The sequence below is a fragment of the Amblyraja radiata genome, chromosome 22 (assembly GCF_010909765.2).
Source record: "Amblyraja radiata isolate CabotCenter1 chromosome 22, sAmbRad1.1.pri, whole genome shotgun sequence".
Taxonomy (NCBI): Eukaryota; Metazoa; Chordata; class Chondrichthyes; order Rajiformes; family Rajidae; genus Amblyraja; species Amblyraja radiata.
In genome coordinates this window covers 35,420,791-35,564,969 of record NC_045977.1, presented here as the reverse complement: position 1 = coordinate 35,564,969, position 144,179 = coordinate 35,420,791, and the positions used below count along the sequence as shown (strand labels likewise).

The window sequence follows — 144,179 nt, the reverse complement described above, 5'->3', positions numbered from 1 at the left end:
TGTGTCTGAAATTCCCCTCCGCTAACTTGTACCCAATTATTGAAAACAAGTATGAATACCATTTATTTAATGGCATAGGCAAATGTTATTAAATATATTTGTGCTGCATGGTGTACTTGATTGAAGTAAGCTAAATTATTTGGCTGTCCTTCCTATTTTGTCTAATGCCAGTACATTGTGTGATCTTTTTATGTTCTTAAAATAGCTTCAATTTCTCATCTTCAGCTGAGCGGCACGGCAGGTAGTGCTGATGCCTGGAGGAACTCTGCTGGTCGGGCAGCATCCGTGGAGAGAATGGACGAGCCACATTTCAGTCTGAAGGAGAGTCCTGGCCCGAAAGGTTGACCGTCCGTTCCCTTCCACAGATGCTGCCTGACCTTGAGAGTTCTTCCAGCACTTTGTGTTTTGCCGAAGATCCAGGTTTGATCCCACTGGCAAATGGTTGGAATTTGCATGTTCACTCCTTGGCTTCTGTATATTGTTCCTTGTGTGTAGGATAGATCTAGAGTATGGGTGATCGCTGGTCGGCACGGACTCGGCGGTCTGAAGGGCCTGTTCCCATGCCTCTAGTGTGTGGGACGTGCCGCTAGTGGACAGGCGATCGATCGCTGGTTGGTGCGTTCTCGGTAGGCTGAAGGGCCTGTTTTCATGCTGTATCTCTAAACTAAACTAAACTGATGGGAGCATGGTCATTGTCACAGGTTGATCCCAACAAACACCAAGTCTTTTAGTTTAGTATAGTTTAGTTGAGAGATACAGCGCGGTAACAGGCCCTTCGGCCCACCGAGTCCGCTCCGACCAGCGATCCCCGCACACGAACACTATCCCACACACACTCGGGACAATTTACAATTTGACCAAGCCAATTAACCTACAAACCTGTACGTCTTTGGAGTGTGGGAGGAAACCGGAGCACCCGGAGAAAACCCACGCAGGTCACTTCTTGTTGCGTATGACGTGCACAGCCTAAAGTTGTAGGACAACTTGTTCTATTTGATCTTATTTGATTGTGCACGCCGGGTTGATTGCATTCATCGGAACAGGGCGGACCACGTGAAGGTTGCAATCTCCCACCCCATGCAGGTCACGGGGAGAACGTACAAACTCCGTGCAGACAGCATCTCTGGCGCTGCAAGGCAGCAACTCTACCGCTGCGCCACCGTGCCGTCCCTTTGAAAGAAAAGGGACGAGGTTGCAAGCAAGATGAATGTGGCACAATTGCAGACAGCTAGAGGGAATGAAATATGTGAGAAATAGAATAGATTCAGAAAGAGATAAGTGAAATATATAACAGCAACAGATGGAGAGGACATTGTAACCTGATTGTATTTGGCAACAGCTGGATTGGTCCTTGAAGCAGCAAACGTCATAGAAGTTGTACAAGTTGATCTGTCGGGAAAAGTTCAGTGGACCATGTGCCAGACTCGCACACGCAGTTAGCGGTGATGAACAAAGATGAATTTCCCCACATGTCTCAAATTAAACATGGATTTTTAATCTTTTTTTGTTCGTTTGCGAAATAAATCAAACCACTTTACATCACAACGAGAGACTTTTAAAATCATTGCCGCTTGCTTCTTGACCTCTTTATTACTGACACAAGCACAATATCTCCTCGTTGAAGCAAACCGCTGACGCTCGCTCGACGGGTTTAGACGAGTAGGAAGCAATCTTGTCCAAGCACATTCTTTGAGGGCTGAAGAGACGTGGATAACACGGAGAAGATTTCCTTGTCTGGTGAACTTGGATCTACAGGTCATGATTCCAGAAGTAGTAAGGGCGGCACAGTGGTGCAGCTAATCGACTCACAGTCACACTGACTTGGGTTTAATCCTGTCTGTGTGTAGAATTTTACAATGTCTCAACAGCGCCCGAGACCCGGGTTCGATCCTGACCACGGGTGCTGTCTGTACGGAGTTTGTACCTTCTCCCTGTGACCGCGTGGGCTTTCTCCGGGCGCTCCGGTTTCCTCCCGCACTCCAAAGACGTACAGGTTTGTCGTTTATTTGGCTTCAGTAAAATTGTAAGTTTCCCCTAGTGTATAGTATAGTGCTAGTGTACGGGATGATCGCTGGTTTTCGCGGGGACCCAGTGGGCCGAAGGGCCTGTTTCCACACTGTATCTCTAAAGCCTAAAGATTCCAAAGATGTTTAATTGGAGCCTTTAGTTCTTGCTTTCTTCACCTATCTTCTGCCCACTGAGTCCACACCCACCTTCGGTTATGTGTCCATGCTAGTTCCACGTTATGCTACATTCTCATCCACTCCCTAGATACTAGTCAACAATTTACAGAGGGCTAAGTAACCCACAAACTTTCACGTCTTTGGAATGTGGGTAAGAAACTGGAGAACCGGCAAGTGAGGACGTGCAAAGGCATTTAGTTTTGTTTAGTCTAGTTTAGTTTAGAGATACGGCACGGAAACAGGCCCTTCGGCCCACCGGCTCCGCGCCGACCAGCGATCCCCGCACACCAAGACCATCCTACGCACACCAGGGACAATTTTACAGTTATGCCAAGCCAATCTATCTACAAACCTGTACGTCTTTGGAGTGTGGGTGGATACCGAAGATATCGGAGAAGACCCACGTGGTAATGGGGAGAATGTACAAACTCCATACAGACAGCACCTGTGGTCAGGATCGAACCCGGGTCTCCGGTGCTGCGAGCGCTGTAAGGCAGCAACTCTACCGTTGCGCCATCTTGCCTCTCCCTAAACATGTAATCTGCAGCCCAGAGAGAATGAAGGAGCCAGGACATGTGCGGTGTGTGAGTGCAGACTCATCCCAGCAATACATATGGCAACTGATGGTGTTTTTCCATTCGATGGTAAGAAACATCTTATATAAGATTGTTGATATTGTTAAGGGCTTGGACACACTAGAGGCAGGAAACATGTTCCCAATGTTGGGGGAGTCCAGAACCAGGGGCCACAGTTTAAGAATAAGGAGTAAGCCATTTAGAACGGAGACGAGGAAACACTTTTTCTCACAGAGAGTGGTGAGTCTGTGGGATTCTCTGCCTCAGAGGGCGGTGGAGGCAGGTTCTCTGGATACTTTCAAGAGAGAGCTAGATAGGGCACTTAAAAATAGCGGAGTCAGGGGATATGGGAAGAAGGCAGGAACGGGGTACTGATTGGGGATGATCAGCCATGATCACATTGAATGGCAGTGCTGGCTCGAAGGGCCAAATGGCCTACTCCTGCACCTATTGTCTATTGTCTATTTTGAAATAATATTGGATGTATATTATAAGGGTTATAACAAGTTATAAGGATAGACGCTTGCAGGCATGGTGGAAAAAGACAATAACTGGCAGAGGGAACAGAGTCCACTCTCGGGACACGTCACACCATGGTTCGGAACAGCTCCATCCGAGGCCCCAATAAATTGTAGAGAATTGTGGACACAGCCCAGACCATCACACAAACCAAGCACACTTCCATTGAAACCACCTACACTTCATGTTGCCTTGACAAGGCCAGCAACATAATCAAGGACGAGTCGCACCCCGGCCACTCCCTCTTCTCCCCTCTCCCATCTGGCAAGAGGTATTAAAACGTACACCTCCAGATTCAGGGACAGCTTCTTCCCTGCTGTTATCAGACAACTGAACCATCCTACCAACAGCTTGGACACAATCCCAAGGTATCATCTACCTCATTGGAGAATCTCGGACTAATTCAATTGGACTTTACTGGATGTTACCTTGCACTAAACGCTATTCGATTTCTTTGGGATGTGAGAGGAAACCAGAGCGCCCGGAGAAAACCCACGAGGTCACATGGGAGAATGTACAAACTCCATACAGACAGCACCCGGGGTCAGGATCAAACCTGGATCTCTGGCGCTGTAAGGCAGTAGCTCTATCAGCTACACCACTATGCCACTGTGGGCTGTGGTGTCCACATTGTTGCCACCTTTCCTTAGAACACAGAATATAAACCACTGCTACACCAAGGATCACAACCGGAATACTTTGAACATATCTGAGAACAGCATCTGAAACATTTGTAGGGGATAGACACAAAGTGCTGGAGTAACCCAGCAGGTTAGACACCTTACAGCGCCAGAAACCTGGGTTCGATCCTGGCTACGGGTTTTGTCTTTCCGTTCTCCGGGTTTCGGCCAGAAACGTTGCCTATTTCCTTTGCTCCATAGATGCTGCTGCACCCGCTGAGTTTCTCCAGCATTTTTGTCTACCTCCCCGTGACCCACGTGGGATTTCACCAAGATCTTCGGTTTCCCCAAAGACGTACAGGTTTGTGGGTTCATTAGCGTGGTGTAAATGTAAATTGTCCCTAATGTGTTATAGGATCATGTTTACGTGTGGGGATCGCAGTTCGGTGCGGACTCGGTGGGCCGAAGGGCCTGTTTTCCCGCTGTATCTCTAAAACTGAACGAAACCTATTCCTTTTCTCCAGGGATGCTGTCTGCACACTGAGTGGCTCCAGCATCTGGTGTTTATCTTCGGTAGAAGCCAGCTTATCTTCGGTATAAGCCTGCAGGTCCTTCTTACAAATCCGAAGAGATCTCAGTTAGAGAACAGGACAAATTCACCAGGTAGACAAAAATGCTGGAGAAACTCAGCGGGTGCAGCAGCATCTATGGAGCGAAGGAAATAGGCAACGTTTCGGGCCGAAACCCTTCTTCAGACAAATTCACCAGAAGGTTGGAAGTCCTCCAAGAATTGAACTATGATGGCGATTACTCAAACTCGGCCTGTTTCCCACTCATATATTTTTTTTATTTTTTCATTTTCTATTTATTTATTTATTTATTTATTTAAAAAAAAAAAGATTAAGACTTATTTATTTATTTATTAGAAGTACGGTAAATTACAATAATACACAACGCATATATCTTAATACATTTTTTGTACCGCTTCATTTTTTTTTGAGCTTTAAGAAAAAGATAGAAGTAAGGAAAGTAAAGAAAGTGCGCAAGAGTCGTGAAGTGCAAGAGAGTGTTGGGAAAAGAAATCCCCTTAGAAAATAAGTTAGAGAAGGAACATATATTTCTTGATTGCGGTTTTTACAGTTCTGGATAGGGATTGGAAGTTTGAGACTTGTTCCAGAGGTCAAGATAAGGGGAAATAACAAACTAATAGCAAGAGTGTCTGGGGAAAAGACAGGAAACATTTCTTCAATCACAGGATAATAGATAAGTAGAACTCTTTCCCACACGATGAGCAGTGGACGTTAGCTCAATTAATAACTTAAACCTAAAACTGCTGACCAGTTATATTTTAGGTTTAAATCTTGGTTTATTATTGTCATGTGTACCAAGGTATAGTGAAAATCCAAACAGATAAACAATAGACAATAGACAATAGGTTCAGGAGTAGACCATTCGGCCCTTCGAGCCAGCACCGCCTTTCAATGTGATCATGGCTGATCATCCCCAATCAGTACCCCGTTCCTGCCTTCTCCCCATATCCCCTGACTCCGCTATTTTTAAGAGCCCCATCTAGCTCTCTCTTGAAAGCATCAATTTCAAAGATAGCAGCACGGTGGCGTACCAGTAGAGTTGCTGCCTCGGACGCTGTCTGTAGGGAGTCTGCACGTTCTCCCTGTGACCACGTATGTTTACTCCGGGTGCTCCGGTTTCCTCCCACACTCCAAAGACGCGCAGGTTCATAGGTTAATTGGCTTCAGTAAGTTGTAATATTGTCCCCCGTGTGTGTGTAGGATAATGTTAGTGTACGGGGATGATCACATTGAATGGCGGTGCTGGATCGCCTCAGCGCAGAGGGAGAGGAAGGAGGGAAGAGACAAGGACTTTGGGCCTTTTTGCCTTCCATCACGGTGAGGAGGTGCCTGGTGGACTCACTGTGGTGGATGTTAAACTGTGTTGAGTGTTTGTTTCGTTATTTTATTCGATGTTATGACTAGGCTAAACCATTTCGTTGCACTGAAAAGTGCAATGACAATAAAATTGAATCTGAATCTGAATCTGAAGGGCCGAATGGCCTACTCAGGCATCTATTGTCTGTTGTCTCCTGTCTATTGTCTACGGGGTGATCGCTAGTCGGCAGGGCTCGGTGGGCCAAAGGGCCTGTTTCCCTGCTGCATCTCTAAAGTGTAAGGTCTAAAAAATCTGATATACCAAATGTAAATATAATCAAGTCAAACTCAAGTGAAACAGATAGAGCAATGGGGAGGTCTATGGGTTGTGGAGCAAATTTTGGATGGATGTAGGCACAGAATGCTGGAGTAACTCAGCGGGACAGGCAGCATCTCTGGAGAGAAGGGTGACGTTTCGGGTCGAGACCCTTCTTTAGCCCCTGGATGGAAGTAGTCAGGTAGAAATTGTTCCTGATTTAATGTTACAATGGCACATCGGTAGAGCTACTGCCTTACAATGCCAGAGACCCGGGTTCGATCCTGACTATGGGTGCTGTCTCTACGGAGTTTGTCAGCTCTACCAGTACCCTGCGTGGGTTTTCTCCGAGATCTTCCTCCTACACTCCAAAGACGTACAGGTATGTTGGTTAATTGGTTTGGTGTAAAAGTAAAATTGTCCCTAAGTGTGTGTAGGGTAGTGTTAATGTGCGGGGATCGGACTCGGTGGGCCGAAGGGCCTGTTTCTGCACTGTATCTCTAAACTAAACCAAACTAGACAAAGGTCTGTGTCGGAAGGAACTGCAGATGCTGGTGTAAACCAAAGATAGACAGAAAATGATGGAGTAACTCAGCGGGACAGGCAGCATCTCTGGAGAGAAAGGATGGGTGCCCTTCTTCAGTTCTTCAGTCTGAAGAAAATCTCGTCCTGAAACGTCACCCATTCCCTCTCTCATAGAAACATAGAAAATAGGTGCAGGAGTAGGCCATTCGGCCCTTCGAGCCTGCACCGCCATTCAATATGATCATGGCTGATCATCCAACTCAGTATCCTGTACCTGCCTTCTCTCCATACGCCCTGATCCCTTTAGCCACAAGGGCCTCCCTCTTAAATATAGCCAATGAACTGGCCTCAACTACATTCTGTGGCAGAGAATTCCAGAGATTCACCACTCTCTGTGTAAAAAATGTTTTTCTCATCTCAGTCCTAAACGATTTCCCCTTTATCCTTAAACTGTGACCCCTTGTTCTGGACTTCCCCAACATCGGGAACAATCTTCCTGCATCTAGCCTGTCCAACCCCTTAAGAATTTTGTAAGTTTCTATAAGAAACCCCCTCAATCTTCTAAATTCTAGCGAGTACAAGCCGAGTCTATACAGTCTCTCCAGAGATCCTGGCAGCCCCGCTGAGTTACTCCAGCATTTTGTGTCTATGAGCAAAGGTCTGGATGTTTTAGAGTTGCGATTCTCTGCAGCAAAGCTCCGTCGTCTCACCGGGCACCAAAGCAGCCCGGTGTGCAGGCAGCACCCTCGCTTCCCCTTGCGATTGGATGCTTGAGTGAAGTCATGCTGCAGTGCAGTTGGGTAGGGGGCTTGCAGCCTTCGTCTCCCTGCAGGCACAGCTGAACACAGACTGTGCCCTTTACACCAAAGACTTGTAGTTGCTAATTTGTTGCATTTAACCTATGTGCATTGTGGGCCCGAGGTGGTGTTGGCAGCCCAGCCTGGCGGTGAAGATCGGCATGTCCGTCTGCTATAACCAATATCCATTCTGAAGAGGTCCGTAATAAACAAAGGTTTAACTGCGCTGACATTTACGGGTCGACGGAAAAATGGGTTGACGGAAGTTATGTCCTGGGCAGCCCTGCTGAAAGGAAACAGCAAATCAGATAAATGATTTGCACGCATTAGATTTTTCTTTCCATTGAGAGGTCATAGAGAGCAGATTGATTTCTATCGCCTTTTTTACACTTACAAGATACGAGATACATTTATTTGTCACATGTACCAGTTGGCACAGTGAAATGTGAGGTCACCATACAGCCATACAAATAAATAAAGAACACAACACACGATAGAGCCCAACATAAAACATCCCCACACAGCAGAATCAACGTTTCCCACTGTGAGGGAAGGCACCAAAGTCAGTCTCTTCCTCTGATGTTCTTGATGTTCACCCGTGGTCGGGGCCTCCTGAGCCCCCTGTAGTCGCCGCTACCGGCGGCCCGCTGCTCAGGCCCGCTCGCCGCGATGGCGGAACTCCGACGTCGGAATGGGAGGACAACCGTCTTCAGTCCGAGTCTAACTTTACCCCCAAGCAATCTGTTGTTTGCGGAGTTTCTACGCGCTCACTCTCTGCATCCGAGAGTCTTTGGTCTGTCCAACATTTATTGCCCATCCCTAATAATCCATGAACTCAATGTCTTTGTGAGGACTTCAGCATCAGTTCAGAGAGAAGCACGTTACGTCTGTTGTAGTCAAGGACGCCAGATTATACTCTCCAGTGAACATTAATACAACGGTAGGTTTTAATATAATCCAGAAGTTTCAAATCACCATATCGTGCTTTAGTTTAGTTTTAGTTCAGAGATTAGAATAGAATACTTTATTGTCATAGTGAAATTCTTCGCTTGTATACCGTGCCAAGGTATGCAAATAGTGGCCCATAAAGGGCACTTACAAAGTTACAAATTCCACCCACCCCCGCCGTGCCAGTTCCTGCTTTGTTCGTCCCCCCTCCCCCACTGCAGCCCCCCCACGCTGGGTCCTCCTTAGTTCCTTCCCCATGGCAGCGGCCTCTTCACTCCCACGTGTCCGTCCATCCTCGTCCGTCTGTCGGTCGGCGCCATCGTCGACTGCCGCACCGACCACTCCACTAACGCCAAAGAGTCCTCTCAGGACGCCTCCGTGGCGCCGACCCAGGCGCCAACCGTGGGTTCCGTTGATCCAGGGGCCGATGGCCGACAGCTTCTGTCGACCCGCGAGGTTCCGGCCTCGGCATCACAGCAGTAGTCGCGGCGCGCCACAAGGCTTCTGATATCCCTGCACTTCCACCCTTTTACACCTGTTATTGTGAGCTCAGGTCAGTTATATATAATTGCATATCCGCGTGCCTATCTAACGCCCTGTTAAACGCCGCGATCAAATCTACCTCCACCACCAGCCCTAGCACCAAGTTCCAGACCCCCACCAAACCCTGGGCAAAAAAACTTGCCCGCACAGTTGCTTTAAACTTTTCCTCTTTCACCTTATATCTATGCCCTCTAGCCTTTGACATTTTAACCTCTATACCTATATATGCCTCTCATAATTTTATATCATTATATCAGCTCTCCCCCACAACCTTCGACACTCCAGATCCAAAGTTAGTCCAAGTTCTCCTTGTAGGTAATCGCACCTAAACTAAGCAGCATTCTGGTAAACCTCGTCTGAACCCACTCCAAAACATCCACATCCTGAAGACTCCAGAGTGAATATTGAACTCTCATCCTCCAGCCTCAGAGATAAGGGAACTGCCAACTGAACCACAACTCAACTGATGGACTTCTAAGGGTTAATAGCTTCAGCAGTAGAGTTGCTGCCTCACAGGCTGGGACTATCCCAACGTTTAAGAAACAGTCAGACAGGTACATGGATAGGACAGGTCAGGAGGGATAGGGACCAAACGCAAATGGATATGGTTAACTCGTGTAGCTGGGACGTGTGTGGGCAAGTTGGGCCGTAGGGTCTGTTTCCACTCTATGACTCTAATGAAATATTTATCAGATGTTTAGTCACAGATGTAATTTAGGAAAGTTAACTGCAATTTTCAAAGAGCAAGTGTCCATGAACAGCAATGTAATCGTGACTGGGTAATCTGTTTTGAGGCATTGATTCGGTATTATTATTGTTACACATGCCAAGGTACAGAGAGAAGCTTTGTTTTGCATGCCATCTATTCGGATCAAATAATACTGCACATAAATACAATCAAGTCAAACACAAGTACAATAGGTCGAGTAAAGGGGGAGATACAGAGTGCAGAATGTAATTCTCGCCATTGTAGCGCATCAGTTCCAGAGACCAAGTCCAATGTCCTCAATGGGGTAGAGGTGAATCGGAGAGTACCCTAGCTTATGGAAGGGCCGTTCTGAAGGCTGATAACAGAGGGGAAGAAGTTGTTCCTGAGTCTGGTGGTGCGCGCTGCCAAGTTTCTGTATCCTCTGCCTTACGGGAGCAGGGAGAAGGCGGAATGACTGGGGAGGGATAAGTCTTGAGGATGAAGGGATAAACATGGGTCATGACAACATCATAATATATGATGTCTCCTGTGTGTACCACATATTGTTTTTACTAAAGACACAAGGAACTGCAGGTGCCGGAATCTTGAGCAAAACACAAAGTGCTGGAGGAACTCAGCGGATCAGGCAGCATCTGTGGAGGGAATGAACAAGCAACGTTTCAGAATGGGACCCTTCTTCTGATACATTTCGACTGCACTGGTGGGTAGCAACCAAGGAGGATACTAAGAGATTCTTCATCCCTGATGGTGTTCACAAAGCAAGGCAGGCAGCATCTCTGGAGAGAAGGAATGGGTGATGTTTTGGGTTGAGACCCTTCCTCGACCCAAAACATCACCCATTACTCCCCTCCGGAGATGCTGTCTGTCCTGCTGAGTTACTCCAGCATTTTGTGTCTATCCTCGATTTAAACCAGCATCTGCAGTTCCTTGCTTCACAGATTCATTGGGAATGGCATTACCTCCATACAAACTTGCAGAATCTTCTCTTTCTGCAGTAGAGCAGGATGGATGTGTTGAAGGAACAACAAGAGGTGAAGCTTTGCTCTTTGTCCTGGATCCCTCCAGTGCCACAACTAGTAGAGCTGCCGCCTCAACCCTGACCTTTGTGTGGAGTTTGTCCCCGTGCAGTCTGAAGAAGGGTCCTGTCCCAAAATGTCACCCATCCTTTTTCTCCAGAGACGCTGCCTGACCAGCTGAGTTACTCCAGCACTTTGTGTCTATCCCCTCTCCCTGTGGCCGCTTGAGTTTCCTCCGGGTGTTCCGGTTTCCTCCTACATCCAAAAGACGTGCAGATTTGTCGGTCAATTGGCCTCAGTGTGCAGGGAGCGGATGAGAAAGTGGAACTAGCTTGAACAGGTGATCGATGATCGTTCGGGACTTGGTGGACTGAAGAGCCTGTTTCTGTGCTGTATCTTCCTATCAATCAATCAATAATTCGTTTATACCTTTACCTGATGGAAAAATTAGCATCAATAACAATAATCATTTTTTTGTTAGTTCCCTTGATCCTATGCCGAGTAAAATACTGACCCTGTCTCTTTTCATAAGTGCATAAATTTATAAGTCATAGAAGAATTAGACCATTCGGCACTGCGCCATTCAATCATGTCTGGTCTATCTTTTCCTCTCCACCCCAATCTCCTGCCTTCTCCCCTTTAAACACCCTTACTAATCAGTTAAATCTCTGCTTTAAAGATACCCAGTGACTTGGCCTCCACACTTCGGTTCATGGCTGCCATGTAAGCCAAGTTAACAGTTGTTAGCAACGCCTCCCCCTTTAAACTTGCCACATACCCACGCTCTTCAAAGCAACTAACATTTGACCCCTCTGTCCTTCATACTTGCAGGCTGTCTGTTACCAATCTCCCTATCCACAGTGTCCTTGTATACACTGTCATCTCCCCATTGCCTGAGCACACACGGATAGTTGATACCAGCTAGTTTATGGGGTACATTCAGGAGAGTACAGATAAGAAACGGGACCATCGTATTTCTGATGATGTCTTATCTTCTGCACAAGGACATCTGGATGTCACTGGCTTACAGCTGATACAATTCACATTCTGTACTGGACATCTCATTGACACAAACTGCTGGAGTAACTGTGTTGGAAGGAACTGCAGATGCTGGTTTAAATCGAAGATAGACCCAAAGGGGACTCGTTGACTCATTAAGAACTGCCGAGTTGATAAAATGGAGTTCATTATGCACAATTTACCAACTAACTACAGAAATATATGCAGGAGTAAAGATATTTTAAATCTTCGAGTAAATCATAAGATCTTGTGCTGTTTGTGAAATTGATTAAATTTATAAACAAATTAAATTGAGAAAGGACTTCGAGTAGTTTAAATAATTGTTCAGATTAATGTGTGATTTATTAAATGATGAAAGGCTTGTCAATTACGATTTTAATGATTCATTAATTAGATCAGGTAATTAGCCAAATTTATAATTGCTTCTTTCATCCTGATATGAAATAATGTTTAATCTGTTCTCGTTGGTTTTAATTTAATTCAAAAGCTGCGGTTTCGCAGAAAATAACTGCGAGGCCAACTCATAATGAGTTAAAAACAAGTAAATGGTAGTCGGTGGAAATTTGAACTGAAACAGGAACGAGGTGCAAAGATCCAGCAAGCCAGGCAGGAGCCGTGGGGAGAAAAAGTCATTTTTGGGTCAGTGAGCTGAAAGATCAGAAAGATAATCTCACAGCAGATGCGTCCACGAAGCTGGGCTGGTAACTGGAAGTTTCCCGCGCTAATTCTCCTACCACCATCATCTATTGCGACACGTGATGGCTCCCACTGATTGTCGTCGGAAGCTTGCGTCCTTTTCAGGATGCACGATGACAGCGAGGTCAACATTTGTAACAAGATGGACTCGAAAGGAAGAAGAAGCACCTTGGCCATGATCTCACCTTGCCACTCCCATCAGGAAGTCAAGTCAAGTCCAGTCACATTTATTTATAAAGCACATTCAAAAAACAACTCTCGTTGGCCAAAGTGCTTCACATTTGTTATAAGAATAGTATAAACAAACAAACTACATACATATATACATATAGCCCTCGCTCAGTGGACGTCAGGAAAGGCTTGGGGGTATAGATACGTTTTTAGTCTTGACTTAAAGGAGTCGATGGAGGGGGCAGTTCTGGTGGGAAGGGGGATGCTGTTCCACAGTCTAGGAGCTGCAACCGCAAAGGCGTGGTCACCCCTAAGCTTATGCCTAGACCGCGGGATATTCAATAACCCCAAGTCGGCCGATCTGAGGGACCTGGAGGTGGAGTGGTGGGTGAGAAGACTTTTAATGTAGGAGGGGGCAAGCCCATTGAGGGCTTTGTAGACATGGAGGAGGGTCTTGAAATCTATACGGAACCGCACAGGGAGCCAGTGGAGAGAGGCCAGGATCGGGGTGATGTGGTCCCTTTATCGGGTGCCCGTCAGGAGTCTCGCTGCGGCGTTTTGGAAGAAGATAGCGGTGCCCGAGAAGCATGACATTATGATCAGCTTCTTCCCACAATGTTGAACGTTTATCGGGATGCATCGCAGCATGTTTTGGGAACAGCTCCATTCAAGACCGCAAGAAGCTGTAGAGAATTGTGGACGTAGCCCAGACCATCGCATGAACCATCCTCCATTCCACTGACTCCATTTACGCCTCACGCTGCCTCGGCAAGGCCAGCAGAATAATCAAGGACGAGTCGCACCCACCAGCTACTCACTCTTCCCACCTCTCCCATCAGGCAACGGGTACAGAAGTGTGAAAACGCACCACTCCAGATTCAGGGACAGTTTCTTCCCTGCTGTTAGAAACATAGAAACATAGAAAATAGGTGCAGGAGTAGGCCATTCGGCCCTTCGAGCCTGCACCGCCATTCAATATGATCATGGCTGATCATCCAACTCAGTATCCCGTACCTGCCTTCTCTCCATACCCCCTGATCCGTTTAGCCACAAGGGCCACATCTAACTCCCTCTTAAATATAGCCAATGAACTGGCCTCAACTACCTTCTGTGGCAGAGAATTCCAGAGATTCACCACTCTCTGTGTGAAAAATGTTTTTCTCATCTCGGTCCTAAAGGATTTCCCCTTTATCCTTAAACTGGGACCCCTTGTCCTGGACTTCCCCAACATCGGGAACAATCTTCCTGCATCTAGCCTGTCCAACCTCTTAAGGGGTTATCAGGCAACTGAACCATCCTACCACACCCACTGCTAGTATCTACCTTATTGGAGACCCTGGGACTAACTTTGATCGGACTTTACTGGCTTTATCTTGCACTAAACATTGTTGACTTTATCATGTATCTGTACACTGTGAATGGCTCGATTGTAATCAGGTATTGTCTTTCCGCTGGGTGCACAAAAATGCTGGAGAAACTCAGCGGGTGCAGCAGCATCTATGGAGCGAAGGAGATAGGTAACGTTTCGGGCCGAAACCCTTCTTCAGACTCACAATTGTCTTTCCGCTGACTGGTTAGCACATAACAAAAGCTTTTCACTGTTCCTCTGCACGTGTGACATTAAACTAAACTGAACTAACTAAACAGCAGACAACATTAACCGCAACACTACCTCAGCAACTATGACCTTCCTTGGACTTTTTTGTCGTTGAACTACATACTTCAGTTTTGCACTATAATAGTCTGGTCACTGAATATTACTGATTAGTCATATATAGTATTATTGTATATTTATTGGTGCGTTATTGTATTAATGGGCCTGTAAAGCTGCAGCAAGTAAGATTTTCATTGTTCCGTTGCCAGTGTATAGAAACATAGAAAATAGGTGTAGGAGCCAGCACTGCCATTCAATATGATCATGTCTGATCATTCATAATCAGTACCTTGTTCCTGCTTTTTCTCCATATCCCTTGATTCCGTTAGCCCTAAGAGCTAAATCTAACTCTCTCTTGAGTGTGTATGACTATTAACACGCTTGACTCTCGACTCGACAATTGTGGCTGATTATAATCAAAACATACACCACTGGTCAGTTGAGAAAAAATATAGACATTTCTGAGTTTTAGAATCACAAGAAAAATATGAATCAGGTATAGATTTGGGCTGCAGATGCAGAACTTAAGGGTGGAAACACAAAATGAAGATATGTCAGACAAGAAGATAGACACAAAATTCTGGAGTAACTCAGCGGGACAGGCAGCTTCTCTTGAGAAGGGTCTTGACCCGAAACGTCACCCATTCCTTCTCTCCAGAGATGCGGCTGTCCCGCTGAGTTACTCCAGCATTTTGTGTCTATCTTTGCATCTGCTGTTCCTTCCTACACAATACATCAGACAAGTGTTGAAATATTGAACAGGTCTAATCAGTTCCCCTAGATAGTCAACCTGTGTTGAGTTCCTTACCATCAGTATATTGGGTATTAACATTGACCACCAAGTTAACGAGACAGGAACTATCAGTACATACCTAAACCCATATCTAAGAGCCCAGCTATCTTAACGCTGAATGATTCTGTTCGTGCTTCCTGTATCTATAAGATACATGGAGACATTCAGTTCAGATGAAGGGACCTGATCCAAAACATCAATTGTCCATTTGCCTCCACAGATGCTGCCTGTCCTGTTGAGTTCTTCCAAATGATAGCTTGTTGCTCATGAATACAGATGCCTGCAGTACGATGAAAACTGCCAATGAGCCTTGATGAAAGCTCCAACATTGGACAACCTCCAACGAAGCTCAAGGAATCCTGGCATCATCCAGGATAAAGTAAAGCTGCTAGATTGGCATCCACCCACAATCCAAATGATGGCAAGAGTATGTGCCATCTGTCAGATCTTTGCCTCGATCCAATGACATTTAACCCCACTGAATGCTAATCGTTCTGTATTTTAAACCACCCTGTTGTTATAGTCACAGAGTCATAGATTCATAGAGTGATACAGTGTAGAAACAGGCCCTTCGGCCCAACTTGCCCACACTGGCCAACATGTCCCAGCTACACTAGTCCCACCTGCCCGCGTTTGATCCATATCCCTCCAAACCCGTCCTATCCATGTACCTGTCTAACTGTTTCTTAAACGTTGGGATAGTACCAGCCTCAACGACCTCCTCTGGCAGCTTGTTCTATACACCCACCAAACATGTCTTCCCCAATCTGCGCCACTTGACCTTTTAGTGACCTCTGTGTGAAGCATGACAAGGCTCCATCAGTTAGCATGACACCATCCACAAGGTGCACTACCACAATGTGTGGCATGGTGGCGCAGCGGTAGAGTCGCTGCCTTACAGCGCCAGAGACCCGGGTTCCATCCTGACTTTTGTACGTTCTCCCCGTGACCCGTGTGGGTTTTCTCCGGGAGCTCAGGTTTCCTCCCACACTCCAAAGACGTACAGGTTTGTAGGTTAATTGGCTTTGGTAAAAATTGTAAAATGTCCCAAGTGTGTGTAGGATTGTGTTAGTGTGCGGGGATCGCTGATTGACGCGGATCTAGTGGGCCAAAGGGCCTGTTTCCACGCTGTATCTCTAAGCTAAACTAAACTAAACTAAACTCTTGAAGGTTTCCACTACGGCACCATCTAATCCCACACCCTCTACCAAGGCAACAGGGATCTCAGAGTGATGTCACTTGTAAATTCATCTGCAAGTCACATCGTTTAGACTTGGAAATATATTGCCAACCCTTTGTCATCTCCACATCGAATCTGGAACTTCTTATGTATAGGAAGGAACTGCAGATGCTGGTTCAAACCTAAGATAGACACAATATGCTGGAGTAACTCAGCGGGACAGGCAGCATCTCTGGAGGGAAGGAATGGGTGACGTTTCAGGTCGAGACCCTTCTTCAGACTGAAATTCATGGGGAAGGGAAACAAGAGATATAGACAATGATGTAGAGATATAGAACGAATGAATGAAAGATTTGCAAAAAAGCAACAATGATAAAGGAAACCAGGCCATTTGCTGGGTGACAACGAAAAGCTGGTGTGACTTGGGTGGGGGAGGGTCGTAGACAGAGGGAATGCCGGGGTCACTTGAAGTTAGAGAAATCAATGTTCATTCTGAGGATAGACACAAAATGCTGGAGTAACTCAGCTGGACAGGCAGCATCTCTGGAGAGAAGTAATGGGTGACGTTTTGGGAGACCCTTCTTCAGTCCTACGTAAGGGGAGAGGGAGATACATAGATAAGGAAGTGTGAAGGCATGACAACAGGGCAAAGGGAAAGCAGATCAAGGAGAATGTAGAATTGGTAATTGCTAGCTGGGAGAAGGTAACGACAAAACAAACAGAGATACAATATCGCCGGAGACAGTAAGACTGGTCGGAGAACTGTGAAGGAGAGAGAGGGAATGCAAGGGTTACATGAAGTTAGAGAATTCAATGTTCATACCACAGGGGTGTAATCTGCCCAAGTGAAATAAGAGGTGCTGTTCCTCCAATTTGCGCTGGGCCTCACTCTGACAATGGAGGAGGCCCAGGACAGAAAGGTCAGTGTGGGAATGGGATGGGGAGTTAATATTCATGCCACTGGTTTGTAAGTTGCCCAAGAGAACTTCTGCAACTTCTTATCTCAACTCATCTCACCGGACGGGTAGCGGCAGTGCAAATACGTTACCAGCAGCCACCTCCTCACCAGTAATTAATAGCGAGGAATAAATAATGTCAGCATCGGCTACATCCTGCAAATGAAAGAGAGAAAAAACTTGAGAAGCAAAGGGCACCATGCCCATAAAATAATGAGCAAATGGAATAAACTCCAATGAATCAGATGCCAAAATACTTGTATGAATGTTTGGGTAGGAATATTTATCACGGTGATGTGAATAAATGCGTCCAGATAATTCTCATCCAACACAGTACTTCTACTGTACCTCATATTTCACTTGGGCAGCTTACAACCCAGCAGTATGAGTATAGATATCTCTAACCCTTGCTTTCCCTCTCTCTCTGTCCCTCCCCACCCTAGTTCTTCGACTAGTTTCTCTGACCTCCTGATTAATTTTACTGTTTGTATGCCTCGTTGTCAGCTTCCCCTCAGCCAACAGTGAACCATTCTACATGTCCTTGAACATCGGCTGCTTTGATTTGTCGTTTTCACACCGTACGTTCTCTTTGTACCCTTCCATATCTCCAGTTGCCCTCTCCCCTGACTCTCAGTCTGAAGAAGGGTCTCGAGCCGAAACGTCACCCATTCCTTCTCTCCAGAGATGCTGCCTGTCCCGCTGAGTTACTCCAGCAGTTTGTATCCATCTTTGGTGTAAATATCAACTTCAATTCCTTACCACACAATACTTCCACTGTTGGCAAATATCAAGGAATCATGGGATATGGGGAAAAGGCAGGAACGGGCTACTGATTTTAGATGATCAGCCATGATCATATTGAATGGCGGTGCTGGTTCGAAGGGCTGAATGGCTTACTCCTGCACCTATTTTTTTATGTTTCTATGTTTCTAGAGCAAAGTGACTGAAAGATGATCCAAAAAGTCAGGACAGAATTCCAGAGCATTACTGAGATTCATTTAGAAGTTTTGAAGGATGAGGGGGAGACCTCATTGAAACATCTGGATAGAGTGGATGTGGAGAGGATGTTTCCACTAGTGCGAGAGTCTAGGACCAGAGGCCATAGCCACAGAATATAAGGAAATACCTTTAGAAAGGAGATGAGGAGGAATTTCTTTAGTCAGAAGGTGGTGAACCTGTGGAATTCATTGCGACAGATGGCTATGGAGGCCAAGTCGTAGGGAATTTTTAAGGCCGAGATTGATAGATTCTTGATTAGTAAGAGTGTCAGCGGTTATGGGAAGAAGTTCAAATGTGCATTTATTGTCACTTAACCAACTAGGGTACAGTGATATTTGAATTACCATACAGCCATACTAAGTGAAAAGAACACTATACACACATAAAATAAAATGTAACATAAACATCCACCATAGTGGAATCAACATTGAGGGAGTGCAGCGTAGGTTTACAAGGTTAATTCCGGGAATGGCGGGACTGTCATATGCTGAGAGAATGGAGCAGCTGGGCTTGTACACTCTGGAGTTTAGAAGGATGAGAGGGTTTCCCATTGAAACATATAAGATTGTTAAGGGCTTGGGCACGCTAGAAGCAGAAGCTAGAAGCAGGAAACATGTTCCCGATGTTGGGGGAGTCCAGAACCAGGGGCCACAGTTTAAGAATAATGAGTAAGCCATTTAGAACAGAGACGAGGAAACACTTTTTCTCACAGAGAGTGGTGAGTCTGTGGAATTCTCTGCCTCAGAGGGCGGTGGAGGTGGGTTCTCTGGATGCTTTTAAGAGAGAGCTAGATAGGGCTCTTAAAAATAGGGGAGTCAGGGGATTTGGGGAGAAGGCAGGAACGGGATACTGATTGGGGATGATCAGCCATGATCACATTGAATGGCGGTGCTGGCTCGAAGGGCTGAATGGCCTCCTCCTGCATCTATTGTCTATTGTCTATTGTCCTCGGGTGGCGTTGGCAAACCTGCACTTGTCTGACTTGCAGGATATCTGTGAATCGTTTCATTTGAAAGCATGTGCCAGGTCAAAAACAAAATGCTTTGTACTCCTCTCTGATAAAAAAAATTAATGCCTTACAGTTTTCTGCCAAGACTTGCAACATAGTGCTGATGTAAAGGGAATACACTTGCAATGTATGTATGCTGTGTATTCTGATAACTGTTTTAAAAGGATAGGCTGATGAGTGTTTCATCAAACGCCAAGATTCTGACAGCGCTAACAATGGGCTTTTCTTTTCCAAAGTGTTGCTGCTAGATTTCTTTTCACAAGATTTTTGAAAGTGGATTCTTTGTTGGAAGGTATATCTGAAAAAGTCTTGCCGTGCGTGTGTAAGAAGGAACTGCAGATGCTGGTTTACGCCGAAGATAGACACAATAAAACTGGAGTAACTCAGTGGGACAGGTAGCATCTCTGGAGAGAAGGAATGGATGCTGTTGCGGGTCGAGACTTGAGTCTGAAGAAGGGTCTTGACCCCAAAACAAATCACCCATTCTTTCTCTCCAGAGATGCTGCCTGTCCTGCTGAGTTACTCCAGCATTTTAGAAACATAGAAAATAGGTGCAGGAGTAGGCCATTCGGCCCTTCGAACCAGCACCGGCATTTAATTTGATCATGGCTGATCATCCAAAATCAGTTTTGTGTCTCTCTTGCCGGGTGTGTGTGGGGTTTTAATGGAGCCACAGAGGAAGATGAACACAGAAGATAGACACAAAGTGCTGGAGTAACTCAGCGGGACAGGCAGCATCCCTGGAGAGAAGGAATGGGTGACATTATGGGTTGAGACCCTTCGTCAGAATTTGAATAACTATATTTAGTTACTGGTAAACACACCGCCAAAACTCAACCCCGAATAAGTCAGAGATTTCACAATTATTTTAATGCACATTCCACCATTCCGTGGGCTGGAAGGCAAACGTGTTCCATATACGTTTGCCATTGAGATCCTGAACTTGGTTCCCAGGGCAGCCTTGCTGTAGGGGAAATGCCTGCAGCTTACCTGAAATGGCATGACTGAGGTAACTCAATCATGTTTGTAGTAGGTTGGTATCTTTCCAAATCTAGATTTTAAAAAACGTTGACAGTGTATCTTCATCCCAATCTGGCTGAGTCAACCTAGAGCGGGTTTTCTCCGGGTGTTCCGGTTTCCTCCCACTCTCCACAGATGTACAGGTTTGTAGGTTAATTGGCTTCGGTTAAAAATTGCAAATTGTCCCTGACGTGCAGGATGGTGCTTGTGTACGGGAATCGCAGATCAGTGTGGACTTTGTTTCCGCGCTGTATCTCTAAACTAAGCTTTGAACCCCGAGGTGTAAATGTTTTGTATGTTTACCGTAAGGAGGTAAAGTTGCTGTAGTCTTCAAGGAGTTAAAATTACAATTATGAAGTTGCGACCCGTAGCATTGCCACCTCTCACTCCATCAATCCAATGTGCGCAATGTGTTACGTACCAATGTTTTACTCTGGTTAATAATTATACAGTCACATCAGGCACACACGTTAGTATGGGTGGTGATGGTGGCTTACTCCATTGTACATGATAAACAATGTCGTCTGTAGAAGGGAAGGCACCGTCACCTCCCATGTAAAGGGAGTGAAATATGGCACGGAAATGTCACTTTGCCCTTTGATTATTGCTTCTTTACACCTCACTGTTTTGGCCACAAGGAAGGTGCCAACTCAATCACTGTCAGGCCCATTCACGTGTATGGCTGGGGGTGGAAGGTCGGGTGCGGGTGAGTTGGGAGTAACCCAGTCATTCTTCCACGGCATAAAATTCCCAATAAAACTATTCCATTCACAAAGAAATAGCCATTGACGTCAAGGAACTCAGGATAAATGGATCTAAAGTTTGGAAACTTATGCAGTTTAGTTTTGTTTAGTTTCGCGATACAGCGCGGAAACAGCCCCTTCGACCCACCGAGTCCGCGCCGACCAGCGATCCCCGCACACTAACACTGTCCTACACACACTAGCAACAATTTACATTTATACCAAGCCAATGAACTGACAAATCTGTACGTTTTTGGAGTGTGGGAGGAAAACTAGGATCTTGGAGAAGACGTCAAGAGTCAAGAGTGTTTTATTGTCATATGTCCTGGATGGGACAATGAAATTCTTACTTGCAGCAGCACAACAGAATATGTGTATATGTAAACATAATACATAACGGGGGAAGAGAAAAAAAAAATTCAATAAATAACAAATATAGTGCAATAATAATATAGTCTTTTGCAGTTCAGAGCTCAGAGCTTATTCATTGTTGTGTTTAATAGCCCGATGGCTGTGGGGAAGAAGCTGTTTTTGAACCTGGACATTACAGATTTCAGGCTCCTGTACCTTCTTCCTGATGGCAATGGTGAAATGAGTGTGTGGCCAGGATGGTGTGGGTCTTTGATGATGTTGGCTGCCTTTTTGAGGCAGCGACTGCGATAGATCCCTTTGACGGTGGGGAGGTCAGAGCCGGTGATGGACTGGGCAGTGGTCACAACTTTCTGGAGTCTTTTCCGCTCCTGGACGTTCAAGTTGCCGAACCAGGCCACGATGCAACCAGTCAGAATGCAACCTACGCAGGTCACAGGGAGAACGTACAAACTCTGCACAGGTAGCACCAGTAGTCAAGAGGGCACGGGTCTCTGGCGCTGTAAGGCCGTAGCTCTACCGTTCCGCCACTGCGCCACTGCGCCACCTATCTTATTTACTTAATTACCATTACGTGATATTTACGTACCGTTACCTATTTTCGCAAAGGGATAATAATGATTGAAACGGTTGCATCATATTTCTTACTTAGGCAGAACATTATTATTTTTTGCTCATTGTATATTATCCGTGGGCATTGTGTATATAGGCCTGTTATGCTGCTGCAAGTAAGAATCACATTGTCTATTGGCGGCACGCACGGTGGCGCAGCGGTAGAGTTGCTGCCTTGCAGCGCCAGAGTCCCGGGTTCGATCCTGACTACGGGTGCGGTCTGCATGGAATTTGTACGTTCTCCCCGTGACTGTGTGGGTTTTCTCCGGGTGCTCCGGTTTCCTCCCGCAATCCAAAGACGTGCTGGTTTGTAGGTTAATTGGCTTCTGTAAAATCGTCCCCGGTGTATAGGACAGAACTAGTGTACGAGTGATCATCGGTCTGTGTGGTCTCGGTGGGCTGTATCTCTATCAAAAAAAAAAACAAAGGTCATCTTTTGCAGTTGCTTTTATGAACCAGAGAAATTCTACAACTCAATACGTCTTTCATGGAAGATGGACACTTCAGTCTGAAGAAGGGTCTCGACCCGAAACGTCACCCATTCCTTCTCTCCAGAGATGCTACCTGTCCCGCTGAGTTACTCCAGCATTTTGTGTCCATCTGCGGTTTAAACCCGCATCTGCACTTCCTTCCGGCACAATTCTTTCATGGATGTTTATTAAAAAGATAAATATAGGTTTTATTCTTTGGGGGAAAAAAATTAGTTTCAATCAGTATATTTAATTTATAACAACTAGACTTTAAAGATTGAAAGTGGGGAATGTTATTAACATGTCAGATCTGAAACTGATAAACATTCTTCCCAATGCATCACCTTATAGGTCTTCAGTCATTAGTATTCATGTGAAGTTTGTCCTTTGTCCTTCCACTGAAGAAGTTGCATCCTGTGATTAAATAAAATAGCTTGTCACTGAAACTAGGAGCTAACTAGAATATAAATTGAGGGAACGTGAGTGTATGGTTTTATCAAATACATTTTCCTGCTTAAAGATTTGTTTTTGTCCAAAGTATATACCATTTTATAAGGTTTCTAGCTTCTTTACACTTATGGTTTATCAGGTCATAAAGGACATAAGGAATAGGAGTAGAATTAGACCATTCGGCCCATCAAGTCTATTCCGCCATTCAATCATGGCTGACTTATTTCTCCCTCCCACTCTCCTGCCTCCTCCCCATAACCTCTGACACTCGTTCGTACTGATCAAGAATCTATCCATCTCTGCCTTAAAAATATCCACTGACTTGCCCTCCACAGCCTTCCGTGGCGAAGAATTCCAAAGAATTTATGATGTTTCTTTCTTAAGTGAATACCATCCCCCTTATTCAGCAGCACAACAGAAATAACAACAGCTTGCATTTATTTATGTGGTACCTTTAACAAATTAAGACATTCCAAAGTGTTTCTCAAGAATGTTATAAAATGTAATCTGACAGTGGTGGGCCATGGTGGGCAGATTGGAAACTAAAAACCATCCTGGAGAGATGTAGAATGGAGTTATGATTTAGTAAGGGTTTGGAGCTTCTAAGGATTTAGTATTTCTTGATCAGTAAAAGTGCCAAAGGTTACAAGGGTGCAATGCAAGAGAATGGGGTTGAGAGAGAAAGATAGATCAGCCATACGTTCATAGGTTAATAAATTATCGGAGCAGAATGCGGCCATTCGGCCCATCAAGTCTACTCCACCATCCAATCACGGCTGGTCTACCTTTCCCTCTCAACCCAATTCTCCTGCCTTAGAAACATAGAAAATAGGTGCAGGAGGAGGCCATTTGGCCCTTCGAGCCAGCACCGCCATTCATTGTGATCATGGCTGATCGCCCCCTATCAATAACCCGTGCCTGCCTTCTCCCCATATCCCTTGACTCCACTAGCCCCTAGAGCTCTATCTAACTCTCTCTTAAATCCATCCAGTGACTTGGCCTCCACTGCCCTCTGTGGCAGGGAATTCCATAAATTCACAACTCTCTGGGTGAAAAAGATTTTTCTCACCTCAGTCTTAAATGACCTCCCCTTTATTCTTAGCCTGTGGCCCCTGATAGATGGCCTTCCCATAACCGCTGACACCATCGCTAATCAAGAACCTATAAATCTCCATCTTAAAAATATCCATTGACTTGGCCACCACAGCCTTCTGTGGCAATCAATACCACAGATTCACCACCCTATGATTAAAGAAATTCCTCCTCATCTCTTTTCTAAACATATGTCCTTTTATTCTGAGGCTGTGGCCTCTAGCCCTAGACTCTCCCACCAGTGGAAACATCCTCTCCACATTCCATGATTGAATGTCGGAAGTGAGTCGATGGGCTGGACGGCCTAATTCTTCTCCTATCCCTACTGAATAAGAATATTTAATATGTAAAAGAATATGTGATTCTGTTCCATTCTGTCTGTAGTTTGTTTGGTTGTTTGTTTGTTTGTCTTTTAGCACAAAGTCCGCGAGCATTGCCACTTTGTCATTTCACTGCACATCTCGTATGTGTATGTGACGAATAAACTTGACTTGACTTGACGAACACGATTTAGAAGGGGGGGGGGGGGAATGAAATTCAGGAGTCAAGTGAACCCCAAGCTGGAGAGTTATAGAGTCATAGCAAGACATACAGCATGGAAACAGGACCCCCGGCCCAACTTGCCCACGCCAACCAAGATGCCCCATCTACACTAGTCCCACCTGGCCACATTTGGCCCATATCCCTCTAAATCTTTCCTATCCACGAACCTGTCCAAATGTTGTTATAGTTGGTGCCTCAACTACCTACTCTGGCAGCTTATATCCGCCACCCTCTGTGCAAAAAAGTTGTACAATGAACTATGGAAAACAAATAATTTGTATGAGTCATGGTGCAGTCTGTGGGAGTTTCATGGAAGATGTTGTTTGAATGGGAGGTCACATTTTTATTTAGTGCACAGATTGATACAAATACATCGATAGATGCTCCTGAACACATCATCAGTGATGTAACCTGGGGTCATTGGGTGTTTCGGGTCTTTCAACATCAGACACCCTCACCCAGGCGACCCAGCCGTGGTTGATCAGACCACGACCTGTGTTCAGGTGGCAATCGCTCCTCCCCATGGACCTCCTCTCCTGATCCAGAGCCATCTTGATGCCTTCTCCGCTGCCTCTGTGGTGTTCTTGATGGCCCTTCTCCTTGCCACTCCGTTGATGCCCAGTGCATTCAAGGCTTTGTAGAGCGATTGCCCTGCAAAACCTCTGCAGCCAACCTCGATGGGCATACACCTTGCCTTCCAGCCCTGCTTGCGGCAGTCTATGACCAGCTCTTCATACTTGGCCATCTTCCTCTCGTGGGCCTCCTCCAGACGGTCCTCCCACGGCACTGTCAGTTCCAACAAGACGATGTTTTTGGTCGCCTCTGAGACCAGGAGGATATCTGGCCTCAGGGTGGTCGTGGCAATGTGCTGTGGAAACTTCAGCTGTTTCACCAGGTCTACGGAAAGCTGCCAGTCCTGCGCAGTTGCCAGGATTCCTGACTGATTCCTGGCTGCTGTGGTTCTTGGCAGCTGCACTCTGGCCTTCACGAAGGTGATCATCTGGGTGGTGGGGCGTTCTCGTCTGCAGCTGCTGATTCCCATGCTGATGGCTTCTGCAATGGGTTTGAGAACCTGGTCGTGACGCCATGTGTACCGGCCCTGCCCAAGAGACTTTGGGCACCAGCTCAGGATGTGTTCCAACGTCCCCTTGCCTGAGCATTGCGGGCAATCTGGAGATTCCGCTTTGCCCCAGATGAAGAGGTTCGATGGGCTGGGCAGGACATCATACACTGCCTGGACCAGGAACTTGATGCGCTGTGGTTTAGCCTGCCAGAGCTCAGTCCATGTGACTTTTCGGTCCATGGCCTGCTCCCACCTTGTCCAGGCTTCCTGCTGCCTCAATCCAACTGCTCTGGTACACCTCTCCTCCTCCACCACTGCCCTCACTTCCTCCTGGACCAGCCTGTGCCTCTCCTTCCCCTTGGCCTTGTCAAACTGGGGAGATGGGAAGATTCCCAGGCCTGCTCTTCCCCGAGTCATTGCTCCCACCAGGGCCCTGTGGCGTATCCGGGACTCCGCTTGCAGCACGGCTTCGCCGGCTCTCCACTTCCTCCCAGGTTTCACCTCCACCCCTGCTTGAGCCACCTTGGGGTCGCTGGAGTCCCTGTACATCATCGCCTCTCTGGCCCGAGTCACCTTGAACTCCTCCTCCAGGGACTTCAGGGGCAGCTGGAGCTTGGTGTTATTTCCATAAAGGGCGATGCTGCTAAGGCTCCTGGGCAGTCCCAGCCACCTTCTGAGAAAGCTGCTGACTTTCCTCTCCAATCTCTCTACGATGGATATTGGGACTTTGTAGACAAGCAGTGGCCAGAGTATCCTTGGCAGGATACCATGCTGGTAAATCCATGCCTTGAACTTTCCGGGAAGCCCCGACCAGTCCACTGCTCTCAACCAACTCTCCAGCTCCTGACAGGTTGCCTGGACAGATGCTGTATCCTTCAGGCTGCTGTTAAACACCTTGCCAAGACTCTTCACTGGCTTTTCGGAGACAGTTGGGATTGGTGTCCCTTCGATGCTGAAGCGGAACCTGTCCATGACTTTGCCCTTCTTCAGCACCAGTGACCTTGATTTTCCTGGCTTAAACCTCATCCTTGCCCATCCAATCAGTTTCTCCAACCCCTGCAGGATCCACCTGCCTCCTGGCACTGACTCAGTGGTGACAGTCAGGTCGTCCATGAAGGCTCTGATTGGTGGTTGGCACATTCCTGACTTGGTCCGAGGGCCCCGGCACTCTGGCTCAGCAGACTTGACGATCATGTTCATCGCCAAGGCAACAAGGATCACAGAGATGGTACAGCCTGTGATGATCCCAACCTCCAGTCTGTGCCACTCTGATGTTACTGACCCTGATGAGACTCTCATGCTGAACTGGTTGTAATAGTCCAGGATGAGATCTGCCACTTGGCCCGGCACATGATGCTTGGCCATGACTGTCTGGATCAGCTTGTGCGGGATGGAGCCGTAGGCGTTGGCCAGGTCAAGCCAGAGCACTGTCAGGTCTCCCTTGTTCTCCCTGGCTTCTCTGATGAGCTGGGTCACCACTCCCGTGTGTTCTAGACACCCCGGCACTCCAGATAAGCCTCCCTTTTGCACTGAGCTGTCGATGTAGCCATTGCTGGAGAGGAAGTTGGTCAGCCGCCTCGCCATTATGTTGAAGAAAAGTTTGCCTTCAACACTTAGCAAGGAGGTGATTCTGAACTGATCGATCATCTTGGAATCTTCTTCCTTTGGGATCCAGACTCCTTCAGCGAATCGCCACTGATGCGCCACTTTTCCTCTCCTCCAGATGACTTTCAGGATCTTCCGCAGCTGTTTCAGTAACAAGGGGCAGTTCTTGTAGACCCTGTAGGGTACTCCGCTCGGGCCAGGGGCTGAGCCAGCTCTTGCTCTCTTCACAACGTCCTGGACCTCTTTCAGGAGTGGCTCTCTACTATCAAACTCCTTGATGGGTGGAGGTGGTTTTATCAGGATGTTGCACTGGCCCAGCTCCTGCTGCCTGACGGGGTCACTGTAGGTCGTCTGGATGTGCCGGTCGTTCGCCTCCTTAGAGCAAGTCAAACTCCCACTGTGCTTCTGCCCGAGTAGTTGTTTGGTGAAGCCGAAGGGGTTGGCTATGAAGGATGCTCGCTTCCTGGCTCTTTCCTTCCGGCGTCTTCGGTGCCACTCAGCTCTACGGAGGGTCATCAGCTTCTTCCTCAGGATGGTTCGCAGCTCAGACAAGGGGGGACGTTGCTCTTCCCTGGCCTCTTGATACTGCTTCTTGAGGGACTTCAGCTCCTGCCAGATCTTGTGGATCTTTGTTGCTCGTTGGTTCATGGTGACAGGTGTTCTGGCCGGCTTCTTCTCCACTTCTCCTAACCTTTCCACAGCTAGGCTGATGATGATTGTCGTCATCGTCCGCAGCCCTCGGTCCACGTCTCCCTTTGCAGTTGCTTCTAGCACCTTGTCGACGCCCTCGTCGAACTGGTGCCAGACTGCCGTCTTGCAGGCCTGAGGCCATCTGACTCGAACCTTCTCCGGAGAACTGTTCCGAGGGACTAGTTGCGCCACTTGGAGGCTTCGGGCTCGATGGGGTGATTCCGGGCCCGGCTCCTCCTGCGTCTCACCAGGTAAAATACCTGTGCGTTGTGACACTCCCTGTCCCTCCAAACACTTCATCCGGGTCTGGTGCAAAAAAGTTGTCCCTCGGGTACCGATTAAATCTTTCTCCTCTCATCTTAAACCGATGTCCTTTGGTGTTTTGCCTCCCCAACTCTGTATAAAAAACGCTGAGCATTCACAAGAGTCCATCGAGGGTGTCAACCTTTGTTCAATGTGAAGCGCAGTGAGGTATTTAACAAAGTTAAAGGCACTATGTAAATACATTTGTTCCTGTCTATTGAAGAGCCCTGAATAAAACTATTTTAACGACAATGAACTATGGAAAACAAATAATTTGTATGAGTCATGGTGCAGTCTGTGGGAGTTTCATGGAAGATGTTGTTTGAATGGGAGGTCACATTTTAATTTAGTGCACAGAAAATATGAATATGTTGTCTGGCACATACTAATTAACAGATCGTGTAGGAAGGAACTATAGATGCTGGTTTACACCGAAGATAGACACAAAATGCTGGAGTAACTTTCCCGCTGAGTTAGTTCTCATCAACAAATCCTTGTTGAGTGCCTTGTCTTGCTTGGCTTGTACCTAATCTAGACTCAGTACAATTAGAGGGGAAAACAAGATCTCTTTTCAAACTACATATTACATAGAAAAGTGAGGTGCCACAGTGACGCAGTGGTGGAGTTGCAGACATATAGTGTCAGATACGTAAGTGGGATAACATAGAACTAATGTACGGGTGATTGTTGGTCAGCATGGACTCGATGGGCCGAAGGGCCCGTTTCCACTGTATCATTAAACTGTGACAGGGGGGGGTATTGGATTGCTTTCACTACATCTTAGTTTAGAGATACAGTGGGGAAACAAGCCCTTTGGCCCAACAAGACCGCGCAGATCAGTGATCACCCCGTACACGAGCTCTACCCTGCACACCAGGGACAATTTACAGAAGCCAATTAACCTACAAACCCGTGTGCCTTTGGTCAGTGGGGGGAAACTGGAGCACCTGGAGAAAACCCACATGGTCACGGGGAGAGCGTACAATCTCCGTACAGACAGCACCCGTAGTCAGGATCGAACCAGGGTCTCTGGCTCAGTGAGGCAGCAACTCTACCGCTGTGCCTCCCCAATCTTCACCACTGGGTGGAAAGAAAGATCTCAGACCAGTGGTTAATGGTGATGGCGGACCGGAGAGGCTGTTTCCGTGCTGTATTTCTCTAAAGCACGGGACAGGCCTGGCTCCTGAGACTGACGCACCAACGGCTTCGTCGATCACCCTCTGCCACGACAGAGCACAGATCCACCGCAGCAACGAGAAAGTGAGGCGTGGAAATGAGAAGATTCCCACAAACTTCTGCGGTGAGAGTATACTGCCGACGGAACCGTTGCAGTCTGAACAACATGCCTTTTCATCCTCTTTCAGTGTGGTCACATTACTGAATATGGAGCTTTATCAGAAGGAATTCCTGTGATATTCCTTCCACTGATTCACTGTTAATTAGGACAATTCCCTGGAGAAAAATATTCCAGAATCAAAGAGCGGACAAGCCCAGCTTCCCCTCATCATGCATCACAGGATAAGCTTAGATCAATTTATTTTTGGAGTTTAGAGTTTAGGGCATGAAAACGGGCCCTTTGGCCCACCGAGTCCACGCCAGCTAGTTCTATGTTATCCCACTTTCTCATCCACTCCCTACACATGAGGGGCAATTTTCGGAGACCCTGCAAACCTGCAGGTCTTGGGGATGTGGAAGGAAACCTGGCCATCTGGAGGTAATAATAATAATAATAATAATAATGGATGGGATTTATATAGCGCCTTTCTAATACTCAAGGCGCTTTACATCGCATTATTCATTCACTCCTCAGTCACACTCGGTGGTGGTAAGCTACTTCTGTAGCCACAGCTGCCCTGGGGCAGACTGACGGAAGCGTGGCTGCCAATCTGCGCCTACGGCCCCTCCGACCACCACCAATCACTCACACACATTCACACACAGGCAAAGGTGGGTGAAGTGTCTTGCCCAAGGACACAACGACAGTATGCACCCCAAGCGGGATTCGAACCGGCTACCTTCCGGTCGCTAGCCGAACACTTAGCCCATTGTGCCATCTGTCGTCCCAAAAAAGGTAACCCACACGGTCACAGGGAGAACGTGCAAACTCCGCACTGACAGTGCCCGAGTTCAGGATCGAACCCGGGTCCCTGGTGGTGTGAGGCAGCAGCTCTTTCCTTCTGACACCCTGAAATACAAAATCAGGTTGACCCAGGTGAACTTATGCCAGTCGGTAAACAGGAGCGGTGTTATGCCAGCCACTAAACTTCCAGAATCGTGCGGCACGGTGGCACAGTGGTAGAGTCGCTGCCTCACAGCGCCAGGGTCCTGTGTTCAATCCTGACTACAGATGCTGCCTGCACGGAGTTTGTACATTCTCCTTGTGACCTGCGTGGGTTTTCTCCGAGATCTTCGGTTTCCTCCCACACTCCAAAGACGTACAGGTTTGTAGGTTAATTGGCTTGGTATATGTGTAAATTGTCCCGTGTGTGCGTAGGATAGTGCTAGTGTGCGGGGATCGGCGGTCGGTACGGACTCGCTGGGCCGACGGGATTGTCGCCTCTTTTCACTGCATCTCGAACCTAAACTAAAACCGTAGATAGACACAATAGCCCGACTCATCACCCACACCAAATCCTAGCATCACATCACTCCAGTCCTCAAACAACTTCACTGGCTTCCCATCTCCCACCGGATCACCTACAAAATCCTGATCCTCACCTACAAAGCCCTCCACCATCTGGCCCCCCCATATCTCACTGACCTCCTCTCCCCCTACCAACCCTCACGGTCCCTCAGATCCACATCAGCCGGTCTCCTCTCCATCCACAAGTCCAACCTCCGCAGTTTTGGGGACAGAGCCTTCTCCAGGGCAGCTCCCAGGCTCTGGAACTCCCTCCCCCAACTGATCCGCAATTCCGTGTCCCTCACCATCTTCCAGTCCCGCCTCAAGACACATCTCTTCACCTCTGCCTATCCTTAGCCCCACGTCCCCGTCCCTTTTCATCTGTGCATTAATTGCCTCATACTGTGTTTTGTATTGAATTCTGTCTTTACTTTGTGTACTAGTCATGTCTCTACTATTTATTTCATTCCCCATACATGTTTTTCCTCTACATGCTCAATTTTTGTAAGGTGTCCTTGAGACTCTTGAAAGGCGCCCATAAATAAAATTTATTATTATTATTATTAAAAAGCCGGAGTAACTCAGCGGGACGAGCAGCATCTCTGGAGAGAAGGAATGGGTGACGTTTCGGGTCGAGACCCTTCTTCAGACCAAACTAAAACTTAAACCGTGCCTGATAGGATTCCTAATGCTTTTCCAGTAACATGCGCTTATCTCCAAACGTCAGTCATTACGCATCATGCATGTACAAAAATAATATTGAAATCAAAGCTTCAATAACTACCATCATAAATTGGAAACTGAGGACATTTTGCTCGGATTTATTTCCTCGTTAAAATAGCACTGGTGAGATCAGGAGACTGACTGGGTTGTTTGATAACTGACTGCTCATTGTCTCCATTCAATGCTAAGCAGGGAGTATATTTTGCACTGTTTAGTTGTTGATCAACTCCTTGGACGTTTGCTTCAGTGGTGACACCATTGGTAACACGCCATTGCTGGTAACGTTTTCTTTGATGTAAATGCCACCAGCAATTAGTCTTGCTCCAGTCACAATGACGCTCGGCCAAGAAAATACACCAACGCCTCTACTTCGTCAGCAGCCAGCATAATCAAAGACTTGTCCCACCCCTGTGCAGGAAGGAACTGCAGACGCTGGTTTATAAGGTCTTGAGGTCATTTGGGATAGGAGTATAATTAGGCTATTCGGCCCATCAAGTCTACTCCACCACTCAATCATGGCTGATCTATCTCTCCCTCCTAACTACGTTCTTCTGCCTTCTCCCCATAATCTCTGACACCTGCACACCTGTACTGAAGATAGACACAAACTGTTGGAGTAACTCAACGGGACAGGCAGCATCTCTGGAGAAAAGGAATAGGTGACATTTCGGGTCAAGACCCTTCTTCTCCCTGCTCCCGTCCGGCAGAAGGTACAGAAGCATGAAAGCACGCACCACCAGACTCAGGAACAGCTTCTTCCCCTCTCTTATCAGGATTCTGAACGGTCCTTCCATGCGTTTATTTACCTTTATTCCATTGCAGACATTGGACTTTATGGAACTGTTGCAATACAATGGTGAGCACTCTGTATCTTCCCCTTTCCTCTACCCATTCCACTTGAGTTTGATCTGACTGACAATAGACCACAGATAATAGGTGCAGGAGTAGGCTGTTCGACCCTTTGAGCCAGCACCGCCATTCAATGTGATCATGGCTGATCATCCACAATCAGTACCCCGTTCCTGCCTTCTCCCCATATCCCTTGACTCCGCCATCTTTAAGAGCTCTATCTAACTCTCTCTTGAAAACATCCAGAGAATTGGCCTCCACTGCCCTCTGAGACAGAGAATTCCACAGATTCACAACTCTCTGTGTGAAAATTATTTTCCTCATCTCCGTTCTAAATGGCTTACCCCTTATTCTTAAACTGTGGCCCCTGGTTCTGGACTCCCCCGACTGTATTTATATGCAGTCTTATCTGTGTTTATATACAGTATTATCTGACTGTTTGGCAAGCAGGCGAAACAAAGCTTTTGAACAAAAATGAACCTGAACTTAAACCAAAGGAGGATCAGGAAATTTGGCATGTCTCCATTGACTCTTCACCCACGTACCATAGAAAGCATCATGGCTTGGTATGGCAACTTGCTCTGTCCACAACCACAAAGAGCGTGCGATCCATCGCACCAACCAGCCTCCACCCATTGACTCCAGATCTCACACTGCCTTGGGAAAGCAGCCAACACATTGAATGGCGGTGCTGGCTCGAAGGGCCGAATGGCCTATTCCTGCATCTATTGTCTATTGTCTAACACAATCAAGGATCTTTCTCACCCCAGTCATTCTCTCTTCAACCCTCTCTTTAGTTCAGTTTAGAGATACAGCGCGGAAACAGGCCCTTCGGCCCACCAAAATTAACCTACAAACCTGTACGGCTTTGGAGTGCGGGAGGAAACCCAAAGATCTCGGAGTAAACCTTGGTTTTCTCCAGGTGGTCCGGTTTCCTCTTACACCCCAAAGTTGCAGCCTTACAGCGCCAGAGACCTGGCTTTGATCCTGACTATGGCTGCTGTCTGTACGAAGTTTGTACGTTCTCCCTGTGACCTCGTGGGTTTTCTCCAGGTGCTCCGGTTTTCTCCCACACCCCAAAGATGTGCAGGTTTGTAGGTTAACGGGCTTCTGTAAAATTAAAATTGTTCCCAGTGTGTAGGACAGAACTAGTTTATGGGGATCGCTGGTCGGCGTGGACTTGGTGGGCTGAAGGGCCTGTTTCCACGCTGTATCTCTAAACTAAACTAAACTAAAGGTACCTCACTCAATGTCTCAGGGAAAATCTGGGATCTGTGGGAGTGGCCAGGGTGCGACTCATCCTTGACTATGCTGGTGGCCTTGCCTGATAAAAACACGAGCACAGTTGTTCCACGATACTGCGGTTAGTCAGTTCAGTTCAGTTTAGTTTATTGTCACGTGTACCGAGGTGCAGTGAGAAGCTGTTGTTGCGTGCTCAACAGGTAGGAAGAAACTGCCCCTGAATCTGGAAGTGTGCATTTTCACACTTCTATACCTCTTGCCAGATGGGAGAGGGGAGATGAGGGGCTGGTCCTTGGTTATGCTGCCGGCTTCTTACTGGGAGGGTCACACACTGTTGTACGCTTGCTGTTGTAAGTAAGTAAGTAAGTAAGTTTTATTTATATAGCACGTTTTAAGTCAACTTGCATTGACACCAAAGTGCTTTACATAAATTAAATAATAAGTTTCCATACAAACCATAGAAAAAGGTTAAAAATAAAGAAAGAAAGAAAATAGACACAACACATTATAGTTCAACACAAACGTCCCCCCACAACAGAATCAAAAATTTCCACTGTGGGCAAAGGCAACAGAAAGTTAAGTCCTCTTCCTCTGAAACACCCGAGGTCGGGGCCCATTTGTGGCCTTGCAGCCAGTCCGATGATTTTCAGGGCCCTCTTGCCGTGAAGATGGAACTCTGGCATCGGGTGAAACAATTCCTCAAGCGGCTTGGAAAGTCTGGAGCGGCTGCCTCCTCCCCGGAGACCAGAGACCGGGGCACTCGTAGACCTCAGGCCGCGCCGGTTGGAGCTCCGACCCCGGCGAACTCGATCCCAGGCTCCGCGGCGCTCCAAATCCAGCACCGCCCGCGGCCGGACGCCCGCAGCCCCAGCTCCGCGATGTTGGGAGTCGGCGGCCACAGCGCTCCGGAGCTTACTGCACGGCGACCCGGCAAGGCATCGCCCGCTCCGTGGCTCCGCTCCGTGATGGTGTCCTTGCGCTGCGCCGCCGCCGAAGCTGTAGTCCCGGCCGGTCCCGACAGGAAACGCCGCTCCATTCTCGATGGTAGGCCGCGAGGACGGGGCGAAGAAGCAGCTCGGAGGGATGCTGCCTCCCCGACCAGGTAGGTGACTAAGAATTAAAGTTTCCCCCACCCCCACCCCCACCCACCACGTAAAAGACCTCCACTAACATTTTGGACAGGACTTAAAATTAAAAAAAAGGTGAAGAGACGGACTGCGGGCAGGCTGCCATACACAGACAGCGCCCACTCCTGCATATCCGCCATCCTGATTCCTTAGGGGGGTGGAGCAGGTGGGGTGGCGATCTGCAATGATGCTGCAAGGCACAAGAACTAGAAACAGTACCGCTCCAGGGTGTACATTATTTATCTGGTACAAGGCCTCCATAACCTGGTGCAATGGGTTTTCATTATTGCCCCGTGCCAAATCCGCAAAGCTTTATTTCACTGGATTCATGACATTTTTATCCCTGTGACCAGTTGGGCGACTCATTGGTAGCTCGAGTAATATCAATGTCATTGATTTATTTCTAAGTTCCCTGAAATCAAACCAAGTTCAAAATCAGCTCCACACGATCACTTCCCTCACCCATTACGAGTAAAGTCTTTAAGACATAAGCTTCTGCAATTCTGGATATGGGTCTGTTCTTCATTTGATTGTACAGGGCAGCATGGTGTCACTGCGGTAGAGTTGCTGCCCTACAGGCCTGGGTTCGATCCTGACTACGGGGGCTTGTCTATACCGAGTTTGTACGTTCTCCCTGTGACCTGCGTGGGTTTTCTCCCCGTGCTCCGGTTTTCTCCCACGCTCCAAAGACGTGCAAGTTTGCAGGTTAATTGGCTCTGGTAAAATTGTAAATTGTCCCTAGTGTGTGTAGGATGGTGCTAATGAACGGGGCGATCACTGGTCGGCGTAGACTCGGTGGGCCGAAGGGCCTGTTTCCGCGCTGTATCTCTAAAGTCGCTGGTAGTTGATGGTCTATTTGCACCTCAATCACAATGCACTTTGATAATGAATGAGATGCCACGAGTGTGGTTCAATTTGCACTGAACCTGATGAGAAATGTATTTGCTATGGTATGGGAAGTGTCTCCGCCTTGCGGGAAACAACTCTTGGCTTTTGCATAAATTAAACTGGCACAGTAGCGCAGCTGGTAGAGCTGCTGCCTCACAGTTTCAGAGAATCCGTGTTTGATCTTGGCCTCGGATGCTGTCTGTGTGGTGTTTGCACCTTCCACCTGTGGCTTTCCTCCCTGCGCTCAGGTCTCCTCCTTCATTCCAAAGACGTACGGTTTTGCCATTGTAAATGGTCCCTTAAGTGTAGGTCGCAGATGTAACAGTGGGATAACTTAGAACTAAGGTGAATGGGTGATCAGTGGTTGCTGTGGGCATGGTGGGCCAACGAGCCTATTTGCATGCTGTATCTCTAAATTAAACTAAACCAAACTAAACTAAACTGAACCAAACTAAACTGAACTGAACGGAACTGAATTAAACTAAAGATAGATATGAAAAGTTGGAGTCACGGGTCAGACAGCATCTCTGGAGAAAAGGCATAGGTAACGTTTTGGGTCGAGACCCTTCTGAAGGGTCTGAAGAAGGCTCTGGACCCGAAACCTATTCTTTCTCTCCAGAGATCTGTGTGACCCGCTGAGTTACTCCAGTTTTTTGTATCTATCTCCGGTTTAAACCAGCATCTTGAATTTCCTCCCAAACGAAACTAAACTATACTACGCTGACTTTATGCACTCAGCCAGCAAAGTGCTCCCTTTTCCAGATCTGATGGACACTCTTCCTAAACAAATGGGACACTCCTTCCCTGCCACAGCCTCACTATTCTTTGAAACATACTTGGAGTTGTACCAAAGAAACTTCAATATAAAGCATTTCCACTGATCTGTGACTAAATAGATCTCGGATGATGTTTGTTCATTGCGTAGATTGGGAAAGTGCTTTAATAAAAATGCTTGTTGCCTAACCAGTAAAATCACTGATAGATCAGTGTGTGCTTTCCCTATCTGATTCTATTGGAAAGTTGCCTGGAAAACCTCATTCCTGGCCTCCCAAGGCCCCATAATGTCCTCAAGGACAGATTACTTGTCCTGGTCCCATAGGGTTTTTTAAAACCAATTTTAACACTTTCAATGTAAGCAAAGCTATAGCTGCGGACAAAATGTAATTCCGTTGTTTAAGGGAGAGTTCTATCCTACACACAGTTTACAGGAGCCAATTAGCCTACAAACCTGCACGTCTTTGGAATTCGTGAAAGCTGTGGTGGCCAAATCAATGGATTTTTTTTAAGGCGGAGATTGACAGGTTCTTGATTAGTACGGGTGTCAAGGGTTATGGGGAGAAGGCAGGAGAATGGGGTTGAGAGGGAAAGGTAGATCAGCCATGATTGGATGGAGGAGTAGACTTGATGGGCCGAATGGCCTAATTCTGCTTCTGTAACTTATGAACTTATGAATTGCAGATGTGTTTTTACAAAAAAAGATCCAAAGTGCTGGAGTAACTCAGCTGGTCAGGAGGTACCTCTGGAGAATACGAAGAGGTGACGTTTTGGATCACGTCCCTTCTACAGACTCAGGTTCCCGATCCGAAATGTCACCTATCCAAGTTCTCCAGAGGTGCTGGTCGACCTGCTGAGTTACTCCAGCACTTCGTGCCTTCAATTGCCTAATAGATTGATATGGCCTCATCAAATAAAAAGTGGATATATATCTATTTTATATGAACCACTCTATGAACCACGAGGCGTCACGGTGTGACAGCTGCTGCCTCACTGCGCCAGAGCTGGAGATTCAATCCTGACCTCGGGTGCTTTCTATTTGGAGTTTGCACGTTTACCCTGTGACCGCGTGGGTTTTCTCCGGGTTCTCCAGTTTCCTCCCACATCCCAAACATATACAGTTTTTTTTTTTTTTAATTTATTAGAAGTACAATCAGTTGCAGTGGTACAAGCCACATATATCTTATTACATTTGTTGTACCCCTTCATTTTTTTAGCTTTAAGAAAGATAGAAATAAAGGAAGTACAGAAAGTGAGAAAGTGTTGAAAAAAAAAGCCCATTAGAGAAAGAGTTAGAGAAGAAAGTTAAGAAATAGACCCTGGAAAAGAAAGAAAGGAAGAGAAACAATTGACTCTTATGCAAAACCACGCAAAAAGGGATCTACCAAACGTCGCCTATTTCCTTCGCTCCATAGATGCTGCTGCACCTGCTGAGTTTCCCCAGCAATTTTGTGTATCTACCAACTTCATATTTTTTATCCCCCAATACCAGGTCCTGGCACCGTTTATTTTTAAAATTACTGTTGCACCTTATACATGTAGTAAATCAATAAATGTAGACCACGTCTTTTGGGAGTGGTCTGCTTTGCCTGCAAGGAGGAGTCTCATATCTTCCAGGTGTAGTGTTTCGAACATATTTGAAATCCACATATTTATTGTTGGTATAGGAGCGTTCTTCCAGAATTAGAGTATAAACTCTGGTGAATCTCTGGAACTCTCTGCCACAGAGGGTAGTCGAGGCCAGTTCATTGGCTATATTTAAGAGGGAGTTAGATGTGGCCCTTGTGGCTAAGGGGATCAGAGGGTATGGAGAGAAGGCAGGTACGGGATACTGAGTTGGCTGATCAGCCATGATCATATTGAATGGCGGTGCAGGCTCGAAGGGCCGAATGGCCTACTCCTGCACCTAATTTCTATGTTTCTATAAACGTTTTTCCCGTTATTAGCCCATATGCGGTCTTGTAGGTTAACTGGCCTCTGTAAAATGATCTGTGGAGGGAGTTGATGTGAAGGTGATCGATGGTCTGTGTGGACTCGATCAGCTGAAGGGGCTGTTTCCATGTTTCATTCAATCAATCTATAAATGAAGCGATAGAGTACAAAAAAATAATGGATTTAATTTGGGTGGAGAGGATGAAAGAGTGAAAGGACTGATCATCCAAAATAATTCACATTCTCTCTTGGTATCTATGCTGGTACAGGGCACGATGGCGCAACTGTCTTACAGCGCCGGAGTCCCGGGTTCGATCCTGACCATGGGCGCAGTCTGTGCAGAATTTGTATGTCCTCCCTGTGACCAAGTGGATTTTCTCCGGGTGCTCCGGTTTCCTCCCGCACTCCAAAGACGTACAGGTTCGTAGGTTAATTGGCTTGTTGAAATTGTAAATTGTCCCTAGTGTGTGAAGGATAGTGTTAGTGTGCGGGGATCGCTGGTCGGCGCGGATTCGGTGGGCCAAAGGGCCTGGTTCCGCCCTGTATCTGTGTACAAAACTAATACTTCTGCTTCCACCATGAACTGATAAATATCAAGAGTCAATAGAGTTTATTGTCATGTGTCCCAGATAGGACAATGAAATTCTTGCTTGCTTCAGCACAACAGAATATTGTAGGCATAATTACAGAACAGATCAGTGTGTCCATATACCATAAATATATATATACACACATAAATAAACAGAAAAAGTGCAATAGGCTGTTATAGTTCATAGTTTGTTTGAAGTTGTGTTTAATAGTCTGATGGCTGTGGGGAAGTAGCTATCCCTGAACCTGGATGTTGCAGATTTCAGGCTCCTGTACCTTCTACCGGAAGGCAGCGGAGAGATGAGTGTGTAGCCAGGATGGTGTGGGTCCTTGATGATGTTGCCATCCTTTTTGAGGCAGCGACTGCGATAGATCCCCTCGATGGTAAGGAGGTCAGAGCCGATGATGGACTGGGCAGTGTTTACAACTTTTTGCAGGCTTTCCGCTCCTGGGCGCTCAAGTTGCCGAACCAAGCCACGATGCAACTGGTCAGCATGCTCTCTACTGTGCACCTGTAGAAGTTCGAGAGAGTCCTCCTTGACATACCGACTCTCCGTAATCTTCTCAGGAAGTAGAGGCGCTGATATGCTTTCTTTATAATTGCATCAGTGTTCTGGGACCAGGAGAGATCTTCGGAAATATGCACGCTCAGGAATTTGAAGTTCTTGACCCTTTCCACCGAATATATACGGGATATAAACGGGACTGTGGGTCCCCATCCTTCCCCTTCCAAAGTCCACAATCAGTTCCTTGGTTTTGCTGGTGTTGAGAGCCAGGTTATTGTGCTGGCACCATTTGGTCAATCGGTCAATCTCACTTCTATACTCTGACTCATCCCCATCAGTGATACGTCCCACAACAGTGGTGTTGTGTACTCATATACTAATCTTGTGCGCCAAAATACTATTGCCATTATATTTAGGTACTTTAAAGAGCCGCATTGAATTAGAAAAGAATATGTGTGTGGTTGGGGAAATTGTTTTTTCACACCAGGTACAAGTCTTCTTAGCAATGAATTAATCTGTGATGCTCTACAGCCTAGAAAAGTAGTGATTGCTTTTGTTGCTGGTCCCAAAAATAGGCATTGACATTTTCAAGGTATTTGACAGGAAAGAGGCACGTGCTAAGTGGTGGAGGTGATTTTACCGCCGAGTGTCTCATTAGTTAATTAATTGAACGCACAACTTCGACAAAGGTTTCCAAAACCCGCGGCTGATATCCGAGTGTTTCAATTCATGGTAGCAATAATTCTACATTTTAGTTTTAATTGTAGCACGGAAATGTCCCCTTCCACCCACCAAGCCCATACTAACCACTGAACACAAGATCTACGTTATCCCAATTTCCCCTTCCATTGCCTTATGGGCCTGTCCCACTTACGCCAACTTTTTCGGCGACTGCCGGCACCCGTCATAGGTCGTTGCAGGTCGCAGAAATTTTTCAACATGTTGAAAACCAGAACCAGAACTCTTTGGGCGGCTACTCACGACCATACAGGCTTCTGCCTGCGACATGTCGCCAGGGCGTCGCCTGTGTGGTCGTGAGACGTCTCGTCAGTCGCCCAAAGAGTCGTAGAGTCTTTCTGGTCGCCGCTGGATTTTCAACATGTTGAACATTTTCGCCGACCTGCAACGACCTTTGACGGGTGCCGGCAGTCGCCAAAAAAGTCACGTAAGTGGGACAGGCCCATTACACTCTAGGGGCAATTTACTGAGGCCAATTAACCAACAACCCTGTATGTTTTTGGGAAGTGAGAAGAAACCCATGTGGTCACAGGGCCATCGTGCAAACTCCACACAGACAGCACCCGAGGTCAGGATCGAACCCGGGTCTCTCGTGTTGTGAGGCAGCGGCTCTACCAGCTGCGCCGTTGAGCCACCCCAGAAAGATTCTATTTCACTTCAAATAAAATTGTTCACAAATGGAATGCTATTATTTGTAGACTGCCTTCCACTAATGTTTATACAATAATCTAGAAGCCATCTCATCCTCGGTATTGATAATCTGTTCCACAGCGAATTATCCAAACAAAAGTTTGCTTCAGACGAATTTATTATTTACGTGCAGGTTATGAGATTTATCTGTGGTGTTCAAGATGGGCATGGGGGTCAAGGAAAGAGCATTCAAGTCCCAGCCCTGTTTCCACCAATCTTTCCACCACCACGCACAAGGACAAGAAGCGCAAGGCGCAACTGTTTGCAGATGCCGAGACGTGTGTTCAGTCCTGGCTGAACAATTTCTAATCTTGAATGAAATGAAAGATATGAATGAAAGATATGCAAATAAGTAATGATGAAAAAGGAAACAGGCCATTGTTAGCTGTTGCTGCCTGTCCCGCTGAGTGACTCCTAACACAATTAGCTAATTAGGGGTCTCGACCCAAAACGTCACCCAGTTCTTCCCTCCAGTGATACTGCCTGCCCCACTGAGTTACTCCAGTATTTTGTGTCTATCTTCTGAGCTCATTAGGACCACTTGTCTACAGTCCCTTTCACGCCATTATCTCTTTCCTTATTCCCCTCTGCCCTGCCGTGTCTTTTCTCTCACCGCCTTGCTTCATGACCTCATGACGTCTTTCCGAAGCTCTCTGACTATGGAGAGGGTAAGCGGATAATTTGTCTTGATTCTCATTGCCGCCCATCACTTGCTTTGTTCTCCACTGAACTCTCCGCTGCTCCACGACGCGCAGTGGCATATCCATGGGAACAGGGGCAAACCTGCCGCTGGGTAGCTGACACTGCTTGCAAGGAGAGCGGGAGGGACACAATTAACTAATGACCCCTTGCCGTAGAGGGAGTACAGAGAAGGTTCACCAGACTGATTCCTGGGATGTCAGGACTTTCATATGAAGAAAGATTGGATAGACTTGGCTTGTACTCGCTAGAATTTAGAAGATTGAGGGGGGATCTTACAGAAACTTACAAAATTCTTAAGGGGTTGGACAGGCTAGATGCAGGAAGATTGTTCCCGATGTAGGGGAAGTCAGAACAAGGGGTCACAGTTTAAGGATAAGGGGGAAATCTTTTAGGACCGAGATGAGAAAAACATTTTTCACACAGAGAGTGGTGAATCTGTGGAAATCTCTGCCACAGAAGGTAGTTGAGGCCAGTTCATTGGCTATATTTAAGAGGGAGTTAGATGTGGCCCTTGTGGCTAAAGGGATCAGGGGGTATGGAGAGAAGGCAGGTACAGGATACTGAGTTGGATGATCAGCCATGATCATATTGAATGGCGGTGCAGGCTCGAAGGGCCGAATGGCCTACTCCTGCACCTATTTTCTATGTTTCTGTTTCCATTTGGGGGGGGGGGGGGGGGGAAGAAGAAAGGAAGAGGAGCCAGATAGCTGAGAAGGGGAGGAGACAGTGAGGGCTATCTGAAATTGGAGAAGTCAATGTTCATGCTGCTGGTGAATCGAGGAGACCAGAGGACATAGGTTTAAGGTGAAGGGGAAAATATTTAATAAGAACCAGGGGGATATTTTTCAGGCAAAGGGTGGTGGGTTTATGGAACAAGCTGCCAGAGGATGTAGTTGACGAAGGGACTATCCCAACATCTAAGAAACAGTTAGACCGTTATATGGATACGACAGGTTTGAAGGGATATGGACCAAACGCGGGCAGGTGGGACTAGTGTAGCTGGGACATTATTGGCCGGTGTGGGCAAGTTGGGCTGAAGGGCCTGTTTCCACCCTGTATCACTCTATGACTCCATGAAAAAGTTTAAAAAATATATATATTTTATTTATTAGAAGTAATGTACATTACAGCGATATAAGCCAAAAATAACATAATACATTTCCTGTACCACTTCTTATTTTAAACCTTAAAAAGAAGGAAAGTAGAGAGAGTTAAATAGGATAGTAAGTGCGTGAAAGAGTGATCAAGACAGACCCGTAGAAACGTAAAACATAAAGAGATAAAAAGAAAATCAAAGGGAAAAAAAAAGGAAAATTTGAGAAAAATAGAGAACAAAAGATAGAAGAAAGTAAAATAAGATAAAAAGGGATATACCTACTTCATATCTTTACTCACCCAGGTCACTCTATGACTCCATGAAAAAGTTAACCCTCAGGTTCCTCTTAAATCTTTCCCCGATCACCATAAACCTACATCCCTTTGGTTCCCAATTCCCTAACTCTGGGCAAGTGACTCCGCGCATCTACCCGATGTATTCCTCTCATGATTTTGTACACCTCTACAAGATCACCTTCATCCTCCTGCTCTCCAGGGAGGAGTGTCCGAGCCTGCTCCACCTCTCCCTATAGCTCAGGACCTCAAGTCCTGGCAACATCCTCTCTGCAAATCTTCTCTGAACCCTTCATCAAGTATTGCCACGTCGTGATAATTTTTCTCAGTTAGTACTTTCACAGTAATGACGGTAATGAACGACAGGCTGAAAAATCATCTTTCAATCCTAATATTTGATTTGCCGTGAGTCTGCATCACAAGGAATTGATAAACTTATTAGCAACTTCTGCAACTATTCAACATTACCGTCCTGCTCTCAAAGATTACGGAGGGGTTAACTTAAGCACTTGTGATTTTGTGAAATATCTCCAATATGACAGCTTTATTAAAGATTTGTATCAATATCACCTCAAGCAAGACCAACAGAAAGAGATAAAGTTTTAATAACCCAGACCAAATAGTTATTTGGCATAATTTATATATTCAAACAATTTGCTTTCGTCCATTTGTAAAGACTTGCTAAATCATTTTATGAAGTGATTTTATATACTTCCCATGAGAAGATGTCTTATAAACTGTGAGTACTTGCAAAGTATATATCAGCAAATAAGGCAAGAAAAAACAAGATTTGGCCTTTAAAAATATTGTACAGTGCAGAATTCCTCAGTGTTTTGTTTAGTTTAGTTTAGCGATACAGCCCCATTGGCACACCGAGTCCGCAACGACCAGCGATCCCTGCACATCAACACTGTCCTACACTAGGGACAATTTGTACAAACCTGTACGTCTTTGGAGTGTGGGAGGAAACAGACACTCTCGGAGAAAACCCACGCAGGTCACTGGGAGAACGTACAAACTCTGTACAGACAGCACCCGTGATCAGGATCGAACCGGGGTCTCTGGCCCAGTTTCATTCCACCAGGGAGGTCTTACCTTCCACTACCTGCAACCTCCGGCAACCACCCTCAACTAGCATCGCAACCGGCTTTGACAAAAAAATTACCGGTTTTTAAAACGGCAACCTATTTTTAGTCGCGGCCGGTTTTGAATGTTTTGAAATAATCGCCGGAACATAGAAGAAGCGGAAACCACCTTCGACCATTAGGGAGACTGACAAAAACCTCCGGGAACCGCACGGAAACCTTGGGTGGGGCGCAAAGTCTCCAGAGGTTTCCGTTCAGGTTTCCTAAGTGGGACAGGGGCATTAGGCTGCACCTCTACCCTGTGCCACCGTAACCGCCCTCAGTAGAGGAGATGTATTGAAATACATCTCAGACACAGACTGGTTCCACCAAGATGCAGCACAGAACGCCACAAGAGATCCTTCTTCCCTGTGGCTATAAAACTGTACAACTTCTCCTCCTTCTGTCATAGGGTAGACTGACTCCCCTTCCCTCTCCCCCTCCCCCACTCCCCTCCCCCATCTTTGCACATCCCAAATCCTGGACTTTCCATTCGTCATTTTAATTTCTTGCTTCATGTATCTTGTTGTGTTTTGGGACTGTTGGCAGACCAATTCTCCTCCTGGGATAAACAAAGTTCTATCGTATCGTATTGTAAATCAGAAATCCTCATTCATATCACTCCAGCATGGTCCAACATATGTATCCATGGAGAAATCAGAAGGAGTTCTTTGCAAAGTGGTTTGAACCCAACTTTAATCTTCCTATTCTCAATCTATCTGAGATCAAGACTAGGAAATGGACAGAGAATTGAGTGCACAAACTTCCTTTGAAGTGTCTAAGACATGTGACACAATGTAATGTCATACTTATCTATGGAATGCAATGTTTATTCTAAATTTAAAATGGCGTTTTTTGCAATTTGCTTTTGCCATCTAAACACTTTTTGTTTTTGAAATACTTCTACACTGAGCATGTCTGCGCAATATTTAAGTATTAAGAATGCAAGTGGTTGCGAATAAAAGATTAATAATGGAGTCGTAGAATCACGGAGTCACTCAGCGTGGAAACAGGCCCTTCGGCCCAACTTGCCCATGCCACCCAAAGTGCCCCACCTACGCTAGCCCCACCTGCCCACGTTCGGCTCATATCCCTCTCAACCTTTCATATCCATAAATGCTAGATGGATGATTTTATTGAACAAAGTGATAGATTCATAAAGATACAGTGTGGAAACAAACCCTTCAGGCCAATGTGCCCATTCCGACCAACGTTCCCATCTACATTAGTCCCACCTGCCTGCATTTGGCCCAAATCCCTTGAATCCATCCTATCCATGTACCTGTCTAAATGTTTCTTAAACATTGTGATAGCGCCTGTCGCAACTACCTCCTCCGGCAGCTCGTTCCATACACCCACCACCCTTTGTGTAAAAAAGTTACCCTTCAGGTTCCCAGTAAATATTTCCCTCCCCCTCCTTACCTTAAACCTATGTCCTCTGGTTCTCGAATCTCGAAATTACCTGAGGTGTTCCTCTCATGTTTTTGTGCACCTCTATAAGATCGCCCCTCATCCTCCTGCGCACCAAGGAATAGGAGGATGAGGGGTGATGTTAAAGAGGTGCACGCTCCGAGCCTGCTCAACCTCTCCCTGTAGCTCACTCCTGGCTACATCCTCGTGAATCTTCTCCGCACCTTGATGCCTAGTGTCTGCTAAGGTGTCGGATTCTACTGAAGAAAACAACAGCGTTTAAGCGAATTAATCTTTTTATATTTTACTACATCCAGTCGGGATTCACATTACAATTCTCTGCAACATTAGTTGAATGATTCACGAAAACGGCAAATCCAGTGTTATTGAAGGGTGGCAGTTCCCCAGCTGCCAATAAACCGTTATAATAAAAAGTAATAATAATAATTCTTACAGATTATATTACCCGGTGTGAAAACAGCACCACATTCAGAAGAAATTATTACAACATGGTTGGCATTACAAGAATGTTTTTTTACAAATTTATCACGGACATAACAATACAAAATGACCTACTTTGAAGTTATTGGTTTATTGGATACAAATGGCATGATTTGATAATTTTGGTTTAATAACCTGTTTGTGAGTTAATAGACCAAACACTCTGTGGCTTATTCCATCTTTGCACATCATGGTGAACGAAGCAGTGTTTTTTTTTTCATTCTCAACACGAAAAAGCCATCGTTACTATCTCTCCGTAAATTACAATGAATCACGAGAAGAAAAGGATTTAAAAAAAATGATTTTCACATCTGGCAGTGGAAATTTAATTAACGACAAGTGGCATAATTGCCAAGTACTGCTTTAATAAAAAATAATTAATAGTTACTCAATACCAGAATACATTCAGAAAAATCACTGCGAATTTCCAAACTGAATCAAAACAAGCGGTCCGTCGCCTATTTAAGATAACATCCACTTGACAAAGTGTCCCAATTATTCACTTGCTCTTCATGTTCTTTTCTTTTTGACGATATACTTCCTCTGTGAATGGCCTGACATTATAAGAAAGAAAAAGGGTTTCATATATCCTGATCAAATAGAGTAACAATAAGAATAAGGCATATAACTGAAAATACTGTTCTATAGCTCCAAATATTAAACGTGGCCAGATATTAATAGGTATGCATCTACGAGGTCAGGTGCATGGTCATAAGATCATGCGATGGTAGCATTAGGCCATTCGGCCCATCAAGTTTACTCCACCATTCAATCATGGCTGATCTATCTCTCCCTCCCAACCCCATTCTCCTGCCTCATCCCCATAACCTCTGGCACTTGTACGAATCAAGAATCTATCTATCTATCTCTGCCTTAAAAATATCCACTGACGGCCTCCACAGCCTTCTGTGGCAAAGAATTCCACAGACTCACTGGCTTGAAGGTGGAGTTGCAGGTAGATGGGGTGGTCAAAAATGCTTTTGGCACATTGGCCTTCATCAGTGAGAGTATTGAGTAGAGAAGTTGGGAGGTCATGTTGCAGTTGTATAAGACTTTGGTGAGGCTGTATTTAGAGTATTGTGTTCAGTTCTGGGCACCATGCTGCCCGAAAGATGTTGTCAAGCTTGAATGGGTTCAGAAAAGATTTACGAGGATGTTGCCAGGGCTACAGGGACTGAGCTGTAGGGAGAGGTTGAGTAGGCTGGGACTCAATTCCTTGGAATGCAGGAGGATGAGGGGTGATCTTACAGCGGTGCATAAAATAATGTGAGGAATAGACTCACAGTGTCTCTTGCCCAGAGTGGATGAATCGAGGACCAGAGTACATAGGTTTAAGGTGAAGGAGAAATTATGTAATAGGAATCTGAGAGGTAATTTTTTCACACAATGGGTGGTGGGTGTATGGAACAAGCTGCCAGAGGAGGTAGTTGAGGCAGGGACTATCAAAACATTTAAGAAACAGTTGGATAGGTACATGGATGGGACAGGTTTGGAGGGATATGTACCAAACGCGGGATGGTGGGACTAGTGTAGCCGGTGTGGGCAAGTTGGGCCGAAGGGCCTGTTTCCACACTGTATCACTCTATGACTATAAATACATATATAAATGACTAAGATAGTGCGTGGTATGGATCAGCCATGATCAAATGGTGGAGCAGGCTCGATGGGCCGAATGGCCCAATTCTACTCCTATGTTTTATGGTAGCATCCCTTGCAGTAAAAAGGCAAAATTCATTGAACAGGTGAAAAATCGGTATCTCCCTCTCCTGATTCAGTCTGAAGGGTCTCGATCCAAAACGTCACCCATTCATTCTATCCAGAGACACTGCCTATCCTCGCTGAGTTACTCCAACATTTTGTGTCTATCTTCGGAAAAACAATCATCACATATATAATACGATATCTCATGCCTTCACCAAAATTTGTTTTGAATTCATAGATTTTTAAATTTTCCATTTCTTTGACACGTCTGAGCAGCAATGTATAATCATAGAATATAGAAGATGAAATATTTTCTTTAGAATGCTTTTCCCTCACCTTCTGCTGAAAGCAGTGGTTATTTTAGGAATCACGGTCCCTCTGTGAACTTTAAATAGATCTCTCTCAGACACTGGAGAATCTATTTTTCAATCTTGTGAGGATATTTTCAGACAAAACGAGGGGCCAACTCTGACAACAAGGGTCGACTTGGGAACTCCGAGAAGATTAATTCCCAGAGTGCCGTCACAAAATAAAGCTGCTGCCTCACAGCGCCAGAGACCCGGGTTCGATCCTGACCTCGGGTGCTGTCTGTGTGGAGTTTACACATTCTCCCCATGACCTGGATCCGGGGCTCGGCCGCGGGCCAATGGAGGACAATGTCGGGAGCTCGCAGGTCACAGGCTGGTGCCTGTTTTCCGGAGCACCCGTTGCAACAGCTGCGGGCAGCTTCGACTACCCCCCGGGCCGCGGAGCTTGAACCGCGGGACTGATGCCATCGCCCGGTGGGGTATCACCTCGGCGCAGAGGGAGAAGAGGAGGGAAGAGACAGTAACTCTAAGACTTTTGCCTCCATCACAGTGAGGAGGTGTTTGGTGAACTCACTGTGGTGGATGTTAATTTGTGTTTATTGTGTTTTGTTATTATTACATGTATGGCTGCAGGCAACAGCATTTCGTTCAGACCGAAAGGTCTGAATGACAAATAAAGGATTCAAATTCAAATGTGGGTTTCCTCAGGGTGCTCTAGCTTCCTTCCATATTCCAAAGATTTTAATTGACCTTTATAAGTTGCCCCTTGTGTGTAGAGTGCGGATGAGAAATTGTATTCAATTTATTGTCATTATCTCATAAGAGACAACGAAATGGAAAAGTGGGGAAACATAGAGGTAGAATTAGGGGCGGCACGGTGGCGTGGCGGTAAAGTTGCTGCCTTACGGCGCCAGAGACCCAAGTTCGATCCTCACTATGGGTGCAGTCTGCACAGAGTTTGTCCGTTCTCCCTGTGACCACGTAGGTCTTTTCCGGGTGAGCTCCGGTTCCCTTCCCACACTCCACAGACGTTCAGGTTTGTGGGTTAATTGGATTCGGTAAAGATTGTAAATTGTCCCTGGCGTGCAGGATAGTGATAGGGGTCGGCTTGGACTCGGTGGGCCGAAGGGCCTGTTACCATTCTGTATCTCTTAACTAAACTAAACTAGTGTGAACTAGTGCAATCGACGGTCAGTGTAGACTTGGGTGAGCCATTGTCTATCTGTAAAACCTAACCAAAACACTCCGGAAAAATATAGTTTTCTAAATTTGACCTGTTATATTTTTTAATGTTCACATTTTGGATATGTCTAAAAGAGCCAGTTAGATTGGGTAGGATAGTTGATGATAGGTGGTCATGTTGAATAACTCCAACTAGAGTTAATACGTTGTCTCTTCTGTTGAACAAAATGTCGAAACAAAGAACTGCAGATGGTGGTTTACACCAAAGACAGACACAAAGTGCTGGAGGAACTCAAGGGGTCAGGCAGCAACTCTGGAGGAGAAAGATGGGTGACAATTTGGGCTGGATCCCTTCTTCAGGGTCCTGACAAGAAACGCCAACTATCCTTTCTCTCCAGAGATGCTGCCTGACCCCTTGAGTTCCTCCGGTACTTTGTGTCTATCTTCCGGTAACAACACTCTGCAACGTAAAAGCCGTGATAATTAATGTCCTAATGATAAGACAACAAGATAGACAATAGACAATAGACAATAGGTGCAGGAGTAGGCCATTCGGCCATTCGAGCCAGCACCGCCATTCAATGTGATCATGGCTGATCATCCCCAATCAGTACCCCGTTCCTGCCTTCTCCCCATATCCCCTGACTCCACTATCTTTAAGAGCCCTATCTAGCTCTTCCTTGAAAGTATCCAGAGAACCGACCTCCACCGCCCTCTGAGGCAGAGAATTCCCCAGACTCACAACTTTTTAAATTGTGGGATCTCCAGGCACTTGTGTGCTCTCACGCACAATAGAGAAGTGGGGGGGGGGGGAATAAGGGCGGCCACGGAGGCGTAGCGGTAAAGCTGCTGCCTTTATCCTGTATCTGAACACTGATTGTAATCGTGTACGGTCTTTCCGCTGACTGGATCGCACGCAACGAGAAAGATTTTCACCGTAACCTCGGTACACGTGACAAATAAGCAAAATTAGAGGAATATTTTGTTTAAGAAGGAACTGCAGATGCTGGGAAATCGAAGGTAGACAAAAATGCTGGAGAAACTCAGCGGGTGAGGCAGCATCTGTGGAGCGAGGGAAATAGGCAACGTTTCGGGTCGAAACCAGAAGAAGGGTTTTGACCCGAACCGTTGCCTATTTCCTTCACTCCATAGATGCTGCCTCACCCGCTGAGTTTCTCCAGCATTTTTGTCTACCTATAGAGGAATATTTCATTCAGTTGTACATTTGTAGATGGTCGCTTATGCGGCGCACAGCTATGAAGATTCATTTAAAGTGGATGCTGCGATACATACCTTTCAAACAGGATTGCCACTTTGTACACAGCTGCTACCCAGGCAGTAAGGACCAGTCCAGTTGGACTAGCATTCCTGTTTATTGGCACAAGGGAAGATAACGTTAATCAAAAGGAATATATGAATGCTGAATTCATCACCTTCAAAATCCCAATCGTTCTCTGAAAGTAAGTGGGCAATAAAAACGGTTTCCTAAAAACAGTTCAGCCATCCACCACTAAAACAGAGTAATTCATGAGACAACATCAGCCTTTTCACTTTTGACAAGCTTTTTCGTGTAGTTTAGTTTGGAGATACAGCGCGGAAACAGGGAGGAAACCGAAGATCTCGGAGAAAACCCACGCAGGTCACGGGGAGAACATGCAAACTCCGTACAGACAGCACCCGTAGTCAGGATCGAACCCGGGTCTCCGGCGCTGCATTCGCTGTAAGGCAGCAACTCTACCGCTGCGCCACCGTAAAAGTAATGGATATTACACGATAAACCCTTATACAGGAAACATCCATTTTTTACAAACTATTTTAGCCACTTGCGGCTTGATCAATTTGTGTTTCAGAAATATTGCTGTTTTAAAATCTAAAATGCAAGAAGGATTTGCAAATTGGTTAGCTTAGTTTAGTTCAGGGATACAGCATTGAAACAGGCCCTTCAGCCCACTGAGTCCACGCCGACCAGCGATCCCCGCACATGAACACTATCCTACACGCACTAGGGCCAATTTACAATTTTACCAAAGCGGATTAACCTACAAACCTGTACGTCTGTGGAATGTGGGATGAAATCTGAGCACCTGGAGAAAACCCACGCAGGTCACAGGGAGAACGTATCAACTCTTCCCAGCTGTTTTCAAGCAACTGAACCATCGTATCACCAACTGGAGAGCTGTCCTGACCCACCTTCTACCTCATTGGAGACCCTCGGACTATCTTTAATCGGACTTTACTTGACTTTATCTTCTTATTCCTTTTATCCAGCACCTGTACACTGTGGACGGCTTGATTGTAATCACATATAGTCTTTTCGTTGACTGAACCGCATACAACAAAAAAGCTTTTGACTGTACCTTGAAGGTGCTGAAGTAGGCACAGGGAAGATTAGCAAGCTCTACACTATCAGTACCAGGAGTCAGGATCAATCACACATTAATTATAGTCAGAAATTGCAAAATATGGGGAGGGGATACACGGTGGCACAGCGGTAGAGTTGCTGCCTCAAGGGCCTGTTCCACTTAGGCGATTTTTAGGCGACTGCCGGCGACTGTCATAGTCATAGCAGATCGCTGAAAAGTCAGCGAGTGGACCCCCCTTCGACATAAAATTTGTAATAGAATCATTACTTTACCAACAAAAAAAACCCGAAGTCAGCACCGTCGACAACCTACGTTAACCTGACGACAACTACAACAGCATCTACGTCAGGAGAAGTCAAGCTCCGTCGACAACCTACGTTAACCTGACGACAACTGCGACAGCATCTACGTCAGGAGAAGTCAAGCTACGCTCATTGGTGTCATTGTCACTGACTCTCTCCGAAAATCTTTGAACATGTTGAAAATCCAGCGGCGACCAGAAAGATGCCACGACTCTTTGGCGCGACTGAGGAGACAACTCACGACCATACAGGCGACACCCCGGCAACCATGTGGCGTCAGCCTAGTCGCCTGTAGACGCCTAAAAAAATCGCCTAAGTGGGACAGGCCCTTTACAGCGCAAGAAACCCGGGTTCGACCCTGTCTGCAGGTGCTGCCTGTACGGAGTTTGTACGTTCTCTCCGTGACCTGCGTGGGTTTTCTCTGGGAGCTCCGGTTTCCTCTTGCAGGCCAAAGACGTAGAGGTTTTTTTTTTTTTTTTTTTTAATTTTTAATTTATTAGAAGCAAATGTACAGGAGTAGCACAATCGGCATATAAAATGATACAGTTAATGGACAGCTTCAATTTAAACTCTTTAACTTAAAAATAGAGGAATAGAAAAGGGAAAGAAAGAGAGAGAGAAAAAGTGAGAGGTGCAAAGATAGGACCCCTAGTTGTGGAGCCAAAGAATGGGTAAAAGAAAGAAAGAAAAGAAGAAAAAAAAGAAAAGAAGAACAAAAAGAAAAAGAGAGAAGCAAGTGGTGATATACCTGCCTTTCATCCCCCCCCACCCACCTCACCCAAGCCATAATTGGATTTAAATCCAAAGTTGTGCTGCACCATACTATCCTTGTAAGAATTCGGTGAAGGGTGTCCATGTCTTGGGAGAATGATCTGGTTTTTCTGCCAAGACAAGTCTAATATTTTCAAGATGTAGTGTCTCGGACATGTTTGAAGACGGAGAGGTTTGTAGGTTCATTGTCCCTAGTGTGTGTAGGATGTACGTGGCAATCGTGGGACGGCACGGAGTCGATGGGCTGAAGGGCCTGTTTCCGTGCAGCATCTCTAGACGAAACTAAACTAACAATGACCCGGCTCAGCATGGCAACCAAACCACAAAAACTGATTGTTTCGAACAGATTGCTTTTCAAATATTAATCTCAAGACCGTTTTAGACCGTTACCCATGAATATTCAATGTATGATAATCATTTAGAATACCTGTTCAAGGAAACTAATTCCATCTCAAAAACACTGTGGTCTATTAGGTGGTTGGTACTCAATGTTTCATTATGTGAGTGGAGAATAGGGTGAGGGGATGGGACAGACTGTAAAGTTCGAGAGCAGACTGGTGTTTTTTTTTCACATCAGCACCAGGTTAAAATTGACAATTATCCTAGATAATGAGGAGAATTAAAACACTAATTCATCACCACTTGTTCCGCTGGCGAGGAGTGGAATAATATGTCTGCGTTCAGTTACAACTTCATTAACTCCACAGAGAACTGGAAGTACTGTCTGTGAAGCAGCCAGTAAAAAATGAGACACACATACTCGACATCAAAGCACATCACGTTTAGAACAATAATGAACAATCACTAAAGATGCTGAACAAAACACAACAAAATCAGCCTCAAATGATCAACCCAAATGACAATACCATTGATTTGGGATAAATCCTTCACTGTGTCAAAAATACTTCAGCACATAAGATGATAAGGAGCAGAATTGGGCCAGTCTACCCATCAAGTCTACTCTGCCATTCAATCATGTCTGATCTATCTTGCCCTCTCAACACCATTCTCCCGCCTTCTCCTCACAACCCTGACCCCCTGATCAATCAAGAATCGGTTAATCTCTGCCTTTCAAATGTCCATTGACTTGGCCTCCACAGTCATTTGTGGCAATGAATTCCACTCCCTGACTAAAGAAATTCCTCCTCATCTCCTTTCTTAAGGAACGTCCTTTTATTCTGAGGCTTAGACATTCCCACGACTGAATACATCCTCTCCACATCCACTCTATCCAAGCCAATCGCTATTCGGCAAGTTTCAATGAGGTTGCCCCCTCATCCTTCTAAACTCCAGCAAGTAGAGACCCAGTGCTGTCAAACGCTCATCGTATGTTAACCCACTCATTCCTGAGGACCAGCGATCCCCGCACACTAACACTATCCTACACACACTAGGAACAATTTACACATACACCAAGTCAACTAACCTACATACCCGTACGTCTTTGGAGTGTGGGAGGAAACCGAAGATCTCGGAGAAAACCCAGGCAGGTCACGGGCAGAACGTACAAACTCCTTAAAGACAGCATCCATGGTCGGGATCGAACTCGGGTCTCTGGTGCTGTGAGGCAGCAACTCTACCGCTACGCCGCTGTGGGACAGGCAGCATCTCTGGAGAGAAGAAATGGGCGACGTTTCAGTCTGAACGTCACCCATTCCTTCTCTCCAGAGATGCTGCCTGTTCCGCTGAGTTACTCCAGCATTTTGTGTCTATCTTTGGTTTAAACCTGCATCTGCAGTTCCTTCCAACACAAAGTTCCTTGAGGGACTTTGGGATGGAGCTTCACAGAATGAGGAACAAATTGGCTTCTTCTATGTATTTGCTCCAGAATGATACTGTATTTCTCTGAGCGGCACAGTGGCACGGCCGTAGACCGGCAGCCTCATAGCGCCAGAGACCAGGGTTCAAAGCTGACCTTGGGTGATGCCTGTGCAATGTTGGCCAACATGTCCCATCTACATGTCCCACCTGCCTGCGTTTGGCCCAAATCCCTCCAACCCATCCTATCCATGTGCCTGTGTAAATGTTACTTAAATATTGTGATAGCACCTGCTTCAAATATCTCCTCCGGCAGCTCGTTCCATACACCCTCCAACCTTTGTGTGAAAAAGTTACCCCTCAGGTTCCCATTAAATCTTTTTCCCCCTCATCTTAAACCTATGTCCTCGAGGTCTTGATTCCCTTATTTTTGGGTGAAAGACTCTGTGCTTTTACACAATCTATCCCCCTCAAGATTTTTCTACAGCTCTCGAAGATCATCCCTCATCCTCCTCTGCTCAAAGGGATAGAGTCCTAGCCTGCTCAACCGCTCCCTATAGCTCAGGCCCTCGAGTCCTGGCAACATCCTCGTAAATCTTCGCTGCACACTTTCCAGCTTAACAACATCTTTCCCATGCCAGGGTGACCAAAACTGAACATAATACTCTCGAGTCTAGATCCTCTCCACCAAATGCTCTAAACGTGGCCTCATCGACGTCTTATACAACTGTAACATGGCCTCCCAGCTCCTATACTCTAAAAGATAGACGCAAAATGCTGGAGTAACTCAGTGGGACAGGCGGCATTCCTGGAATGGCTGACGCTTCGGGTCGAGACCCTACTTCTGACTGAGAGTCAGGGGAGAGGGAGACTCGAGATATGGAAGGGGAAGGTGTGAAAACGACAGATCAAAGCAGACGATGCTCAAGGACATGTAGAACGGTTCATTGTTGGCTGAGGGGAAGGTGACATCGAGGCATACAAGTCAGAGTGAGACTAGTCAGAGAACTCGGGTGGGGGAGGGACGGAGAGAGAGGGAAAGCAAGGGTTACTTGGTTAGAGAAATCAAATTCATACCGCTGGGTTGTAAGTTGCCCAAGTGAAATATGAGGTGCTGTTCCTCCAATTGGCATGTGGCCTCACTCTGACAGTGGAGGAGGCCCAGGACAGAAAGGTCAGTGTGGGAATGGGAGGGGAAGTGTTTAGCAACCGGTAGATCAGGTAGGCCTAGGTGAAGGTGTTCAGCGAAGCAGCAGACTTGTCAATGGATCTGAGACTTGATGGCAAGTTTGTATGTAATGCCCCTGTCCCACTTAGGAAACCTGAACGGAAACCTCTGGAGACTTTGCGCCCCTCCCAAGGTTTCCGTACGGCTCCCGGAGGTTGCAGGTGGTTGCCGGAAGTGGAAGCAGGTAGGGAGACTGACAAAAACCTCCGGGAACCGCACGGAAACCTTGCGTGGGGCGCAAAGTCTCCAGAGGTTTCCGTTCAGGTTTCCTAAGTGGGACGGGGGCATTACTTGTCTATGTGAAGAATGGCAGGTTGATATCCTGCCCTGAATGATCTTGCTTTACAAGTCGGCAATGTGAAAGTTTAAAAATTATATAAATCTCTGCTTTTAAATGTGTGTTTTTGGGCAGACCATTTGAACAAGATTTACTTTTTTGCAATGACTCTGTTTTTAACGACCATACAAAGAGTCACGTACATCGGATCAATCTGATTTAACTACGGACTGCAATCATTTGCAACTCTATTGACTTAAAGGTGACAGAGACCAGTGTCAGTGAGTTAACAGGGTTCTGCTTCAATCTTCATGGTAGTGATTTTTGAGAGTGATATATATAGTAGTGGAGTACAAGGATTCAATAACCTCAGCAACTGAAACAAGCAACTGTTGTACGGGCTGGTCATTACTTTGACATTAAGAACAAATTTAGATCCAATTGATCATGTTAGTTTAGTTTAGAGATACAGCGCGGCAACAGGCCCTTTGGCCCATCGAGTCCGTGCCGACCAGCGATCCCCACACATTAACACTACCCTACACGCACTAGGGACAATTTTACATTTACACCAAGTCAATTAACCTACAAACCTGCACGTACTTGGGAGTGTGGGAAGAAACCGAAGATCTTGGAGAAAACTCATGCAGGTCACGGAGAGAACGCGCAAACTCCATACAGACATAACCCGTAGTCGGGATTGAACCGGGATCTCTGTCGCTGTAAGGCAGTAGCCAGTGTCAGTGAGGGATATTGACCAGTGGGAATTTCAGTTGGGGCCTGACATATGCTGGTGTGGAAAATGTGGTGGTGCATGCTCTAGATATTGAATGGTTCTTGATTAGGAAGCGTACCAAGAGGTTATAGGGAGAAGGCAGGAGAATAAATGGGGTTTGAGAGGGAAAGATAGATCAGCCATGATTGAAATGGCAGAGTGGACTCGATGGGCAGAATTGCCCGATTCTGCTCCCTTGTCTTATGGTTTTATGATGGTGTTTGTTAATTTTTCTGATAATTTTTTAAATGGACAATCTTGTTGCCAAGTGACTACACAAATTCTCAAGTGCACAGGCCACAATATTCGCAGAATACCAGACCTCTGAAGCGCTGTTTTGATCTCTGATGCAGCTAGAGAGAACTAGGTGAAGCTACAATGCTTCCAGGAGCTGCCCTGTAGTGAGAGACTGTATGGAAATAGGCCCTTCAGTTGAAGTCCATCAGAGCAACAAACAGCCATCTATACACCAATTCTATCATCTTTCATTTCATAGTCATGGAGGACGGAAACAGGCCCTTCAGTCTAAGAGCTTCAGACCATCATACAGCCGTCTTTGCACTAATTTCATATTTCATTTTAACGAGTGATAGAGTTTGGGAATAAGCCCTTCAATAGACAATAGACAATAGACAATAGGTGCAGGAGTAGGCCATTCGGCCCTTCGAGCCAGCACCGCCATTCAATGTGATCATGGCTGATCATCCCCAATCAGTACCCCGTTCCTGCCTTCTCCCTATATCCCCTGACTCCACTATTTTTAAGAGCCCTACATAGCTCTCTCTTGAAAGCATCCAGAGAACCAGCCTCCACCGCTCTCTGAGGCAGAGAATTCCACAGACTCACAACTCTCTGTGAGAAAAAGTGTTTCCTCGTCTCCGTTTTAATTGGCTTACTCCTTATTCTTAAATCTTACTCCTTACGCTTACTCCTTAAATCTTATTCAGCCCAAGTCTTTGCTGAATATCAGACAGCCATATTTACTAATTCTATATATATTTTTTATTTTAAAGAGTTATAGAGTATGTGAACAGGCCCTTCAGCCCGTCTATACTGAGTAACAGACAACTTTACACTAATTTTAACATATTTCATTTTGTAGAGTCAGAGAACATGAAAACAGGCCCTTCAGCCCAACTCCAGACTATCCAACAGTCATCTTTACATGAATTCTCAATAGTGCTTTCTATGTCACCTGTGCAACTGCACAATGCAATTCATTTAGTTTAGTTTATTGTCTCGTGCACCGGGGTGCAGTGAAAAGCTTTTGTTGCGTGCTAACCAGTCAGCTGTCATTCTAATATATTTCATTTCAAAGTGCCACAGAGCATGGGAACAGGCCATCTCTACAGTCTAAAGTCTAAAGGTCCTTCAGTCCAACCAATTGATAGGCAAAGGACATTAGTTTAGTTTAGTTTAGAGATACAGTGCGGAATCAGGCCCTTCGGCCCACCGAGTCCACACTGACCATAGAGGGGAGTCCAGAACCAGGGGTCACAGTTTAAGAATAAGGGGTAAGCCATTTAGAATGGAGACGAGGAAACACTTTTTCTCACAGAGAGTTGTGAGTGTATGGAATTCTCTGCCTCAGAGGGCAGTGGAGGCTGGTTCTTTAGATACTTTCAAGAGAGAGCTAAATAGGGCTCTTAAAGATAGCAGTCAGGGGATATGGGGAGAAGGCAGGAACAGGGTACTGATTGGGGATGATCAGCCATGATCACATGGCGATGCTGGCTCGAAGGGCCGAATGGCCTACTCATAGTCGAGAGCGAACCCAGGTCTCTGGCGCTGCAAGCGTTGTAAAGCAGCAACTCTACCGGCTTGGAGCAGTCAAAACAGCATTCATGACTTATCGCAAGGTAATTTTAAGGCAGATCTGAAGAAAAGTAAGAAATGAAATAGACTGGGGAGCAGAAAGCAAGAAACAGAGGGAATACGTTGCGGATTTACATTTATATACTTACATGATAGCCCAGCCCAAGTAGTTTAGCGTACTGCCCCAGTACATAGGGTTCTCCATAACGTTGAATGGAAATGTCAGCACCTTGGCTTCCATCAAAACTCCAAAGTAGTCTCCTGTGAAGAGCGTGGATATAATCAGTGCAATTCACTTCTTCACCACAGCCCTATCTAAATCCGGCCCGCTGCGGACCCACGACAGAGGACCAGCCCGGTGGGCCCGGCAAGGGCAAAGGTGGGACACGGCGTGAGGGGGCCGCTGAGAACAATAGGGGACACAGCATAGGGGTGTGGTGGGCCACAGAGAACAAAGTGGGAATTGGGGGGGGGGGGTCGCCAAGAACAAAGGGGAACCCGGCGTGGGGGGGGGGGGGGGGGAACAAAGGGGGAACGGGGGGGGGGGGGGGAATCTTCGATTTAAACCAGCATCTGCAGTTCTTTCCGACCTAAAAGAATCGGATTCTGTGATGTTATTTGATCTATAAATACAAGACAAAGCACCAGGGACATTAAACCAGCGAGTGAATGTCACGGGATGGTTTACAGATCCGCAGGGAGCTGACAAGGCCTGAAGAAGCTGATGTGAAAATTCCACAGATACAAGGCATGCATGAAATTTAAAATGCGGGTATCCGGCCAACTGTCCATGCTGGAGGCAGACACAAAAAAGCTGGAGCAACTCAGCGGGTCAGGCAGCTGGATCTCTGGAGAGAAGGAACAAGTGACGTTTCTCCCTGAGACCCTTCTTCAGTCTGAGAGTCAGGGGAGAGGGAAACGAGAGATGTAGGCAGCGCATAGAACAAACGAATGAAAGACATGCTAAAACCAACGATGATCAAGGAAAGGTGGAGCCCACAATGGTCCATTGTTGGCTGTGGGGAAGGTGGGTAATAAGTGAAGACAGATACAACATGCTGGAGTAACTCTGCGGGGCAGGTAGCATCCCTGGAGAACATGGATAGGTGACGTTTCGGGTTCCAGTCTGAAGGAGGGTCCTGACCCGAAACGTCGCCTATCCATGTGGGTGCAGCAGCATCTAGCGGGTGCAGCTGGTGCAGCAGCATCTAGCGGGTGCAGCGGGTGCAGCAGCATCTAGCGGGTGCAGCGGGTGCAGCAGCATCTAGGAGCGAAGGAAGACTCCAACCGAGTTTTTCCAGGATATGGGGTGGCACGGCGGCGCAGCAGTAGAGTTGCTTCCTTGCAGCACTAGAGACCCAGGTTCGATCCTGACTACGGGTGTTGGTTGTACAGAGTTTGTACGTTCACCTCATGAGCGTGTGGGCTTTTCCTGGGTGCTCCGATTTCCTCCCTCACTCCAAACATGTACAGGCTTGTAGGTTAATTGGCTTTGGTAAATAAATTGTCCCCAATGTGTGTAGGATAGTGCTAGTGTGCAGGGATCGCTGGTCGGCGTGGACTCGGTGGGCTGAAGGGCCTGTTTCTGCGCTGTATTTCTAAAGCTAAAACTAAAAGTTAAACTCAATGAAGACTAAGATAAACGCACTCCAGCACGGACCACTACAATTTCAGATTACAAAGGAAGGTAGTTGAGGCCAGTTCAATGGCTATATTTAAGAGGGAGTTAGATGTGGCCCTTGTGGTTAAAGGGATCAGGGGGTATGGAGAGAAGGCAGGTACAGGATACTGAGTTGGATGATCAGCCATGATCATATTGAATGGCGGTGCAGGCTCGAAGGGCCGAATGGCCTACTCCTGCACCTAATTTCTATGTTTCTAGAAGCTTTATGGTACACGTTGAGGAGAAAAATAACATATTTCCTATTGTTCTACTGAAGGCATATTGTTACACTCTGTTTATGAAATGATAGATTATAAGGATGACAGTGGAAACCAAACAAGAACAAATTGACAGCTCTGACGGTTGTTGGTTGTACAGAGTTTGTATGTTCTCCCTGTGACCGCGTGGGTTTTCTCTGGGTGCTCCGGTTTCCTCCCACATTCCAAAGATGTACAGGTTTGTAGGTTAATTGGAGCCATAGTGTCACAGAGTTATACAGCGTGGAGACAGTTCCTTCGGCCCAACTTGTCCACACCAACCAACATGTCCCATCTACACTAGGCTTCAGTAAAACTTTAAATTGTCAGTAGTGTGCAGGATTGTGCTAGAGTACGGGACTGCTGGTAGGTGCGGTGGGCCAAAGAGCCTGTTTCTCTAAACTTAACTAAAAGTAAGGAAATATCAAGTTGTTTTATGACGGTATGCCTCAGATGCCTATTAAATCTTTTCCCCTTCACCTTAAACCAATGTCCTCTGGTCCTTGATTCCCCTACTCTGTGCATGAGACCCTATGCATCTACCCGCCCTATTCCTCTCATGATTTTATACACTTCTAAAAGATCACCCCTCATCCTCCTGCGCTCCAAGGAATAGAGACCCAGCCTACTCAACCTCTCCCTGCAGCTCAGACTCTCTAGTCCTGGCAACACCCTCGTAAATCTTCTCTGTACCCTTTTCAGCTTGACAACCTTTTTCTGAAAACACGGTGACCTGAACTGAATACGATACTCTAAATGCGGCCTGACCAATATCTTATACAACTGCAGCATGACCTCCCAACGTCTACAATGCTCTGACTCATGAAGGCCAATGTCGGTCAACAAGGGCAGGGGATGAGTAAGTGGAATGGAGCATCATATTGGTAAGTAGCGGTTTGGATGATCGCCCGGGCCTGGAGGGACGGAGCAATGGCGGCCAGCCACAAATCCATCGGAAAAAAAAAAAAGACGTCACCCCCCCGAAGGCGTGTACGAGATTTTTCACAGCACGGTTTTTTTGTGGCGGAGTTGTGTATTTGTATAAAAATGAAAGTATGTGATGGCATCGACTCGTGGCTGAAAGAACATCTCAAAGGGTCCTTTGGTTTCGAACAAACGCCTGGCAAAAAGACTGGAATTAGTGACCATGGAACAAAGCTTCCGGCTGTAAAATATTATAGATGTAGAATATTTCCATCACAGCTATCAATTTGTTCTTGTTTGATTTCCACTGTTATCCTCTTAATCTATAATTTCATAAATAGAAACTGCCTTCAGTGGTAAAACTAGGAAATGTGTTTGTACCGTAAAGCTTCTGAAATTGTAGTGTACAATTACACAAAATGCTGGAGTAACTCAGCGGGACAGGCAGCGTCCCTGGAGAGAAGGGATCTGAGGAGCCTGAAGAAGGGTCTCGACCTGAAACGTCACCCATTCCATCTCTCTAGAGATGCCGCCTGTCCCGCTGAGCTACTCCAGCATGTTGTGTCTATCTTGGGTGAAAACCAGCATCTGCAGTTCCTTCCTTCCCGTTCACACTAGTTCTATCCTGCACACTGGGGACATTTTACAGAAGCCGATGAACCTCCAAACCCGCTCATCTTTGGAAAGTGGGTGGAGACTGGAGCACCTGGAGAAAACCCACGTGGTCAAAGGGAGAAAGGTAAAAACTCCGTACAGACAGCACCCGTAGTCTGGATCGAACCCGGATCTCAAGGCGCTGTAAGACAGCAACTCCACCGCTGCGCCACCGTGCCGCCCAATGTATGACATATGTCGCATGCAATACATGTGGATGGCATAATTTAACACAACTCTGAATCTAATAATAATAATAATAATAATAATAATATCTTTTATTGTCATTGCACATAAGCGCAACGAGATTTGGTCTGCAGCTTCCATCCGATGTCATAACATAAATAACTAATAAAATTTAGATTTAGATACCCCGAGAACATGGATGAACATGAACTCTCTCCATGGATGCTCCCTGATCTGCTGAGTGTTTCCAGCGAATTTTGGTTTTATTATTTCACTTTCACAATTTGAAGGCTTTGTTTTTTTTTTAAAGAAATAGCCAGTTATTCCACACCAGGCTTTCGATAACAATCATTCGCATCACCTACACTTGTAGCATTCCTGCTGTAGGAAAACAACCCAATGTGCTTTAGAGAAACTTAACCAAACAAACTTTAACATTTAGTCATATCAAAAAAAAGGGTGGCACTGTGGCAGAGCAGTAGAGTTGTTGCCTCACAGCGCCAGAGACCCGGGTTGAATCCTGACCACAGGTGCTGTCTGTGCAGTGTTTGTACCTTCTCCCCGTGACCTGCGTGGGTTTTCTCCGACTGCTCCCGTTTCCTCCCACACTCCAAAGACATGCAGGTTTTGTATTGTATTGTATTGTATTGTATATCTTTATTGTTATTTTCCTGAGTACTCACATACCCAGAGGAAACAGAAAAACGTTACTCAAACCAGTGTCCATTCAGTGTGCAGTAAAAAATAAATAGAAATAAAAATACATATATCATGAACAAGTTTAACACTACTCTCAACTAAACATCAACAGGCGTTCCGATCGGCAGCGGCACGACAGTGGCTCTGTCCAGGTTGGTGGTTGGTGTGCGGTACTTTGGTAGGGGGCAAAGTCTGCAGATGCTGGCTTACTCCGAAGATGGGCACATAATGCTGGAGTAACTCAGCGGGACAGGCAGCATCTCTGGATTGAAGGTATACCTGTCAGTCTGAAGTGTCACGGGATGGTTTACAGATCCGCAGGGAGCTGACAAGGCCTGAAGAAGCTGATGTGAAAATTCCACAGATACAAGGCATGCATGAAATTTAAAATGCGGGTATCTGGCCAACTGTCCATACTGGAGGCAGACACAAAAAAGCTGGAGCAACTCAGCGGGTCAGGCAGCTGGATCTCTGGAGAGAAGGAACAAGTGACGTTTCTCCCTGAGACCCTTCTTCAGTCTGAGAGTCAGGGGAGAGGGAAACGAGAGATGTAGGCAGCGCATAGAACAAATGAATGAAAGACATGCTAAAACCAACGATGATCAAGGAAAGGTGGAGCCCACAATGGTCCATTGTTGGCTGTGGGGAAGGTGGGTAATAAGTGAAGACAGATACAACATGCTGGAGTAACTCGGCGGGGCAGGTAGCATCCCTGGAGAACATGGATAGGTGACGTTTCGGGTTCCAGTCTGAAGGAGGGTCCTGACCCGAAACGTCGCCTATCCATGTGGGTGCAGCAGCATCTAGCGGGTGCAGCGGGTGCAGCAGCATCTAGCGGGTGCAGCAGCATCTAGCGGGTGCAGCGGGTGCAGCAGCATCTAGCGGGTGCAGCGGGTGCAGCAGCATCTAGCGGGTGCAGCGGGTGCAGCAGCATCTAGCGGGTGCAGCGGGTGCAGCAGCATCTAGGAGCGAAGGAAGACTCCAACCGAGTTTTTCCAGCATATGGGGTGGCACGGCGGCGCAGCAGTAGAGTTGCTTCCTTGCAGCACTAGAGATCTAGGTTCGATCCTGACTACGGGTGTTGGTTGTACAGAGTTTGTACGTTCACCTCATGAGCGTGTGGGCTTTTCCTGGGTGCTCCGATTTCCTCCCTCACTCCAAACATGTACAGGCTTGTAGGTTAATTGGCTTTGGTAAATAAATTGTCCCCAATGTGTGTAGGATAGTGCTAGTGTGCAGGGATCGCTGGTCGGCGTGGACTCGGTGGGCTGAAGGGCCTGTTTCTGCGCTGTATTTCTAAAGCTAAAACTAAAAGTTAAACTCAATGAAGACTAAGATAAACGCACTCCAGCACGGACCACTACAATTTCAGATTACAAAGGAAGGTAGTTGAGGCCAGTTCAATGGCTATATTTAAGAGGGAGTTAGATGTGGCCCTTGTGGCTAAAGGGATCAGGGGGTATGGAGAGAAGGCAGGTACAGGATACTGAGTTGGATGATCAGCCATGATCATATTGAATGGCGGTGCAGGCTCGAAGGGCCGAATGGCCTACCCCTGCACCTAATTTCTATGTTTCTAGAAGCTTTATGGTACACGTCGAGGAGAAAAATAACATATTTCCTATTGTTCTACTGAAGGCATATTGTTACACTCTGTTTATGAAATGATAGATTATAAGGATGACAGTGGAAACCAAACAAGAACAAATTGACAGCTCTGACGGTTGTTGATTGTACAGAGTTTGTATGTTCTCCCTGTGACCGCGTGGGTTTTCTCTGGGTGCTCCGGTTTCCTCCCACATTCCAAAGATGTACAGGTTTGTAGGTTAATTGGAGCCATAGTGTCACAGAGTTATACAGCGTGGAGACAGTTCCTTCAGCCCAACTTGTCCACACCAACCAACATGTCCCATCTACACTAGGCTTCAGTAAAACTTTAAATTGTCAGTAGTGTGCAGGATAGTGCTAGAGTACGGGACTGCTGGTAGGCGCGGTGGGCCAAAGAGCCTGTTTCTCTCAACTTAACTAAAAGTAAGGAAATATCAAGTTGTTTTATGACGGTATGCCTCAGATGCCTATTAAATATTTTCCCCTTCACCTTAAACCAATGTCCTCTGGTCCTTGATTCCCCTACTCTGTGCAAGAGACCCAATGCATCTACCCGCCCTATTCCTCTCATGATTTTATACACTTCTAAAAGATCACCCCTCATCCTCCTGCGCTCCAAGGAATAGAGACCCAGCCTACTCAACCTCTCCCTGCAGCTCAGACTCTCTAGTCCTGGCAACACCCTCGTAAATCTTCTCTGTACCCTTTTCAGCTTGACAACCTTTTTCTGAAAACACGGTGACCTGAACTGAATACGATACTCTAAATGCGGCCTGACCAATATCTTATACAACTGCAACATGACCTCCCAACGTCTACAATGCTCTGACTCATGAAGGCCAATGTCGGTCAACAAGGGCAGGGGACGAGTAAGTGGAATGGAGCATCATACTGGTAAGTAGCGGTTTGGACGATCGCCCGGGCCTGGAGGGACGGAGCAATGGCGGCCAGCCACAAATCCATCGGAAAAAAAAAAAAGACGTCACCCCCCCGAAGGCGTGTACGAGATTTTTCACAGCACGGTTTTTTTGTGGCGGAGTTGTGTATTTGTATAAAAATGAAAGTATGTGATGGCATTGACTCGTGGCTGAAAGAACATCTCAAAGGGTCCTTTGGTTTCGAACAAACGCCTGGCAAAAAGACTGGAATTAGTGACCATGGAACAAAGCTTCCGGCTGTAAAATATTATAGATGTAGAATATTTCCATCACAGCTATCAATTTGTTCTTGTTTGATTTCCACTGTTATCCTCTTAATCTATAATTTCATAAATAGAAATTGCCTTCAGTGGTAAAACTAGGAAATGTGTTTGTACCGTAAAGCTTTTGAAATTGTAGTGTACAATTACACAAAATGCTGGAGTAACTCAGCGGGACAGGCAGCATCCCTGGAGAGAAGGGATCTGAGGAGCCTGAAGAAGGGTCTCGACCTGAAACGTCACCCATTCCATCTCTCTAGAGATGCCGCCTGTCCCGCTGAGCTACTCCAGCATGTTGTGTCTATCTTGGGTGAAAACCAGCATCTGCAGTTCCTTCCTTCCCGTTCACACTAGTTCTATCCTGCACACTGGGGACATTTTACAGAAGCCAATGAACCTCCAAACCCGCTCATCTTTGGAAAGTGGGTGGAGACTGGAGCACCTGGAGAAAACCCACGTGGTCAAAGGGAGAAAGGTAAAAACTCCGTACAGACAGCACCCGTAGTCTGGATCGAACCCGGATCTCAAGGCGCTGTAAGACAGCAACTCCACCGCTGCGCCACCGTGCCGCCCAATGTATGACATATGTCGCATGCAATACATGTGGATGGCATAATTTAACACAACTCTGAATCTAATAATAAAATAATAATAATAATAATAATATCTTTTATTGTCATTGCACATAAGCGCAACGAGATTTGGTCTGCAGCTTCCATCCGATGTCATAACATAAATAACTAATAACATTTAGATTTAGATACCCCGAGAACATGGATGAACTCTCTCCATGAATGCTCCCTGATCTGCTGAGTGTTTCCAGCGAATTTTGGTTTTATTATTTCACTTTCACAATTTGAAGGCTTTGTTTTTTTTAAAAAGAAATAGCCAGTTATTCCACACCAGGCTTTCGATAACAATCATTCGCATCACCTACACTTGTAGCATTCCTACTGTAGGAAAACAACCCAATGTGCTTTAGAGAAACTTAACCAAACAAACTTTAACATTTAGTCATATCAAAAAAAAGGGTGGCACTGTGGCAGAGCAGTAGAGTTGTTGCCTCACAGTGCCAGAGACCCGGGTTGAATCCTGACCACAGGTGCTGTCTGTGCAGTGTTTGTACCTTCTCCCCGTGACCTGCGTGGGTTTTCTCCGACTGCTCCCGTTTCCTCCCACACTCCAAAGACATGCAGGTTTTGTATTGTATTGTATTGTATTGTATATCTTTATTGTTATTTTCCTGAGTACTCACATACCCAGAGGAAACAAAAAAACGTTACTCAAACCAGTGTCCATTCAGTGTGCAGTAAAAAATAAATAGAAATAAAAATACATATATCATGAACAAGTTTAACACTACTCTCAACTAAACATCAACAGGCGTTCCGATCGGCAGCGGCACGACAGTGGCTCTGTCCAGGTTGGTGGTTGGTGCGCGGTACTTTGGTAGGGGGCAAAGTCTGCAGATGCTGGCTTACTCCGAAGATGGGCACATAATGCTGGAGTAACTCAGCGGGACAGGCAGCATCTCTGGATTGAAGGTATACCTGTCAGTCTGAAGAAAGGTCTCGCCCCGAAACATCACCCATTTCTTCTATCAAGGTTTGTAGGTTAAATGTGTAGGAAGGAACTGCAGATGCTGGCTTACTCCGAAGATGGGCACATAATGCTGGAGTAACTCAGTGGGACAGGCAGCATCTCTGGATTGAAGGTATACCTGTCAGTCTGAAGAAAGGTCTCGCCCCGAAACATCACCCATTTCTTCTATCCAGAGATGTTGCCTGTCCCACTGAGTTACTGTAGCATTTTGTGTTTATCTGTTGTAGGTTTGTAGGTTAATTGGCTTTGCTAAAATTGTAACGTTTTCCTTTGTGTGTAGGATAGTGCTAGTGTGCGGGGTGACCACTGGTCGGCGTAGACTGGGTGGGCCGGGGGGCCTGTTTGTGCACTGTATCTCTAAAGTCTAGAGTAAAGAAGATATGAGGCTGGATGGCCAAAAGCTTCATCGAAGGTTGTAAGGAAAGGCTGGGAGAAAGAAAGGCGAAATAAGGAAGCAGAAATGTTGATGTGGAGTTCACCAGGGTTAATGGACAAGGATCTGAAGAAGGGTCTCAAAGTGAGACGTCACCCGTTCGTTCTCCCCAGTGATGCTGCCCGTCCCGCTGAGTCAGTGCAACATTTTGTGTCTTGTTAAGGGACATTGGAGACGGAAACGCGCATTCCAAATGAGAGAACACAAGCGTGACGATTGTCCAGTGGTCATAGTGGAATTGTTGCAGGGTTAAAAAAAGATGACAAGAAAGAGAGGGCTGAGGAATGGAGTGCCAGGAGAAGAATTTTACAATCGAGCTGTTATTTAGCGGCGAGCTGTCGTACATCAGTACAGGCAGTGGATGAGTGAATGGTATCTAACACGAGACTGGAAAGTAGCGGTTTGGATGGCGTGTGTGTCAATGAAGGACGGAATGATGGAGAGCAGTTGGAAAATTCTCGCAGCCCCCCCCCACACGCCTGGATGAGACCTCCAGCAGCAGAGGCAGGAGCGGGGGAGTTGGGATGTGGTGCAAAAGTGGAAGCAGTTGACAGAATGGACTCGTGGCTGCAAGTACGTCTCAGAGTGTGAATTGGATTCGGACGGACGCCTGGAGAAAAGGGATGGAATTAGTGACTGGGGATCAAAGGTCATTGCTTCAGGCTGTGAATTACATATGGTCGATGTGGAATATTTCCGGCTGCAGCTGCCAATTTGTTACTGCCTGTTTTGCGTTGTCACCCTAAATCTATCGTTTCATAAGTGCAGCGTAGCATTATTGTTTCAGTAGAAGTATCACATGTGGTCCTCCTGCTCGACATGCAATGCCTCCAGAATAGCAATGATCTTCTATATGTGGACCAGGCTGGAACACACATACAACATCAGGCGGGCGAATGTGTGTGGATGACATGTGTGGATGTACGCGGGCAAAGGGGGTTCGAGGACGGGACCACGTGGGTGCCAGAGATCGGACGCGCGCCGAGAACAAAGGAGGACCCGGCGTGTAGGGGAACCACCGAGAGGGAGAACAAAGGGGGACATAACGACGGCGGACACGGCGTGGCAGGAACGGCCAAGAACTAAGGGGGGACCACAAATGGAATGTGTTAAAAATGGTTGGTGTTCAAACGGGATACTTGTTACTTTGTTGGTGCCCTTTATGTGGTGACTCTTTGCATACCTTTGGTATGTAAAACAAAGAATCTCACTGTGTCTTTTCACGTGTGACAATTCATCATCATCATCATCATCATCATCATCCTCATCCTCATCGCCATTATTTAACATGTAACATTAATATGGAGCAGAAAATGAAGTCACCTTATTGAGCTTTGTGAACATTTCCTAGTGACACCGAGAGCCAGGTTTTTACAGTACGCCATTGTTAGCTGCCTTCCTGCTAAATCTTGTCTTCAATAGTTTAGTTTAGTTTAGTTTAGTTTAGTTTAGTTTAGAGATACAGTGCGGAAACAGGCCATTCGGCCCTATGAGTTCGCACCAACCAGCGATCCCCCGCACATTAACACTATCTTAAGTTACCTACACACACTGGGGACAATTTACACTTACACCAAGCCATTTGACCTGCAAACCTGTACGTCTTTGGAAAGGAGCCGAAGATCTCAGAGAAGACCCGCACGGTCACGGGGAGAATGTACAAACTCCGTACAGGCAGCACCCGTAGTTGGGACAGAACCCGGGTCTCTGGCGCTGCAAGGCAGCAACTCTACCGCTGCGCCACCGTGCCGCCCGCATAGACTGGGGAGTTAAGAGTTAAGAGACAAGCGCGTTTCATTGTCATGTGTTTCGGGATCAGATCAATGAAATACTTACTTGTTGCAGCTTTACAGGTACATTACCAGCAAGATCGTAATAAGTATGTATACTTTAAATTATCAGCTATTCTAGGTGCGCCTTATTAGCTCAAGGCGATGTACAGTACGTCGTGCAACTGAAGTAGGGCAAGATCAATAGTGGCTCAGTGCTGATTTAGGGTTGTGGTTAGGGTTGTGCAGGGTGATTAATGAGTTTGATATCTGATGGGAAGGAACTGATCTTGTATCTGGAGGTAATGGAACATATATAAGTGGTACAATGGCGCAGCGGTAAAGCTGCTGCCTTGCAGCGTCAGAGACCCCGGTTCGATCCCGACTACGGGTGCTTGTCTGTACGGAGTTTGTACAATCTCGCCCCCGTGACCTGCGTGGGTTTTCTCCGCGATCTTCCGTTTCCCCCCACACTCCAAAGACGTACAGGTTTGTAGGTTAATTGACCTGGTATAACTGCAAAATTGTCCCCAGTGTGTGTAGGGTAGTGTTAATGTGCGGGGATCGCTGGTCGGTGCGGACTCAGAATTAAAGAGCGTTCTTTTAGAAAGGAGATGAGGGGAAATTTATTTTGTCAGAGGGTGGTGAATCTGTGGAATTCTTTGCCCCAGAAGATTGTGGAGGCCAAGTCAGTGGATATTTGTACAGCAGAGATAGACACAGTACATGATCGAATGGCGGAGTAGACTTGATTCCACTATTCCTTATGACTTATGACGGTGGGCCCCTGAAGAAAACGTAGGTGATCACAGGGGGAGCGTACAAATGCTTTACAGACAGCACCTGTAGTCGGGATTGCACCCGGGTCTCTGGCATATTACAGCAGCAACATTACCGTTGCATCGCCCTCTGGTATGGTCCTCCACAGCAAAATGAGTGTATGAGCAGCCTCCTAGACACTGGCGGATTTGCTTCTCTAGTTGTCGTGCTTAAGTACAGACTGCTGGAGCCAAAGTATTATCCAATGTGAAATGCTTCCAACCTTGGCTCCTCGAACACTCACCATCTCACTATCTGAGCTGGGCAAAGTGTTGCAACTCCACGTTGATAAGGTGATGAAAATGAAAAGGTACTGGTGACGTCAAGGGTGAATGGAATGCCCGAGAGATACACAGAAAGAACATTCAGTCCTATGGTGCAGGCAATACTTGAAAGAACAGGTTAGAAACTTGCATAGCTTCTTCCCCTTTGAGATCCTCTTCTCCTGAAGGGATAACTCACCAGGTACCCCGCATCTGCAGACACCACTCCTACTGTCTACTCATTCTTTGGCACAGGATTCCCACAACTTTAGTTTTGTTTATTGCCACTTGTACTGAGGTACAGTGGCGCAGCGGTAGAGTTGCTGCCTTACAGCGCCAGGGACCCGGGTCTGATCCTGGCTACAGGTGCTGTCTGTACAGAGCTTGCACGTTCTCCCCGTGACCCCGTGGGATTGCTCCGGTGGCTCCGCTTTCCTCCCCCACTCCAAAGGCGTGCGGGCTTGTAGGTTAATTGGCTTCTGTAAAATCGCAAATTGTGTGCATGACTGTGGTGGATCTAAACACGGCTCAGATTTAGTGCTAATCTTTAAGACGGACACATTTCCAGCTATCCAAACTTGTTATAGTTTACTACAGTTTTTAGTTCATTTTTGCTTTGTTATTGAACATCAAATTGTAGAATTGTAATTCAATTTGTGCATTTCAATGTGTAGGAAGGAACTGAAGATGCAGATCATTAGACAAAGTCAGCATGGATTTATGAAAGGGAAATCATGTCTGACGAATCTTATTGAATTTTTCGAGGATGTAACTAGTAGAGTGGATAAGGGAGAACCAGTGGATGTGTTATATCTGGACTTTCAGAAGGCTTTCGACAAGGTCCCACATAAGAGATTAGTATACAAACTTAAAGCACACGGCATTGGGGGGTTCAGTATTGATGTGGATAGAGAACTGGCTGGCAGACAGGAAGCAAAGAGTAGGAGTAAACGGGTCCTATTCAGAATGGCAGGCAGTGACTAGTGGGGTACCGCAAGGCTCAGTGCTGGGACCACAGCTATTTACAATATACCTGTATATTAATGATTTGGACGAGGGAGTTGAATGCAATATCTCCAAGTTTGCGGATGACACGAAGCTGGGGGGCAGTGTTAGCTGCGAGGAGGATGCTAGGAGGCTGCAACGTGACTTGGATAGGTTGGGTGAGTGGGCAAATGCATGGCAGATGCAGTATAATGTGGATAAATGTGAGGTTATCCACTTTGGTGGCAAAAACAGGAAAGTAGACTATTATCTGAATGGTGGCCGATTAGGAAAAGGGGAGATGCAACGAGACCTGGGTATCATGGTACACCAGTCATTGAAAGTAGGCATGCAGGTGCAGCAGGCAGTGAAGAAAGCGAATGGTATGTTAGCATTCATAGCAAAAGGATTTGAGTATAGGAGCAGGGAGGTTCTACTGCAGTTGTACAGGGTCTTGGTGAGACCACACCTGGAGTATTGCGTACAGTTTTGGTCTCCTAATCTGAGGAAAGACATTCTTGCCATAGAGGGAGTACAGAGAAGGTTCACCAGACTGATTCCTAGGATGTCAGGACTTTCATATGAAGAAAGACTGGATAAACTCGGCTTGTACTCGCTAGAATTGAGAAGATTGAGGGGGGATCTTATAGAAACGTACAAAATTCTTAAGGGGTTGGACAGGGCTAGATCCAGGAAGATTGTTCCCGATGTTGGGGAAGTCCAGAACAAGGGGTCACAGTTTAAGGACCCCTCATCTTTTAGGACCGAGATGAGAAAAACATTTTTCACACAGAGAGTGGTGAATCTCTGGAATTCTCTGCCACAGAATGTAGTTGAGGCCAGTTCATCGGCTATATTTAAGAGGGAGTTAGATGTGGCCCTTGTGGCTAAAGGTATCAGGGGGTATGGAGAGAAGGCAGGTACAGGATACTGAGTTGGATGATCAGCCATGATCATATTGAATGGCGGTGCATGCTTGAAGGGCCGAATGGCCTGCTCCTGCACCTATTTTCTATGTTTCTATGGGCCAGGCAACATCTCTGGAGAAAAGGAATAGGTGACTTTTCGGGTCAAGACCCTTCTTCGGACCCATCTGTTTTCTCCAGAGATGTTGTTTTCTCCAGAGATGCTGCCTGACCCACTGAGTTACTCTAGCTTTTTGTGCCTATCTTTTTTACATTTCAATCTTCTTTTAAACTAGTTTTCTATTTAACAATAAAATGGTTACGTAATTTTCTCTCAAATACTCGTGGTTTGGACTTCACTCGAATTAAATTTCCCTTAGGCAATACATTTTTGTGCAACTTTAAATGAACATTAAAGGTAGACTTGGTTCTGTTTGGATATAATAACTTGCGCACATTACGGTTACATAATCCTTATCTGTATTTGAAAATATTGACATATTGATTTCTTGTCTTTTTAGTACTTCACTCTTCCACCTATATTTAAGCATTGCAAAACTTGAAGATTTTGGCAAAGAATTTGTATTTTCATAGTCTGTTTACATGTAAGTCAGGATTGTTGTGTGTTCACATTTCTCCCTATCATTTTCATTACACTGGTTCTTTTGTTCTTGAATGTCTTGAGTAGAAGTTTGGTATCAATACATTGCACACATTAACATTTACTTGGCCCTTTACATCAGTAAAGGTGGTGCAGTGGTGCAACAATTGGCTTCGGTAAATTGTCCCTAGCGTGTAGGATGCAGTTAGTGAGGGGGTGATCGCTGGTCAGCGCAGACTCAGTGGGCCGAATGGCCTGTTCCACACTGTATCTCTAAAGTATATAAAGCGTGGAGACAGACCCTTCATCACTAACCACCAAGCACTCACTTACATCAATCCTACACTAATCCCATTTTATCCCACTCGTATCATAAGAACTATAGTCATGCAACGCAGAAACAGGCCCTTCAGCCCAACTTGTCCATGCCACCACGATGCTGCTTCTAAGCTCGTCCCATTTGCCCGCGTTTGGCCCATATCCCTCTAAATCTTTCCTATCCCTGTACCTGTCCAGGTGCCTTTTAAATGCTGTTATAGTAAATACGGTCAAGAGAAGGGTGGCGCAGTGGCACAGAGGTCGAGTAGCTGCCTCACAGCACCAGAGACCCGGGTTCGATACAGATTAAAGGTGCTGTCTGCGCGGAATTCGTACATTCTCCCTGTGACTACATCGGTTTTCTCCAGGAGCTACAGTTGCATCCCTCATCCCAAAGATGTACAGGTTTGAAAATTAATTTTTCTCGACATGTTGTATAAAATTGTCTGTAGCTTAATGTATGGGGTGATCACTGGTTGGCATGGACTCAGTGAGCCGAAGGGCCTGTTTCCGAGCTGTATGTCTAAAGTCTCAAGAACACATTTTTGTATGAACCATAATAACTTGGGAAGAGGCACATTAGAATTTATGTTCATTCATAATTCATGATGGCGGGACTGACATACGATGAAAGAATGGATCGACTGGACATATTCATTGCAATTTAGAAGGATGATAGGGAATCTTATAAAACGAGTACAATTCTTAAGGGATTGGACAGGCTAGATGCAGGAAAAATGTTCCCGATGTTGGATGAGTCCAGAACCAAGGGTCACAGTTTAAGAATAAGGGGTGGACAAAAATGCTGGAGAAACTCAGCGGGTGAGGCAGCATCTATGGAGCGAAGGAATAGGCGACATTTCGGGTCGAGACCCTTCTTCAGACTGGTAGGGGTAGGCCATTTAGGACTGAGATGAGGAAAAAAAAATTCACCTAGAGAGTTGCGAATCTGTGGAGTTCTCGGCCACAGAAGGCAGTGGAGGCCAATTCACTGGATATATTCAAGAGAGAGATATAGCTCTTAGGGCTAACTGAATCAAGGGATATGGAGAGAAAGCAGGAACGGGGTACTGATTTTGCATGATCAGCCGTGATCATATTGAATGGTGGTGCTGGCTCCGAAGGGCCAAATGGCCTATCTCCTGCACCCATTTTCTACGATTCAATAGTGTTCTCTGAAAATACATGTACAATTGCATCTAGTATTCCTTTGCAGATGTACAAGAGAGAGAAAAGAGAACATTTGGAAAGAGGTTAATGATAGTGTTTACTAAGTAGTGCCTCATGCCACATCATTTCTTTTATTGATAGCTTTAGGATAAAATATATTTTATTTCTGGGAATATCTGGAAATATCTCAATTTTCCTAAAGCGATTTGGCCAACTATGAAGACAGATATTGTGTATGTAAACTGCAGATCCATACAGAACCATTAGCCAATTGTTCCTGAGTTTCAATTGCATTTGCCTGCAGCTGAATGGTCCCTGGACTTGAATTTTTGTTTTCCAAGTCATCCTTTTTAGCTGTTGTGGTGCACGACATTGATAAGATGACTTTGTTTGGGGGGGGGGGGGGGGGGGGGGGGGGGGTGGAAGAGAGGGGGGGGGAGGGGAGTTCAACACAGTAATAAAACATTGAAGCTTTGGCTTTGAAGCACAGAAGGGCAGCACGGTGGCACAGCGATCGAGCTACTGCTTCATAGCGCCAGAGACCCGGGTTCGATCCTGACTACTCATGCTTGTTTGTGCGGAGTTCGTACGTTCTCCCTGTGGGTTTTCTCCGAGATCTTCGGTTTCCTCCCACAATCCAAAGACGTACATGGTGGTAGGTTAATTGGCTTGGTCTAACTGTCAAATTCTCCCTAGTGGGTGTAGGGTAGTGTTAATGTGCGGGGATCGCAGCTCGGTGTGGACTCAATTGGCTGAAAGGCCTGTTTCCGCAACGTATGTCTAAACCAAAGATTCTAGAGGAGCTCATCTAGTATCTTTGGTCTAAACTTTTGAGATTATAGCAATGTTTTATCAAGTACTGTAAGTCAGACATAAATATCCGAGCTTGTTCAACTGCACCATTTTGCAGCTGTCTCACACTGTTGGACTTTAGACTTCAGAGATAAAGTATGGAAACAGGCCCATTGACCCACCAAGTCCGCGCCGACCAGTGATCACCACGTACACAAGCACTATCCCACACACCAAGGACAATTTACAATTTACAGGAGCCAATTAACCTACAAACCACTGGGAGTGCGGGAGGAAACCGGGGCACCTGGAGCAGACCCACACGGTCACGGGGAGAAGTACAAACTCTGTCGCCCCCAGCAGTGATTTCCTGGGGGTTGTATAGAGATACAGCATGGAAACGGGCCCCTCTGTCCACTGTCCCCGGCTGACCATCGATCAGTTAACGCAGGTTAATCGGCTTCAGTAAAATTGTAAATTGTCTCTAGTGCGTGTAGGACAATGTTAATGTGCGGGGATCGCTGGTCGGCACGGACTCGGTGGGCCGAAGGGGATTTGTAGTTTTTATGCTTGTTGTTCTAACACTTTACTGTTCTAACACCTTACAGCAAATACTCCGCATGAGAGATTAACTGCAGAAAGATTAACTCTTCCCTTCACGCCGTTCTGTTCTGTTGCTTGGCTGTTTCCATGGTAACCTGATATTCCTGCCACTGGACTGATGGATAGCTCAAAGGTGAGACGCAATTAGGCCTCATTCAAGCAGCACCAGGGTTTTTTTTAAATGATGTCGATGCAAGATCCGGTGGACTGTCGTTGCATTCTTGTGGTGAGGCAGTGCGTGGCATTTTACGTCACCGTGCATTACTCTGCATCCAAAATGCAAAGAATTAGTACACCCTGTGCGTAGGGGAGAGGGTAGAGCTGAAGATGTCCTGGTTGGGTTGCTCCTAGGCCTGGCCAAGCTGGCCATCTGTGCAGGCAGAAGAGGGCTCCGCCCGAACCGGCTGTCTGCCCCTTTCTCGGGGTTACGTCCGCGCCCGGGTGGTACTAGAAAGGGACTACGCGCAGCCCATGGGCGCCCTGGGAGGTGGAATGTATCCTAGATATAGATTGTAACATCGTTGGTCAATATTTGATATTCAAGGATATTTGTCTTACTTTGTACTAAGGTGGTGGGTTTGTTGGTATTGTTTTGTATTTTGTACATTTTATGCTCGTAATAATTGATTACATTTATTTTGGGTTAAAAATAAAATTGTGTATTATTTAACCAGAATTCTGCAAAACATAATAGATTATGCAGACTTTCCGCATGTTTTGATGATAGTGAATACTGTTCAGTTTAGAGTTAGTTTAGATGAGTTTAGTTTATTGTCACGTGTACCGAGGTATAGTGAAAAGCTTTTGTTGCGTGTATTCCAGCCAGCGGGAACACAATACGTGATTACAATCGAGCCATTCGCAGTGTACAGATACGTTTAGGGCAAGGTAAAGCCAGTAAAGTCCCATCAAAGATAGTCTGAGGGTCACCAAAGAGATAGATAGTTCAGCCGTGCTCTCTGGTTGTGGTAGGATGATTCAGTTGCCTGATAACAGATAATGTAATACACAATGGTGCAGGAGTAGGCCATTCGGCCCTTCGAGGCAGCACCGCCATTCAATGTGATCATGGCTGATCATTCCCAATCAGTACCCTGTTCCTGCCTTCTCCCCACAGCTGGGAAGAAACTGTCCCTGAATCTGGAGGTGTGCGTTTTCACACTTCTATAACTTTTGCCTGATGGGAGAGGGGAGAAGAAGGAGTGGCCAGGGTGCGACTCGTCCTAGATTATGCTGCTGGTCTTGCCGAGGCAGCGTGAGGTGTAAATGGAGTCAATGGAAGGGAGGTTGGCCTAGGAAGGGAGTTTGGAGATACACCATGGCAACAGGCCCTTCGGCCCACTGGGTCTGGCCTGCCCCGCGCGCCCTCGTGGTCGGCTGCGGCAGGCGCCTGCCCCCGGGGAACAATGGTGGACGGGCGATGAGAGCGATGTGGCGTCCAAGGAAGGAGACGGCTGGAAGCCCCCGGACCAGCCTGGGACTTGCCTGGAACAGAGCGCCGACTTTGAAAATGGCGCCAAAACAAGGCGCCTCGTGCATGCGTGCTCAGTAGATTATTTCCTAATTACTTGCTAATCGAGGATCGGAGGATATGCCAATACTCTACTGGACTATTTGTACAAAATAGAACTTTACTGTGCTCGCACGTCACACACGTGACTATAAAAGCACCATTGATCCGAGACCACACCAATAATCGATTACCTATGCTTACCCATTCAAACCTTACCTCCCCCCCCCTCGAGTCTGAAGGAGGGTCTCGACCTACTCCTATTTGACCAACGTCATCTACTCCTATTCTCCAGAGATGCTGCCCGACCCGCTGAGTTACTCCAGCATTTTGCTTCTATCTTAGGTATCATCACACTTGGCCTATTTCCACGCTGTTAAAACAACACAATTTCACTGAGGGGAGTCGCTTGTGGCTTCTTTTACCTCAGTTAAGCATGAGTCCGCACTGCGGGGGATTATTCAATCTGATAACCGCTTCGCTTTGTCTCCTTAGCATTTGCTGTGTCTCTGCTGGAGGCTTGAAATCAGGAGTGACGTGGCAGGTAGCAAACAATAAATACCATCAGACAACAGAGCTTAAAGCAGAGGAAGTTGTCAAATGATTTTGTAATTAAAAGACCATGGGGATATCCATCCACAGGTATCATTTGTCTCAATGCTCTACTGCTTAGGGAACATTATACTTTTGTGCCACTGAAGTGGAATTCATGTTAGAATTACAAGGATGACTTCAATGCAGCTAACTTCATAGTTCATTGAAAAAAAATAATTCTCCGTTGCAGAAAGCTGGAAAAATAATACAGGCAGATAATTCAAAACATACAATTATTTGTTAAATAATATATACTAAGTAGATGAACAGTCTGAAGAAGGGTCTCGAACCGAAACGTCACCCATTCCTTCTCTCCAGAGATGCTGCCAGTCCCGCTGAGTTACTCCAGCATTTTGTGTCTACCTTATAACAAGTACATATTAGTCATCCTGTACTTTGCGTGGGAGCACCTATTTTAACCCTGAACGGTCTCCTAAAAAAATGTGAATATGCATTGGCGGCACGGTGGCGCAGCGGTGGAGTTGCTGCCTTACAGTGCTTGCAGCGCCGGAGACCAGGGTTCGATCCCGACTACGGGTGCGGTCTGTAAAGCTTTTGTACCTTCTCCCCGTGACCTGCGTGGGTTTTCTCTGAGATCTTCAGTTTCCTCCCACATTCCAAAGACGCACAGGTTTGTAGGTTAATTGGCTTGGTAAATGTAAAAATTGTCCTGTGTGTGTAGGATAGTGTTAATGTGCGGGGATCGCTGGTCGGCACGGAACCGATGGGCCGAAGGGCCTGTTTCTGGGCTGTATCTGGAAACTAAAATAAACTAAACTTGCATTAGAGATGGGGGTCAAGGAAAGAGCCTTCACGTCGCGGCCCTGTTTCCACCAATCTTTCCACCCCCACGCACAAGAAGCCCAAGAAGCGACAAGACAGACACCATTGTACGCAGATGCCGAGAAGTGCGTTTAGCTCTGGCTGAGCAACGTCTAATCTTGTGTGTGGACTTGAGAAGAAGAAGAATAGAGATCATATCAAGTAGACACAAGTCTATTGTAAAATTACAGCATGTTTAAATCAGCGGAGGTGAACTTAATATTAAACCCCAACTTGTTTAGCTATTATAACAGCAAAAGTAAGATGCAATTGTCTCACCTAAAAATGTCCCAACGAATCCCAGTACAAAGAAGCTGCTCATGACAAAGATGGTGCCGATCAGTAAAAGACCAGAGCCCATGTAAAAACCTGCAGGGTTATCAAGTAGTTGAAGCTTTGGCTGAATCTTCATTGCTTCTGTGAAACTATAGAAAAAAGATACAGAGAGCATTTGTTACACAATAAATTAAATGTGAATCAGCTTTGTTGCTTGAATAATGCATTTTCTTTCAGCTTGGCATCTTTTGACAACTGCACAACCAATTCAGAAGTGAGAAAGTTATTACAGATAGTTCTGCCACAGCGCAATAGTTGTATTCCTACCAAAAGAATGATGTTATTAAAACAGAATGTGTAGGAAGGGACTGCAGATAGACTCAAAATGCTGGAGTAACTCAGCGGGACAGGCAGCATCTCTGGAGAGAAGGAATGGGTGGCGTTTCAGGTCAAGACCTTTCTTCAGTCTGATCACTGATGAAGGGGTCTCGAGATGCTGCCTGTCCCGCTGAGTTAATCCAGCATTTTGTGTCTATCTTCAATTTAAACCAGCATCTGCAGTTCTTTCCTACACAAGGAACTGCAGATGCTAGTTTAAAGCAAGGTCAAAGGCCAATAGCTCGTTGCATATACCCACCACCCTTTGTGTAAAAAAGTTACTCCTCAGTTTCTTATTAAGTCTTTCCCTCGTCAAAGTTCATTCTCCAGTAGGATTTTTGAATACAAAGGTTTTTTCAACAGCTATAAGTAGCTTTTTGTTATCGAGAATACTAAAGTGTATATGTTTCATTATTTCACAGAGTATCAATGCACAAGTGACAACAGAAGCAAATACTGTCAATTTTGCTGGCTACTCACAGTGAAACCACTATTAAAAGACAATAGTGTTGGATTGCTGCGGGGAGGTTCCATGGAAAGTTTTTTTTCCCCTCTAGACTGTTTTTACCTCAAGGCAGCTGTTTTTCTGCTTCTATTTTTTCCCAAAGTAACTTTTAAGTGGTTCGCTGGTTCCTGACAAAAGTTCTAATCAATTCAGCTTGTGAGATATAAACATTATTCCCTAGTTCAACACTTGTGTTATTTCCAATTAGTGTTATAGAAATACACATTACACCAGGACTATCTGTAATTAATTAACTCAAAATTATATTACAAATGAAATCTGGGGAACTGAAATGCCAATAAGATTAAATTAACAGCATCATTTCAATTTAAACAAAATCCATTCTTTCTTAATAAAAGTGTATTTTTTTTTGTAAACCAGCACCTACAAGTTCCTTGTTTCAATCACCGGTTCACCATCAGTGAGTTCTAGCCCAATGTTTTTAGTGACAGCAAGTCGTATTGAAGCAAAAAGATGGCAAAAAGACTCAGCAGGCCAGGCAGCATATATGGAGAGAGAAACAGAGATAATGATCTCTCGTCAGTGATCTTTAGTTAGGTCGATTCATTCAACTAGTCGTAGAGTGATACAGTGTGGAAACAGGCCCTTTGGCATTAACTTGCCCACAATGGCCAACAATCTCCCAGCTACACGAGTCTCACCTCCCAGCATTTGGTCCATAACCCACCAGTCCTGTCCTTTCCATGTACCTGTCTAACTGTTTCTTAAATGTTGGGATAGTCCCTGCCTCAATGACCTCCTCTGGCAGCTTGTTCCATACACCCATCACCCTTTGTGTAAAAAAGTTACCCCTCAGATTCCTGTTAAATCTTCACCCAAATCCTATGTCCCCTGGTCCTCGATTCACCTACTCTGGGCAAGAGACTCTGTGCATCTAAACGATCTATTCCTCTCATGATCTTCTACACCTCTATAAGATCACCCCTCATCCTTCTGCGCTCCAAGGAATAGTCTCAGCCTGCTCAACGTCTGCCTATAGCCCAGACCCTCCAGTCCCGGCAATATCACTGTACCCTTTCCAGCTTGACAACATCTTTCCTATAACACGTTGCCCAGAACATGGAGATACAAAGAACTGCGAATGGTGGAATCCTGTGCAAAACACAAAGGGCTGGGGCAACTCATTGGGTCAGGCAGCATTTGTGGAGGGAATGGATAGATAACGTTTCAGGTTGGGTTCCTTCTTCTTAGTTTTGTTTAGTTTGATTTAGAAATACCATGCGGAAACAGGCCCTTCGGCCTACCGAGTCCGTGCTAAACAGTGATCCCCACACACTTACACTATCCTACACACACACACTGGGGACAATTTACAATTATACCCCAAGCCAATTAATCTACAAACCTATACGTCTTTGGAGTGTGGGCGGAAAAGATAGATCTCGGAGAAAACCCACGCAGAACACATGGAGAACTCTGTACAGACAGCATCCGTAGTCAGTTCTTTAGACTGAAATGTCGTCCATCCATTCTCTCCGTAGATTCTGCCTGAGCCGCTGAGTTACTCCAGCGCATTGCCATCTGATCTGATCATATAGCTTGCAAAACAAAGCTTTACATTCTACCTCGATACATGTGACAATAATATACTATAGCTAATCATGCTTAAGAAAGAACTGCAGATGTTGGAAAAATCGAAGGTGGACATAAAATGCTGGAGGAACTCAGCGGGTGAGGCAGCATCTATGGAGAGAAGGAATAGGCGACGTTTCGGGTTGAGACCCTTCTTCAGACTGACGTGGGGGGGAAAGAAAGGAAGAGGCGGAGACAGTGGGCTGTGGGAGAGCTGGGCAGGGGGAGTGGAAGGAGGGAGAAAGCAAGGGCCATCAAAAATTAGCAAAGTCAATGTTCATACCGCTGGGGTGTAGACTACCCAAGCGAAATGTGAGGTGCTGTTCCTCCAGTTTGCGCTGGGCCTCACTCTGGCAATGGAGGAGGCCCAGGCCAGAAAGGTCAGATTGGGAATGGGATGGGGAGTTGAAGTGCTGAGCAACCGGGAGATCAGGTTGAACTGAGCGGAGGTGTTAGGCAAAGCGATCGTCAAGCCTGCGCTTGGTCTCATCGATGTAGAGTAGTTGACACCTGGAACAGCGGATGCAGTAGATGATACCTGGAACAGCAGAGGATGCTGTTGGTTTATTGACAAAAACACTGGCCCAAGCTGTTCGCCGTGACGACTGCAAAAATGAACCAAGGGAAATAATCAGGGGAGCAGAAATACTCAGCGGGGTTTGTTGGGCTCGCTATGAAAGCAACATGAGGTACTCGAGTTAAGTGCCCATATGATGCACGAAGAAAGCATCAAAAATCTCAAGAGAAAGGGATACAAAAGGAAACAAGAGCACGATTTGTTTCTGAGTGCAGATGACTCTACATAAACGTTCAACAACACAACTCATCTCTCGGGCTTCAGATCATTTGCCAGACAGTATGTGTCTCATTCTCTTGGATGTGAAATATCAAGTCTGACGTCTGTTGCTGAGAGCAGAAAAATGCCTTGCGGTCCCTCACCCAAATATTACGTGTGAAGCCGAAATTCTGCACAAATACCGCTGGGAAGGAACTGCAGATGCTGGTTTCTTCAGTCTGAAGAAGGGTCTCGACGGCCTGTCCCGCTGAGTTACTCCAGCATTTTTGTGTCTCTCTATAGATAAATAATAATGTCTAACACGTCATTCACTTCTGAACTAACTCAGCCCTGCACGGCTAACACACACTTATTGGTAATTTTAAAGTGGACATTGAAAGATTCTTGGTTGTCGGAGGTTACGGGGAGAAGGCAGGAGAATAGGGTCGAGATTCTGGGTGTCAGGGGTTATGGAGAGAAGGCAGGAGAATAGAGTTGATGGAGAGGGGAAGATAGATCTGCCATGGTTAAATGGCAGAGTGGACTCTGCCAAACCAACCAAGGTGATTGACTTCAATTTCAAGTAATCATTAGACACACTCTCTCTCCATCCCTTCCCCACCCTAGTCGTCCTGCCAGTTCCACTGTTCGCATCCATATCTCCCTTCGTTATCACCAGTTCCACAGCCAACAATGGACCATTGTGGGCTCCACCTTTCCTTGGTCATCGGTGCCGGCTCTGATTTGTTCTGTAACTCCAGTTTCCCCCTCCTGTGACTCCCAGTCTGAAGAAGGGTCTCGACCCGAAACGTCACCTGCTCCTTCTCTCCAGAGATGCTGCCTGATCCGCTGAGTCACTCCAACATTATGTGCCTTTTTTCTGTGTAAACCAGCATTTGCAGTTCCTTCTGGCACATTGACTTAATTATCTCTTCAGTTCAGGAAAACATAGCCATGTTGCATTAGGATATGAATCACAAAAAAAACTCAGAGAAAAGTATTTTGTTCTCGCTTCCTGCTAACTTTTAGCAAATTATTTTAAAATCTGTGACAAGTAGTAGCGTTGTTACAAAACCTACCATTAGCGCCGCTACAGATCTGCCACTGCCTGGGCGTGTGATTCCGGAGGCTTGGGTGTGGGGGGGGGGGGATTAAAATGCAGGCTTGTATTGGTTGACGGAGAGGAATTTCCTCGGGCTGCTAGCTGATGAAGAAAAATCGTTCGGGATCCATTCCCAGTTTATTTGTTAAAAATTTGCTGGACAATTTAATCACTGGATCGAACTTAAACGTGACTAAAGACGCCTTCAACATCACGGATCGCAATATCAGGACAAAACAAAAGGTGTGTCGTTTATTTAACATATTATCTTGCTTTTTTATGTGACTTCATTTGAATCTTATGATGCGAAAAATATTATTTAGGCCCCATACGAATTGGCCGTGTCTTGCCTGCCGATATGGGCTTAAATATACGGCAACGGCAACATTCCAATCGATCACATTCCATTGCGGGATCAAGTGGTACCCAGAGCAGCAGCAGTGCAGGAGTGTAACATTGTCAGAGGTGAAACATTAAATACAACTTTGGGCTCTTTGGTGGAAACTTAAGATTTCAACTTTCAAGATGAACGGGAGGGGGGCGGGGGGGGGGGGGGGGGGGGGGGGGGAGTTGGGTAATCGATAATTCTTGATAAACAAACTGCATCATTACAAACAAACCATCCGGTTCATATCAGCTTGTTGATTGTTGTGTTTGTGCACATTCCAGCTGCTGCATTTCCGGACTGATTATCAGCGGCTGCACTCAAATATTTCCTTGGCAATGAAAGGTTTTGGGCCAACAAGGCAGCTGTTACATGAGTTTTTGTTTTCCTTATCAAAATCCTTCCCAACACTACCTTCTCCCTGCTTTATGGCAAACAATCCCAACTTCTCCACATTTGACACAGGGCTAGACCTCCTTCCTAAAATACAACGTTCAAACCGAGGCAAAACTAGAGATGCTGCCTGTCCCGCTGAGTTACTCCAGCTTTTTGTGTCTATCTTCGGTTTAAACCAGCATCTGCAGCTCCTTCCTACACAACTATCTAGTTCAGTTTAGTTTAGTTTAGAGATACGGCGCGGAAACAGGCCCTTCGGCCCACTGGGTCCGCACCGACCCACGATCCCCGCACATTAAACACTATCCTCCACACACTAGGGACAAGTTACACTTACAGCAAGCCAAATAACCTACAACCTCCTGCACGTCTTTGGAGTGTGGGAGGAAACCGAAGATCTCAGAGAAAACCCACGCGGTCACGGGGAGAACGTACAGACAGCACCCGTAGTCGGGATCGAACCGGGGTCGACGGCACCTTAAGTGCTGTAAGTCAGCAACTCTACCGCTGCGCCAGTGCCGTGTGCACAAATACGACAAACAACAAGATGATAAGAGCCAGATAATTAAATTTTGATGGAACTGGCAAGCAAAAACCGTTCAGTAGTCTCGTTGATGTCGCAGTTTTCTGGGTTTTAACCACATTTCCCAGTGCTTTATCACAATTCAACGGCCAGGAAACTCCCAAACATCTGCTCCACCCCCTGCAGGAGTAATTTTGGAGAAGGTTAGGGAGATAAGGCAGAAGATTTGAGCTGGACTCCAGCTCCTTTCACAGCTTAATTGGAAATTCCTCTCTGCGGGTCCAGGAGCAAGCTGTTTGGAAGGTTAAAGATCCTGACCCAGCTCAGGTCACATCATTCTGTGGGTGGAACAGGAACAACTTTGTAAATTGTTGGGTTGATTTGGAGATAAAAAGTACAAGTTTGATTTTGCTTTTGTCTGAGCATCAACAAACCATGAGACTGGATTCACCGCAGGCCACGGGATACCAGTGTACAACTTAATGTGTAGTTTTGACCCAAATTCCTTCTATCCAGAGATGCTGCCTGTCCCATTGAGTTACTCCAGCATTTTATGTCTATCTTCAATGTACAAATAAACCTATAACAGAACCATTTATCCAGATTATTTATCCAGCAAAATAGTAAGATTAAACGAGAACTTGCCAGTTTGAAGTTTGATCTGTATTTTATGAGGAGTAACGTTGAGGGATTACGTGAAGAACCCCGCCAAGACGCATGCGTGTCATTCTTCAAAGCAGCGGTGTGAAATCACAGATAACTGTAATGACTAAACATAGTAAGATTAGAGAAGAGATACCAGTTAAGTATATGATCAAGGGTGGGAGCGGAGGGCACGTAATCCCTCAACGTTACTCCTCATAAAATAACGATCAAACTTCAAACTGGCAAGTTCTCGTTTAATCTTACTATTTTACTTCGGGGTCACGTGAGTGACTACGTGAAGATTTTAAAGCTCTGTGATTTCATGCCGTGGAAACGAGTCCATGCATCACATCTGCCTTGATGACTGTAGGAGGAATTGTGTCAACATATTTTAGACATGAATCCGACATTGAAATCCATGAATTTATTAACACAAATTATAACCCCTATTTATGGGGTAATTAAATTACAGAACTTAAATTGTTTCTGCAAATGTTCCAGGTTTAATGACTGGTTTATGATAAAATAGTTGGAATGTTTTTTCCCCTGACCATCCTGCTGCCTTGAGGGTTTGGTCCATTGGTATATCCAACTGCATAGCTGCCGATGTAGCTGCAGCCCTGGTGGAATGAGATTTAAAATATTAGTATCCACCCCAGCCTGTGTTAGAACCTGTTTCAGCCATCTTGAGATGGTCTGGACCGACACTTTTTTGTGTGGTTGCTTATGGCTGACTAAAAGTGCCTTCTCATTGCCTCTGATGATTTTCGTTTTCTCCATATATAACGACAAATGCTTTACTATACAGAGACGATCATCTGTTAGGTAAGACCTAAATTCGATATTGAGGCCCGCTGATCCCTGTCTGTTCTGTTTCACTAATTCATAAATATGAAACGTAATGTTTTTAGATGAAGAAGTCATGTTGTCCAGTCTTAATTTATGTAATGACTGTACCCTTTGTGCCGTGACCAATGCCATTAGCATGACTGTTTTTAATGTCAGTCTGTGTAGGGACAGAGCTGTTGCTGGAGATCAATTCCTGAGCATCTTCAGGACAATACTCACATCCCATATTTGGGAGTACCTGGTTCTTGGGGGATTGGTATTAAAAATTCCCCTCATAAGTTTTGTTACCAGTGGGTGAGTTCCAACAGAATGACGCTCTGTTCCTTGCCATAGATAAGTCGATAAGGCACTTCTGGCGCAGTTGATGGCACTATAACTGAGCCCCTCATCATAATGGAGGCCTGCCAGGTATTCCAGAACAGACGGGATGTTCATATCTCTGTAGGTGATGCTGTTTTTGTTACAATACATCTCCCACTTCCTGATATAGACCAGATACTGTTTTTTGGTGGACTGTCTTTGGGCCGCACGAAATCATGTTCACTGTTCGGTCCGTCAGTCCCAACTGTAGTAGAGGTATTTTTAAACTCTACAAATTAATAAATTCAAATAGTTATGGCATGGGTGGCTATCCCTTGTTACGGGATGAACCAACAAGTCTGGTCTATTCGGGATGGTGATACATGGTTCTAATACCATGTTCATTATCACTGGGAACCATGGTTGAGTAGGCCAATCGGGTACTACCAAAATACCAGACGCAGAGTCCTGCTGTATTTTCCTTAATACCCGACTGATGAGGCAGAAAGGAGGGAATGCATAAATAAACAATTTCCCCCCCAATGCAGCGAAAATGCATCTGTCGCCTCTGCCCCAGGGTCTGGTTCCCATGAAACATAATTTGATAACTGGTGATTAAGCCTAGATGCGAATAGATCGATATCTGGTGTTCCATATCGTGCTGTAATATCAGCAAATACTTTTTATTCAACATCCATTCGGTGTTTTCATTAAATTTGCGTGACCTGGTGTCTGCCACTAAATTTAGTTTACCTGGTAGGTAAGTAGCTGATATCCAAATATCTCTCTGGATACACCACTGCCAAATTGTATTAGCCAGATTGTCACATGATGTCGATTTGTTTCCACCCATGTGGTTGATATATGCTACCACGGTGGTATTGTCAATCTGTAGTCTAACATGCTGGTGATATGACCCAGTACAATAACTTTAGGCCATAGAATGCACCCAACATTTCCAGGTAGTTTATGCCCAGTGTTAGTAATAATGATGCCTCCTGAGCAGTCCATCTACCTCCACAGCTGGAGATGGTACACCAAGTGCGCTGGCATCAGTTTGTAGCACCATATAAGGGTTACTGACAATGATTGGATTGAAACAAAGCCAAATGTTATCTATCCACCATTTTGGTTCCATTATAGCTTTGATTGGTAGCTGCATTGGTCTGTCAAAATGATCAGCATTGATTTTGAGTGCTTGTATTTTTGCTCTCTGTACATTTTGGTAATGTAAAGGTCCAAATTGTGTGGCTGGAAAAGCAGCCACCATTTTGTCAATTACTTTTGCTACCAATCTGATGGACGGTTACTGATGTCAATGAGGTTATTGCAAGCCTCTATTAAGTCTATAGCCTTTCCCTTTGGCAAAGTCACCGACATGTGAACTGAGTCAATTGTGAACCCCAAATAGTCCATAGTAGTGGAAGGCGTTAATTTAGATTTAACTGGATGGATAATAAACCCCAGTTTCAAATAACTGTTTTGTGGCTGTTACAGTTTGTTTGGCCAATTCCAAAGTTGCCCACAATAAGTATGTCATCTAGATATGCCATGACCATGTGTTTTTGTTTCCGTAGAAACGCTAGGGCTGGTTCCAAAATTGTTGTGAACAGCCTGGGGCTGATGATAACCCATTTGGTAGTGCTGTATACTGCCAGAGCTGTCCCATCCAGTTGAATTTTAAGTAACATCTGTGGTCACCTCGTATAGGCACTGAATAGTAAGCATCTTTTAAATCGATGCTGGCCATGAAGTAACCTTTGGAAATTAATTATTTAGCAGTAACAAAGGTTTCCATTTTGAAATGAATATATTGTACAAATGTATCCAATTTGGTCAGATCTATGATGATGCGACAACCACCATCTTTTTGTTTTTGGTAAATATATTGGACACGAATTCTAGTGGTTCGTGTTGGGTTTTTTCAATTACACCTTTTGCGTAAAGCCGCTCCAGTTCAGCTTGCGCCTCTGATTTTTCTTTACCAGAAGTACGAACATTCGGTTCGGTATATCCAGAAATGGAGGGCTGTACTTGTGTATAAATTCTATTGTATATCCATGGATACTGCTTAAAATGTAAGTATCGGTTGTTAACATGCTCCATGCATTCAGAAAGGAGTGTATTCTCCCCCCCAACCTCCATGCTCCCTTTATTTTGTAGGGAACCAGACCCACCTACCTCCATAGTTACCAGTGGCAGGTTTACTTCTTTTTGTAAGTTCTTCGCTGATGTTGATGCGCTGGTGTCTGGATTTGTGGTTTGGTTGACGTTAGAGGTCCGCGTATTTTCCAGGAAGGCCGGCCTGGGCCATGGCCTAAAAAAGACTCATGTTTTGTGTACCGGGCCTTCGAGCTTTCACCAGTCGGTCTTGCTCTACTGGTGGGTGCGTAGGGGTGCTGTCTATGGCTGTAGTGGGTATTTGATGGAGTCCCTTTTATTAGTCCCAGGGTTTTTGCTTCCTCATCGAGCTCCTTGACTTGCTTCGATACGTTGCCTCCAAATAGTAGTATCGGTGTCTTGATGTGGTGTCCAGTACAGCCTGTTCTTGTAGCTGGTTGAGAGACATATAGTCTATACTGGCAGCTAGCTTTTGCTCCAGGTTTTGGCCCGTCTGGTCTGGCTGTATGAAGTTGGACACCATGTCCAGTAGGTGTTCTTGTTCCTGCACCCCCTGCACACTTGACTTTTCTTCTGCGAACCCCTCTTCCAGATCAGCCCAGAACTGACCCGCAGTGCTCCCCTCTGATGAGGTAGAAGCACTGTGCAGCCCTTCAAGAGGTACTGCTGTGGGTTTGCCATAGAGCCCAGTGACCCGACTCCATCTCCCGGAGCCTGTCACGTTGGAGCAAATGCTCCACACACCGCTCCATCCGACTCCAGCGCTCACGATCGCTGGCCGCCCGCGGCTGCTCAAAGTCGGACTCCTCTGAGTCCACGACTTTGATGGTTTTTTGTCTTGCCTTACTGCCCGGCTGCGGAGTGGATCTGGCCGGTGCGGAGGTGACATCGGGCACAGCTGATCCCATTATAGGTGATTTAAGTGCCGCTGGCCGCTGCTAGCCCACCAGCTTTGTCGCAACCCGTTGGTTTCTCCACCTGTAATCAGCATGGGAAAACACAAAAAGACCGCAGCTCTTACCTGCAGGTCCTGGTTTAAATTGTCGCTACGGGGGAACGTCGTTCCACCCCGTCTCCTGCCGTTTTCGACTTGTCAAAAGTCGACGGCCCCATTCTGAATAGTCTCCCGCCCGGCCGTGGTGTTCTGGCCGGCGCGGGACCAAAGGTCGGCACAGCTGATCCCTTACGGGGCTTGTGCCTTCAACTGCTGCTGGCTCCCGCAACTTCGCGGTCCTCCCCAGCCAGCTTTACTCACAGCACTTGTGGACACTATTTTGTCCAGCTTCCCCCCCCCCCTGTGTAAAAACAGCGCGGGGACAAAAACTACCGCAGAGTAAATCACTTACCTGCAGGTCGCGGTTTCAAACTTACCGCTGCGGGGGAACGCTCCACCCCGCCTGTCGTTTCGCAAGCGTGAAAGCGATATGACACGCATGCGTCCTGGCGGGGTTCTTCACGTAGTCACTCACGTGACTCCGAAGTAAAATTGAGGCTTATTGCTTAGTGCAAATTACATGCATGACAATTAATCCCAGTTAATTAAAAGCATTTATTTCTTGATTCAGGATGACATCATACAACAATCTGGTAAATTGAAGCAGCATGATAATAGTAAGCAGAGGTTGATGTTTTTGTGTTGTTTTTGGGGTGTCTGGAAGCTCGTAACCACAGCGGTCACGGTGGCGTAGCGGTAGAGTTGCTGCCTCACAGCGCCCGAGACCCGGGTTCGATCTCGACAGTACAGAGCTTGTACGTTCTCCCCGTGACCATGTGGGTTTTCTCCGAGATCTTCAGTTTCCTCCCACACTCCAAAGATGTATGTAGGTTAGTGTTATGCACGGTGTATGTGTAAATTGTCCCTAGTGTGTGTAGGATAGTGTTAACGTGCGGGGAGTGCTGGTCGGTGCGGACTCAGTGGGCCGAAGGGCCTGTTTCCGTGCTGTATCTCTAAACTAAACAAAACCAATAATGTACCTTATGGATGGTTGCCAGGACTTTCACTGTAGTAAGATGGCAAACAGATTGGTGTGGTTATTGATAGTGAGGTTAGTTTTTAAGTTCATAAGTGATAGGAGCAGAATTAGGCCATTCGGCCCATCAAGTCTACTCCGCCATTCAATCATGGCTGATCTATATCTCCCTGCTATTTCCATTCTCCTGCCTTCTCCCCATAACCCCTGACACCCGTACTAAGCAAGAATCTATCAATCTCTGCCTTAAAAACATCCATTGACTTGGCCTCCACAGCCTTGTGTGGCAAAGAATTCCAAAGATTGACCACCCTCCGACTAAATAAATTCCTCCTCATCTCCTTCCTAAAGGAACGTCCTTTATTACTGAGGCTATGACCTCTGGTCCTAGACTCTCCCACTAGTGGAAACACCTAGTTTGCAGGGTACAGGGCAATATAAATCTGTTGGTAAGATGGCAGGGCAATAGCAGATGAAATTTAATGCTGATCAGTGCACAAAGATGCATCTTTGGCATTACTGGTAAGGATGAGAAGGACGTGGAGGGCCTTCATTGAAACGTATCGAATAGTGAAAGATCCGGATAGAGTGGATGAGGAGATGATGTTTCAAGTAGTCGGAGAGTCTGGGACCAGAGGCTAAAGGACGCACCTTTACAAAGGAGACGAGAAGGAATTTCTTTTATCAGAGGGATTTCATTGCCACGAGCCAAGTCAATGGATATTTGCACGGTGGATACTGACAGATTTTTAATAGTACGGGTGTCAGGGGTTCTGGAGCGAGAGCAGGACAATGGGGTCTGAGAGGGAAAGATAGATCTGCCACGATTGAATGGCAGAGTAGACTTGATGGGCCAAATGCCCTCATTCTGCTCCTAGAACTTATGAACATGAATACACGTAAAACGGAGTAGAGGGTATATTGAGGAACACAAGGATCTGTGCACGGATGGCGGTGAAGATGGCGTGCAGAATACCTATTATCAGCTAGGGTGTTGAACATAAGAGCAAGCATAACACAACTTTATAAAAAAAGTTAGGCTAGTGTTCTGTTGCGAACAATTCTGGTCACATACAATAGGAAGGACATGAATATAGTGGAGACAGTATAGAAGAGATTCGCTTGGGCAGCTTACCAATTAGGAGCAGACGAGGGCATTCGATCCAATTTGTGATCCCAGCTACAAAGACAGATGTATACAGCAATTCGTTCTTCCCCCGCACAATTAAAGCATGGAATAATCTCCACCAAACTATAGTTACCCAACCAGATGCAACTAAATTTAAAGTAGCTCTTTCTTCCCAATAACCCTTTCTGGCTTAAGCCCTCCCTTCACCACCTCCAGTTTAAATTCCATTTGGAATATTTTGGAGGACCAAGAAACCAAGAAGCAAGAACAACCCAGCGGTATGAATATAACTTCAAGTAACCCTTGCTTTCCCTCTCTCTTCATGCCTCCCCCATCCTAGTTCTCTGACTAGTTTGACCCTCTCCTGATTAAATTTTACTTTGTATGCCTCGTTGTCACCTTCTCCTAGCTAACAATGATCTCTTCTACATTTTCCTTGCACTTTGTCCTCTTTGATCTCTCGTTTTCACACCTTACCCTTCCATATCTGTCATTTCCATCTCTCCTGATTCTCAGTCAGAAGAAGGGTCTCGACCCAAAACGCCATCCACTCCTATCCAGCGATGCTGCCTGTCTCACTGAGTTACTCCAGCATTTTGTGTTTGGATTCACCGGGCGGTTGCCTGGGGCGAGGCATTTCAGTTATGTGGGGAGACTGGAGAGACTGAGATTGTTTCCCTTGGAGCAGAGCTGGATGAGAGGTGGGTGGGCCAGATAGAGACAAGCAAAGTGATGAAACTCCCTGTTGGATTGCAACCTTGTCATGGTCGGGGAGCTTGTGTGTCTCAGTGACCCCCAGAGCTATGCCAGTGGGAGATTCATCTCCTGTTAGGGTCTCCCATGCTGGACAGGTCGAAGGGTAGAGGCGAGGTCGAAGAGCGATCCACTGGTCCTCCAGGTTGGAGGTTGAGCACAGGGCTAACAACCCTGTCTCGTAAAACAAATATGTTACGGAAACAGCAACTGAAGGAATCAACACTACTGGGAGTGATGGCTAGCCCAGAACAGGCAGGAGTGGAGGATCTTCGGTGCTGCCCTACATGCCAGGAGGTGTAATAGGCAGTTTATGCCCCTGTCCCACTTAGGAAACCTGAATGGAAACCTCTGGAGACTTTGCGCCCCACCCAAGGTTTCCGTGCGGTTCCCGGAGGTTGCAGGTGGTTGCCGGAGGTTGCAGGTAGTGGAAGCAGGTAGGGAGACTGACAAAAACCACCGGAAACCTCCGGGAACCGCACGGAAACCTTGGGTGGGGCGCAAAGTCTCCAGGGGTTTCCGCTCAGGTTTCCTAAGTGGGACAGGGGCATAATTAAGTAAGTAAGCAAAATGATGAAAGGCAGAGATAGGGAAACCTTTCCCCATGGCAGAGTTGCCTAAAACTGGAGGATATAGGTTTAGAGCAACGTCGAAGATGTTGAGAGGATCTGAAAAAGAGCTTTTACATTGTGAGGGTCCTCGACAACTGGATCTTGCTACCAGTGAAGATGGCAGAGGCAAGTACTGTCACGAACGTACAAGTATCTTAATGAGCACCTGACTTGACAAGGCACAGAAGATTACAGACCCAATTGAATTAATCTGAGCAGTGACTTCACCATCGGCATGGACATGGTGGACACAGGAAAGACACAAAGTGCTGGAGCAACTCAGCGGGTCAGGCAGCATCTCTGGAGAAAGGGTGACATTTTGGGTCGGGACCTTACTTCAAACTCCAAGGGACACAAGGCATGTTACAGTGATGTATTATTGCATGTAGCATGGAAACAGGCCCTTCAGCCCAACTTGCCCATGCAAACACAATGTCCATATTCAGTGGTCCCATTTGCTGCACTTTTGATGCATATACATCTATACATTTCCTATCCATGTACCTGAACAAATGTAATTTATATTTTGTTATTCTCCCCAGACTCCGCCCGCCCTCCCTTTCGTTCCCTCTCCACACTCCCCTCCTCTGAACCCTGGCTGACCTTATACCAGCTTCTCCCCTCCCCCACCCCTCCACCTACATTCCCTCCTCCAGCTTCACAATTCGCAACTCTTTTATCTATTGGGCTCACATCTGCCGATATCTTCTCGTTGGCCTCTGTCCAACAACCTGCCTATGAAAACAAACCCTCGCCTGCATTCTCCTATAACCGGCCCTGCCCTGTCCCACCCCTCCTCTCTTCTGGCATTCTTAGCCGCCCACCCCACTCCCTGCAATCAGTCTGAAGAAAGATCCCGCGCCGAAATGTCACCTATTCATGCTCTCCAGAGATGCTGTCTGACCTGTTGAGTTCCTCCAGCATTTAGTGCCTTTCTCCTATATTACAGTACATGCCTCAATTCCTGCCTCTGGCAGCCCCTCCCCTATACATACCACCATCTGTGCTAAAAAAAAAAGTTGCCTTTCAGGTTCCTTTTAAATCTTTCTCCTCTCACCTTAAACCTATTGCCTCCAATCATTGATTGTGGGGAAAAGTCTGTGTGGATTCACCTATCTATGCACCTCATGATTTCAAGCAGCTTTAAGATCAACCCTGACTCCTATGCTCCAAGGAATAAAGTCCTAGCCTGATCAGATGGTTTGTTGTGGGTTGTACAGTATATTTGGTTTTGTGTTGCTGTTGGAAAAATCAGCGAAAAAGACTGTTTAGTTTGCTGTAAACAGATAATGCTGCAAATCATGCCATGACACTTACCCCAACTCCAGTTTACACAGTTTAACTCAGTGACTGACCCTGCGGTATCAATTCTTACTTTATTCTGCTTTGCTCTCATCAATAGTGTGGATGTAAAGTTTCAGCACTGCAGTATTTCCTGATGTTGGGGGAGTCCAGAACCAGGGGCCACAGTTTAAGAATAAGGGGTAAGCCATTTAGAACGGAGACCAGGAAACACTTTTTCTCAGAGAGTTGTGAGCCTATGGAATTCTCTGCCTCAGAGGGCGGTGGAGGCCGGTTCTCTGGATACTTTCAAGAGAGAGCTAGACATGGCTCTTAAAGATAGCGGAGTCAGGGGGATATGGGGAGAAGGCAGGAACGGGGTTCTGATTGGGGATGATCAGCCATGATCACATTGAATGGCGGTGCTGGCTTGAAGGGCCGAATGGTCTACTCCTGCACCTATTGTCTATTGTCTATTTGGGTTAGTGAACCACTTAATCTACTAATAAAGCAGTGTTTTGTGTTCCTTTCCTGACGGCCTTGGACACCAGGTCGCTTAAGCCCTTCAAAGCGAATTGATATTGAACAGAGGTGTAGCTTAGGAATGATTGCAAAATGAATTATTTTAAATCCTTTATGTCTTTGTGACACTCCCTGTCAATGCTAGCGTGAACTTGCAGAGGTCAGGTTGTTGTTCCTCAATGCCTTTCATGATGACAAGCTGGAGGCCAATAGAGAGCTTTGGTGTTTCCGTTGTCAAATGAAAGGTTTTCTTTACACAGTGTCAGCCATGGCTACGTGAAAAAATGATTCTGAAGCTTTTCATTTTCTTGAAACAGGTTAGCCTATCGATTGATAAATCGATAATTGCCGACCTTTGTGTCAAACAATCCACTTTGTTTTTATATTTCAGTTTTGCATAATTTTATCGTTGGCATAAGATGGGAGTTCAAGCGCTTATGAAATGATATCAAATGTCATGTCTTTCATTTTCAGTCTAATAGTCCAGATTACTTTGTGTGCAAGGTCATGTTTTGGCTCACGGGCAACAAAGATTACTTTAGAAAAATGTTTTTTTTGCAATAGGAATCAGGAAAAGTAGATTAGGAGGATGTTTACTTCGGGGTAAGGTTACCAAGAAATCAAATGGAGAATCTTTAAACAGCAAATGGCTGTGATTGATCTCAAGAGTCATAGTGTGGAAACAGGCCCTTCTGCCCAACTTGCCAACACCGACCCACATGTCCCATCTACACTATTCCCGCCTGCCTGCATTTGGCCCTTATCCCTCTAAACCTGTCCGATCCAAGCACCAGTCTAATTGCTGCTTAAATGTCCCTGCCTCAACTACCTTCTCCGGCAGCTCCTTCCATACACCAACCACTCTTTGCTCTGAAAAGTTATCCCTTAGATGCCTAGTGGCGGCAGGATGGTGCAGCGGCAGAGACCCGGGTTCAATCCTGGCTACGGGTGCTTGACTATTGTACGTTCTCCCCGTGACCTGCGTGGGTTTTTCCCAATTCAGTTTCCTCCCACACTCCAAAGATACACAGGTTTGTAGGCGAATTGGCTTGGTATATATGTAAAAATTGTCCAAAGTATAGGATAATGTTAATGTGCAGGAATCGCTGGTCGGTGTAAACTCGGTGGGCTGAAGGGCCTGTTTCTGCGCTGTATCTATAATAAAGCTAAAAACAAAAAATCGCTATAAAATCTTTCCCCCTTCATCTGTGGGCCAATTTTATTTACTTCGCTGAATGAAGGTCGACTTTAACATCGTGGAGCTCACGGTCCCTGGTTAGAGACCGTTTTTCGGGAGCTCCAAGCCGCAGGAACTTCGACCGCCCCGACTAGGGGGGGGGGCTTCAATCACGGGCTGCGGGAGCTTCGATCGCCCCGGCGGATGGTTCGACTGCCCCGACCGCGGGAGAATAAAGAGGGAAAAAGATTGGACTTTATTGCCTTCCATCACAGTGAGGAACGTGGGGAATCCACTGTGGTGGATGTTTATGTTAACTTTTATGTAGTTGTGGGTCTTGCTGCTTTTTTGAGTATGGCTGTATGGTAAATCGACACACACTGTACCTTAATTGGTACACGTGACAATAAAAGACCTTTGAAACCTTTGAAGTGCCTGAACTGTGGCACAAATCTTAGTAAGAAACTAAATTTCACTTTGCATGGCACAATTTTTTAATATTTAATATCTAGATTTCTCTCCATTCTTGAATACAACAATATGCGGATAAAACCTTAAAGTATCATTTAATTTATTGATTGACCTCCCTTTCATTTCGCAACTGTAAATTCTACCTCAGCATGAATTTAGATTTGTTAAATATATTTTTCATTTGTGTTTAATCTATTTTTCATGCAACTTGATTTCTTCATGCACTCATTTTCTTCTTTGAGGAACATATCCACATAGTTTAGTTCAGAGATCCAGCATGAAAACAGGAGGCCCTTTGGCCCACCGGGTCCATGCCGACCAGCAATCGCCCATACACGAGTTCTATCCGACACACTAGGGACAATTTAGAGAAGTCAATTAACCTACAAACCTGCTCGTTATGGTAACGAGGGAGGAAACCGGAGCACCCGGAGAAAACCCACGCAGTCACAGGGAGAACGTACAAAGTCTGTACAGACAGCACCCACAGTCAGGATCAAACCAGGGTCTCTGGCGCTGCTTCATCACACTATCAGAATACCATTTTCATCTACATGCCTCAATAATTTGGGTCAGCTCTTCAAAATCATTGACTTTCTTCTTTCAGGCCAACAGTTACATTCTTAACTGTTCAGTATTTTTTTTCTCTTTATAATTTTATTAAATCATTTCATTATTCATTTATGGTTCTCCCGATAAGAGACAGATCTAGTTTCAAATGAATTTATCATCCTCTGTATTGCAAGTCGGATCCAATTTTTAAACTGGCATAAACTAATACATGTGTATGAAGGAACTGCAGATGCTGGTTTAAACAGAAGATAGACACAAAAAGCAGGAGTAACTCAGCGGACCCAATGAGTTACTCCAGCTTTGTGTCTATCTTCTCTTTAAATTAATAAATGATGATTCACCTCACTCACGGAATCCATTCACGGAATCAAGGGATACGGGGAGAAAGCAGGAACGGGGTACTGATTTTGGATGATCAGCCATGATCATATTGAATGGCGGTGCTGGCTCGAAGGGTCGAATGGCCTACTTCTGCACCTATTTTCTATGTTTCTATATATTCCATCATTAATAGCTGTAACCTCCTAATGGTACAGATGGAAAAATTTGAAATTTTTTCCAATTATACTCTTGCAAAAAGATACTGAACACAATGATGTAAACCAGGTAAGACTTATATTACTGATTTTTGCATATTGTTTTACATTTTAACAGGTGATTACATAGAAAGGAATTGATAAACTTTCTGCCCCACTTGTCTGGATTTTACTTGTATGGGGATTAGTATCTGTGATGTAAACTCCACTCCCCTGAACATAGCTGATTCTGGAAGACAGATACTGCTTTCCCCACATGGTTCAGTTTAGCTGATAAGATACAGGGGGTCAGAACTGGCTCCAGCTACAAAGCACATCTGGAATTCTTTGACCGTCAGCAAACACCCAGCAGCACCGTATTTACTGCTCGTATATACTGGCAGAATCCAGGCCTATGAAACCATTGATATAATGATCTGCATGCTATAATCCCACGGTGGCACAGTGGTAAAGTTGCTGCCGTACAGCACCAGAGTCCCGGGTTCGATCCTGACTATGGGTACTGTCTGTACGCTCTCCCTGTGACTGCGGGTGCTCCGGTTTCCTCCCACACTCCAAAGATGACAGGTTTGTAGGTTAATTGGCTTCTGTAAATTGTCCCTAGTGTGTAGGATAGTGTTAGTTTACGGGGGGGGGGGGGGGGGGGGGGGGTTGATCGGCGTGAACTCGGTGGGAGGAAGGACCTGTTACCACGCTGTCCCTTTAGTGTTTGATTTTTTTTCCCATCCTGGGAAAAAGATTCTGACTGTCTATCCTATCTATGCCTTCCATAATTATATATTATTTTATCAGGTCTCCCCGCAACCTCCAGCGTTCCAGAGAAATAAGGTCTGTCCAACCTCTCCCTGTAGCTAATACCCCATAATCCAGGCATTATTCTGGTAAACTTTTCCAAAGCCTCCACATCCTTCCTGTAATGGGACGACCAGAACTGCACGCGATACTCCAGATACTCTGGGAATATCTTGGTGATAACTAACTTTCTTTTCCATATTAGCCACAAGCTTTTTCTCTTGTTTTGTTTATTGAATAGCTAAGCATTGGGCTGCTAATCATTGCTAAAGAAGTTGCTGTACAAGAATATAATATCAACTTAACAAAACAAATGGGATTTTTCCTGAAAGATTTTCTTGGCATTTTTTTTTCATCTGTTCTTTATTTTCTGCTACTATTTTTCATAGCTTACTCCCTTATGTTCCAGAATCATCACTCCTGCTGATTCCTGCACTTGCTGATCTCTCACTTTGGCACTAAAAAGGGGGGGGGGAAAAACAACTTGAGTTATATTTTTGGATTCTAGATATCTTCTGATGCAGCCATCTTGACCATGATGGAAGCTTAATCGTTCTCTAATCAATCCCCATTCTTGGAGGAAACGCAGACGTAACCTCTAGCCTGGTGATTCACCGGGAGCAGCGTACATAGCTCAAAAAGTGGACAAAAATAAATAGCATCACGTTTATGAACAAGTCGGGTTCTCATGCTCTTAGTACTTCTAAATCACCGTGACGCCAATAATGATGCATTTAAATGAAATTCATTTGTCTCACTCTCATTCTCTAACCCAATTTGCAAATCTGATTTGGTGTAAAATGAACTGTGACTAATAGCCGTTTCCAAATAATTACGAATGTTCTTCGCTCTGCACAGGAATTTTAAGTAATAGAGCAACTGCTAGCCAGGACTGTACGCTCTGCGAATCACATTAATACCCACTCGTGTGCAAATGTATTCAAACAGTTCAGGGAGGGAAAGCAAGGCAGTGACTTATTCACGATGTCACTGGAGAACAAGATGTCCGACTGGTAATGTGCAGGAAAGAACTGCAGATGCTGGTTTAAATCAAAGGTAGACACAAGATGGTGGAGTAACTAAGCGGGACAGGCAACATCTCTGGAGAGAGGGAAAGGGTCTTGACCCGGAACATCACCCATTCCTTCTCTCCAGAGATGCTGCCTGTCCCGCTGAGTTACTCCAGCATCTTGTGCCCAACTGGTAATCTTGGGCAGGGGGAAGGAAAAAAAGACCAAGGAATATATTATGAAGAATATATTATTGGTTCATCACTGCTTAAGGTATTGGATGAAAAATGTTTGTGCACTTTTTCTGAGGGGTATTTTAGCATTTAGTACTAGTGGCAGTCTGGCCGTATTTAACCAGGCCTTGGGGATTTTCTATTACACAAATGCGAATGTTTTCCTTTCTACCCAAACAGTCTTTCTAGGTGAGGCAGAGGTTCACTTGCACCTCCTCCAACCTCATCTAATGTGTCTGCTGTTCCAGGTGTCAACTTCCTTATATCGGCGAGACCAATCGCAGGCTCGGCGATCGTTTCACCGAACACCTCCACTCAGTCCGTCTTAAACTACCTGATCTCCCGGTGGCCCAGCACTTCAACTCCCCCTCCCAATCTGACCTTTCTGTCCTAGGCCTCCTCCATTGTCAGAGTGAGGCCCAGCGCAAATTGGAGGAACAGCACCTCATATTTCGCTTGGGTAGTTTACACCCCAGCGGTATGAACATTGACTTCTCTAACTTCAGATAGCCCTTGCTTTCGCTGTCCATCATCTTCCCTTTTCCAGTTCTCCCACTAGTCTTACAGTCTCCGCCTACATTCCATCTCTGTCCCGCCCCCTCCCCAGACATCGGTCTGAAGAAGGGTCACGACCTGAAACGTCACCCATTCCTTCTCGCCAGAGATGCTGCCTCACCCGCTGAGTTACTCCAACATTTTGTGTCTACCTTTGATTTAAACCAGCAGCTGCAGTTCTTTCTTACACAACCTATAAACCTGTACGTCTTTGGAGTGTGCGAGGAAAGCGGAGCACTTGAAGAAAATTCACGTGCCGCAGAGAGAATGTCATTAAGGAAGAAAGTAAGTAAGAATTTCATTGTTCTCTCTGGGACATGTGACAATAAAACACATTTGGCTATGTACAGACTCCATACAGACAGCAGTCGAGGTAAGGTTCCACCCTGGGTCTCTGACGCAGTAAGGCAATAACTCTGCACTGTGCCACCCTTAACAAGGGATAGAGGAAAATAAGCAGGTGGAATGTGACTATCGGAGTTGCAATCCTGGGAGCCAGCATGCACCCAATCTTGCAAATAGCCTTGATCTGCTTTGTTATAGGTAAAAAAAATCCACCGGCAGGACAAGAAACCTATATCATCATCCTCTCTCTGGACAATGTCCCCACTGAAGAGGCTCCACATGCACTCGTTTGGGAAGGATGAGCAGACAGCCCACATATTCCTGACAAGACATTCCTGATAGGAATACTAACTTTAGGTGGTCTGACAAGGCAAAAAATTACCAGCTGGACAGAAGAAATTATTTAACAGCATTCTCAAAACCTTCTTGAAATGATGTAACATTCCCACCAACTTGTGCGAATTCTTTGCCAAAGGCCAGTCTTACTTGTTGGTCGCCAATAAGAATGATGCAGGTACTATGCAACGAGTAAAAGAGCTGCAAAATTATCTTAAATATTTGAACAAATCAGAGTTGGGTCAATTTGAACTTTGTGAAGTTTAAGAAAGAACTGCAGATGTTGGTAAATCAAAAGTAGACACAAAATGCTGGAGTAACCCAGCAGATGAGGCAGCATCTATGGAGAGAAGGAATTGGCGACGTTTCGGGTCGACACCCTTCTTCAAACTGATGTTAGGGGAGGGGCGGGACAAGGAAAGAATGTAGGCGGAGACAGTAAGACTAATTGAGAGTTGGGAAGGGGGAGGGGATGGAGAGAGAAAACAAGGGCTACCTGAAGTTATGAGGTCAACATTCATACCACTGGGGTGATTTCAGTTTCTTTGCCACTAGGATAGACATGCAAGATGTGTGGTACCAAGAACTAAAATGCATAACGCACAATATAACAAGCTGCCTAGCAAGTACAATATTATTAATGATTTCAGAAGTAATCAGGTTTAGTTTAGTTTAGAGATACAGCGCGGAAACAAGCCCTTTCGGCCCACGCCGACCAGCGATCCCTGCACATTAACATCCTATACCCACTAGGGACAATTTTTACATTTACCAAGCCAATTAACCTTCAAACCTGTACGTCTTTGGAGTGTGGGAGGAAACCGAAGATTAACTTAATTCATGGATTTCATTGCAAACTGAACATAATTTACCATTAGTGGTGTCAACTATATTTGCCAATAACTTACTAAGGACGAGGGGTCGGGAGGGAGAGATCAAAATAACAGCACATAGCTTGCAGTGCTACTAACAAGGCTAAGTTGCCAGAAAGTGTCACCTCTATTCACAGGAGTTATACCCTATCGAGTAATGAAAAACAATGGGCGGCACGGTGGTGCAGCGGTTGGCAATGCCATACAGTGCCAGAGACCTGGATTGGAACCAGACTATGTGAGCTTGTCTGTACGGAGTTTGCACATTCAACCCGTGACCTGTGTTGCTTTTCTCCGGGATCTTCGGTTTCCTCCCACACCCCAGGTTTGTAGGCTAATTGGCTTCGGTAGAATTGTAAATTGCGTAGGATGGTGTTAATGTGCGGGGAGCGCTGGTCGGCACGGACTTGGTGGGCCAAAGGGCCTGTTTCCGCGCTGTATCTCTAAACTAAACGTAAACTCAAAATTCCCCTTCGTTTCACAAAACAAATGCCTTATTTGTGGCAATAAAATGGGTATTTTAATTTTAAGCACATTGGCATTAACTAACGAACCCCACTGTCCTTTGTTATAACCTTTATAGCTTGTCACTAACTCAAGCATTCATCTTCCACATATTTTGTATTAACAACAAAACTATTTTTCTGGAAGATCATTCCTTTCACGTTGTTACAAGTAATTGTGGATTGCCATCTCACCTGTAACTCCTGTGGGCATTCAGCAGTAGAATGACAACTGCTACAGAATAACATGCAGTGAAAGGGGAACCAAAGAGTTTAGTGAGAGACCTCGTTCTGTGCTCCCAATGACCTACCTGCCAATTTAAAACAGAAAGGAGAAACAGAATTAGAAATGCATGAAGAAACAAGGCTCCACAATGTATCGCATGTCATGAGGAAGGAGAACACATTGGTTTTCATCAGTAGGAAAGAACTGTAGATGCTGGGTTAAATCGAAGACAGACACAAAATGATGGAGTAACTCAGTGGGAGAGTCAGCATGTCTGGAGAGAAGGAATGGGTGACGCCTCAGGTCGAGACCCTCTGAAGAAGGTTCTGAAGAAGGGTCTCAACCCGAAACATCACCATTCCTTCTCTCTAGAGATGCTGCCTGTCCCGCTGAGTTACTCCAGTATTTTGTGTCTATCTTCGGTTTTTATCAGTATATATTTGACACTGAAACAGCGTGGCATTCTTGTAGCATGTAAGACTGATCTTCTTCTTCTTGCAGATGACATGCACATCCTAAAGTTGTAGGACAAGTTGTTCTATTTGATCTTATTTGATTGTGCACGCCAGGTTGATTGCATTCGTTGAAACAGGGCGGACCCTGCCGGTTGCAATCTCCCACCCCAAGACTGATCTAAAACAAAAGGATGAAATTTAACTTTAATGATGGTCCGATGCTATTCATCAACCCAAAGGCACTGTGCAGTTTGTTCATTCGGAGAAAGAAGATATGAATCTCAAATTACATGTCCTGTGCTAACATCACACAAAACATGATCTAAACAAAACAATTCAGTGATTGGATTCAACGCTACTTTATTGTCACATGTACCGAGGTACAGTGAAATGCTTTGTTTTGCATACAACCTGGTAAAATGACCTGGTAAAAAGTGGCAACACTTTTAACCTGGTAAAATCAAAGAGCAGACCTCACCTAGGTCGCCACTATTCTGGCCCCAAACAAAAAAGTATGCAAGGGATTTGAGAGTATAGGTACACAAAGGTTACTGATGATGGAAGGATACTCAAAGCTTCCTGTATTGAAACCTTACAAACGTGCTATAATTTTGTATATTTAAAGGCCATTGTTAAAGAATCTTATCATTATTTTCATTAATAATGAGTCTTCTCATTATTACTTTAGTTTTTGATCATAGAAACATAGAAAATAGGTGCAGGAGTCGGCCATTCGGCCCTTCGAACCTGCACCGCCATTCAATATGATCATGGCTGATCATCCAACTCAGTATCCTGTACCTGCCTTCTCTCCATACCCCCTGATCCCTTTAGCCACAAGGACCACTTAACTCACTCTTAAATATAGCCTATGAACTGGCCTCAACTACCTTCTGTGGCAGAGAATTCCACAGATTCACCACTCTGTGTGTGAAAAAAAATTCTCATCTCGGTCCTAAAAGTCTTCCACCTTATCCTTAAACTGTGACCCCTTGTTCTGGACTTCCCCAACATCGGGAACAATCTTCCTGCATCTAGCCTGTCCAACCCCTTAGAATTTTGTAAGTTTCTATAAGATCCCCCCTCAATCTTCTAATTTCTAGCGAGTGCAAGCCGAGTCTATCCAGTCTTTCTTCATATGAAAGTCCTGCCATCCCAGGAATCAGTCTGGTGAACCTTCTCTGTACCCAGAAACCCATCCTTTTATGGGACTCAAATCTATTTTGGCTCTTTATGCAACTTCCAAACATTTACTTCAATCTTTGCTTTTGAATGACGTAGACATTAGTCAGTAAGGTCGCAAAACGAGAGCTTCCAAATTTAGGTGCCAAACTCTGTCAGAGGTCAGCTGCTATACAAAATGTCACTCAATCAGCTCATCAATATTTATATAAAAATATAAATGTTCTTTGAACAGGGAGTTGACCACTTGCTTAATCTCAATTTAGTGCTTGTAAAGATTATCTTCATCCAAACGATGTAAACATTAGCATGAAAGCAACACTCTCGTGAATAAGTTAAACAATTTACTGTTCCCGACCAAGACTCAAATTATCCTGTTAAAATCTTATTGTAGACTGAGAATTCAACAGGGCGTTACTTGAAATAAAACTGCAAGATAAAGGTCCTCTTCCAAACTTGTTGTACTCATCTTGTGCAGGTTGTTCCCAGGTTAAGGGCCTGGGAACAACCTGCAATACGAGGTAATTCAAGAACTTTCCCGTGTTTAAAAAAAATTAAACTTGTGGTAAGTACGTAGAATGTATGTAGCAGCTACGTCGGAGCTCATGGAAGTCTCGTAGCGGCTCGTAACGCTAGCAGCAGGTACTCGGGAAACGCGGTAACTTGTGAAGATTTTTCAGCACTGTGAAAAATGTCCATGAGAGCCCCGTGTACCTACGAACGGCTTTTACCATAATTCTCCGAGTTCGAATCAGGGGAAACTCGGGAGAACTCTCGAATTACCTCGTACAGTGGGACAGGCCCTTTAAGAAAACACAATTGATGTACAGCCCGTACATACGATTGAGCATTTGAGAGACTGGCAGGATGGACTTGCCGGCTGCTATGGGACTAGCAGGCATCTTCTGCCATGTGGGAACGCAGTTCCCAGCTGCATTACTGACTTGCGAACGGAACGGAGACAGTAGGAACTATGGTTTACCAAAAAAGACCAAGAGCTGGAGTAACTCAGCGGGTCAAAAGGCAGCATTTCTGGAGATCATGGATTGGTCCCGTCTCAGGTTGGGACCGACATTATCTATCCATGTTCTCCAGAGTTGCCTGAACCGCCGAGTTACTCCAGCACTGTGTGTGTTCTCTGGAAGAGAACCCTGCCATAACCTGGGGATATCCTGTTTTGAGAAGATGTCGAAAGTGGGGTGTAGAATAACTTCTGGTTTAGCATCTTGCATTGCCGCAGCATCTCCTAGGTTACATGGAGCATTCAGAAAAAAATGATCTCCACACACACACGTTTTTTGAAGCCAAATGCAAAAAAGCACCCCAGTACAATACAGTCCATCCCCCACCAGGAGGGTCTTAAAGCCCTCCGTTTCTTCCTCGACCGCAGAATCGACCAATCCCCGTCTACCGATATTCTCCTCTGCCTAGACTGGTCCTTACCCTCAACAACTTTTTGTTTGACTCCTCCCATTTCCTCCAAATCCAAGGCGTAGCTATGGGCACGCGCATGGGCCCCAGCTATGCCTGCCTCTTTGTAGGGTACATCAAACAATCCCTGTTCGAGGCATACCGTGGACCTATTCCTGAACTCTACCTCCGCTACATCGCCGACTGCATTGGTGCTACCTCCTGCACCCATGCAGAACGCACTGACTTCATCCATTTCACCACTAACTTCCATCCGGCACTCAAATACACCTGGACCATTTCCGACATCTCCCTACATTCTAGACCTCACTATCTCCATCGCAGGTGACAGACTACTGACCGACATATACTATAAACCCACTGACTCCCATGGATATCTGGACTACACTTCTTCCCACCCTGCTCGCTGTAAGGACTCTATCCCCTTCACCCAATTCCTCGGTCTACACCGCATCTGAACCCAGGATGAGGTGTTCCAAACCAGAGCATCGGAGATGTCCTCATTCTTTAGAGAACGGGAGTTCCCCTCTTCGACTATATGAGGCTCTCACCAGGGTCTCTTCTATACCCCGTAACTCTGCTCTCACTCCCCATCCCCTACTCGCAAGAAGGGCAGAGTCCCCCTTGTTCTCACCTTCCAACCTACCAGCCGTCACATACAACAGATAATCCTCCGACATTTTCTCCACTTCCAACGGGATCACACCACTGGCAACATCTTCGCATTTCTTCCTCTTTCGGCTTTCCGCAGAGACCGCTCACTCCGTAACTCCCTGGTCAATTCGTCCCTTCCCACCCAAACCACCCCCTCCCCTGGTCCTTTCCCTTGCAACCGCAGGAAATGCTACACTTGTCACTTTACCTCCCCCCTTGACTCCATCCAAGGACCTAAGCAGTCTTTCCAACTGTGGCAGAGGTTCACCTGCATCACCTCCAACCTAATCTATTGCATCCGCTGCTCTAGGTGTCAGCTACTCTAGGTGTCAGCTGCTCTACATCGGTGAGACCAAGCATAGGTTTGCCGATCGCTTCGCCCACACACCTCCACTTGGTTCGCAATAACCAACCTGATCTCCCGGTGGCTCAGCACTTCTACTCCCCCCTCCCATTCCGAAGTGAGTGAGTCCCACCGTAAATTGGAGGAGCAGCACCTCATATTTCGCTTGGGTAGTTTACACCCCAACAGGATGAACATTGACCTCCTATTTCAAGTAGTCCTTGCTTTCTCCCTCTTTCCCCTCCCCTTCCCAGCTCTCCCAGAGTCCAGTCTCCGCTTCTTCCTTTCTTCTTCCCGCCCCCACATCAGTCTGAAGGAGGGTCTCGTCACGAAACGTCACCTATTCCTTCGCTCCATAGATGATGTCTCACCCGCTGAGTTTCTCCAGTATTTTTATCCACCCCAGTACATTTTGTCATTTCCCACATTAGCCTTCGAGTGAATCTGTGGATTTAGTGCCAGATTCATATTGGTTTACTTCATCTGTCTGAAAGACAGATTAAATAAACTTTTGCAGAGGTTTAGTACTTCTGCAGCAACTTCTGCCATTAACTTTGACCCAAATTCCTAATGCAAAAGGTCAGTGTTAAATTACTTGTTGACATTTAAAGTCCCAGTACAATACGCTTTTACTGGGATCAAATTCACATCAACTTCCCACAATTTAAAGGACTGGAAGTACCACAACAAATGAAACTATTCAGCAAGTTTGATGCTTAGGATACGTACAAGACGTCCAAAGACGACAATATGTCCAAAGATGTACAGGTTTGTAGGTTAATTGGCTTGGTAAATGTAAACAAAATTGGCCCTAGTGGGTGTAGGAAAGTGTTAATTTGCGAGGATCGCTGGTCAGCGAGAACCCGGTGGGCCGAAGGGCCTGTTTCCACGCTGTATCTCTAAACTAAACTAAAAATGTAGTAAACTATCATCTGAAGTTACACCATTCTGTTTGGAATTTCTCTGTTCAAATTCCTAATTTGGAATTGAGAATATAAACAATATGAGTACTAACTGCGTGCCATGAGGTATTAACTGAAGACCCATCTTTCTACGTCTTAGAATGCAAAAATTCCCATGCGGTTAAATTTAATACGACTTCTGGGGTCTTTGCCAAACGAACAAAAGCAAACAGAAATCCTGGGAATAGCGCTCCTTTTAGGCAATCCCTTGGGATTAAGAATGATTTAAGGGTATATACAAAATTGGCGCAGTGGTAGAGTCACAGCTTCAGAGACCCGGGTTCGATCCTGACTACGGGCACTGGCTATACGGAATTTGTACGTTTTCACCCTGGGACCACATGAGTTTTTTCTGGGTTCTCCGGTTTCCTCCCACACTCCAAAAACGTACAGGTGCGTAGGTTAGTGTTCAAGAAGGAACTGCAGATGCTGGAAAATCGAAGGTACACAAAAACCTACGCACCTAGGTACACAAAAATGCTGGAGAAACTCAGCGGGTGCAGCAGCATCTATGGAGCGAAGGAAATAGGTAACGTTTCGGCCCGAAACGTTACCTATTTCCTTTGCTCCATAGATGCTACTGCACCCGCTTAGTGTCTCCAGCATTTTTGTGTACCTAGGTGTGCGTAGGTTAACTGACTTTGGTAAAATTTGTCAATTGTCCCAAGTGAGTAGGACAGCGCTAGTGTTTCGGATCGCTGGTCGGCACGGACTCTGTGGGCCAAAGGGCCTATTTCTGCGCTGAGATCTCCAAACTAAACTCACTTCTACTCCAGTTTTGTGGGTTGAGGTGACCGACGAGGCATGCATGAGAAACAGAGAGAGGGCAAGAGACACCTGATGCGATGGGGCAAGTGTGGCGTTTGCGGTGGCATGCTATTTCTTCTATTTGAACAGGAATGCTCACAATGCACAGAGAATCGCAGTACGATCTTTTCCACTTCGACTGGTCATGGTGTGAGGGTTCCCAGGAACGTGTGGGGATATTGAAATTATTTTCAAGGAGCCTTTGAACACATCCATGAATTTTTCCTCCGTCCACCTGCTCATCCCATGAAAGTGCCTGTGTGGGGGTTTGGCATCAGATATGTGCATTAAAATGGACAGCCCAAAGTGGCTGACAGTGCTGGGATGTCGGCCAGTTCTCAGGTACGGACACACATTTCCTCAATCACCCAAAAGCTGTGCAGGCACACTGAAGGCGATGGTGAATTTCATCGTCGATGGATGCCTCCTTCATGATGGTAATCAGATTTGGGAAGTAGCGCATGTCATGAAGCAACAATCATCAGTACTGTACCATCAATCTGATCAGATTGACTGCTTTGTGGAAATCGGCCCAGAATGTCTCGTGGTCACTCCAGATTTGTATGCTCACATGGAAACAGATACTCGTTATAAATTACTTTGATAAAATTAGCATGCAAAGTACCACATCGTTATCCACTCTCACTCAGAGGAATTGAACCAACTAAATGCTCTGACTATATACCCGCCTTGTTCATTAACCACTCTGAGAAATAATTGAACCAGTATGTACACATGGAACATTAGTGACCAACAAACTCTGTGGTCTGAATATTCTCCTCATAGACCGTAAGTGAATATGTACATAGGCTACGGTATCCAGACAAACTATCAGCCTCAAATAATTGTAGCCACGAGAGGCGAGCCATTGGCAGAATTTGTTTGGAATCAATGTGGCATTCCTGAGACAGTGTATCCTATTAAGCAGGTACACAAAAATGCTGGAGAAACTCAGCGGGTGCAGCAGCATCTATGGAGCGAAGGAAATAGGCAACGTTTCGGGCCGAAACCCTTCTTCAGACTATTGAGTCTATTGAGCAGACTAGTTCCTATTGAGCAGACTAGTTACAGAATTGTACCATGCAATTTCTTTAACAAATCAATGGCTTGCAGGTTGCTAAACAGGAGTGGACTGCCACCTTGTGATATGGGTACAATCACAGAAGTATCACTCCTGGGTAACTGGATATCTCCAGATCCAATAGTTTAGCTTTGAATGCCAGCACACGAATACTTTGCATCATGAGTTATGCGCGAGATCAGAAACTACAAACATCTACGTATTGTTTCCCTAAAGCTGATAGACAATGCAACCGGGTGTTTCAATAGACAATAGGTGCAGGAGTAGCCCATTCGGCCCTTTGAGCTAGCACCACCATTCAATGAGATCTTGGCTGATCATCCCCAATGATTACCCCGTTCCTACCTCCCCCCCATATCCCCTGGCTCCGCAATCTTTAAGATTGCGGACTCCATCTTTAACATTGATCACAGCTAGATCCATCAGGATGAGTTCATCCGTATCTCTAAAGCTTTAGCAGGATACAGTAATTTTGTCATGAGTGTCCAAGATTTTTAGAGAGGGCCAGACAATGTGCAAAATACATCAATGTACACCCACTGTAGCTGTCCCGTGTGAGACCCCCCCCCCCCACACCCTGGGTACAAAACTGATGCGTGGCCTCAACTGTCAGGAAGCTGGCACATCACCTTCCTGAGTTGTCACGTTCAAATGCAAGGAAAGACACTAAAAATGCTGTGGAGTAGTTCAGCAGATCAGGCTACATCCTTGGAGAACATGGATGGGTGACATTTAAACATGCATTGGTGACCCAAAACATTACCTATCAATGGTAATAAACGGTTTAAATGAGAGACTAGACTAAGTGGGACCCGTTGGGTCCCAGCATCACACAGGAGGGCTGGTCATCCAACGCAATATTCCACCTCTCCACCAATTCTAATATTGGTGGCCAGTTGGGGGGGGAGGAGGCTTTCTGGAACGCTAGTATGGGTGTTGTGGGCTGAAGGGACTGGTTTCCAGAGGGCTGGTATGCAAATTGTGCGCCAAATGGATTCTTGGGCTGGCGTCTCAGTCAATCAAGCCTGTTGTGCTGGCAACTCACTCATGGCTGGTGGGCTGGTAGTTGACTCACTGCTAATCCTTGAAATTCTATTTCAAGCAGGGTATAAGGCCACCAAATTCAAGTGCAGTTTCTTACCACTTCTAGCAGGGTGCAAGGCCACCAAATTCAAGTGCAGTTTCATACCATATAAATGAATTTCTGAAAGTTCTGACAACAGGTTTAGATGCAGGCAGGTGGGACAAGTGTAGAAGAGACATGTTGGTCGGTGTGGGCAAATTGGGCCGAAGGGCCTGTTTCCACACTGTATGGCTCTATGAGTTAGAAGCATGTCCAGATAATTTTACTGCAACATTTCAAACATTCCTATTTGCTCTCACCTTTTTTTTCCCCCAGATTTCACCACTTTGAGATTTCACGTCATCCTGTATCTGCAAACTGTGGACGCCTTGGTTGTAATCATGTATCGTATTTTTCATTGACTGGATAGCACGCTACAAAAAGCTTTTCACTGTACCTCGTTACACGTGACAATGATAAACTAAACTGATACACTTTGATGGCAAAATTCTAAACGGGTTGTTCTTAAATCTGCGGCGTTAACTGCAATCTCAAAGCATTTCCATAGATCCTCAAAACTAATACAAGGCAGCAGGATGAATTTTTCAATACATTACACGGCTTCATCTGAGCCAAAAATTTAAGTAGGAAGGAACTGCAGCTACTGGTTTAAATCGAACATAGACATAAAATGCTGGTGATGTTTTGGCCGAGGCCCGCAACGTCACCCATTCCTTCTCTCCAGAGATGCTGCCTGTCCCGCTGAGTTACGCCAGCATTTTAGGTCTATCTTCATCCAAAATTTTAAACTAGAGCATGTCAGCGTTAAGAGATTTGGCACTATGACGAAGGGGTTTCTGAAATAAAAGTGTGAAATAAATGCTGAGTCATCCACGGTAGATCAACTGTTAACACTATTATTCACCTTCACACTACAAATTAAATGGCTTTAAATATATTTTTAGTCATTTCTGACTCGGTATAAACATCTTTGGGTTTGGGTTCACTGAAATAATTGCATTTTAATCTTTTAAAAAAAGCTCTAGCTGCAGTCTGGATCAATATTTTTCTATTTAATAAAGTGATAATAGATGAAAGTTATGAAACCTATCACCTCGGAAATGAATCTTGCATAAAAGGTTCTGTATTTTGCCTCCGGTCCAATCGATGGTGAAAGCGTTGCAAAGTAAAAAAGATAAGCTTTCTCCACATACACCAAAATTAATTTCCACTTTCAAATGTGATGTTATTCAATTAACCGCAGACTACTCCAATTGCAAGCTTGAAATTGATTAAAATGCACAATGCATTGTCTCCCTCCATAACTAATCATGAAGACTGATTAGCAATATTGTTCTTGAACAAAATTACCGCACAAGAGGAATAATTTTACATGCAAGCAAATTCACAAACAATTGTAATCACACAATCACAATAATACTTTATTAGCCAAGTATGTTTTGCAACATACGAGGAATTTCATTTGCCGTACAGTCATGCAAATAAAAAGCAACAGAACACACAAAATACATGTTAACATGAACATCCACCAGTGACTCCTCCACATTCCCCACGGTGATGGCAAGCGAAAAAAGTTAATTATCTTCCCTTCTTTGTTCTCACACGGTCGGGGGCCTCGAGCCTTTCGTTGACGGGCGACCTTAGCTCCCATAGCCGGCGGTCAAGCCCTCCGGGGGGGGGGGGGGGATTTCAGCTCCCCTGCGCCGGGCGATCAAGCCCCCGGGTCGGGGCTGCTCGAACCTGCTGTGTCGTTGGAGCTCCCGACATCTACTGTCTCTACCTGAGACTGCAAGCTCCTTGATGGTGAAATCCACAGGCCGAGGTTGGAGCATCGATCCCAGGCAAGGAATCGGTTGCGATGTCGTCCGATGGGGCTCAAAGTCAGTCCCGAGCAAGGCCTCCAGCTCCATGATATTAGGCCGCAGAGCGACCGGAGTTACGACCCGGAAAAGAATTGCATCTCCGGCATGGTAAGAGAATGAAAAAAAGTTCCCCCCGGCCCCCTCCCCCACACAAAACAAACCGGAAAACATTAACACAAACTTTTAAAACACACTAAAAATAACAAAAAAAAGACGAAAAGACAGACAGACTGTTGACGAGGCTGCCGTCGTCGGCGCCCCCTGGTGTAAGTTGATCTTAAGGATGTCCTGCATTCATCAGCTAATAGGCAAGCATAATGTAATTCATTGAAAAGTGTGAAATTCTTGAAATAAAGACATTAGCTATTATTTCATTGAGCACATGAAAGCATTTTCTGCATCACTGTTGCCCCCAAACTGATCAGAACTGATCAGTAAGTGATTCCCTATGAAGTGCATGATAAAACAATGATAAGCTAAAGCAGTGTGTGTAAAATGTATAGTATATGATGGGGTTTCAATGGGGAGGTTCCAAACTCATTTTGCATTGGAATTTAGATTATTGACAAAGATAGACACGAAACACTGTAGTAATTCAGTGAGACAAGCAGCATTTCTGGATGGATGGAATGGGTGACGTTTGAGGTCAAGACCCTTCTTTGGACTGAGAGTGAACAACTCTCAGTGTGAAGAATGGTCTCTTCCCGAAACGTCACCCATTCTTTCTATCCAGTGGACAGACGGGGAGAGCATCTGAATCATAGCAGCCAAAATGGAAGCCAAAAAATTCATGGTGTAAAACAAAGATATCTGGTTGTTTAAAAATGTAATTGAAGTCCTGGAGAAGGACAATGGGAAGGGAATGCATGTGATGAGGCCTACAAAAGGTAATAAAGTCGTCAGAAGTCTTCTCAATGGCCGAAGCAGTGGAAGGAGAACTGCAAAGTTTGTACCTTAGCTGGGAAATAGATTGAGAAACCTGCAATGGAGAGGGTGGTAATGGGGCAACCCAAAACCAATACAGATGAGAGGAGAAAGATGGGCTAAAGGGCCTGACCACACACTGTACTGACACTCCCCGACCTACATAATAGGAGATCTACGTAAACTCGCACGTACGCAAACAATTCTGTGCTCAGTCCCTAATGCAATCAAGGCAGTTGGTAAATTCACTCAAGGTTACATCGGAAACAAGCCGGTAATGGCAGCATTGCTTACCCTGAAAGCCACAAGTTGCAGAAGGTGCCCCAGATACAGCCGGACGCCACTCAGACAGTTAATACTCAATGAGTTATTTCGGGCAGTGTATGGTGAATCTGACTTACATAATATCTGACTAATCTAAGGGTTCGTGGGAGTGCCTGTACTGTTCTATGTTCATGAAAAAAGATAACGCAATTAAATAAGTTTTCATGTATCTTGTTGTGTTTTATGACTGTCGGCAGACCAATTTCCCTCCTGCGATAAAAAAAAATTATCCTATCGTAAAAAGTTACTTCCAATAGCAGCATCATTCTCTTAGAAACTTTGAAAATAGGTGCAGGAGGAGGCCATTCGGCCTTTCGAGCCAGCACCGCCATTCATTGTGATCATGGCTGATCGGCCCCTATCAATAACCCGTGCCTGCCTTCTCCCCATATCCCTTGACTCCACTAGCCCCTAGAGCTCTATCTAACTCTCTCTTAAATCCATCCAGTGATTTGACCTCCACTGCCCTCTGTAGCAGGGAATTCCATAAATTCACAACTCTCTGGGTGAAAAAGATTTTTTCTCACCTCAGTCTTAAATGACCTCCCCTTTATTCTAAGACTGTGGCCCCTGGTTCTGGACTCGGCCAACATTGGGAATTTTTTTCCTGCATCTAGCTTGTCCAGTCCTTTTATAATTTTATGTTTCTATAAGATCCCCCTCATCCTTCTAAACTCCAGTGAATACAAGCCTAGTCTTTTCAATCTTTCCTGATATGACAGTCCCGCCATCTTACTTCCCTTCCATGAATACTTAGGCTGAAATACAGCAGTATTTATGAAGTTCATTATGCACAAACTCATTTAGTTATTCAAACCATATGAATCATTAGCTTTAATGATAACATGGAGCAAATGTAATCAAAGGTCTTGACATCCAAAATATAATCTGCAGCATTGAATGCGATTGAACAGACTCGTGTTCTGACCATTAATTCTGAAATTCCATCCTAATTTACATTACTAAATGGAATAGCAATGGGATCATTTAAGTAATGGCAGACACATCTGTTAAATACTTGATAATTGAAAGCATAGAAACAATACGATAAACTCCACTCTATTAAAGCAGCATCTAAATGAGAATCATTCATCAGAGCAATGGGTACAGCAACATCCTCACCCAGCTGAGTGACTTAGACATACAGCACGGGAACAGGCCCTTCGGCTCAACTTGCCCATGCTGACAAAGATGCCCCATTGACAGTAGTCCCACCAGCCTGGGTTTGGCCCATATCCCTCTGAACCATTATAAATCTCAGCCTTTGCTCAGTCACATACAATATCTGATTATTTTTTAGATTCAGATTCAGATTCAGATTCAATTTTAATTGTCATTGTCAGTGTACAGTACAGTACAGAGACAACGAAATGCATTTAGCATCTCCCTGGAAGAGCGACATAGCAAATGATTTGAGTAAATAATACAAGACTGCTCCGAGTGAGCAGCCTTGAAACAGGTAAGGGGATCGTCGCTATTTTTCCCATTCTATGGAGACACAGGGCGTCGCGGTGTGCCCGCGCCGTGGCCATTTTGAAAGAAGGGGCGAATAGCCTACTCCTGCACAATTTACTGATTGGCATTACTTTCTTTGACCTCTTCTTCCTTTCTTATAACTTTTTGGATGTTACAAATTTTATCTGCTCAGTTCCTCTACCCTAATTGGCATAGTTTTCACCACCTAAATAGCTAAGTGGCAAGAGTGCACCATTTTACAGGTACAGCGACAGGTATAATTTCACTGTTCCAGTTGGCCACTATCTCCGGAAGTGTTACTCCAACTGCAGAACAGATACAACATTTGACTCAACTGAAGGCATTGCAATGCCATCTCAGATTCTCTCTCCAGAAAATATTACCAATCTCTAAAACCTTATGTGAAAACATTTTCAGATGTGCAGTAAATTCATTTATCCTCAACATGTAGAATGGCAGCATTCCCAGGTTTACTAGCTGAAAAATATGCTGACAAACACTGTATCTCACATTTTAAACAATTACAGGCATCCTCAGGTTACGAACGCCCAGTTTATGGACATCAGTATATACGAGAGAGCTCTCGTATTATTAAATACAAAAGTCCGACATCCATATATGAACTAGTTTCCTCTCTCTCTCCCCGGTTTTAATAATTGATCTTTCTTTTCAGTCTTATGTTTTTTTTGGTGCAATTTATTACAATACTGTGAAGGTTACCCTTATCGAATGATTTTAGTATTTTTTGAGTCGTGGACAAAAATCGATTTGTGGATGTCTGTGCAAATGAAACTGTTGGTTATGCAAGGCCAGCCTGCAAACAGATCCTTTCATAAGTAAACTTAACCAAGACCAAATACAGAAGGCTTGCAATAAAAAGCCAATTACTGGCTTGCAATAAAAAGACTGATTTCATCTTTATTTTTCTGAATCACTGTTGCCCCCAAACTGATCTAGAAACTGTGTTTTTTTTTTTTAAATAATGACTTCAACGTTTAAATCCATCCAATAACTTGAAAGAAGTCTGTCGGGAAAAGCATGAAAAAAGTTTATGGTGTTTAAGTTAGCTCATCAGACATTTTCAACTTCTGAGTCAAGTACAAGATGGCTCAAGAAGCTGTCATCCATGATAAAAGTTTACTATTTGATTATTTTTCAAAGTCAACACTGGAGGATCAAAGAGAATGCAGTAACATACACAAATGTCAAACGGTAAATCAATTCACAGCACAAAAATTGTTTCTGATTGTTATTATTATTCATGTTCGCAGTCGTACAGAAACAAGTAGTCACTTCAGAAGGGATTACATTTCAGAATGGTATAATCAGTCTCAACTATTGCTAAAGCTTTCAGTGGTGTACATGGACAGTGAAGACATCTACCCAAGAGGTCTTGGCTTGAAGTAAATGGGATGAATTTTAGATACTGTTTCCAGAATAAATCAAAATGAGTAGGAAGGTACTGCAGATGCTGGTTCACACCGAAGATAGATACAAAATGCTGGAGTAACTCAGCGGGACAGACAGCATCTCTGGATAGAAGGCATGGGTGGCGTTTCGGGACAAGACTCTTTTGAAGAAGGGTATCGACCCAAAATGTCACCCATTCCTTCTATCCAGTGATGCTGTTTGTCCCGCTGAGTTACTCCAGCATTTTGAGTATCTTTTAAATTGAAATAAACTATGGTCAGCCATCCAAATCCTATAAAAAGATTATGACCTAATTTCAATCCACATACTCTACATCAAGGGTTCCCAACCAGGGGTAAATTGCACCTACCCAGGGGGTAAATTTCGCCTCCCCAGGAGGTAAATTTGTTGATTCTGGATTTGTACATATTTTTTCTCGTTGACTGATTGCGTTTTTATCTGTTCATCATTAGTTGTTCATAAATAAGTGAAATAACATTGTTATGTGCTATTAAAGTTGCCAGGGATAAACGGGACGGAAAAGGTTGGGAACCCCTGCGACTAGAGATTTCCAAGAATGGGAATTCTGCATTTTGCACATTGCCAACAACCTTGATTGTTTTCTTCAGTCCTCTTGGTAAAACCTTCCTGTGGCAGAATGCAGAATGTGATTGTTTTACTAGTCCACCGTCAGATATTCAATCATGGTCGTCTGTTCAACAGATCTATATTTAGAATTTAATTAGGGCTTCAATGTTGTGGATATTGGACTGGATAGGTGGTCGATATTGAATTGCTTCTTCCGTCAGGATTTTGCAGTATTTCGCCAATTGCGACTGCCATAAGTAGTTTGTCTCAGAAACATTGGGGAGATCAATAATCTCTGCTTCCCAGAGACCATGAGCTTTCTGGTGGGCTTGAGATCTTGATCCTCAAACACCTTTCCTCAAATGGTCACAGGGTACATTGGTGCACTGAGCGCAATAGTGACTTTCATCAACAATATCTACTTTTGCTGAAATATGACACCAGGGATATTCCAAGGACTTATCTCACTTTGGTGGCTTTAATTCACATTTCCTAATCGAACAAACTTATGGCACTGAACTGTTGAATAATAGGGAATTGGAATTACACATGCCGACTTCTTCAGCCACTTCTTTGACATTATTGCTATTGGGGGAGAGTAACGTAGGTCCACCAGGTTAATTCCCGGGATGGCGCGACTGATGATGAAAGACTGGGTCGACTGGGCTTGTATTCACCGGAATTGAGAAGGATCTTATAGAAACATATAAAATTCTTAAATGATTGGACAGGCTAGATGCAGGAAAAATGTTCCCGATGTTGGAGGAGTCCAGAACCAGGGGCCACAGTTTAAGAATAAGGAGTAGGTCATTTAGGACTGAGATGAGGAAAAAAATGTCACTCAGAGTTGGGATCTGTGGAATTCTCTGCCACAGAAGGCAGTGGAGGCCAATTCACTGGATGTTTTCAAGAGAGAGTTAGATTTAGCTCTTAGGGCTAAAGGAATCAAGGGATATGGGGAAAAAGCAGGAACGGGGTATTAATTTTAGATGATCAGCCGTGATGATATTGAATGGCGGTGCTGGCTCAAAGGGCCAAATGGCCTACTCCTGCACCTGTTTTCTATGTTTCTATGAAAAGTCCACCTTGGTTGCTGCACCACTTCTGACTTCCATGTTCTTATCCTCCTTAACCTAAAGTGGCAGCTCCATGCTATAGCTACTTCCTTATTCTTAAGAGAAAAGATTAATATAAAAACTTTGTAGCCTTTTACACAATCATATTCTAACCGATTAATGTTTGAACAAGCTGGAGTCTACTTTTTATCCGACTGCGTGTTTGGTGGCTCAAGTCTATTTTGTATCCGGTTCTGTATCAAAGTGATATCCTTCTTCAGCACATGATTCTTCGGACATTTACAATTCTTGGATCATACTTGTTTGGGACCTTTAATACCACACTTGTGCTGCCTTTGTACTATTTTTTATTAAAATCCAAAACAAGTGCGAGAAGAGCACCATGAATAATTTGTTTAGTTTAGAGATACAGCACAGAATAATGCATCAAGCACCTTTGTATCCAAGTCCCACCAAGTGCAATGGATGCATACCTACCCCTGGAGTTAACGAATTTTAATGGCAACACAACAACAGTGCACAATAAAAAGAATAACGTCACTGGAGTTCACGTCAAGAGTGCTCAGTCAAATTTCCGTATGACGCGAGATGAGCTAGAAATGTTGTCACCAAGTTGTGCTTTGCGTAAAATGCATTTTTAATTGCACAATGGTAAAGCAAACAACACCGCACCATTGAATATCTTCCATGTAAGCTTTTAAACATGAAAATAAATGTTATGGGTCATTGAGTTCTTAATAACCAAAGTTCGCAAAAATAATTAATCAGCCTTACTCAATTATTTTTTTTAAATCACACAAAGATATAAGTGAGCAGTGGCCTCAGTACATGCTTCAGAATACTGTAGAATCTTAACCTTGTAAGGGCGGTATTGTGGCATGTTTTCCTCATCTCAGTCCTAAATGACCTACTCCTTATTCTTAAACTGTGGCCCCTGGTTCTGGACTCCTCCAACATCGGGAACATTTTTCCTGCATCTAGTCTGTCCAATCATTTAAGAATTTTATATGTTTCTATAAGATCCTTCTGAATTCCGGTGAATACAAGCCCAGTCGACCCATTCTTTCATCATATGTCAGTCGCGCCATCCCGGGAAAGAGCGCCAGAAGATTGTACGTTCTCCCCCGTGACCTGCGTGGGTTTTTTCTGAGATCTTCGGTTTCCTCCCACACTCCAAAGATGTACAGGTTTGTTGGTTAATTGGCTTGGTATAAATGTAAAATTATCCATAGTGTATGTAAGATATTGATAATATGCGGGGTGGGCTGGTGGGCCGAAGGGCCTGTTTCCGCGCCATATCTCTAAACTAAACACGAGGAGAAATTGAAACAAAGGGGAGTTTCTCCAATCACTTAAATATAAACGAATTGCTTACTCTGATGCACAATATCTACTATTTCTTTACATTCCATCCATCGAAGCCATTTACTAATATTCTTACACAATTCTTTTGCCTCCAACTCTTTCTACAAATGCCCTGCAAGAGCAAGTTAGAGGGAAGGAAAAATATTACTATATTTCAGGATAAGTGACACCAATATGGCTTGAAGGGCCGAATGGCCTACTTCTGCACCTATTGTCTATTGTCTAATATTAAAACTGAGGTAAATTTCTATGAAATTGCTCATGGGGTTTTAAAAAGTAAATCTACCAGTAGACAATTTCTTTTCTAATCCTTTAGTATTCACCCTCACTTTAGCTTTAATATAATAATAATCTTAAAATTGTTTTTTTGTTTGGATTGCATTTTCCATTCTTTATTTCTGAAGTTTTCTTTCTGAACCTTATTGTGTGTTATGCCTTTAATATCATCCAGACAACTCTTTTTAAAGTTACAATTGTAAGCGTGGCTTAAACTTCTGCCCAAACTGAACGTATTCATGATTTAAACCACTTATTGACCTTGGAGATAATACTACATGAAGCAGAAACTTCAGAACCCAAGTCAAGGCTCTTGAGCGGAGGCACAGAAATATCGGACCTGATTTTGGAACAATATCTGGGAAAGGATCAGGGGTAACTGTTGGCGCAGCGGTAAAGTTGCTGCCTCACAGCGCCAGAGACCCGGGTTCGATCCGGACTACGGGTGCAAACTGTACAGAGTTTGTCTGCCCTCTGACAGCGAGGGTTTTCTCCAGGGGCTCTGGTTTCCTCTCAACTCCAAAGACATGCCAGTTGATTGGCTGGAGTAAAGATTATATATCATGCCTATGTAGGATAGCGTTAGTGCGCAGGGAATGAGGATCGCTGGTCGGCGTGGACTCAGTGAGCCGAAGGGCCTGTTTCTGTGCTTCATTCCTAAAACTGAAACTAAAAACCGACAGAAACAGAAGTCATTGAAAGGATTTGTGAGAAGAAGTGAGGCATTAAAAGAGAAATAAAATCACTTGAAAATGTTTAATTCTACATCACAAAAGTTTGACGGCATCTTCAAAGATGAACATTGGGAAACGGTCAACAAATATGGTCACTGGAAAGACTGCAAATGCATTTCCAGTGAATTAATGGTTAGTTTTATGATTGCCAATTGTTCACGACAGATGAGTATGTACTTCAGAAATGTACTTCAGTCTTGCTGCACTGGAGGCTTGTACATCAAGTGTTAAAAAATGTAAAAGCATATAAGCAACAATAATACTCACAATATTCCAGAACAACGGGTTGAATGCAACCGCCAGGATAGCTAAATTAAACTTCAAGTTGGTCCAGTCACAGTAGCTGAAAATATCTGCCATTACTGAAATATCGACCTGAAAGAAATTATTTTTAAATTTCTATTTCCAGTAAAAGGAGACTTACAAAAATTACAAAATTCTTTTAAGCTTACAAAATTCTTAAGGGGTTGGAAATGCTAGATGCAGGAAGATTATTCCCAATGTTGGGGAAGTCCAGAACAAGGGGTCACAGTTTAAGGATAAAGGGGGAAATCTTTTAGGACCGAGATGAGAAAAACATTTTTCACACAGAGAGTGGTGAATCTCTGGAATTTTCTGCCACAGAATGTAGTTGAGGCCAGTTCATTGGCTATATTTAAGAGGGAGGTAGATGTGGCCCTTGTGGCTAAAGGGATCAGGGGGTATGGAGAGAAGGCAGGTACAGGATACTGAGTTGGATGATCAGCCATGATCATATTGAATGGCGGTGCAGGCTCGAAGGGCCGAATGACCTACTCCTGCACCTATTTTCTATGTTTCTATGTTAACATTTCCAAAGGATCGTAAAAACTTAGAGTACAGCTTGTAAAACAGTAGGCATCACAGCCACAGAGACCAGAAAAGCCGCAACTACATAGATAACTGTGCCAAGTTAGTTGATCTTTGCTTGGGTACAGATTGCATGTTTGAAATTAACAAGTGCCAACTCTTATCAAAAGTGAAAATAACAAACGAGATGTGGATTGGCTATGGATGTATTCCACAATCATGCCACAGTACTTACTTACATGGTAAATGGTATGGCATGGAGTGAATTGTGACTTGCAATACTCAAGCCATCGTCCACCCAGGCCAACATAGTGTTTGCTTCTTAAGTACTTGGTGCATTTACACATTAAATTGTCAGTGATTGTGAACAAGTACAACAAGGGAGGGATCTCTGGCTCTCAACTCTTCTCCCTGCATCCACCCTGTCAAGCTCCTTGCTGGAGAATGCGTGCCTAGTCTACTCAAATGCTTCTCATAGAGAAACCCACCATCTGAAAATAATCTAGTTAATCTTCAATGTAATCATACATAAAATTAGATCAAAAACTTCACATAATATAGTAGCTATGGTCCCAACAATTGCCTATATACTTACAATAATACATTTATTTATGTAATCAAATAATCCGGTAACGAAAACTAACGTACTATTTACTTTAAAAGCACACAGAGTTCTGGAGTAACTTAGAAGGTCAGACAGTATCTCTGGACAACAGAGAATTTATTTACCTGCCAAGTCACAAAGAACTTGCTCGTTGGCATTCAGCGATTTTATGAAAGAGGCCACCCAGGCTTCCTTAAACACCAGCATTACAGGTGACGTTTTGGGTCGAGACCCTTCATCACCTCGACCCGAAACGTCACCTATTCCTTTTCTCAACAGATGGTGCTTTTTGTGTCTATCGTCGATTTAAACCAGCATCTGCAGTTCCTTCCTAAACACAGGTCTTCCTCGTCTATTCTACTGCTCAATAGATTATTCAAATGTGATTTCTCCTTTCTAAATCCAAATCCAACTAACTCTGCTAATTTCTGCCCCTATCAAGGTGTTGGAGTGGATATAGCCTTCAGTATAGAATCTAGCATTTTCCATATTCTTAATGTCAGATTAAAAGGTTGATAGTTGACTGTTTGTTTCCACCTCCCCCCCCCCCCCCACTTTCTTAAATGTCCACCAACGGCACAAGATTCTGAAAAGGACAAACAACATAGAAAATAATTTGTAGAAACTGCACAAAGTGTGAAGAAAGTAATCATGAAAGGGAAAGGTGTTGCAGATTGCTCTCAGATCAATTACAGTGTGAACAGAGGTATGATAATGGAACTAAGGGAGGGGTGGTTCATTATCACCATAAGTTGTTTAGAACAACATCTGCATTGTGCTCAATACTATTTATACTGCAGCGTAATTTATACAGAGTTAGGAAATTCACAATGAGGGCACATTTTGTGGTGAATCATTATATGGCCAGCACAATTTATAAATACACTTAAATATATTAAAAAAAGCACGATTCATACGAGTCTAAAGATATGGTACTTCAATACTCATGATCTGCTTATTGCAACTTATCCAGTCGTTTTTAAAAACAAAAGAGGACTCAAATACTTAGGGAAAAATTATTGAACTCGAGTGTACTAATGTTAAATGTGCTTAATTTTTAACATGCATGAATTGTATTCCTCAGGACAAGTAATATTCTGGCAGTAAAAACAAAGGGCCAGAAAACCTCAGTTAATCAGGTAGCACCCTGAGAGAAATGGAATGAATGTTTCAGCTCATTGAGGTTTCAAAACCAAAATATATTAAGATGGTAATTCATGTGGGACAGGGACTCGGCAACAGTAATACAAGCAACATAACATTAATAAAGAAAATAATGGCATTAAATATAACAACACTTCGGACAAAAGAAGATTTCCCTGTAAGGTTCTACACCAGACTAGGGTAAATAGATTTTTTATATATAAGGGAAATCAAATAATCTGGCGATCACAACAAAAATGGCACCAAGGAGAAAAATCAGCCAAAATCTTATTGAAAATGTTAGCAAACAGAAGGGGTCAAATGTCCTACTGCTTCTAATTCTTGTGTTCTATCTTTCTGATGCAAGTAAACATGAATAAATGTATTTTTATGTTTACAAGCAAGTCAATGTATACAGCAAATTGTTGACGGCCCACTACTAGCTGGACATCACTCATATTGCCAATTGAGTAGAATCCTCCTTTGTCAGTGAGGCTAAACACAAATTGGAAGAACAACATCTCATATTTCGCTTGGGCAGCTCACAACCCACTGGTATGAATATTGAAGGTAGACACAAAATGCTGGAGTAACTCAGCAGGACAGGCAGCATCACTGGAGAGAAGGAATGGGTAACATTCTGGGTCGAGACCCTTCTTCAGAATCTGATTTACCTTCGAATTAAACCAGCATCTGCAGTTCTTTCCTACACAGTACAAATATTGATTTCTCTAACTTAAAGTAACCCCCCACATTCCCTCTCTCTCCATCCCTCCTCCACCCAAGTCGCAACAGCTTCTCGTTCTCACCTAGCAAACAGCTAACATTGGCCTTTTTCTTTATCATTGTTACTTTTTTGCATATCTTTCAGGGATTTGTTGTGTATATATATCTACATCACCTCTATATCTCTCGTTTCTCTTTTCCCCGACTCTCAGTCTGAAGAAGGGTCTCGATCCAAAACGTCACCCATTCCTTCTCCCCAGAGATGCTGCCTGTCCCGCTGAGTTACTCCAGCATTTTGTGTCTAAGACTGTTAATATTATCCGACTGAGATGTTGGGCTAGCTAGTTGGTAACTGCTGGTTTTCCACCTGTCATGTTTGTTAAGTTTGAGAGCAATATTCGCAACTTCAAACCAAATTGCAGTAAAGGTTTTTATAATGAAATTCTGAGGGATTTCATAGGTTTGGTTGAGTCTTTTGGAATTAGAAAATGAGGGAAATTCATAAAATTAATGGGCGACCCAGAAGCTTAGAAGTGCGGCTAAGAATCTCAATCTAACCAGTTTGACAAGGAATACATTGCAATTAGTTCAGGTGAAGGAATTAGTTCAGGTAAACAATTCAGAATATCACGACAGCTTCCAATAAGCAAAAAAATATCTTGCATCTACAAAGATGTAGGAGTCATTTGTTCTTTTTAGTTACTGTTAATTTCATCTCAATTCATCTATATTTAAATAAAAGCATAAGAAAATTCGATTTAAATTTTTTTTTACGTACCATGATACAAGGCGTGGATCAAGTTAAAACCTGATGATTTGGAACAGCCTCAGAGTGTGCACATAAGATAGAGCTGTCTGGTTAGTCCTGTCTAATTCCAAAGGGCTCAACCAAAGTTACGTAATCCCTCGATGATAACTTAATCATATCAACCTTTGCAGCAATTTGGTTTGAAGTTGCGAATATTGCTCTCAAACTTAACAAACGTGAGATGTGGAAAACCAACTAGCTAGCCCAATATCTTATTTGGATAATGTTAGAGTTGGATTGCATTCATCACAGGACGTAATAATGCAGTAAAAGTATTAAAAAATCCTCACTAAATCAGATAGCATCCTGAGAGAAATGGAATTAATGTTTTACTCAATGATGTTTTCAAAACCAAAATATATCAAGGTGGTAACGAATCAGGGACAGGGACTCGGCAGAAGCAACACAAGCAACATAGTTATAACGTACCATGATATAAGGCGTGGATTAAGTTAAAACTTGATGATTTGGAATTTAGCTTCAGAGTGTGCATAAGCTAGTGCTGTCTGGATAAACAATTGACCTGGCAGTGACTGTGCTTATGGAGTGGAGGTTTTGCATTGGCTCCACTCCAATGGGGAGTTTGTTGGAAGCAAAGTGCAATATTGGAGCAAGCAAGGTTTCAGTCAATATTGAAGTTCTGTCACAGCTTGTACAATGCAGGCTGGGGTCATGCAAAGCTATCATTGATAACCCGGGTTCAATATGTACGGAGTTTGTACGTTCTCCTCGTGACCTTCGTGGGTTTTCTGCGCGATCTTCAGTTTCCTCTCACACTCCACAGGTTTGTAAGTTACCGTAATTGGCTTGGTATAAGTGTAAATTGTCCCTAGTGTGTATAGGATAGTGTTAATGTGCGGGGATCGCCGGTCGGTGCGGACGCGGTGGGCCGAATGGCTGGAACTCTGGAATAAAATTAGAAAACATTGGGGGAGGGAAAAATATCAAGGTAGAATGGGTTGAAAGAGAGACTTTTCACATATCAGTCTGAAGAAGTCTTCTGACGTGAAACGTCATTTATCCATGCCCTCCAGAGATGTTGCCTGACCTGTTCAGTTACTCCAGCAATGTGTTTTGTTCAAGATCCCAAGATTGTTCAACATAATTGTATAAGGGGTAAGAGTGTTGTAAAAACAAGCCTGAAGGCTTTGTGTCTCAATGCAAGGAGCATTCGTAATAAGGTGGATGAGTTGAATGTGCAGATAGCTATTAATGACTATGATATAGTTGGGATCACGGAGACATGGCTCCAGGGTGACCAAGGCTGGGAGCTGAACATCCAGGGATATTCAATATTCAGGAAGGATAGAGAGAAAGGAAAAGGAGGTGGGGTAGCGTTGCTGATTACAGAGGAGATTAACGCAATGGAAAGGAAGGACATTAGTTTGGAGGATGTGGAATCGGTATGGGTAGAGCTGCGAAACACTAAGGGGCAGAAAACGCTGGTGGGTGTTGTGTACAGGCCACCTAACAGTAGTAGTGAAGTTGGAGATGGTATCAAACAGGAAATTAGAAATGCGTGCGACAAAGGCAAAACAGTTATAATAGGTGACTTCAATCTACATGTAGATTGGGTGAATCAAATTGGCAGGGGTGCTGAGGAAGAGGATTTCTTGGAATGTATGCGGGATAGTTATCTAAATCAACATGTAGAGGAACCAACGAGAGAGCAGGCTGTTTTAGACTGGGTATTGAGTAATGAGGAAGGGTTAGTTAGCAGTCTTGTTGTACGTGCCCCCTTGGGCAAGAGTGACCATAATATGGTTGAGTTCTTCATTAGGATGGAGAGTGACATTGTTAATTCAGAAACAATGGTTCTGAACTTAAAGAAAGGTAACTTTGAGGGTATGAGATGTGAATTGGCCAAGATTGACTGGCAATTAATTCTAAAAGGGTTGACGGTGGATATGCAATGGAAGACATTTAAAGACTGCATGGATGAACTACAAAAATTGTTCATCCCAGTTTGGCAAAAGAATAAATCAGGGAAGGTAGTACATCCGTGGATAACAAGGGAAATCAGGGATAGTATCAAAGTGAAGGATGATGCGTACAAATTAGCCAGAAAAAGCAGCATACCGGAGGACTGGGAGAAATTCAGAGACCAGCAGAGGAGGACAAAGGGCTTAATTAGGAAAGGAAAAATAGATTATGAAAGAAAACTGGCAGGGAACATAAAAACTGACTGCAAAAGTTTTTATAGATATGTGAAAAGAAAGAGATTAGTTAAAACAAATGTAGGTCCCTTGCAGTCAGAAACAGGTGAGTTGATCATGGGGAACAAGGATATGGCGGACCAATTGAATAACTACTTTGGTTCCGTCTTCACTAAGGAAGACATAAATAATCTGCCGGAAATAGCAGGGCCGGGTCAAAGGAGTTGGAGGAATTGAGTGAAATCCAGGTTAGCCGGGAAGTGGTGTTGGGTAAATTGAATGGATTAAAGGCCGATAAATCCCCAGGGCCAGATAGGCTGCATCCCAGAGTACTTAAGGAAGTAGCTCCAGAAATAGTGGATGCATTAGTAATAATCTTTCAAAACTCTTTAGATTCTGGAGTAGTTCCTGAGGATTGGCGGGTAGCAAACGTAACCCCACTTTTTAAGAAGGGAGGGAGAGAGAAAACAGGGAATTACAGACCAGTTAGTCTAACATCGGTAGTGGGGAAACTACTAGAGTCAGTTATTAAAGATGGGATAGCAGCACATTTGGAAAGTGGTGAAATCATTGGACAAAGTCAGCATGGATTTACAAAAGGTAAATCATGTCTGACGAATCTTATAGAATTTTTCGAGGATGTAACTAGTAGCGTGGATAGGGGAGAACCAGTGGATGTGGTGTATCTGGACTTCCAGAAGGCTTTCGACAAGGTCCCACATAAGAGATTAGTATACAAACTTAAAGCACACGGCATTGGGGGTTCAGTATTGATGTGGATAGAGAACTGGCTGGCAAACAGGAAGCAAAGAGTAGGAGTAAACGGGTCCTTTTCACAATGGCAGGCAGTGACTAGTGGGGTACCGCAAGGCTCAGTGCTGGGACCCCAGCTATTTACAATATATATTAATGATCTGGATGAGGGAATTGAAGGCAATATCTCCAAGTTTGCGGATGACACTAAGCTGGGGGGCAGTGTTAGCTGTGGGGAGGATGCTAGGAGACTGCAAGGTGACTTGGATAGGCTGGGTGAGTGGGCAAATGTTTGGCAGATGCAGTATAATGTGGATAAATGTGAGGTTATCCATTTTGGTGGCAAAAACAGGAAAGCAGACTATTATCTAAATGGTGGCCGACTAGGAAAAAGGGAGATGCAGCGAGACCTGGGTGTCATGGTACACCAGTCATTGAAAGTAGGCATGCAGGTGCAGCAGGCAGTGAAGAAAGTGAATGGTATGTTAGCTTTCATAGCAAAAGGATTTGAGTATAGGAGCAGGGAGGTTCTACTGCAGTTGTACAGGGTCTTGGTGAGACCACACCTGGAGTATTGCGTACAGTTTTGGTCTCCAAATGTGAGGAAGGACATTATTGCCATAGAGGGAGTGCAGAGAAGGTTCACCAGACTGATTCCTGGGATGTCAGGACTGTCTTGTGAGGAAAGACTGGATAGACTTGGTTTATACTCTCTAGAATTTAGGAGATTGAGAGGGGATCTTATAGAAACTTATAAAATTCTTAAGGGGTTGGACAGGCTAGATGCAGGAAGATTGCTCCCGATGTTGGGGAAGTCCAGGACAAGGGGTCACAGCTTAAGGATAAGGGGGAAATCCTTTAAAACCGAGATGAGAAGAACTTTTTTCACACAGAGAGTGGTGAATCTCTGGAACTCTCTGCCACAGAGGGTAGTCGAGGCCAGTTCATTGTCTATATTTAAGAGGGAGTTAGATGTGGCCCTTGTGGCTAAGGGGATCAGAGGGTATGGAGAGAAGACAGGTACGGGATACTGTTGGATGATCAGCCATGATCATATTGAATGGCGGTGCAGGCTCGAAGGGCCGAATGGCCTACTCCTGCACCTAATTTCTATGTTCTAAGATTGCAGTTCATTTTCTCACATATTTGATCTGAAACCAGGTGTCAATTAAACCTAATAATACATTAACTGATCCTCTTTCCAAAGATGCTGCCTGTCCTGCTGAATATTCCAGCATTTTTTTTTATCCCTTATTTAAGGGAGTGGATTCCCTGACAAAATCCCTCCTTTATTATAAGGAATTTCACATCATAAAATAAGGAGAAAAATTAAACTATGTTAATCTTCAGAACACCTTACATTTTATATCAGCATATTGTTGTGGTATCTTAATTTGAAGGAACGGCGATGCAATGTCTAATCGTACAGGTGCACAACCTTTTATCCGGAGTTCCGGAAACCGAAAAACTCCGAAAACCGGCCATTTTTTCCAGGATGTCGTCTGCACACCAAAGCTCGCGTTTGGCGCCAAACTTGACCCGAAACGACCCACGGTCAACCCAGGTCTGTACTACTGTAGCGGCTGCCTCCTCCGCGGAGACACCGGGGAGACACTTAAACATCTGTAAATCATTGCTTAAATGTTCGTCAGTTAGTTTGGAGGGCTTTTATGTGAAGGGGGGGGGGGTGAAGGGGGAAACTTTAATTCTTAGTCCCCTACCTGGTCGGTGAGGCGGGGAGCGGGCAATGCCTTACCGGGTCGCCGTGCAGTAAGCTCCGGAGCGCTGTGGCCGCCAACTCCCAGCTGGGGCTGCGGCCGTCGGCGGCGCCAGTTGTAGCTCCGACCCCGGTAAAACTACCCCTGGCTGCGCGGCGCTCCAAATCCAGCGCGGCCCGCGGCCGGACGTCCGCAGCCCCAGCACCGCTGTGGCCGCCGACATGTTGTGTGTCGGCGACCACAGCGCTCCGGAGCTTACCGCACGGCGACCCGGTAAGGCATTGCCCGCTCCCCGTTGGTATCCCAGCGCTGCGACGCCGCCGTCTCCCAACATTCGCGGAGCTGGGGCTGCGGGCGTCCGGCCGCGGGCTGCGCTGGATTTGGAGCGCCGCGCAGCCAGGGGTAGAGTTGCCGAGGTCGGAGCTCCAACTGGCGCCGCCCGCGGCCGGACGCCCACAGGCCCCAGCTCCGCGATGTTGGGAGTCGGCGGCCACAGCGCTCCGGAGCTTACTGCACGGCGATCCGGTAAGGCATTGCCCGCTCCCCGCCTCTCCGACCAGGTAGAGGACTAAGAATTAAAGTTTCCCCCTTCACCCCCCCCAACCCAACCCATCACATAAAATCCCTCCAAACTAACTGACTAACATTTATGCAATGATTTACAATGATTCCCCGGTCTCCGGGGAGGAGGCAGCCGCTCCAGACTTTTCAAGCCGCCTGCGCTACCTACCTAATTACGCTAAAAATCTTCCATTCAGAAATCCGAAATATTCCGAAATCCGACAAGTATCTGGTCCCAAGGCTTTCGGATAAAAGGTTGTGCACCTGTACCAGTTTCCTGCCAATGGAAATACAGTGCCCTCCATAATGTTTCGGACAAAGACCCATCATTTATTTATTTGCCTCCGTACTCCACAATTTGAGATTTGTAACAGAAAATAAATCACATATGGTTAAAGTTCACAGTCAGATTTTATTAAAGGGTATTTTAATACATTTTGGTTTCACCATGTAGAAATTACAGCAGTGTTTATACATAGTCCCCCATTTCAGGGCACCATAATGTTTGGGACACATGGCTTCACAAGTGTTTGTAATTGCTCAGGTGTGTTCAGTTGCCTCCTTAACGCAGGTATAAGACAGCTCTCAGCACCTAGTCTTTCCATCACCTTTGGAAACTTTTATTGCTGTTTATCGACATGAGGACCAAAGTTGTGCCAATGAAACTCAAAGAAGCCATTATGAGACTGAGAAACAAGAATAAAACTGTTAGAGACATCAGCCAACCCTTAGGCTTACCAAAATCAACTGTTTGGAACATCATTAAGAAGAAAGAGAGCACTGGTGAGCTTATTCATTGACTACAGCTCGGCATTTAATACAATCATCCCCTCCAAGCTGGTTACCAAGCTCTCAGAACTGGGTCTCTGCGCATCCCTCTGCAATTGGATCCTCAACTTCCTCATTCACAGACCACAGTCTGTTCGTATTGGTGGAAATGTGTCAGCCTCGATAACAATCAGCACGGGAGCACCTCAAGGCTGCGTGCTCAGCCCCCTGCTGTACTGACTCTATACTCATTACAGCGTAACCGGTCATAGTGCGAACTCCATCATCAAGTTCGCCGAAGACACCACTGTTGTGGGACGTATCACTGATGGGGCGAGTCTGAGTATAGAAGTGAGATTGACCGATTGACCAAATGGTGCCAGCACAATAACCTGGCTCTCATCACCAGCAAAACCAAGGACTTTGGAAGGAGTAGGATGGGGACCCACAGTCCTGTTTATATCAATGGTGGAAATGGTCAAGAGCTTCAAATTCCTGGGCGTGCATATCTCTGAAGATCTCTTCTGGTCCCAGAACACTGATGCAACTATAAAGAAGGCACATCAGTGGCTCTACTTCCTGAGAAGACTACGGTGAATCGGTATGTCAAGGAGGACTCTCTCGAACTTCTACAGGTGCACAGTTGAGAGCATGCTGACTGGTTGCATCGTGGCTTGGTTCTGCAACTTGAGCGCCCAGGAGCGGAAAAGACTGCAAAAAGTTGTAAACACTGCCCAGTCCATCATTGGCTCTGACCTCCCTACCATTGAGGGGATCAATCGCTGTCGCTGCCTCAAAAAGGCTGGCAGCATCATCAAGGACCCACACCATCCTGGCCACACACTCATCTCTCCGCTGCCTTCAGGTAGAAGGTACAGGAGCCTGAAATCTGTAACATCCAGGTTCAGGAACAGCTTCTTCCCCACAGCCATCAGACTATTAAACTCAACTCAAACAAAAATCTAAACTTTAATAGCCTATTGTACTTTATCTGGTTATTTATGTGTGTACATGTGTGTTCAATGGTATATGGGCACACTGATCTGTTCTGTATTTATTTATACCTACAATATCAACAACTAAGTTACAGAGAAAGGTTGAATAAGTTAGGTCTTTATTCTCTGGAGCACAGAAGGTTAAGGGGGGACTTGATAGAGGTCTTTAAAATGATGAGAGGGATAGACAGAGTTGATGTGGACAAGCTTTTCCCTTTGAGAATAGGGAAGATTCAAACAAGAGGACATGACTTCAGAATTAAGGGACAGAAGTTTAGGGGTAACATGAGGGGGAACTTCTTTACTCAGAGAGTGGTAGCGGTGTGGAATGAGCTTCCAGTGGAAGTGGTGGAGGCAGGTTCGTTGGTATCATTTAAAAATAAATTGGATAGGCATATGGATGAGAAGGGAATGGGGGGTTATGGTATGAGTGCAGGCAGGTGGGACTAAGGGAAAATAATTGTTCGGCACGGACTTGTAGGGCCGAGATGGCCTGTTTCCGTGCTGTAATTGTTATATGGTTAATATTCTGTTGTGCTGAAGCAAAGCAAGAATTTCATTGTCCTATCTGGGATACATGACAATAAACTCTCTTAAACTCTCAGACCTGTCCCAGACCTCTCAGATCGTCTGGGACAGGTCTGCTCTGTGTCCCCAGAGTCAGAACTAAACATGGAGAGGCAGCATTTAGTTTTTATGCACAACATATATGGAACAAACTCCCAGAAAACTGCAGGTCTGCTGCAACTCTCAGCTCTTTTAAATCTAGACTGAAGACTTTTCTGTTTGCCGCTGCCTTTCAGTAAACAATACAATTTATTAATTACCTATACTGCACTGTAACTTCTATTCCTGGTTTAATTCTATTTTAAATATTTTATTTGATTGCTTTTAATTTTGTAATTATTTTATCTGAATAATCTAAAAATCATTTTACATCTAAATGTCATTTTATATGTGTTTCTTTCCAATGCTTTTAATGTTTTATGTAAAGCACTCCTAAAATCTTGAATCTTACTGATCGCAAAGGGACTAGCAGGCCAAGGAAGACCTCCACAGCTGATGACAGAATAATTATCTCTATAATATAGGAAAAAAAACAAACACCTGTCTGACAGATCAGAAACACTCTTCAGAAGTCAGGTGTGGATTTGTCCATGACCACTGTCCACAGAAGACTTCATGAACAGAAATATAGAGGCCATACTGCTAGATGCAAACCACTGGTTAGCTGCAAAAATATTATAGCCAGGTTACAGTTTGACATGAAGTACTTAAAAGAGCAACCACTTGTTCTGGAAAAAGGTCTTGTGGACAGATGAGACAAAGATTAACTAATATCAGAGTGATGGCAAGAGCAAAGTATGGAGTAGAGAAGGAACTGCCCAAGATCCAAAGCATACCACCTCATCTGTGAAACATGGTGGGGGGGGGGGGGGGGGGGGGGGGGGGGGGGGGGGGGGGGGGGGGGGTGTTATGGCTTGGTCATGTATGGCTGCTGAAGGTACTGGCTCACACCTTTATTGATGATACAACTGCTGATGGTAGTAGCATAATGAATTCTGAAGTGTATAGACACATCCTATCTGCTCAAGTTCAAACTAATGCCTCAAACAATTCCACAGCAAGACAATGATCCCAAACATACTGCTAAAGCAACAAAGGGTTTTTTCAAAACTAAAAAATGGTAAATTCTTGAGTGGCTAAGTCAATCACTCGATCTGAACCCAATTGACCATGCCTTTTATCTGCTGAAGAGAAAATTGAAGGGAACTAGCCCCCAAAATAGGCATAAGGTGAAGGTGGCTGCAATACAGGCCTGGTAGAGCATCAGCAGAGAAGACCCAGCAACTGATGACATCCATGAATCGCAACTTCGAGCAGTCGTTGCATGCAAAGGATATGCAACAAAATACTAAACATGACTACTTTTACTTACATGACATTGCTGTGTCCCAAACATTATGGTGCCCTGAAATGGGGGGACTGTGTATAAACACAGCTGTAATTTCTACATGGTGAAACCAAAATGTATAAAATCTGAAAATGTACACTTTAACCACTTGTGGTTTTTTTTTTCAATTGCAAATCTCAAATTATGGAGTACAGAGGCAAATTAATAAATGATGGGTCTTTGTCCCAAAACATTATGGAGGGCTGTCCAATAATTTACATAGTTTAAATGTCTCAATTTCATGCAGAATCAGCTACCACAATCGGTATACAGTTAACATTAAAAGGAAAGGCACTGATTGTGTAGCCCAGTGGGTCAGGCAGCATCCAGCTTTTTATTTAGGTTTAGTTTTAGAGATACATTGGGGAAACAAGCCCTTCAGCCCACCGAGTCCTTGTTGACCAGTGATCCCCGCACACTAAGACTATCCTACACACATTAGGGGCAATTTACAGTTTTACCAAGTCAATTAACCTACAAACCTGTACGTCTTTGGAGTGTGGGTGGCAACCAGAGCACCCGGAGAAAACCCACGCGGGTCACGGGGAGAAAGTACAAACTCCAAACAGACAGCACCCGTAGTCATGATCGAACCCGGGTCTCTGCAGCAACTCTGTCGCTGCGCCACCGTGCCGCTCCATCTGTGGAGGACATGTTCTTCAACAACCATCGAAACACGGAATGCAGATTTGGTTTACAAAAAAACACAAAGTGCTGGAGTAACTCAGCAGGTCAGGCAGCATCCCAGGAAAACGTGGATAGGCGACATTTCAGGTCAAGACCTTTCTTCAGACTGATCGCAGGGGCGGATGGGGCAAGTAATAGGTGGATATAAGTGAGGGGGATTTATGATGGTTGGACAAAGGCCAGTGATGAAAACAGGGGTGTGAAACAAAAGGATAAACGAGTTACAAATTGTGAAGCTGGAGGAAGAAATGGAGGTGGGAGGTGGGAAATAAGTGCAATTGAGGGAAAAGGTGACAGGGAACAATGAAAGAAAGGGGGAGATATTCTCCGGAGATGCTGCCTGACCCGCTGAGTTACTCCAGCACTTTGTGCCTTTTTTTCTGTAAACCAGTATCTGCAGTTGCTTGTGCCTAAGAGGTTGTGTCTCGGGTACATGGGCTGGGACGGAGTGAATAGACGCCCTTGCCTGGTGGTCAAGGCACCCCCGGCCCCCCTCTCCTCACAGGTTATAGTAGAATTAGCCCATTCGGCCCATCGAGTCTACTCCGCCATTCAATCATGGGTGATCTCTGCCACCTCATACCATTTTCCTGCCTTCTCCCCATAACCCTTGACACACATTCTAATCCCATCTCCCCTCCTCCCCTTCCCTGTCCCCCTCTCCTCCCCTTCCCTCTCTTTATCCTCCCCTTTCCTCTCCTTCTCTCTTCCCTCATCTCCTTCTCCCCTTCCCTCTCTCTATCCCTCTCCCTCTATCCTCCCCTTTCCTCTCCCTCTCTCCTCTCCTATCCCCCTCTCACTGTCTCCTCTCCCCTCTCCCCATCCTCTCCTCCCTCTTCTCTTTCCTCTCCTTCTCTCTCCCTCATCTCCTTCTCCCCTCCCCTTCCCCTCCCCCCTCTTCCTCTCCCCTCTCCTCCCCCTCCCCCCCTCTTCCTCTCTTCCTCTCCTCCCCCTCCCTCCTCTCCTCTCCTCTCCTCCCTCTCCTCTCCTCCCCCCTCCTCTCCTCCCCCTCTCCTCCCCCTCTTCCCCTCCCCCTCTTCTCTCCTCTTCCCCTCCCCCCCTCTTCCCCTCCCCCCCCTTCCTCTCCTCCCCCTCCCTCTCCTCTCCTCTCTCCCTCTCCTCTCCTCTCCCTCTCCTCTCCCCCCCCTCTCCTCTCCCCCTCCCCTCCTCTCCTCTCCCCCTCCTCTCCCTCTCCCCCCCGGCCACACAAGACACTCCAGGCAGGCGGGCGGACAGGCGGGAGTGCGGCCTACCTTGGTGATGTCCAGCGTGTCCAGGCCTCCACAACAACCGGCCTCCCGCAGTCTGTGAGCGGCCACCGTGCCCCCCGGCGCCCGGCCCGGCCCGCCACTGCGCACGCGCAACCCCGCGGTGCGCCATGGGACTTGTAGTTTCACCAAAGTTGCAAAGTCAGACACACAGAGTTTTCAAGAAGGTATGAAAAGCTGGAGTAACACATTTACACATACATACAGATAGGAAGGAACTGCAGATGCTGGTTTAAACCGAAGATAGACACAAAATGCTGGAGTAACTCAGGAGAAACTCAGGCCGCATCTCTGGAGAAAAGGAATGGGTGACGTTTCGGGTCGAGTCCCTTCTTCAGAATGCGATCAGGGAAAAGGGAAACAAGATATCCAAATCAAATCAACCTTTATTGTCATCTTGCAAAGCAACAGTTGTACAGTGCAAAATGAGAAGACGTTTACCAGGGAATACCGGAGCATCGCACGTGAAACTTAAAACATTTCACACATAATAACAATAAAAACAATCCAGTCCCCTTTCCTCTCCCTCTCTCCTCTTCCTATCCCCCTCTCACTGTCTCCCCCCCCCCCCCTCCTCTCCCCTCTCAATCTCAATCAAAACAATCACAATATAGATGGTGATATAGAACAAATAGAACAAACCAATATTGTCTATTGTCTATAAACTAGACTAAGTGGGACCCGGAGGGCTGGTCCCCCAACGCAATATTCAATCTTCAGTCTGAAGAAGGGTTTCGGTCCGAAACGTTGCCTATTCCCTTCGCTCCATAGATGCTGCTGCACCCGCTGAGTTTCTCCAGCACTTTTGTCTACCTGCAATATTCCAACTCTCCACCAATTCCAATATTGATGGCCAGTGGGGGGGTGGGGGGGGGGGGGGGTTGGGGGTTCTGGAGCGCTTGTATGGGTGTTGTGGGCCGAAGGGACTGGTTTCCAGAGGGCTAGTATGGAGATTGTGGGCCAAATGGATTATTGGGCTGGCAGCTCAGGCCTGGTGGGCTGGCAGCTCAGTCACTCAGGCCTGGTGGGCTGGCAGCTCAGTCACTCAGGCCTGGTGGGCTACCAGCTCAGTCACTCAAGCCTGGTGGGCTGGCAGCTCAGTCACTCAAGCCTGGTGGGCTGGCAGCTCAGTCACTCAGGCCTGGTGGGGTGGCAGCTCAGTCACTTAGGCCTGGTGGGCTGGCAGCTCAGTCACTCAGGCCTGGTGGGCTGGCAGCTCAGTCACTCAGGCCTGGTGGGCTGGCAGCTCAGTCACTCAGGGCTGGTGGGCTGGCAGCTCAGAAACTGCCAGAAATTCTGCCCAAAACAGGTGAGAGACTCTGTGAGAAAGAAGGGGAGAGGGTGGAGAATCAATTTTAGACATTTTTCATTGTTTTCTGCAGATCACAGCAATGAAGGAGGAAAGTCTATCCTGGCCTAGATCTCACAGGGAGCTTATGAATGGAGAGAAATACTGGGGTTAGGTTTAATACTTGCATGGGGAATACTTACTGATGGGCCAAAGGGACTCCTCCTGAGCTACTATAGGTCTAATGGGCTGAAGGGGCTCTTTAAAAAAAAATCTGAGTGAAATCTATTTTTTATGGACTTTTCCTGGCCTGGCACGGGCCTTTTGGGCCAAAATGCTCCTCCTGGGCTAATACGGGCATTTTGGGCAAAAGGGTCCGGTTTCTCGGCTAATAGGGGCCTTGTGGGCCGAAACTAGTGGTTTCAGGCAGGCCAAACAACTCATTGCATTTTCATTACATTTCCATTTCCATTGCAGTTTCAAGCACAGGGCAGGCCAAACAGCTCATTGCATTTCATTTCATTTCCATTGCAGTTTCAAGCACAGGGCAGGCCAACAGCTCATTGCATTTTCATTTCATTTCCATTTCCATTGCTGTTTCAAGCACAGGGCAGGCCAAACAGCTCATTGCATTTTCATTTAATTTCCATTTCCATTGTAGTTTCAAGCATAGGCCAGGCCAAACAGCTCATTGCATTTTCATTTCGTTTCCATTTCCATTGAAGTTTCAAGTATAGGGCAGGCCAAACAGCTTATTGCATTTTCATTTCATTTCCATTTCTATTGTAGTTTCAAGCACAGGGCAAGCCAAACAGCTCATTGCATTTTCATTTCAGAACCAGGGACCACAGTTTAAGAATAAGGGTAAGCCATTTAGAACGGAGACGAGGAACCACTTTTTTCCCACAGAGAGTTGTGAGTGTGTGGAATTATCTGCTTCAGAGGGAGGTGGAGGCAGGTTCTCTGGATGCTTTCATAGAAACATAGAAAATAGGTGCAGGAGTAGGCCATTCGGCCCTTCGAGCCTGCACCTCCATTCGATATGATCATGGCTGATCATCCAACTCAGTATCCCATCCCTGCCTTCTCTCCATACCCCTGATCTCTTTAGCCACAAGGGCCACATCTAACTCCCTCTTAAATATAGCCAATGAACTGGCCTCAACTACCTTCTGTGGCAGAGAATTCCACAGATTCACCACTCTCTGTGTATAAAATGATTTTCAAGAGAGATCTTGAAGATAGCAGAGTCAGGGGATATGGGGAAAAGGCAGGAACGGGGTACTGATTGGGGATGATCAGCCATGATCACATTGAATGGTGGTGCTGGCTCGAAGGGTCAAATGGCCTACTCCTGCACCTATTGTCTGATAACAGCTGGGAAGAAACTGTCCCTGAATCTGGAGGTGTGCGTTATCACACTTCTATACATTTTGCCTGATGGGAGAAGAGGTAGTGGGGAGGGTGCGACTCGTCCTTGATTGTGCTGCTGGCCTTGCTGGGGCAGCGTGAGGTATAAATGAAGTCAATAGAAGGGAGGTTGGTCTGTGTGATGGTCTGGGCTGCATCCACAATTAGCTGCAATTTCTTGCGGTCTTGATTGGAACTGTTCCTAAACCAAGCTGTAATGCGTCCTGATAAAATGCTTTCTATGGCGCATCTGTAGGAATTGTTGAGTGTTGTCGGGGACATGCCGAACATCCGAAGCCTACTAAGGGAGTAGAGACGTTGGTGTGCTTTACTGGTCGTTACTTCAATATGGGTGGTCCAGGAGAAGTTGTTGGTGATATTGACTCCTAGTATGAGTATGATGTAATGGAAATGGTTTGAAACAGAGATTGTTCCATTTAACCAGGTGTAGCTGAGGTCCATCTTGTGCCATCTGTTGATTTGCAGATAATGAGTGGAAACAAAAGAGAAGTTACTCAGGTTAAGAACAAGTTTTGTCAGATGGGTGAGAATATTGGTGAGTGGGGTTGGGAATTGGTTGGAACTTTGCTGTAAAAAGAACCGGAGGGCTTTAAGAACTTTGTGATGGGGATAGACGTGTATAAAGATTGGACATGTATAGCTAACATGTGGCGGTAGGAGCCAAGAATTGGAAGTTATCAAAATGTTGGAGGTGTGTGTGGCAAGATGTCCCAGGTGTAGGTGGCAAGTGAGTGGACAAGAAGAGACAGGGAAGAGTTACTCCGGATGTTCTCCCACATCCCAAAGACATGCGGGGTTGTAAGTTAATTGACTGTACACCAAGTCTTTGAAAGAGGCAGGAGAAATTCAGGAGAATTTTTTTTAAAGTTACATTGGGTGCAAGATTTGGTGCCATAGATGAGGCTTTGTGTCAGACCTGTTGAATGATTTGTAGGAAGACATTTTTGCTATGGATATGGCAAACGTGACATCTTTGGTGTAAACCGGCATCTGCTGCTCCTTGACATTGGACAGGATGTTAGTATCATGTATCTAGCACTTTGGGTGCTTTCAGAGGATGAAGATGAATGCATGTCTAACACAGATCTAAGGTCAATATTGCCAGATTTGGATTCCGATACATCGGAGTCTAACCCACATCAACCCGCATGGAGAAAGTGATGGTTAGTAGAAGAGAAATTGTCCTGCATCCTCTTTTAAAAAGAAGGTGGATGGTTTACCTTTCCTGATTCGCAAGGTCAGTGAAATGTTTTGTAGCACTGAATCCACATTCAGGGAAACTCACTCCTGTAGAAACAAGGAACTGTGGATGCTAATTAATAAACAAAAGGACACGGAGTGCTGGAGTAACTCAGCAGGTCAGGCAACTTACCTGGAGAACGGCAGAGTCTGAAGAAGGGTCTCAACCAGAAACGAGCTCCTCAACACCTTAAAGACAAAGGAAATAATAATAGACTTCAGAAAGAATAAAACGGACATGCTACCATTAATTATCAGAGGGGACTGTGTGGAGAGGGTGGCGGATTTCCGCTTCCTGGGAATCCATATTGAGGAGGACCTGACGTGGAGCGTGAACACCTCTGCGCTGCTGAAAAAGGTCCAGCAGAGAGTGCACTTCCTGAGGGTGCTCAGGAAGAATAACATCACTCAGAGACTGCTGCTGTCCTTTTATCGGTGCTCCATTGAGAGCATCCTAACATACTGTGTATGCGTATGGTACACCAGCTGCACAGCGGCTCAGAGGAAAGCGCTCCAGAGGGCCATTGACAACGCCCAGAGGATTGTCGGCTGCCCTCTCCTTACCTTGGAGGAATTACACAGTTCCCGCTGCATCAAAAAATCCCAGAGTATTATAAAGGACATTTCCCACCCCGGACACTCCCTGTTTGAACTGTTGCCGTCAGGCAGACGGTACAGATCTACAAGGACAAGGACAAACAGACTTAAAAACAGTTTTTACCCCACTGCTATAAAGGCACTAAATGTAGCCGCCAAGGAACGCAGGGGCGATACATACTAAGAGACTGTGAAATCGACAGAAGGATGTAGGGCTGGGTGTTTATGCGTGCTATTTTTATGATATTTATTTTAGTTATTTATCTTTTTTAATATTTTACCTTGTATGTATCGTTAGCTTTTAGAAATGTTTGAAATGGTGCACTGACTGGCTGACATTTTACAATTTCGTTGTACATGGTTCATGTTACAATGACAATAAAGAAACTATTCTATTCTAAACCGTCCATGTTCTGTAGAGATGCTGCCTGACCCATTGAATTACTCAAGCACTTTGTGGCGTAAGATCATAAGACATAGGAGCAGAATTAGACCATTCAGCCCATCGAGCCTACACCATTCAATTATGGCTGATTTAGCTTTCTGTTTAGTATAGTTTTTATAATTTAGAGATTTAGCATGGAAACAGGCCCTTCAGCCCACCGAGTCCGCACTGAGCAGCGATCCCCACACACTAACACTATCCTACACACACCCGGGACAATTTACATTCATACCATGCCAATTAACTTAAAAACCTGTAAGTCTATGGAATGTGGGAGGAAACTGAAGATCTCGGGGAAAAGTCACGGGGAGAACATACAAACTCCATACAGACAGCAACTGTAGTCAGGATTGAACCCGGGTCACTGGTGCTGTAAGGCAGTAGCTCTAGCACTACGCCACTGCGCCGCTCTTTGTCTCAACCTTATTCTTCTGTCTTTTCCCCATAACCCATGAAACACCCTTACGAATCAGTCAAACTCCACGTCTTGCTACTGACTTCCATGGTTAACTCTAGCCGTCTGCAGGCTCTTTCCTTCCATCATCAGGAATACGGTTAGTCTGAAGGCTGCGACAAGATAATGTATGAGTAAATCTGTGAGCAAAATTGTTGTGCCCACTGCTATTTTACTCTGACACCTTATGGAGTACAGTCTGTTCCAGAGTTCACAATGCATGCTTCAATGTTCCATTAAGTACCCAAACGGAAATTGATTTACCCACGCCAACAGTATGCTCACTGTGTTTAGTTGGTCAGGGAACCCGGGGCTATTAGCTTAATTGAGTGACTACATTAAATTCCCTCCAACAGATATCCTTTTGATAAAATTGTATCTCTCTCCTGCTGATACAGCATCTCCCCAGGGTGGGAGATTACAATCTTCTCGTGGCCCACCCTGTTTCGACTAATGCAATCAACCCGACGTGCACAAACAAGATCAAATAGGACAGGTTGACCTACAACTTTAGGCTGTGCACCCCATACGCACAAAGAAGAAGTATCTCGCTCTCTTTCCCATCGTATCCCTGTTAATCCCACCATCACCCCTCCCTTCCCATTCCCTTGCATCCAGCACATCAGAGAGTTAGTTCCCCCCACCCCCTTCCCCCTTCCCACCCTTCCCTCCCCCACTCGACCAGATACACACCTTGGGCGGAACAGTGGCGCAGCGGTAGAGTTGCTGCCTCACAGCGCCAGAGACCCGGGTTCAATCCTGACCACGGCTCCTGTCCGTACGGAGTTTGTACATTCTCCCCGTGGGTCTTCTCCGGGTGTTCCACACTCCAATGACGTACAGATTTGTAGATTAATGGGCTTTGGTAAAAATTGTAAAATTGGCCCTAGCGTGTGTAGGATAGTGTTAGTGCAAGTGGATCTCTGGTCAGCGCGGACTCGGTGGGCCGAAGGGCCTGTTTCCGCGCTCTATCTCTAAGCTAAACTAAACTGCAGGTCAATAGAGCCACTGAAAAGTCGAAGGAAGGAGTGGACAATTAATGTGTTGAAAACATCCATAAATAGCAAACTATCTGCACGCATATAAAGACGCATAACAGGAGAGAAAGATAAAGAAGGAAACAAGACATTAATTAATGGAAATGCACATCTATTGATATGTTTTCCACAGAGACAGCGTGGCACAGAATCACTGTGGCTGTTTCTGGAATGGGATTGATCAGATAATGTTGAGCTGAATGTTGTTTATTGACCAGCAACTTGGAACCTAGGGAAATGACCTTATGTTACTAAGGTGACTTCCAATTAGTAATATACTGCCATGGTGACAGTAGTCTTGTGAAAACTATGAGAGCAAATGACTGTGTGAGGCACAAGGACTCAATGCAAAGTACATGTGATGGAAAACAAAAGAGTTATCCCATTTATTTTTAGTCTAGCTTAGGGATACAGCACGGAAACAGTCAATTCGGCCCACCTCGCCCGTGCCGACCAGCGATCCCCGCACATTAACACTATCCTGCACACAGTAGGGACCATTTACAATTACACCAAGCCTACAAACCTGTACGTCTTTGGAGTGTGAGAGGAACGTGGACTCGGTGGGCCGAAGGGCCTGTTTCCATGCTGTATCTCTGAACAAAACTAAACTAAACACCTGTCCTTGAAAGCTCTTGAGAAGGTCATGATGAGCCACCTAGTCTGAGAACTGATAATTGTAAGTTCGATAAGGAGATCAAGATTTTGACACGGGGGGAGTTATTCCGGCACTTTGTGGTTTGTACAATTGTACAACTGTACAATCAACAATTGTTGATTAGAATGGGTGTGAGGGTTTATGGGAAGAAGGCAGGAGAATGGGGTTTGGAAGGAGATAGAGCAGTCATGTGTGAATGGCAGATTAGACAATGGGCTGAATGCATAATTCTTCTCCTCTCACTTATGGCCTTATGACCTTTTGAACTACACCATCTGGAGGTCCTTGTGTCTCCGAGCCATGAGCATCCTGCTTTGGTAGATCATAATTCAAGGACATTGTGTGTTGCCTGAGAAAAAAAGCTCAAAGCTGTCCTTGGCCATTTTGAACAAGCCAGCAGCTATCATCTGGCAATGACTGCTGTCAAGCCTCACGTTAGCTTTGTGGAAATTCTGCCAATTAATACAGATCACTGTGTTCTGTTGTCATAGCTTCAGGATTACATCAGCATAGTTAATGGCTCTTTCTAAAACTGGAAAGCTCAGAAATCTCTTTGGAGGAATAGATCAGATAGATGCACAGAGTCTCTTCCCCAGAGTGGGGGAATCAAGGACCAGAGGACATAGGTTTAATGTGAGGGGGAAATGATTTAATAGGAATCTGAGGGGTAACTTTTTCACACAAAGGGTGGTGGGTGCATGGAACGAGCTGCCAGAGGAGGTAGTTGAGGCTGGGACTATGAAACATTTGCACAGGGACTAAGAAACATTTGCACAGGCACAGATAGGTCAAGTTTGGACGGATATGGACAGTCACTTAGGCCCCCCGTCAGTCTGAAGAAAGGTTTTGGCCCGAAACTTTGCCTATTTCCTTCGCTCCATAGATGCTGCTGCACCTGCTGAGTTTCTCCAGGATTTTTGTGTACCTTTGATTTTCCAGCATCTGCAGTTCCTTCTTAGTCACTTAGGCCCACCTAGTCTGTGCCGACCAGCGATTCCCACACATTAACACTATCCTGCACACAACAGGGACAATTTACAATTACGCCAAGCCAATTAACCTACAAACCTGTACGTCTTTTGAATGTGGGAGGAACGTGGATTCGGTGGGCCGAAGGGCCTGTTTCCATGCTGTATCTCCGATCAAAACTAAACTAAACACCTGTCCTTGAATGCTCTTGAGAAGATCATGATGAGCCACCTAGTCTGAGAGCTGATAATTGTAAGTTCGATAAGGAGGTCAAGATTTTGACACGGGGGGAGTTATTCCGGCACTTTGTGGTTTGTACACAACTAATTGTTGATTAGTATGGTTGTGAGGAGTTATGGGGAGAAGACAGGAGAATGGGGTTAGGAACGAGAGATAGATCAGCCATGATTGAATGGCGTATTAGACGAAGGGCCGAATGGCCTAATTCTGCTCCTATCACTTATGGCCTAATTCTGCTCCTATCACTTATGGCCTTGTGACCTTTTGAACTCCAGCATCTGGAGGTCCTTGTGTCTCCAAGCCATGAGCATCCTGCTATGGTAGATCATAATTCAAGGAC

At 45.3% G+C, this 144,179-nt stretch overlaps 1 protein-coding gene across 1 annotated transcript; it reads right to left on the bottom strand.

Moving 5' to 3' along the window:
* Window positions 1–45,668: 45,668 nt before the first annotated feature.
* On the bottom strand, window positions 45,669–135,567 carry pemt (phosphatidylethanolamine N-methyltransferase). Its single transcript, XM_033041028.1, has 7 exons — window positions 135,467–135,567; window positions 120,780–120,887; window positions 102,448–102,563; window positions 79,015–79,160; window positions 58,511–58,622; window positions 50,366–50,440; window positions 45,669–46,435 (listed from the first exon to the last, which is right to left on the bottom strand). The coding sequence occupies exons 2-7, from the start codon at window positions 120,870–120,872 to the stop codon at window positions 46,381–46,383; spliced, it is 597 nt and encodes a 198-aa protein (XP_032896919.1). The 5' UTR covers window positions 120,873–120,887; window positions 135,467–135,567; the 3' UTR covers window positions 45,669–46,380.
* Window positions 135,568–144,179: the final 8,612 nt, after the last annotated feature.

Excerpts from the sequence above, each read along its gene's own strand:
- pemt (XM_033041028.1), bottom strand. The coding sequence starts at position 120,872 with ATGGCAGATATTTTCAGCTACTGTGACTGGACCAACTTGAAGTTTAAT. Across the intron at positions 102,564-120,779 it reads ACCCGTTGTTCTGGAATATT|GTAGGTCATTGGGAGCACAG; the intron begins GTGAGTATTATT and ends TTAAATTGGCAG. Across the intron at positions 50,441-58,510 it reads TACTTGGGCTGGGCTATCAT|GAATGCTAGTCCAACTGGAC; the intron begins GTAAGTATATAA and ends GCCAATAAACAG.